This window comes from Aulonocara sp. 'chitande type north' Nkhata Bay, linkage group LG11, assembly GCF_057382095.1.
Source record: "Aulonocara sp. 'chitande type north' Nkhata Bay isolate Kocher_YH1m ecotype deep benthic linkage group LG11, A_spYH_male_GT1.1, whole genome shotgun sequence".
NCBI classification, from domain to species: Eukaryota; Metazoa; Chordata; class Actinopteri; order Cichliformes; family Cichlidae; genus Aulonocara; species Aulonocara sp. 'chitande type north' Nkhata Bay.
The window spans coordinates 14,034,962-14,170,793 of record NC_141354.1 but is presented as its reverse complement, the minus strand read 5'-3'; the positions used below and the strand labels follow the sequence as shown (position 1 = coordinate 14,170,793).

Here is a 135,832-nt window from a genome sequence, read left to right as displayed (position 1 = left end):
TTGCCTTATAGCTAGTAGGTTATTGGTTAGAACCACGACTGGAGGCCTGCATACTCTCTGGGTACTAGGGTTTCCTCCCATAGTCCAAAGACATGCATGTTAGAGTAATTAGTGAGGCTAAAGCTTAACGTGTATTAATGCACTGTCAGCTAAAAATGAAACTGTAAGTAGTAAGCATAAGTAAATGTGAGTATGAATTTTGAGAGTACATTACTTGCAAAGACGACATTAGTTTACATACCTCCCTAAATATCACATTGTTTTTATTTTGTTTTTTTTCTAAAGGAAAGTTTCAATATAACAGCTTTAAATACATAAACATATATGTTACCTGAACAGAGAGACTGACTAATCAATAAATAGTGAACATATATATGTTTGTCTCATTTTTTTTTTCCATTTGTTGGTCTCAGCAGCATTTTTTGGGGCTATCTAGTGGCCATAAACTGTTACACATTACATTATCCAAGAGCTTTATTTCTTGCCTGTGAGTTATACATTAACCCAAGACAGTATTTTTTAATATTAACTCTAACACTGTTGACATCTAAGAATTTTTGCAACCCCTCTTTTTGATCTTGTGGCAAATAAACAAATAAACTTAGAACAACAGGTGATTTTGTCAAAAACTCAAAATTGTACTTATATTAATAACTCTCTGTTTAACAAGACCAAGAAGGACTTGGCAGAATGTGTAAAATTTATTTCCATTTGGAACATTTTGCAGAGATTAGTGGGAAACAAACAGATTTAACATCCGGTAACAGAGCGTTCCCAGATAAAAACTCTATCGTACTTTCTATGTGCCATTTATTTACCCAAGACAACATTCTTCGATGAAGACACACCATCCACAAACACACAAATATACACACACACACACACACACAGCATGGTAACGGTGTCCACGTCCTCTGTTTTGTCATTGTAGCCAATAAATAAACAAATTGAGAACAATTGTTCCAGCTGTTGGTGCCAAAACCTCAACATTACGCTTATATTTATAACTACATATATTTATAGCCAAACTGTCTCTGACATACATGCAAATTCACAAGCAAATGCTCAAAAACAGACTAAATCCAGTTAATATACTCAAACAAAATATACTGAAACTAAGTAAAGCTGTGTACCATATTGTCGATGGTGGAATCCATTTGTTTTGTTTTGGGGGGTTTTCTAACATCAAGGGGAGAAGTATATTGAAATTGATTAAATTATTATACTTTATACTAATTATTATACTTTATACTAACTATTATACTTTAGGACTATTGAAAAGAATGCAAGCCAGATTTTGGAAGTTGTTTAGATTCATTTATCTCTTATCTGAAATTCAGTAAATATTCCAATAATGACAGTATGATCATCTTTAACAAAACATTTAAGACTTTATTAAACAATATTCCTTCTGTATAATCTGCTTTTTCAGGTTCCAGAGTATCAGCAACCAGGTGGTGCCAAGCATAGCATGATAGCTAAAACATCTAACAAAAACGCACCTTTGGTTGAGCTGAACAAATCAAATTTTATAATGGCTTATGATTTGTTTTTCTTATGTACATAACAGAAGCCTAATTTGTCTTCCAAATCTAGAAGGACGCATCCATCCTTAAACCCAACCACAAAAAAATGAAATAAAATTCTAAAAAGTGTAAAAGAAAAACTGATTCCAGGATGTGAACTGTCTTTGGCTTTGGGGTCACGCAATGGGCCAACATGTCTCCTTTGTTGGCTTTTCAGGTAAGAAAATGATGCTAAAGGGGTTTTCTGGTGGATCAGAATATAACAAATATTTGCTATACAAATAAAAACAACTCTTCTTTCATGTTCAATTCATGTGTTTAAAGGCTACACATAAGTTAAAATGGTAGACATATAGACTTAAAATAGTAAAGAATAATAATTTTTTTTTAAACTATGCTGATTAAAAAACAAAGCAAAAAAACCCTAAATTCTCCTTCTTTGTTGGAGTTTGAGACATAAAGAAAGATGAGTTGGAAACTTGCTGTTTGTCTTCGTTTTCACAGAAGAACAAACATTTTAACAAAACCTTTAAAAGCAGGTAAGTCTGTAAAAAAAAAAAGAAAAGAAAAATTCAACATAACATCCCAAGATCTCTTTTAGCTAGTTTTAAGTTGTACGTTAAAGTTAACCAGGTAAGCAAAGTTAGATTTGAAGAAATTTAGAAGTGTAGAAGTATATATTTTTATGTATCTTTTAAGATAAAAAGACCTTATTAAAAAAACATGTTTCAGTGTCAAAGACACAGAGGACCTTAAATGTGTCTAAGGACAGATAATACACAAAAGAATTGCATACACGAACATGTACAGACTGACAGGAACAAGAGCAGCTGAAGACATGAGGACGAGACAGGCAGGAAGGAGTGAGAGACAGCAAGGCTCTCGTGACTGAGGAGAGGCCCACCCTCGCTCTCCCCTTTGTGTGAACAAAACAGACCGCTGTGAGTATGTGCTTGTCCTCAAGTGTCTTCATTATGCTGAAAATCCTGGCTCATGTTTTTTGTATTGTTTTTAAAAAGCTACTTAGATACATTTTTAAGTTCAACTTTTTAAAAGTTTAAACAGTTTCCAAATGTTCAGAGTCTCGAAAAAAGGCAAAAGTTTTCGTTCCAGTTTGAAGAATGGAAAAGTGGGGCAAGTACAACAAAAGAATTTGGCAGATTATGAACATATGAAAAACTGTGCAATGGAGCGATGTAACGGATAAATAATTTTCCAAATCCCAGAGGACAGTTTTTCATTCCTAACACACATTGCTCCATCCGAGTTTCATTCATCTCTGATCAGATCAGACTACATAAATGACTCCAGATTCTCAGGATTTATGCAAATTTGTTCTTTATAAAAACTATATTGCAGACACGGGTGAATTAAAAGTTCCAGACAAAAATATTAATAGAAAATATAATGAGGAGGAATCGTGTTATCATTGCCAAGAAATCTATTCATGCGGTCACAGTATTGTTGTTCTCTAACATCACGATGCAGGAAGTACTTAGTGCTTGCACACAGATGATAACGGATGCTTAGCCAGTGCACGTACGACATTGCAAAGGCTTGTGTACATGTGTCTGTGTATGTGCGCAACGGTAGACATTAAGTACAGACCGAATCCATCAAGCTGTCTGAGTATGTGTTGTCTTAATTGAGTTTATTGTGTGCTGCATGCTGCATTGTGATATTATGTACTATAGATGAGGTAATCAAAGTCTTCACAATTTTACATTGAGCAACATTATTCTGAAATGATTTCATAATTTGTAGATGCATATTTTAGCAGATTGGTGATTATTTGCCCTTTTTTTTTTATCTTTATCATGTTACTGATCTGTTACCAACATAATAACCATATGTTTCTTTTGAGTACCCCCTATACTGTCAGCTTTTTATTGCTCCCATCGCAAATTTTTTCAGACATGTTGCTGCCATTAAATTCAAAATGCCCCAGTCCCATTTAAAACATTTGATATACGTTCTATGTTCTACTGTAAATAAAACATGGGCATGAAATTCGGACTTTTTTTTAAAATTTATATTTTATATAAATTGTTTAACAAAGAAACACATTGGAAGAGAACCAGAGATTAATAATAACTAATACTTCATTGTAGAGAGGTGTATAAATCCAGAGTGAGTGAAAAAAGGTGAGTGAAGACGAAACACACACAGTGCATCATGGGAGGATGAATGGTCTCTCTCTTTCTAGACCCTGTCAGTTCTCTTGCTGCTGCATTTTGGATCAACTGAAGGCTTTTCAGGGAGCTTTCAGCACATCTATAATAACGAATTATAGAGTTTTTATGCGGCCAGACTAAAGAGCTGAGCTGCATAAAAAACTAAATCTGAGCCCTGGCTGAACGACATGACCCAAGCTGTCAGATGCGAGTGAGGTTTAAGTGTCACAATCCGGGTGTTTTAGTTCAGATCATTGACTCTGTTCTTAGTGCATCGCAGACTGACTGTATTGAGCCCTCCCCTGCAGCCTGTGAAAGTTTCTTTTACACTTTTTAATGAGAAGGTTTCTCCACTAGGGTTCAAATCTCTCCTTCTGCTCATGGCCCCTCAGTCTGTGTTCCTTGCTATACTGTCTTTGACAGGTTTGAGACGTTGACTTTGTCCTCTTTAAAGGAGAGTTTTGGTAGTTTGAAGCCTGCGTACTAAAGTGTACACATTAGTTTTTGACTGCTGGTGAAAGAAAAGTTTTCTTTACAAATAACTCTCTCACTGAACTAACACAGCCAATCCCTCAACATGTTTGTACTCTCTGCTCATATTGCCTGCATATTAAATCATTTTTTGCTTTTTAAAGAACGCATTTTAGCATTGCACTCAACAACAATCAAATCCTCCCCAACAAAAAAAGTAAAGTAAGGACCAAATTGCATTATATTTGTTGACGTTAATGTACAACGTGGGACGCAAGTGGCCCACGGGCTGTGAGTTTGAGAGCCCTGCTCTATATAATTGCATAATGGCTGTTCTACATCTAGCCAGGGCTCATCTAAGAAAGTGTATTTTAACCTTCCTGAGATGAATTTGTAGCCTGTTGGCTAAGAAGTGGTGGCGAAAGTTAGGCAGATCTAGTCCTCCTCTATCCTTGGTCCTTTGTAGGGTTTTTTAAGAGCTTATCTTCCCAAGGAATTTAGAAATGGAAAATTCCAGAGATCTAAAACAGTCAGGAGATGGTTTACGCGGGATCATTGAGAATAAATAATTGATTCTTGGCAAAACCCTCATTTGTTTTGAAGCGACTCTTCCCATGAGTGATATGGGTAGAGACTTCCATCTAGGCCATAGGTGTCAAACTCTGGCCCACGGGCCAAATTTGGCAAAGCCATACCAAATTACTATTAGAGCTGGCCTACTGGTATTATACAGCTAATATATATATTGTTTAGTTTTAAGCTTTGCTCGTTCCATATTCAGTTTTTCAGCAAAACTTGTTTGAGTCCATAAGAAAAGATTCATTCTTATATCTAGAGGACGATTTTTTTCCCAATAAATATTAACGTTAGCCTGCGACTTTGTTCCAGTTCAGAATTTTGGCCCACTGTGTATTTGAGTTTGACACCCCTGATCTAGATCATCTTCTACTTTCCTTAAAAGTGGGATGTGATTTAATGCAGTTACATCTGCAAGCCTAGGAGGAATATTTAACATTTCCAGATTGCAGTTGGGTAGAAGAAGAATAACAAAAGAAGCAATTAATTGAAAGAACTGTAGATTTTAAACAGTTTATATACCAGTATATGTACTCACAATACAAAACGTTTTGTTAAGTGCAGATAATTTAATGATTAGAAATCTGCCCTCTGGATTTATAACTGTGAGTATGTAACATTAATATTTTTGTGTATTAAAATGCTACTCCCCTTTGTCTAGAGTTATAGCAGGCAGAGAACACATTAGGAAACTCGGGTGTTTTAAGTTCATCTGTAGCTGTGACAGTCTATGAGTACATCTGCCTGCAGTTTTTTAAGCTGGTTACATATCTTTAACCTCTGTTCTCTGGAGCAAGCTCCATGCATATTCCATGTGATATTCCATAGTTGTGTATGTGTAGTGAGTGTGGAAAAAGGCACTACTATCTATCAGTCAAGTTTTAAAAAATATGTGGCAAGAGGCTCCATAAGTCTGATTATGTGTATGCATATTAATTTGTATGAGCGAGTGTGTAGGCGCTTGTGCGTGTGGGTCCTATATGTCTGTATGCGCTGTGCGGCTGTAGTGGATGTGCTGATGCTGAGTGCACGATTATGCCGTGCAGATGTGTAAAAATCGTTGTTTGTGACTGCATATTGAAATAGGTGATCGGTGCAGTGAAAGAGAAGAGAAGGAAGAAAACCATGGAAAAGGGCAAGCGAAAGGGATGAAACAGAAAACTTGAACAAAAAAGAAAACATTGTAACTAATACAAGACTCTATCTAAGTGGGAAAAAATGCCTGCCACCAGTTTAAGAGTTAAATTTTGGAAGATTTTTTTTTTCTGCTTGTCCCGTAGTTAAATGTATGAGGTGCAAAAATGCCGTGGTCTGCAGTCATGTCTGTAAGATAGTCATTAGCTGTGTCTCAATGCAGGGGCTGCATCCAGAGGCTGTGCAACGCTGTGAAATTGGACGGTCTAGGCTTCAGATTCGCGTCACTGCTGTCTCGGTGGAGTTTAATAAACTCAGCCGTCTGCTCGTTGCTATCTAAAATATACAGTGGGGCAAAAAAGTATTTAGTCAGCCACCGATTGTGCAAGTTCCCCCACCTAAAATGATGACAGAGGTCAGTAATTTGCACCAGAGGTACACTTCAACTGTGAGAGACAGAATGTGAAAAAAAAATCCATGAATCCACATGGTAGGATTTGTAAAGAATTTATTCGTAAATCAGGGTGGAAAATAAGTATTTGGTCACCTCAAACAAGGAAAATCTCTGGCTCTCACAGACCTGTAACGTCTTCTGTAAGAAGCTTTTCTGTCCCCCACTCGTTACCTGTATGAATGGCACCTGTTTGAACTCATCATCTGTATAAAAGACACCTGTCCACAGCCTCAAACAGTCAGACTCCAAACTCCGCCATGGCCAAGACCAAAGAGCTTTCGAAGGACACCAGGAAAAGTATTGTAGACCTGCACCAGACTGGGAAGAGTGAATCTACAATAGGCAAGCAGCTTGGTGTGAAAAAATCAACTGTGGGAACAATCATCAGAAAATGGAAGACATACAAGACCACTGATAATCTCCCTCGATCTGGGGCTCCACGCAAGATCTCATCCCGTGGGGTCAAAATGATCATGAGAACGGTGAGCAAAGATCCCAGAACCACACGGGGGGACCTGGTGAATGACCTGCAGAGAGCTGGGACCAAAGTAACAAAGGTCACCATCAGTAACACACTACAACGGCAGGGAATCAAATCCCGCAGTGCCAGACGTGTTCCGCTGCTGAAGCCAGTGCATGTCCAGGCCCGTCTGAAGTTTGCCAGAGAGCACATGGATGATACAGCAGAGGATTGGGAGAATGTCATGTGGTCAGATGAAACCAAAGTAGAACTTTTTGGTATAAACTCAACTCGTCGTGTTTGGAGGAAGCAGAATACTGAGTTGCATCCCAAGAACACCATACCTACTGTGAAGCATGGGGGTGGAAACATCATGCTATGGGGCTGTTTTTCTGCCAAGGGGACAGGACGACTGCTCCGTGTTAAGGACAGAATGAATGGGGCCATGTATCGTGAGATTTTGAGCCAAAACCTCCTTCCATCAGTGAGAACTTTGAAGATGAAACGAGGCTGGGTCTTCCAACATGACAATGATCCAAAACACACCGCCCGGGCAACAAAGGAGTGGCTCCGTAAGAAGCATTTGAAAGTCCTGGAGTGGCCTAGCCAGTCTCCAGACCTCAACCCCATAGAAAATCTGTGGCGGGAGTTGAAAGTCCGTGTTGCTCGGCGACAGCCCCAAAACATCACTGCTCTCGAGAAGATCTGCATGGAGGAATGGGCCAAAATACCAGCTACTGTGTGTGCAAACCTGGTAAAGACCTATAGTAAACGTTTGACCTCTGTTATTGCCAACAAAGGTTATGTTACAAAGTATTGAGTTGTATTTTTGTTATTGACCAAATACTTATTTTCCACCCTGATTTACCAATAAATTCTTTACAAATCCTACCATGTGGATTCATGGATTTTTTTTTCACATTCTGTCTCTCACAGTTGAAGTGTACCTCTGGTGCAAATTACTGACCTCTGTCATCATTTTAGGTGGGGGAACTTGCACAATCGGTGGCTGACTAAATACTTTTTTGCCCCAATGTAACAGGACATTGGAGCAAATTCTCGACCATCTCACACTTCTGTTTAATCAGTTTTCTGTTTGACGTCTATTCAGCTGTGTAAAAACTATAACTTTAATCTCAGCCAAACCAATTTACTCATAAAACACTTAAAAAAGCCAAACAATGACATTTTTTAAGTTCTAAGTGACTTATCTATAACCTGAGTAGATAAAGACCGCGCAGGGTTTGAAAATGATGTGCCAGGAGTTCGCTGTTCTCGCCGGCTCTAGTGAGCCTTGACCACCCAGTCAGGTCGATAGCTGACCGGGTGTTCAAACCACGGAGGACACCCAACCCATCCTTCAAATTCGGGCAATGAAGGATGCATTTGTCGGCCACATTTGGAGCAACCTTCCAATTTGGACCGCCTTCATCGCATCGCTGTGAAATAATCGGCCTTCAAATGCGGCCTCCAAAGGATCCAGACCCTGAATTGCAACACAGCCATTGTTACTAAAATAACGCTGGACCGGGCTCTAAACAAAAGAAGTGATAGTGATAGTATTGCAGCGTCTTGCTAAATTTATACAAAGTGTATTTATACACAGAAATACAGACAGAAAGATGCCCTGAGGTCATGACACCCTGTTTACACCAGCCATTGTTGTCACATAAATACCTAATAAACAAACACCGCAGTGGGCTGTCTGTGTGTATACCACTTTTACGTGCATTGTGTGTGGCTATTCTGAACTCATCCAGCATCTTGTGCGACCCTGCACCTCCACATTTCTCCAGGTCGTAATGGGAGTAACACACCCACACAGTTTCCTGCTCGGTGCTCCTCTCTTCCTGACCTCTTTTGCCATACAGGAAACTCATAGTGAATACACAGAGGACAAAGACAGGTGATACTCATGACCTTCTAATATTTGATTGCTTGGTTTTCTCTGATGAGATGTGATATCACGAAAGATTTGGGTCAGAGGTAAAGCACTATAGTTACACTCCAGTGACCCCAGAGGGGCAACAGGAAATATTTAGATGTTTTTCTTAAAATGTATTGACTAAACAAAGTACTGTAAGAAATGGTTTTTCAGCCAAAGCCATGTCGCTCATCAAACAGCCCCACAGTCTAAACAATCTTGGATGTCGCCATAAAGTCTCTCACCAGAGCTTTCATCTGAACATCGAGAACATCCAGACCCACTCTGGCAGATCCAGCTGCAGATGAGTCGGTGAAGTTTCCTTGCTGTGATTTTTTTTTTTTAAACCCAACATCAGAGCATTGCAGTTACATCATTTTACATTTTGTTTATTTTAACTTAAAAATAGAGCTGTTTCCTGATAGAACATCAAGATATTTTCTTCTTAAAGAAGTCAGCATATCAGGCATGCTTTCAAACGAGTGAAAAGTATTTAGCATTGTTATTATTCAGAAATTCACTATTCTTCCTCACTCACACAATCCATCATCAGTCTGTGATTGGGAGCCACTCCCCTGGAATTAGTTTTACTATAGCTGAGCCTGCCGATGCTACTGTACGTCACTGAAATTCAAAATACAATCAGCCACAACAATAGAAGGAAGACAGATGGTAGGCTGCTCTGAAGACAGTTCATCTAAAATTAAACATCTTTAGTCTAATCAGCTATTTTTGCACACAAACAGAGGGACATACCTATCTACAAGCAGCTTCCGCAGCAGCGTAAGCATTGGGCTCAGTTTGGCCTTGGCCATTGGATGAATTTCAATCACACATTTATTCTGAGGTCATTCAAATTTAATCATTTGGCCATTTGGGGGAAAAAAAAGTTTGCTTATAAAACAATAAATAACCCAAACGCTGACATTGTTAATTGGTGGGAAGTTTTCAATTCCAGCCCAGTTTCTTAACTCAAATACAAACTTTACCAAAATAGAGGCCTGTTTATTTGTCTTATAGTTTATTTTTTTGCCATTACATGAGTGAATGAACACATGTCCAAACAGTGCGCTTTGGCAGTGGCTGATATTTTACTAGGGTTTCCGTTAAGGATGCTTTCTGACAAACAACTGCTTTTTAAGCTCTGATCTGGACAGAGTGAGAAAAAATAAAGAGCGGATCTTTATACAGTCGGGAACTTGCGAGCACAGGCTTCACTGAAGGTTTGGAAAGTCATCCCACTTAGATTATTGCAGATTAGCAACAATCAGCACAAACACGACAGATTTATACGTAGGAAGTTCATTATAGTGGCAACAGTGACCTTCATGTACTTTAAAGACAGTGTTTGCAAACTGGCACGTAACATGCGGCATTACTGTAAATCGTTTGTTGGGGTATTTTGCGGTCTTATCTCGGCCTCTTCTATTGACAGAGGCCTTTTCTTTTGTTGAAATGGTGCGACGATAAAAGGGAAAAGAGAAGATCTGACAAATAAACACATTCGGTAAGCTCACTTTATTCCCCACACTTTCATACATAGTAAACTCAGTACAGATTGCCGCAAAGAGATATGAAAGTTCACTCCGCACAACAGATTTGTGTCCACAACAACAGGCCAGTGTCAGCATCGATAAACCTTCTGATAAAATCTGTAGTGGAACACAGACTATGGATTCACATAGACAAGGCATATTTGTCAAAATTACTTTCATAGGATTTTTAAAAATTGTCTTTATGTCGTCAGCATGTTTCTTCTCAGCAACAGCCCACTCATAGCATTGCTAATTTATTAATCCATACCACATTAATGCCAGATCCCAGATCTTGACACATATCTTGCAGAAGCATGACTTCTCCAAGCACTGTGTGCCTGCCAGTCTGACGATGTGACCTGAAGCTGGTGAACGTGACTGTTTGTTGTGCCTGAGCCTCATTCAGGGATTTTTTTGTTTATTTTCTTTAGTCTTTTTTGGACCTCCCTGACCACATCCTCTTACGTTTTTTCAGCGTTACTCCTACCGTCATCCCTGTCGCCCCCCATCAAAACACACCCACGTAGTCCTAGGCATGTGCACAGTGTCATGCATACAGGAAATGGAACGTGCTGCTGAAACAATAGAAAGACATCTTAACTGCAGCCAGGAGCCACACTGCAGACGAAGCAGTGGCACATAGATGAGACATTAGGTCACTTTTGCCAAATTTCTGGAACCCTTTGCGCTGGACTATGAGCTTATTGATATGTGAACGTGTGGATTTTAAATTTTATCTTCACATTAGAAGACTCTTTGGGACAACACTTGGTTTTTTCAAGTGTGACTTCTAATTTAACATACAGCCCAGCGGATGATAATAATAATATTGGTGTCTTTTTAGGCCATTTGCCCAAGGGCTCTCTTACAGTTCCGCCTCCTCTTCCTCCTACTCTTTCTGTCCAGGCTCCCTGTCTGACTGTCTGTGTCTCTACGTGACCGGTCCCGGGTCTTTCAGTGCCAGTGGAGGCCGCCGTGACATGAGATAACACTAACTAGCTTCCTGCCATTATTCCTAATTGCCCCACGGCCCGGAACTGTGCAGACACCCTGGGTGGGGCGTGACTGAGGAGTATGTTCGTCTATGTGAGTGTGTGTGTGTGTCTGTGAAATTTAAGTTTTCATATATCTGCAAATGCTAACTACCTGTTTATGAGTTTATGACCAGATGTCTGAGATAGAGGAGTGCTGTTTTAACAGTGGCAACAGAGGAACAGAGAAGAAATATGTAGATAACTGAGTGAAATTCAATCGTATTTATATGCCAGCAGTTCACAATAACAGTCAAATTCAGGGTGGTTTTTGTCATAAGGTATATACCGTACAATGTTAGCGAGAAAATCGTTGCAATCCAACAATTAGCTATAAACAAGCACTTGGCGACTGTGGGAAGGAAGAATCCCTTTTTAACACGAGGAGACCTCTGGGAGAGTCAGACTCAGTGACAGGCAGTGCTGTGATTGGTGTAGGGGTGAAGGGAAAGGCAATAAAGGAGAGCACAGACAGATAAGTGTAAGCGAGATGCAAGCATTAGGTATAAAAACCAGAGAGCGCATGAACAGTCTCAAGCATCAAATGCACATAAGCTCTAAATTAATAAAAATGGAGCTATGGAGAAACACCCACTTTGTATTTGTGATGAATGATAGCGGCCTGTAACATATGCCACACAACACGCAACAGTGACAGTTTATTGGCCTTGCTGGGACTGGGTCATACAGACTGGGCGGATGCTTAGATGCACTGTATGCTATCACTGGTCTATCTGCAGATGTCTACAGCAGGCTATATGACCCTAGGGAGGGCTGGCGGCATGTGTCTTATAAAGACAACAGCAGGATATTTTTGTAGACAACCACTTGTTTAACGGGGCGGGGGAGGGGGGGGGCCTTGTGATGGCTAAGTACCGCTTAGCCATCACAAGGCCCACATCACAGGCTCACGTTTACATCTATTCCAGTTAATTGTTTCTGCTAGATGTTATTTCAAAGCAACTTTGTCCAAATTATTTTTGGACAAAAACAGTTTTGTCATTTTTAGGCTGGTCAAAAACACCTTTAATGCAAAATCATTTGATTGGTGTGAACAGTGCTCTGGGTGATGGAAGTCAACACACTAAGGAAGACTATGCTGGCTGCTTGTCGCAAACTTTATTAAGATTACAGGATCTTCTAAGGGACTATTAGTTATCTTGTGTACTGTATGCTGTGTGTGTGTGTATGATGAGAGCATCAAAGCAGGATAGCATCCTGTGGGCAGCCCAGGGCAGGACCAGCGGGTACAAGGCGGCAGCGAGGTGGGTGTCCTAGAGCACATCATTTACTTTTTGAGATCCACACACACCCAATTCTTCCCCTGGGGACAAAAGGCCACCATGTAATTGAAATAGTGTCAGAACTCTGGGGAGAGGCACATGCAGAGAAGCTGTTCCAGAAACTACTTTAACTTAACTTTAACTATGTAAAAAAAGAAACATCAGAAAAAACTGAAGGACAATAGGCAATAATTAAGGAGAGTGCATCAACATTTTTTTTAAAGTAATTTAGTAGTTTGAGTCAATGATTGCTAAAGTCTATGTTTGCATTTAGGAGATACAGAGGGAAAAAACGTCTCACAAAAATAAATATCAGAAAATAAACTTAGAAATCTTGAGCGTAATGGATAAATGTATTTTAAGTTAATTCTTAAATGATAGTCACTGATGAAAACTTGACAAATTAAATGTTCCTTCCAATGGATAATGCAGGACATAACTGGAGTGGCTCCATCGTGTTTTATGCCAACGGAAAAACAAAACGTAGGCCAAAATGAAAAAGTTACAAATATGAACATACTATTAGTTTTGGTTTAGTCAGGAAGAGGGCCCATCATGTGGCGAAGATGCTGAACGTGTATGCGCCCACGTACTGCAAACAACCCACAGGCTGCATGGGACAGTTAGAGTGGCAGTGGTATGAAATTAAGTTATAAAGAGAAGATAATTTATGTTGATTTGTTTAAAAAATACACACAAGTATATATTTATATCAAACTCTATTTTTATTCTTTAGCATTTACACCAAAGAATAAAAATAGATTTATTAAATAAACAGGAACAGAAATTAAGTCTATTTTATGATGACTAGTAAGATTGCACTGATTTGTGGAACCAAATTAATAGAAATTCAATATCTAGTGTTGTTTGAGTTTTTGATAATTAATGAACTTATAACTGGTAACAACTTGGTAATATGTTATGCACGATTTAGAAAATGTGCAGTATTATGCATAAAATGGTTTTGTTGGTTAATTTGTTTGGTTGTTTTTGTTTTTATTACAAACTTGAAAAAGAAACTCTTTAACTCAGAGTTTCTCTGTAACAAAATCTGTTAGTGTATAGAGCTGATACAAGTTAGGAAGGATTTGGTTTATTCATTTATATATAAAACTGTTGTATTCGTTTTGTCTGCGTTCTGTTCTGTAAGCCTTCTTTTGCACAATGTTATTAATAGTATTATATATTCATGTGAATTGGTTTGCACAGTTCTGCAAAAAATACATTTTTGTCACGTTCAGCTCACTTGAGTTTGGCTTCTTTTACTTTGCCTTGCTCGTGGAGGCCCCTTAGGTGCAAATAACAAGAACAAAATATGCAAATACACAAAAAAATATAACAAATATATATAACAAAACACAAAAGGTTTAAGAAAACAGATTGAAAACAGTAGAAACACACACAATGGTATTTTATTTAATAAAAGGTTTCATTTTGCAAAATGATTTCTTGTTTCTTTTGTTTTTCTTTTCATTTTACTGTTTTTCACGCTGTTATATTAGGGCACAAAAGCATCATGATGAGCCACCGAGGTCGTCATTTAGGAACGTGGTGGGTAGCCGAAAACGTAATATGGTGACGATTTGTCACCTAGCGTAAAATGTTACGCTTTGGGAGTGAGAACGGGTTGGAGCCACTGTGTCTGTGTTTTATGAGGAGCTGGGTACTGTGCTTTGTTCATGAGGATACTTGGCTGCCATCTACTGGTTGAATCAAATCATTGTTAAGTTTAGTAATAATTTGGAGCAGCAGGTTTTTGTTGGGGTTTTTTTTGGGGGGGGGGGGGGGGGGGGGGTGTTAAATCTAAGAATTTTGAGTCAGTTAACAGTAGATACTTGATCTGAAGTAGCTGACATATCGACATAGTAAAGAGTTTAATTGTTCCAGAACTCCCTCTCTGTCTTTGTTTCATCTGGCAGTCAAAATGTATCTAATCTATTACTAATTATCTCAATTTTTTTATATTAAACTAAAAGCGGCTGATTGCACCATGATCATGAGGGCATGAATAATGCTGTGACAGCTATTTCTCTCGCATGTCATTAAATTCTTTTCAAAGACCTGTAATGAAGCACAAAACCCACAGACCAAACTAAACTTACTCAGCTACCCAGTTTATGTGTAACACTGCTGGCCTCCAGTGTCATCTGAGATGCTTTCAGGTAGAAACTATGGGCATCTGTTGCATCTTCATAAAACCAAAACATGACCACTGAATTTGAACCACTGAACATCTCAGTAATGTATTATTGAACATCTGTTACCATTTTTAAAAAGTTAGAAAGCTGTATAAAATGTAATCTCATAATTGTCTTATTGACAGTTTGAAGAAAAATAGCTTTTAGGTACTAAAAAGAAACAGCTGTCAAAGCACTTCTGCCAACATATTCAAAATCACTTTATTTTTTCATAAGATGGTGCATTTCCTCATTTTAAACTTTTGATATGCTTAATATTTTGTAAAACATGGGCTTATGTGATTTGCAAATCATATAATTTTGTTAGCTAATTTCATTTTTGTTTTATCCGAGACGTTGACATGTATATAAAATGTGAAAAATAAAGTTTATCAGCAAAAGTGAAGCTGCAAAAACCATTTGAAACAATGGGTATCAGGGTCTGCCATACAGAACATTTTATTGCTGCTCTGAGCTGTCCAATGTGTGGAGGAGGTGGAGGAGGGTGTGGTAGTTAATGTTCTCAGTGGTATTAGCAATGTGTGCTGGACTGCCAGTTGTGTCTTTTTCCCTTTACTTAAAGGGAAAAAATAATGAACAATAATGAACAATGTAATACTGCAAACTGCTATTTGAAGGAAACACATTATCAACAACATTATGCCTCTCTGTATCCTCACATCAAGTTGGAGTGAATCCACATTAATATGATCCTGGGCTTGATTTGGCTTTAGTTACTTCCTGTCCACATTTCCTTGTCTCTGATTGGCACCTTTGTTCCTGTTTACCTTAAGTGAAATCAAGTGGTACAGATTATCATTAATAAGGACTGCACTCCCTTCCCCTCACATCTTTCACTTGCACATGGGGTGGCATGTTTGTTATATTTGCTCTTTTCATTAGGTAGTTTATTTTATTAATTAATTAATTTATCTTGCAGTAAGCTAATAACCCAGAGTCTAGTCTTTGTCCCTTTGTATTCGGGTACAAATACAAAGAGGGGAGCCCTGGAAGGGGGTCACCCAGCCACTATGTTGCAGAAGCCCTAGGAGGTTGTGGCGATGAGCCTGCAGGCTCTGCCGGCCAGCCAGAGAAAACCGAGGTTTGGTCCCAAAGAGAGAAAATCTTTAGGAATTATTTAGAGACAGACAGTTTTAAAATCATTTAACCACTTAATTCAACAAGTCTATGGAGATATATGTCAACGTTTATATGGCTTTAAATGTGTCATAAACAGCATTAATGTGTGTGTATTTTATTCTCTTAGTTCACTTTACGAAAGCACATGGCAACTCCATATAAAAAAAGAACAGATAAAGTCCAGTACTGGACTGTTTTTGTGCTTTTGAGGCCAAATCACCCAGGGCTTCTTAGATTAGACTGACGAGTATTTGAAATGTCAGCAATTCTTGATTATTGTAGTTTCATCACTGATTTATCGGTAGTCATAAATGAAGCAAACGTTTCAATTATCCATGCTTAAAAGTAACAAGGCTTGTTTGGTAGACTCATCTTTGGTGATACTGACACCGATAGTGAAACTGATTAGTCCTGGAGAGCAGCTCAGCAAAACAGCTCACCTACATGTACCTGTGGTTCCATCCTCTAACAAATGCTACTGCTGTCATGATATCATGTGCTGTGTAAATGTGCAGGCAGGAGATTGGACCTAAATGCAGGACTCACAGAACACAAAGGCATGAATTTAAAACGGCAGCTTTCACAGCCGTCACAACACAACACAAGGCGTGGAAAACAAAGGGCTTAAATACAAACTGGAGTAATCAGGGAATGGGCGACAGGAGGGAAACATGCTGGGAGAAATTAGACCTGACGAGACAAGGGAAACAACACTGACATGAGACACAGACTTTCAAAGTAAAACAGGAAACACACAACAGGCACAGACTTGATACAGAACAGAGGAAACGTGGGACACAGGGACAGGAATGACGAGAGACACGACTGACAGGGGCGAACAACATAATTAACATTAAAAGTGAACTAAACCACTACTAATCATAAACCATGATGAAATCACAGAATAATAATAATAATAATACAGAAAACACTCGATCACTGACCCAGGACCATGATAACTGTGTAGTGAGGTGGTTGTGGCTTATACGATTGTCTGATTTTAACCGTATTAAATTTGTATTTACCTCATTTATGTGTTTAACTCTTCAATGTTCCACATTTCAGCAGAGCCATCAATGAATGAACTTCACTTTGGAATGTTGGGTATGTTTGTCAAACGGTACATGCTTTGTCTTCACAGGAGCTGTGTGGAAGAACCGCTCGTCTGCAAGTGCAGCAGATACTGAACTCGACTGTTTTGCCCTCCGCTGGTGATCGTGGAGGTCCCAAAGAACACCAAAAAGCCAAAGAAGCCTTAACCTAAAGTTGCTGCCACATTGTTTTCTACTTTGGCATGTCTGATGCCATATTAGAAAATATTTTAAATGGGTTTAAATGTGAGGAATTGAAGGAATGTCGAATTGTGCTAGATTGTTAGGAGTGTATGTATCATTCTTGATCCAATCCTGCACAGATCCTGTTTGATCTGTTTAGTGTTGAACAATTGCATTTTATTTGTGTGTTTGTGTGAAATTTTAATAATAAATGTACAGTTTTGTGTTGTTTTTTGTTGTTGCTTGCCCTTTCTTACTTGTAAAATGAAAGCAACATTTCATTTTGTATTTGAGTTTTTAAAATAAATGCTGTTAAAAATTTATATATTTTCAGAATAAATTATTAATTAATTAAACAAAATGTACAAATATGTTCATTTATCTTAAAATAGATACTTTTAAAAAAGCTAACTTTTCTCCACTGTTGTCTCCCATTTTACTGTTTTGTTGTTCAATAGTTTCTAAAAGGAATATGATTTGAATAACACTGAACGTTCTAATCTAATAAAATTTGTGCACATTTGGCTCAAATTCGAGCTGGATCAGGTATTACGAGACTCCTCATCTGGTACTGATCTGGTGCATTATGAGTAGATGAAGTGCACGCTATGTGGTGCAAAGTCTGTAATCGCTCATGTAATGTTTAACTATATTTTTTGATTGCCAATTACACTGAGTTCCAGGCGTACTGAGCCTTTTCTTCATTTAGTCCAAAGTTGAGGTAAACAAAGAACAAGTGCGCAATCTAGGAGTTCACAGGGTGCAGTAAAGAAAATGTCCAAGAATGACCATACATAACAATAAATCTAAAATCTAGATTCTAGACTGTTCTTGTAACACATTTTCCTTTAAAGTTGCCCTGCATTATTTTTTTAATTAAGTATATTACACTTAAAGTAATAACACCTGGTTTACATTAAGAGCAACTCTAAATAAAAGCATCTCTGCTATGGCTGTGGAAAAGCCATCATTTATCAGTGAAGGCTGAGACTACATCAGATTATAAATTCTTACACCAATTTTATTAGCCTAAAAAGAAATGGTCCTGAAAAAAAATGGTTTTTTTAATCTGAAGGACTTTACCAACATTTTTCAGTACATTCAGACATCAGATTTATATTTTTACTCCTCTTGCTAGGCATCATTTCTGTTAAATTATCACACAAATAAGCGATAACCTGTATTTTATGATTAAATAATACCAAAGTAACAGAAATTAAGTATTCACATAGTACATTTTAGTGCATGAGTTTAGACTCACTGGGCAAATTATAATTTTTTACTTTTTTTTTTTTTTTTTTAAAGTTAAATCTAAAGTAGTTATTCAATTCCCCCCTCCAAAAAATAACATATTAAAATAATGAAGATGTAAATAATTATTAGAGATAAAAATAAGTTAAAAAGTGCTTACTAAAAAATGACAGATTTCAGCATATTATGTGAACTGGAAAATAAAATTAAAACAGCAGTATAGAGGTATAAAAATCTCACTTTAATTTGTGAGGAATTCAAATGTTGCAACAGTATTTCCTTGTGGGTAAATCAGCACAAATTGTACAATCTTTAATGTCCAGTGCTTGTGGCTTCAGATTTATATCAGGATACACTAAATATTTTGTCAAGCTAGTTTTATCTGTATCTATAAATAGTCTCCATTTAATTTAAAGCATGCCAGTCATGAGAACTTTAATGGACTCAGTGAGGCTTCTGAATCCTGGTTTAATTGTATTAGAAGACATGTGAATAAACGTTGCTACTTCTAATGCTATTTACTCATGGTCCTAATATTGAAACCATAAATAAGTTTAAGAATATTGGCTCAGTTAGCATGAATTACTTGGTCTGAAATAACAGGCCAGGATTTTTGCCACTCCTGATCTCTATGGTGGTCAATCCAGGCTCCATGGCAGAGAGAAGCTCTCACCCTCCAGCTCTTTGGAAATCACAGAGGTGAATCGGGTCAGTTGCTCTGAGCTGAAGTGGTTTTTCCAGTCTCCAGCAATACCTGACAACAAAAACATGTCAAGCTTGAGTCACATAAACATAAAAACATCTGATGAGAAAAGAAATTGATTCTGGGAAGAAATCTAAAAATACACTTTTGATAGAAGATATGGAAACTCGCCTTTTCTTAGAAAAGGAGACTTGTCACTGTCCATGTACACCTTGGGGATTAGACTGAAGTTGGACATGTTGTTGTTCTGCATGCTCTTGAAAGAACAATGCTCTGCTATCTTCTGAATGACTTCCTCAGTCAGATTACAGCCCAGAAAATCGGAGATATGCCTGAGTGATGCAGGCAGGTCCTGGAAGAAACACGGTTGTTATATTATGTGAAACAGTGTGTGTTTTTCAAATTTAGCTTTTAATGAAAGCTCATTCTGAAGTCATTTTAAGATCATACTTTGAAAGGTCAGCGATTTGAGTGATTTAAGCTTCACATTTTTGGCACGATAAAAAGTCTGAGTTTTATTAGTTGAATACTATACGTCCAAACGTAATATGAACTTTGAGGGTTTTTTTAACAGCAAGAATGTTAAAATAACCTTTTCTATTGGGAATATTGCAGACATACTGACAACCCAATGCTCGAAGATAAAGTGTTCTGTACAGTGATCTGTTATGCTTTCCTTTCATGGAAAACAATGGAAGACGTTGTTAACAAAAAATTTTTTAAGTGTTTTACCTGAACCATTTCTTCGTAGGTAATGTACATTATTCTGTCTCCTAGTTCACTGTTTCTCCAGCTCTTTACGTGGTCTGTCCATTTTCCAAACATCACTGCAAATAAGATAGAAATTGGCAAATCATTCACATGCAACCACTCTTCTACTGGTGATAATAGAAGTGCAGTTTTGATCTCTGACCTTTGCCCTCAAGAAATTTATCCATGAACTCATCAAAGGTTCCTGGATCCTCAAGGAAGCCAGCCATCTGGTGGAAGTAGTATGAAGACACCATGATGTCCTTTGGGTTCCTCATGACGTAGATCACCTACAGCAGAAAGAGTGCAAAAACATAATGAGTGTAAAGTCTCTTATATAATCAGGAATGAATTGGGAATATCACACAGAGTCATTACCTTTGCTTTGGAGGCACAGAAGGAAGGGGGCATGAGGCTGTATGGAAAATGTGAGACCAGTGCCCGTGGAGATGCCAGCTTATCCACCACCCGTGCCAGTTGTTTCTCTTCTAGCCATGGGACTCTCTCCCAGTTAGGAATGGTATGGATGGGGGTCAGATCCCCCCCATTCAGCACCAGTGGGAGGATCTCCTGCATCCAGATTGTACCTGAAGAAATAACAGTGAAATAACAATCTGTATTGGAAACTATGCCCGGGCTCAGGAACCCTTCTGAGAAACAATGCCATTGAACACAGTTTGTCATTGCACCACAACTTCAAAACAACATCCTGCCCTGCAAGGGAAAAAAGATCCAGAAAGGCTGTTGTCTTCTTTGAGGCTGACTTCATCTAACAAAGACTTAAGTGAAAGATTTTCCAGAGGTCTGACAAATCAAAATTTGAAAGGGTCGTCCAGATGATTCAACTTCTTTGACCAAGTATACGTAAAGCATGTGTACTTATACTGGATGTAAATGTACCCTCAGTACAAAAATAAAAAAAAACAGCTCTTTGAAAAACATTTCTACCAGCTATTTTTGTGCTAAGCTAACTCAGCCTTACATTTGTTGCTGCTGCCTGCACTGTAGATGGGTGACTTTGCATCAACATGTAAACAGAAAAAATTTATGTAGCCCAACATTACATTAGGATTTAGTAGGTGGGGGAATGCTAAGATCTGTTGGAGTGGTGGGCATAGGGAAAAGAATCACATAAGAACAATTCCCAATGTGAGCTCCAGTAGGATTTTTCTTTGAGTACATGCTGTGATCAGCTAAGGTATGCTGCTGCTCTGAGATTCACTGTTGTTTATGGATTTAGCCAACAGAGATGCTAGATGTTACAGAGTATGAAGCTGCTATAAACGTCAAGCTCAGTGAGTGGACTACTAATAATATTCCCACCATCATTGTCTGTTAAACTGACCATGAAGCCCACAGTCTGCTCTCTACCAGTCCTACAAGGTGCATTATTACAAACAGTAAGCTAACTTGTTGAGCCTTCACTTAACTGCATAGCATTTTCATGCAACCTCTGAATGGGATACAGAGAGTATACTCCAGTTTGTTTTTTAAATAAATAAGGACATTATGTATAATCTCTGAATTTCAAGAAATTCCCACTTTCCCCCCTGCTGTCCTGTCTTACAGCTGAGTATGAAGTGGTGGGAATGAGAATCAGCACCTCTAAGTTTGAGAAAGTTGGCAGAAATGGCCTTTCTCTGAAGGGAGGCTGGTCTCTCCATTAGAGATTGTGCCTCAGGGTAGAGCTGCTACTCTTCCATACTGAAAGGAGCCAGTTGAAGTAGAACCTTCTACTATGCTGTAATAGCTGCAGTGTGTGGTTTAGCATTATGTTGCTGAAATATGCAAGACCTTCCCTGAAAAAGATATTGCCTGGACGGCAGTGTATGTTCCTCTGAAACCTGTATATCCAAGCCGGTTCATTTATGTGCTCTGTAATGGATATTTGCTTTTGGTCTATATCGTTTGACTTATTTGAGCTACCCTCCTAAGCCCTGATGTGCTTATTAGAGGAGTTCCTCTCCAATGGTGGGTGGTCCCTTTAGGCCAAAAAGGCAGGATATCACAGAAAAAGAGGCAGAAAATCACAGAAAAATTAAACTAAAAGTTACTTTTCTGCTCTGAAGGCACCTTTCCAGATGTGCAAGCACTCACTCCATAAGCACAGACCCCCACACCTTCAGATATGCAGGCATTAATTTGAGGAACATTTTTCTGAAACCATTCCACAACTTGTGAATGCTGTTTTCAGAAAGGAACCGCTGCCTAGCGTCATTTTTGAGAAACTCTGCCTCTCTGAGATGATCTTTTGATTCCAAGTCATGTTGCTGACGACCTGTCGCTAATTAACCAAATAAGTTTTGAAATGCTCCTCCATGTGATTATTTTTAGTGTCACTTCCCTTTTCAGTGTTCTTTTGCCCAAATCTCAGCTTTTTTGAGATGTTTTGCTGCCATCAAAACAAATTTCTTAAATATACAGGAATAAATTCCTCCATATATAAAATGTGGAAACTAAAGCTTATCAACAAAAACCATCAGAGACAACTAGAAAAGCTAAAAAGCGACAACAGATATGAGAACAAACACATACCTGACTTCGGATAAGTGATGGCAAACACATCAGTGTCTTCCACACAGAAATTTTGGGCGTACTCCAAGCTCTCCGTGGTGTGGGCCTCCAGGGGCAGGAGGAGACCGTGGTACTTAATGTACTCAGTGGCAGACATGACAGTTCTCTGGATGAGTGAGTCTTCTGTACTATTCTCCTATCCTTCGTTAGAGACTTTCTCCTGTTACGTAGTCAGTGCCCTTTCCCTGAGCACCTCCTTATTTAATAATCTAGTTGGCATGACTGGACCATTCTCCCCCAAGTACGTATACCTTCCTGAAAGGGAACTTTGTATTCCAAACTGCTTTTATATTTCAGAGGTTGAAGCCAAGACCTAATGACCACGGGTTGGTCTCAAATAGTATACTGTCTTTTTATTCGATTACTCTTGGCTTTATGTAGTAAAACTGACTTAAAGAAAATAAAACATAAACAACCTCATGCTGCAGACATTACTGACTGGTCATAGGTTTTGAAATTTTGTTGGGTTGTAATCATCAAGTTATGTTCTCCCTTTCTGTGTCTTGACATAAAGTTGGAGTGATTCCGTGTTAGTATAATGCCTGGCTTGATATGACTCACTGGAATTCACAACCGCAGCAAAGTAGCACGACAGTGTAAACACTACAGCGTTGTTCAGCAAGCTCGTAAAAGCAAGTAGTGTGTGTGCCTGTGTTTATGTCTGTGTCTGTGACCATTGTGCCTTTTCAACAATGACAGCTTTATTGGACTCAAGGGACAACAAATGAGAGACAGAAAAAAATTGGGCCGTGTGAGCTGAACTAGCAAAAAATGAGTGAATACCATTCGTTTTGTACGTCCTCCTTTTTATTCAGTTTTTTCTTACCGAAAAACAATCCTGCGTGAAAAATGGGCTCCTCTCCTTGATGACCTATTTGTCCACATGTGATCTTTTTATTAGTATACTGGATCTGACTGTATTAATGGGCAAAGTTTCACACCAGTAGTTCTTTAGTTTATAAAGAAATACAAGTTATCCTGCATTTGGAGTGAAAGTTCAGGAATGTGTTATTCTTTGCTTGTTCCAGATACAAATTTGATTACTTTCAGATTTTTGCAGCATTCCTGGCTGCTAACTCTTTGCAGAAGACTCACTGAAATTTTGATTCATATAAGCATGGTGTGTATTTTCAAAATACAGAAAGTAAAGTTTTAAATATTATAGGAGTTCTGTCTTTCATCCCTGTAACGGTGGACCCAAGAAATACCAGCCGGAGCGACTTTGACAGTGCAGAACTTTTTATTAAACTCGGGGTTGTACGTGGACACATATACTCCGCGCTCTCTTTCTCTGCTGTCACCTCCGTCTCCGTCTGTCACTGCCAACATATAAAGAGACACAATCACTGTCAGATCCCAGCACACCTGTTCACCCCGCCCCTGCGCCGCCCCGGGAGCTCACTGCGTCACGCCTCCTCTGCAGCTGGCCAAGGACCACACCCACGCCACACATCCCCACCGCCCGACTGAGGCCGGGGCCCATCCGGCCGAACCTACTCCCCCCCCCGCGAGCGAGAGAGGAAATCGGCCACGACCATCTGCGCGCCCGGCCTATGGATCACCTTGAACTTAAAGGGCTGCATGGCCAGATACCACCGAGTGATCCGGGCGTTGGCATCCTTCATGCGGTGGAGCCACTGCAGCGGGGCGTGGTCCGAGCAGAGGGTGAACGGGCGGCCCAGGAGGTAGTAGCGAAGGGAGTCGACCGCCCACCGGATCTCCTTCTCCACGGTGCTGTACCGTGACTCGCGGTCCGTGAGCTTCCGGCTGATGTAAGCGACCGGCCGGTCAACTCCCCCCACCTGCTGGGACAAAACGGCCCCCAGCCCTCTGCTCGAGGCGTCAGTCTGCAGACAGAAAGGGAGGGAGAAGTTAGGTGTGAACAGCAGCGGCTCTCCACAGAGAGCCCGTTTCACCTGCACAAACGCCGCCTGGCACCGCTCCGTCCACTGGACCAGATCTGGGGCACCCTTGCGGGTGAGATCAGTCAGGGGGCTGGTCAGGTCCGCGAACCCTGGGACGAACCGCCGGTAATAGCCGGCCAGCCCCAGAAACCGTCTCACCTCTTTTTTCGTCTTGGGACGCGGGCAGGATGCAATCGCCGCCGTCTTCTCCACTTGAGGTCGCACCTGCCCGCTCCCCAAGTGGTACCCCAAATACTGTACCTCCCTCCGTCCAACCGCACACTTCTTCGGGTTGGCCGTGAGCCCCGCCTGCCTCAGGGACTCCAGCACCGCGGCCACACACCGCACATGCCCCGCCCACGTGTCACTGTAAATGATGACGTCGTCTAGGTAGGCGGCAGCATAGGCAGCGTGGGGCCGCAGCACCCGGTCCATGAGGCGCTGAAAAGTGGCAGGGGCGCCGAACAAGCCGAACGGAAGCGTCACGAATTGGTACAACCCATACGGAGTGGAGAAGGCCGTCTTTTCCCGGGACTCTGTAGACAAGGGAATCTGCCAGTAGCCCTTGGTTAAATCCAGAGTCGTAAAAAAGCGAGCGGTGCCCAACCGGTCCAGGAGCTCGTCGACCCGGGGCATGGGATAAGCATCAAAACGTGACACCTCATTCACTCTGCGATAATCGACACAGAACCGTATAGACCCATCCTTCTTTACTACAAGGACGATGGGGCTACACCAAGCACTGTGTGATTCTTCTATTACTCCCAGCCTCAGCATTTCCCTCAATTCCCGGAAAACAATTTGCCTTCTATGTTCCGGCAGCCTGTAGGGCCGTGAACGCACCGTCACGCCAGGCCGCGTCTCAAAATGGTGCTCTATGAGAGAAGTACGGCCGGGCAAGGGGGAGAACACGTCGGCAAAGCGCTGTTGCAATGCAGCAACATCCGCCCTCTGGGCCTGTGTGAGATGGTCACTGCAATGGAGGGAGGCGGGGATGCTAGACTTTGGCGCCTCCGGCCCCAACTCATCTCTCCCTCTTACCAAGCTCACTAGAGAAGCGGTCTCCGCCTCCCTCCAGGCTTTGAGGAGGTTGAGGTGGTAAATCTGCGTGGCCCCGCCCCTGTCCGACCGTACCACTTCATAATCAACGTCCCCCACTCGCTGTGTGACCACGAAGGGTCCTTGCCACTTGGCGAGTAATTTAGAGCTGGAAGAAGGAAGTAACACAAGCACCTTATCTCCCGGTGAAAATTGCCTGAGTCTAGCCCCTCTGTCATACAGGCGTCGCTGCCGCTGCTGGGCCTGGAGCAAATTCTCCCGCGAGAGCCTCCCCAGTGTGTGCAGCTTTGCTCGCAGGTCCAGCACGTACTGAATTTCACTTTTCGCAGGGCTCGGACCTTCCTCCCAGTTTTCCTTAATCAGGTCGAGCACCCCCCGCGGCTTCCTGCCGTATAACAGCTCGAAGGGAGAAAATCCCGTGGAGGCCTGGGGCACCTCCCGCACTGCAAACAACAGAGGGTCTAACCAGCGATCCCAATTGCGTTCATCCTCGCGAATGAACTTACGAATCATGGATTTTAAAGTCTTATTCAGCCTCTCCACCAACCCATCAGTCTGAGGGTGGTAGACGCTGGTCCGAATAGATTTAATACCCAGTAATTCGTACAGTTCCCGCAATGTGCGCGACATGAACGACGTGCCCTGGTCAGTCAGTATTTCTTTCGGAATACCGACTCGGGAGATGACCTGAAACAGTGCCTGCGCCACGCTCTTCGCTGAAATGGTGCGTAGCGGCACTGCTTCCGGGTACCGCGTTGCGTAGTCCACCAGGACCAGCACAAAGCGATAGCCGCGTGCACTCCGGTGCAATGGCCCGATGAGATCCATGCCAATACGCTCAAACGGGATCTCCATCAGCGGTAATGGGCGCAACGGCGCCTTTGGCACGGCCGGCTGGTTAACCAGCTGGCATTCGGGGCACGACGCACACCAGCGGCGCACGTCGGCCCAAATGCCCGGCCAATAGAATCGGGCCATTATGCGCTCCAGAGTTTTCTCGCCACCCAAGTGCCCTGCCATGGGGTTCGAATGAGCCGCCTGGAAAATCATTTCCCGGCGGCTTTGCGGCACCAATAACTGTGTGCGGATTTCATTAGTGTGAGTGTCACGGCTCACTCTATAAAGCCGATCGTTCCGCAATTGGAAATGAGGGTACGTTCGCGCAGCGTCGGGGCGCACCGAGCGACCATCAATATCCATCACTTGGTCATAGGCTGAGCGTAGGGTGTCGTCCCGAGACTGCTCTAGTGGAAAATCTTCCGTGGGGTACACAACGGGAGGCGGCGGGGCTTCCGTGGAAGTCCCCGCCTCCTCCTCCCCCCCAGAGTCAGCGTCGGTCGACCCCGCGTCACCGCCGAGCGCCGCGCAAACGTCACACGAATTTACAGACCGCGATCGCATCCCCGCGTACTGCCCCAGTAAGCTGTGGAACCCCGGCCAATTCGTACCCAAAATAAGGGGATGCGACAGGCGCGGGCTAACCGCCGCCTTCACTCTATGCGTTTTGCCCCTGAATTTCAGCAACAGTGACACTACTGGGTACTTGTGAATATCCCCGTGCACACATTTAACCTCCACCCAGTCAGCCTCCAACAATGCCCCGGGGCGAACCAAACTTTGGTGGACCAGAGTCTGCGTGCAGCCCGTGTCCACCAAAGCATGGCGAATACCCCCTTGACACCTTACCGGCACGCGGTACGTCACTCCTGGACCGGGGGCGGGCGCTGGAGCGCCGGCAACGCGGAACACCTGCCCCACCTCCATGAGCGGACAGTCTCGGCGCAGGTGCCCCGGCCGCCCACACTTCCAACAGTCCGGCCCCGGCGTCTGTGCGGCTCCCCGTGGCTCCGGGGCAACCTCGGCGGCCGCCGGGGTTCCGGCGGGAAGCAGCGGCCGGAACGGGCTCCTGGGGCTCCACCCTGCTGCCTGCTCCGTTCCCGCAGGGCCGCCGCCTCTCCTCTGCGACGCCGCCGCCGGTGGCCTGGGCGGCGGAACACGGGCGCCCCGCCGCGGCTCCTCACGGCCCGGTACCGGGTCGGCCGCCAGATGGTCCTCTGCCAGCGTCACCGCCGCCGTCAAATCCGCCGGGCGGTGGCAGCGAACCCAACGAGCCGTCGCCTCGGGCAGGCCTCCCACGAACTGCTCGAGGACGACCATGGTCAGCATCCGCGTCTCCCCAGCCGAGGGGCCCGGTCGCAGCCACCTCGCTGCCGCATCCTCCAGCTGCCGAGCCCAGGCAAACGGCCGCTCCCCCCCCGACATCCTGCTGGCCCAGAACTGACGGCGGTAATCCTCCGGGGAGAGCCCCAAACGATCCAGCACCGCCCGGCACACGTCCTCGAACACCCCCCGCGAGCCGGGGGGCAGGCTCAGCGCCGCCGTCTGGGCCTCACCCGACAGAAGCGGCAGCAGCCGGGCGGCCCACTCCTCCTCCGGCCACCGACAGGCCACCGCCGTGGCCTGGAAAGCCTCGATGAAAACCAGCGGGTCCTCCCCATCCCGCATCCGGTGCAACGTCACCGACAGCGGAGGGGCGGGAGCCGGCGCGGCCGCATTCCCCAGCAGCTGCCCCAGAGCCGCGGTCTGCTGCTCCGATTGCAGGCGAAGCAACGCCAACTGTTGGTCCTGCGTGGCCGCCTGACGAGCCGCCATCGCCGCCATGTCCACCATCATCTGGCCCAAGATCTGCAGCGGCTGGGCGGGCGGTGGGGCGGGCGGCGGCGCCGCCGGGGGAGCAGGGGGAGCCGGCAGGGGACCGGACATCACGCGTGGGTTTCGGCACCAGTGTAACGGTGGACCCAAGAAATACCAGTGCAGAACTTTTTATTAAACTCGGGGTTGTACGTGGACACATATACTCCGCGCTCTCTTTCTCTGCTGTCACCTCCGTCTCCGTCTGTCACTGCCAACATATAAAGAGACACAATCACTGTCAGATCCCAGCACACCTGTTCACCCCGCCCCTGCGCCGCCCCGGGAGCTCACTGCGTCACGCCTCCTCTGCAGCTGGCCAAGGACCACACCCACGCCACAATCCCAAAGACAGAATTCCTAAACACAAACTTAATAAGGTAGTATATGCAGTGTTGGGAAGGTTACTTTTAAAATGTATTCCACTACAGATTACAGAATACATGCCCCAAAATGTATTTTGTAACGTATTCCGTTACGTTACTCAATGAGAGTAACGTATTCTGAATACTTTGGATTACTTAATATATTATCATGCTTTTTACAACTGCATGAATGTACTGTTGCTGTGTGATTTATTACCATTACTGAAAGCCCACGGCTGATTTGGTGCAACATTTGTTGGATATGGTTCATTTAAGACAGACAATTGCTTTAGTCTACCCAATGTCCTGTGTGGGCTTCCAACCCCTGTGGTCTGACATGTAGGAATGTGTTTGCATTTGTCTCCAAGATACAGTTCATCATAAAATGTTGCTGTAAGCACACCTGTATATGCTAGCAGCTTCAAATCTGCATAGCTGTTGCATTTTAAGTTGAATATGCTTGCAAATAACTTTTCTCCAAAACATAAAAAGGCAAGGCATTTTCAAGCTTTGACTTGCTCCATAAAGTTAGCAAAGCATTTTTATATCTAGTATCCTAGCTTTTTTTTCAGTCTACCATTGCAACATCCCAGAAGGATCAACTTGTGTGAGCTCGCCTGCTGACTAAAAGCTCCAGCTCTGTAATATATAAGTGGTGATTAGAGCACATTGAGTCACTATGTACACATAATGTACAGGCTTGAAAATCAGATTAGAGGAATGCAGAGTGGCTAAAGTAGCTTGATTCATTATGAGAGAAAAAAAGCAACCCCGTTACAGATATAGGGGAATGGAGCTTTATTTGTAGGCCTTATTTTTACAAAATCCAACAGAAATGTGTCTTTTCAAAGATTCATCCATCATTCTTGTTATTACAGCTACAGCTGAAATAAAAACAAGCCTGTGTGTCTATCATACGTCCGGAGAACAATATGATGTTTAGCATTTAAAATTTGACTACTATTTCATCAAAACTATAAAAGAAGTAAATAAGACAACAAGTTACTGTTAATGACTTTATTGATCTTCTTGTTAAAATTCTCAACAACAAATTAAATACAACATTACATCCATGTTAATTAAGATTGCAGTATCATAACTTTGTATTAGCAGAAACATGTGGACTGTGCCGTGAATGTGCTATGCTCAGTAACTTTAAAAATTGTACCAGTTAAATGTCAAATACATGCAGATCCAGAATATGGAGGTCCTAGATGGCAAAAGTTAATCATATACAAGGTTAACATGCAATAAGTATTACACACTAAAAAACAATATATATTAACCCTTTAAAGCCGGTCGGAGCGGGCACGCTCCGTTTTACATAACTATTTTTAAATCCCGGTAGCACTGCAACCACGTAAGCTAGCGCAATAATTTTTTTTGCATATGAAACCGGAGGAGTTGTACTTACATCTTATTCCATCAGCTTGCCCTAGGTCACAGTTTCCTTCTACATATAGCTTTGCAAAAACTGCATAAAAAGCACTTGTAGCAACAAAAACATAATATTACAGAAACACGCTTTGCCAATCCGATCAGCTGTTTGTAACACTTCCTACATCCATCAGCGCGAACTATCGCATGTCCGTCATGACCTGTTCGAAACCGGAAGTGACGTCATTTTGCGGCAATTTAGTTTTTTACCACTAGTTCATGGCACTAGTTTATGGGCTCAAATTGTGGTTATAAATATTTTAAAATATTTATTATAAATATTTTACAAGTACGAATATTTTGTAAATCAGACAGCATAGTTGTGAACTGAGTTTTGTAACCTGTAAACCAAATATCTGAAAATTTTATGTTTGTGCATCTATGGAAGAGAATTTGTGTCAATGTAAAAGAGATTTGTATTTGTAAAAAAATATTTACACATTACAAATTTGTTTTTTAAGGTCTGGTTACAGATGCAAAGCAAAAAACTATATATTAAACTTAAAAATTTTGACCAAATTCTTCTTCCTTTCAGCTGATTGGTCAATGTCAGGTCAATCACAAATTTAACAATCCAATCAGAGACAGATGGGTTGGGCTGTCGAAGGGGTGCTTTGCTGAGCTGCAGGTCCTGGAAGGGTAATATAGTTTGAAGCTGGAGGATTTCCATATGAATATTCATTATAAGCTAGGTCCCTTAACTTCCGGTAGCTGTTGAAAGGATAAAGCTGTGATATACCAGAAATCCCATTATTACTTTAGTATTACCTAACGCAAAGTCAGGGCTGACCTGGGACCTGTGAGTCACACTGCGGAGCATAAAGGCCCTTTCACAACGGCATGCGCTGCACTCACCGCTAAATCAGAGCGAAGGATCCAAAATTTGTTGTGCTGGTCGATGCACTCTTTTGTTTTTTTGGGGCAGCTCTATGTATACTAGATGTGCCTCCTATAAGAAATATAACATTACTCGCGATATAGGTCTCGATTTTGTCTTTACCACTCCTGATCTCTCCATCTCACTATTTCAGATGGTGGTCAATCCAAGCTCCATGGCAGAGAGAAGCTCTCACCTTCCAGCTCTTTGGAAATCACAGAGGTGAATCGGGTCAGTTGCTCTGAGCTGAAGTGGTTTTTCCAGTCTCCAGCAATGCCTGACAACAAAAACACGCATGCAAAGAGTCACATAAACATAAAAACACCTGATGAGAACAGAAATTGACCATGGAAGAAACTCTGAAAAGACATCTTTGATAACAAACGCGTCCAAGTTGGTGTGTTGTGTTCAATATCACTAATTTTTCAACCCAGTCAGATGTGTCATAATGGGATATGGAAACTCACCTTTTCTTAGGAAAGGAGATTTGTCATGATCCATGTACACCTTGGGGATCAGACTGAAGTTGGACATGTTGTTGTTCTGCATGCTCTTGAAAGAACAATGCTCTGCTACCTTCTGAATTACTTCTTCAGTCAGATTGCAGCCCAGGAAATCAGAAATACGCCTGAGAGCCGCAGGCAGGTCCTGGAAGAAACACGCTCGTTATATAATGTGAAACAGTCAGTGTTTTTTTAAATTTGGCTTTTATTGAAAACTTATTCTAAAGTCATTTCATGAGCAAACTTTGAAAGGTCAGGGGTTTGAATAGTTTAAGTCACAATTTCAAGTTTTGGCAAGACATAAGTCTGGGTTTGTTTTGCTCAAAGTGACAAATGTGGAGGGTGCACTCCAATGTTCCCTCTAATTTTTCATGTGTCTGAGTGAACACACAAACTCCCTGCGCGGTCCCTTGGACCACTGTGAGCAACATTAGAAGTGTGCACTGTGGTCACGCCAACATCGAATCCATCCAAGTTACATGGTTTATTAAAATAATCAAATTAAAGCATTTATGTTAGACTACTTTTAATTAACTGCTTCAGCACGCTGACAATGAAAATTTGAAAAAAAAAAAAAATCTTGTTCATGACCTGTTTAGTATGTTAACACTATTGGAAGTGAAAATAACTCTAACTCCAATTTTGAAAACACAACTTTCTTTCTTTTTTAAATAAAGCTCTGACTTGAATTATGAGTATGAGTCTGTGGTCTGGGAGAGAGTCCTGTAATTCTCTGTTTGCAAAATACAGTATATAATGACCAATGTTGGGCAATTAATTATATAGTTACTTCTTCAAAAAAGTAACTGAGTTTTGCAAACAACGGAGTTTTTTGCAGCTGTTTACCTAAAAATGTAGCCAAGGCATTTTTTAAAATAAATATTTCAAACTATTTACAGAACAATCAGCTGTTCTGCATCAAATTTGATGCCACACAAATTATTTGTGTCACTCCAAAAAATTATTTCTGTCCACTATGAGATAAAGGAGAACAACAGCCTGATACCTGCCTGACAACAGGAGATGTATCACTCCTGTAACACCTGTAACATTCAGTAGTCGCCTCATTGTTCTGACACACACAACAAAACTATTGACTACACTACACACTAACTATACAAGACAACACGCTAACTACACAAGATTTGTGCTAAACGTCGCAAATCACTCACCTGGCAAAACACTGCGGTCACTCCTAAAACTTCCCCCCTTCCTAAACAATAAATGCCATGTTGCCATATCATTTTTGATTGGTCAACATGGTATATTTTTCGACCAATAGGAAAGGGTGGGGGTTTTTTTGGTTTTGTTTTTGCTCACAGGCTTTCGAGCGTTTTCCTTATAAAACACAGTTTTTACCGTTTCTTCCCGCAGTAAATATAAACAACGATAGTATTCAGGAAGAAAACCAAACATTGCATATCTTTTTATCATAACTCTGGTTTTAGGTGGCCTATCAACACAATTTAAAAACTGGTATAAAGTCCACACTTTTTCCATCAATTGTTTCGTCTGTCCTGCTCACATCTCCAATGGTTGTACACGTTGTCATTAATGTGGCTTCACTCCACATAAGCCACGCCGCTTTGCTAGCTAAAACACCGGTGTCGGCACATAAGGACGCTGTCATAGCCTGTCAACCACATTGATTAGCTGCGAATGTAAATGGCATTATTGGCTGGACTATGGAATATGGTGGCATCGTTCTAATCCCATACAGGAGCAGCCAGTCACTCACTGACTAACACTGCAAAACAGAATTGTTAAAGTTTTAATTTTAATTTCAATTCAGGTTAGATTTTTTTTTGTGCACAACACAGATTTTCTGTGCGCAGAGACCGTGCCAGCAGTGCGCAATTGTGCATGTGCGCAGCTTAGAGGGAACATTGGTGCACTCGGGCCTTTAGGTGGAGCATCAAAATATGTGGGAAATTGTGTCTCAAAACTAGGGATGGGAATTTAAACATGTAAAATAATTTATTAATATAATTTAAATAAAAAATAACGCATTTAATCACACTTTGCATTTCAAGCAAAGGGGAACTTTTGTCAATGCACAATTTCCTGGAATACCAACTACACTAATGCACACATCAGATGTACAAAAAGGGAGAAGAAGAACGCGCATTGTTAGGACTGATCGGAGGCAAATTTCATTTCAAAAGACTACCTGACAGAAGCCTTGATAAAAGCATGGTTTTGTGCAAGCTGTCCAAAAAGGAGTTTCCGTACCACCGAAGCACCTCAACCTTACGATACCATCCAAATTCAAAACATGTTGCAGGAGGCACAGAACCTAGCACTGGCAGTGACAATAAAACATATGAACAGTCCAAATTTGATGAAATGACTGGCCCCAGAACCAAAATTAGTAAGCCAATATTGGACAAACTTACCAACTCTCGCATAAAAGGATTGCTCTGGACTGTAGACTACTATCAGTGGTAGAAGATAGGGGGTTAGAAAATGTGCTACAGTTAGCATAAGGTGATCCAACTTTCAACTGCTGTGCCGAAAGACTATTTCAAGTAAAATTGAACAGCCTTATGATATTGAAAGGGAAGCAAAATGAGATGCATTACAGACACCCCTGCTAATATGGAGGAACTACACCAGGAGCAAACAAGACTGGAGCAACAGAAAGAGCCACTCACACAGGATGTTACTACACAGTCAAATGATGGTGTAAACCATGATGTTGAAGAGCAGCAGTAAGGTGACTCCTGTGCGGATGGCGAATTCAGTCGACTGCTTGTTTCGGATGCGAATTTGGCTCAATGATCCGTTCTAATTTTCCTGTAGGAGCTTAATTACTTTCGGTGGGATGTGCTCAGTCTCCAGTGTCATCCAAAGTGTTGCCCAATCGATGCAGTCGAATGTAGGCTGAAAGTCAATAAAGATGATGACCGTCCGTTTCCCACATAAAATTTGCTCCTCACCTGGCAAATACTGAACATCTGGTCACAGGACCCGCGGTGAGATCTGAAGCCGGCTTGCTCTTTGCGGTTCGTTTGTTCGCGATGTTTCTGCAGGCATGATTGAATTACTTTCATGAAGACTTTTCCACTGATCAAGAGCAGACTGATGCCGCATTCGTTTTGGCATTCTCGGTTGTTGCCTTTCTTGAAGATTGGGATAATGATGGCCTTCTCCCATGTTCTTGGAATCGTCTCTGTGCGCCACATTTTTTTGCGGAAGAAGGTGCACTTGTTGGAGAAGAACATCACCGCCAGCCTTGATCGATTCCGCTGTAATTGCATCCACACCAAGCGCTTTTCCATTTTTCAAAGTCCCAATGGCTGTCTTCACCTTTGCCAGGGTTGACTCATCATCGGACCATCAGGGTCTCTGGTGCTTCGATGGGTGGCGGCTCTGCTGGTGGTCCTTGTGGCTCCGTCCAGCACTGTAACCGCTCAGTTGATGATCATACAAAGGTGCCATCAGCCTTTCAGATGTTGTCATTTGTTGATTTGGTTTTTCTACTCAGGCATCAGAGCATTCGATAAATGGTGTGGCACTCATGCTTTGAGGCCACTTCCTCCAAGTCAGCCACTACTTGGTTCCAGTAAGCCTCGCGTTCTTCCTTCAATCGGCGTCAGACGTCCTTGTTGAGCTGACGATATCGTTTAAAGTCGACCAGCTTCACATATTTCGCTTCATCTACCATATCGAGACATTCGTCGGATATCTACGGCTGTGTTCGGCAGCGTGTGGGATGGCACAGGTCTTTGGCGCTTTCCATGATGACGTCCAAAACTTGTTGCTCTTTGACGTTGACATCTTCGGATGGCACCAATGCAGCAAAATGGCTGGATAATGCTATTTGAAATTCTGCCTTGTAAGCGGGATCTGACAGGCATTTCCAGTTGGGCTTTGCCAATGGGTGCGATTTGCATTTGGCTCTTTGTAGTAGAAGATTTATCACGGAAACAGGAGTCAATCAGGATGTAATCCAACATCGCTGAGTCATCACCGGTTGGATTTTGCCATGTGAGTTGATGTTTCTTTGGATGTTAAAATTGGGTGTTTTTCCGATGATGAAGTTGTTGGTGTTGGCGAAGGACAAGAGGCGCAAACCGTTGTTGTTCATTACACCATGTCCAAAATGACCCGACCCCGTGCTCTCCCACCCAGTCCGATTGAATCCAACGTGTGTTGTAGTTGGTTATAGAAATTGTTCTTGGCCGGGTCTGGATTTGTCTCGGTTGGTGTGTAGATGGTAATGAGGTGGGTTTTGATGCTACCGTTGATGGTGAGCACTACAAGGCGATTGGAGATTGGCTGGAATGAGACAACACTCTTGACTGTGCGACGGGCAACCATGAAGCCAACTCCTGCTTTTTGTTTTTCTCCACCCGAGTAGTAGAGTGCCATCTGGTCATCGTTGAGTGATGGTTTGACGACCGTCTGCCCTGATCCTGTGAGTCATAATTTGGATAAAGCTCTGATGTCGATTTTGCAGTTCAGTAGTTCTGGCAATGATTTCAAATTTGTATTTCCACTTTCGGTGTGATGATGTTTCGGTTCCTTCGGCCAGTAGCCCACTTCTCACCAGCATCCTTGTTCCCCAATACTGGCGCATCGGCTGCCCCGGATGCGGTAGCATTAAACAAAGAATTTAGGACATTATTTTCTTGAACTGTCTACTACAGGTTTGTGACTGAGCTTCTTGGAGGTGAGCCATATGTCTTATATTCCGTGGTTTTACCTGCTTTCTGCCACCTGCGTCACACCATGGAGGTCTCCAATGATAACTCAAACTACATGGTGAAATTTAAGACTGCCTTCACAAAGGACCTATCCCAGCGTGTAGCTACACTCAACCATCAGTGGCTCAAGATAGCTACTGTGCTTGACCCACGCTTTAAGGATTTAAAGCATCTTGCAAGCGGAGAGCGAGAAGAGTTTTGGACCAGCCTTGAAGCCCTGCTGCAGGAATAGCGTAAAGATGCCACCACAAAGGAGGCAGCAAAGACAATGGGCCTCCTCCTCTCTTCTTTGTCTTCAGACTCTGATTGAGATGAGGATGCCCTGTGCAACAGGGCTCTGAGTTTGTACAGAGCAGAATCCATCATCAGCGAGACAGACTCCCCGCTGCAGTGGTGGTCCAGTTGAGCAGAGACCCACCCACAGCTGTCTGGCCTGGCCTGGAAGCGATGATGATGATGGTTATGCATTTACCTGTCACTTGCAATGTTTCATGTACATGTTACCTGCAGTGAAATGGGTCCCCTTCTAACTATATACACTGCAAAAACATCACATTGGGAAGACAGGTCAGAGAGCTGTCTTCCCAAAGGATGATAAGAAAAACAATGAAATGCACAATACATGAGGGGAGAGGAGGAGAAAAGCAGACTGAGCTCCTGAGAGGAGAGCAGTTTGAGAACAGAAAAAAACACCTCAGCACAAAGCACATGAATCTTCATACCTTACAAGATAAAAACAGATAAAAGCACAGTTACTTTGTCTAAGTAACTGGTTAAAAGACACAGACAGTATGGAGTACGTAGGTATTGTGAGTCCAATGGGTTTGTTATTTTTTGCACTAAAATAGTCGATGATCACACTGTTTTAGCGGAATGTACAAAATAATTTTGGCTAAGGTTACTCACAGTTTAAAGGTGAAACTGGTCAAATAACCTTTTATATTTCTGCTTTATTTTTTTAAGAAGAAAAACTGCACGTTATGTTGAAATTTTTATCATTATTATTGAAAGACAATACCATTTTGAAAATGTACTTATAACAGTATTTTATTTTAAAGTCTGCCCAATTTTGGCCAGAGATATTATTTTTGCTTCTCTGTTTTGAATTGAAATGCAGTTTAATTTTTTTTTTCCCCCCAGAAATTAAGAGCTTGAGTTTACAATTTTCATGACCATGTCTATTATTTATTCTGTCGCCCACTAAAACCCTTTTAAATCAAAAAAAACATTTACGCTTTGAGGCACATTTGCTTGTGCGATTAAATGTGATTAATCAAGATTAATTCATTAATTACAAAACCTCTAGTTAATTAGATTAACTTTCTTTTAATTGAGTCCCACCCCTACTCAAAACACAATATAGATGTAGGTAAGTAACAATTTTTAAAAACACAGTTGTCAGCTTGGTCGAGTGGCCATGGAAGCAGACATCCAACATAAGAACCAAAGAGTCTTTGACTGAATGGAATAGATGGGTTTAAATAACCTCACAGCATATTCCATTCTGCAGGTTTCACTCAGGACTATAGATGATACAAAAGAAATTGCATTGTAACACAGAAATATTTATAAAAATACACTATTTACAAACATTTCCAACTTAGGCCACATTTAAAATAATAACCAACAATAATCCTATTATAAATATGAATGAATGAATAAATAAATTCCCATACCCTATACTCGTGCCTTACTCTCCTCCCGGAACAAATAAATTGTTTGCGGGTCCTGGGGCCAGTGTTGGGGAGTAACGGAATACATGTACCGCCGTTACGTATTTAAAATACAAAATATGAGTAAATGTATTCCGTTACAGTTACCGTTTAAAAAGGTGGTATTTAGAATACAGTTACTTTGTTGAAATAAATGGATTACACGGCGGTACTTCCCTGTTTCATATTGTGGCGGGTCAGGACTGTTTGGGTTTTGTTTGACAGCTATGTTCTGTTGTTCCAGGCGGCAGCGTTACGGTTGCCATGGTGACGCGCTCTCTCTGCGACTGTGTGTTTCCTGGGTTAGAGAGCGCTTTTTTGTTGTTGTTGTTCTCGTGCTAAGCTAATTGGCCTAAAGAATGTAGCCTTATGGCAGTGTAGTCCGTGCTGCAGGGAGAATGGACTGCCATACCTGTTATGTGTCTGTGAGCGAAGGAGGGAGAAAAATGTGAGTGGAAAAGTACGAGCTTTCACAGAGCAGAAACAATAATAACCACTGCAGCCAAGAAGAGTGCCTGACGAGCCCAGTTGTAAGTAAGCTATTAAGACTCGAGTGTACACTGTGTTCGTGTTTTCCTCCGAAACAATAAGTTCCATTGGAGCAGCCTTTCAACGCTTCTCTCTGTCTCTATTTTTCGGCTACGAGCCCGACTCGGAACCGACGTATTAGCCAGAGGTCCCTTTACTACGGTTCGGAGCCACGGACCTTCAGTAATAGTAATAAATCACACAGCAACAGTACATTCATGCAGTTGTAAAAAGCATGATAATATATTAAGTAATCCAAAGTATTCAGAATACATTACTCTCATTGAGTAACGTAACGGAATACATTACAAAATACATTTTGGGGCATGTATTCTGTAATCTGTAGTGGAATACATTTTAAAAGTAACCTTCCCAACACTGCCTGGGGCACAATCTTCCCCGATCATAACATTGCAACCAGGAAGCAGCAGAGGTGAGTAAAAGGCTGAAAAAACTATTTCTTTCTATGATGTTCTAGCTGACTACTATGATTTATGTTTGCAAAAATTCATGTTATTTAACCAACAGATTTGTATATTGTAGAGCTGGGCGATAGAACGATAACGATATGTATTGCGAAATAACTTTTTCTCGATAGAAAAATTAAACTATTGCGATAGGCCTCACCGCTCTTGTCCTCTTAAAAAAACACAAAAAAAAAAACCAGCCAATCCAAATTAAGTAGCGCAGAGCCGAACCAATCGCAGCCGCAGCGTCACGTCACGTGACTTGTTACGTACAGCACAAGTGCCAAGCCGCACATGTGTATTTGTTTTGGGAAGCAGCCAGCCGGCGTGCCGCCCGGGTAACGGAGGAAATGAGTGTGCTGACTAGAGAAAAATCAACCGAGAGCGTGACCGAAGAGAAAACAGATGATGGTTCCAATGCCGGAGAGATTGTCGAACGGAAGAACCATAGAAGTTCCGTAGTGTGAAGGTATTTCGGCTATTTCAAGTCTGACAAAAAACAGAGTAGCGCGCACTGTAAATTGTGCCAAAAGCAAGTCTGGAAATGCAATAAAGCGCTGCATGCTCAATCTCTGACTGGAAGCACTAATTCGTCATTCGGCTTTTGTCAGACTAAAGTAACTGTTAAAACTGTTTGAAAAGCTAAGCTATACAACAAGGAGAGATTGAGAATTTCCTTTTAGTTCTCAGTTTATTTGATATTGACAAAAGTTAGTCAATTTTGTTTGTTCTTCTGTAAAACAAACTAAGATTTATTTTTAGAATTAATATTTTGTTTCTAAGTGGAATTGACAATTTAGTCTGTTTCGTTTGTTCTATTTTGAAACTTAAACGCTTTAGCGGCTGCCTTTTGTGTAGTTTGCAATATTTGCCTTTATTTATCTGAAAAAGTCTCATGTTCCTTTAGTACATCTACCCTGTTGAACTTATTATGGGAAATAAATATTTAAATCAAAACAAGCTGCTGATTATTTCACATTTTACTTGTGAGCAACGGCACATTTAAATCTAACAAATATAGTTATTTGGCTTATATCGTGATAGATATCGTTATTGCCTGAAATGAAAAAAACATATCGTGATATGAAAAAATCTCATATCGCCCAGCTCTAGTATATTGATATAGATCGCTTTCTTTACTTGTATATTGTAGGCGAATGCCGTAGTGACGAGGTGCAGGCTGAAGTTGAGCAAGACAACCGCACCCACAAATACACACACAGCTAACAACAGCTGCTCATGTAATTCAGCTGATGACCTGATAATGAATAAAAGTTTCAACAGTCCTCCAATTACTTTCTGTTTACTTCAATGCAGAATATGACAATTGAAAATATAACAAGAGAAAGTGTGAGTTAAAATATTTATTCTGTGCAGGTAATGGCAGCTCTCTGTTACACCTGTCTCTCATAGTGTGCACGCACACACTAACAATGCGGTGCACTATGAGACACTGTGTCTGGTAGTTTAGTCAAGAAAAAAAAAAAAACCTCACATGAAATACTTTCCTTTCAGTGAAAACATTGGAAGTGTTTTACCTGAGCTATTTCTTCATATGTAATGTACATTATTCTGTCTCCCAGTTCACTGTTTCTCCAACTCTTCATGTGGTCTGTCCATTTTCCAAACATCACTGCAAATGAAGCAGACATTGGCTGACCAGTTACAGATCCAACCACTATTGTGATAGAACTTGCAAATATTGATTTTCTTGCATGTCTCCTCTTGTGCATATGTGATCTCTGACCTTTGCCCTCAAGAAATTTATCCATGAACTCATCAAAGGTTCCTGGATCCTCAAGGAAGCCAGCCATCTGGTGGAAGTAGTATGAAGACACCATGATGTCCTTTGGGTTCCTCATGACGTAGATCACCTACAGCAGAAAGAGTGCAAAAACATACGTGTGTGTAAAGTCTCTTACACAATCAGGAACACATTGGGAATATCACACAGAGTCATTACCTTTGCTTTGGAGGTACAGAAGGAAGGGGGCATGAGGTTGTAGGGAAAATGTGAGACCAGTGCCCGTGGAGATGCCAGCTTATCCACCACCCGTGCCAGTTGTTTCTCTTCCAGCCATGGGACTCTCTCCCAGTTAGGAATGGTATGGATGGGGGTCAGATCCCCCCCATTCAGCACCAGTGGGAGGATCTCCTGCATCCAGATTGTACCTGAAGAAATAGCAATAAAAAAATAAATGAGTATGAGCTACAGGGCCCTATTTCAGGAAGCCGGTTTAGTGCAAACTCTGAGTAAGTATACCCTGAGTTAACGAAAACTCTGGGTTTTCGGTTTCACAAAGCGAGTTTAGATTAATTCTGAGCAGTGTTGGGACTAACGCGTTATTAAGTAACGCGTTACAGTAACTACGTTATTATTGTGGTAACGAGCACGGTAACTAGTTATTATGCCAAAATCACGCGTTAGTCGTTACTGGGATTTAAATAGGCTCGTTACTCGTTACTTCGTGTGGTGGCTATGGAGCTTCCACAGATTCAGTAACATTAGCAAGTGGTGGAGGGCAGCAGGTGGAGGTTGGAAAGAGGACGCAGAAGGAAAAGAGACCCGAGGCGGCCGCCGGTCCAAGTGTGAACTGAACTTCAGGTAAGAAGTTATGACCTGCAGTCTCTCTGGGTCAGATATGACCCAAGTTTAGGTGGAGTTTATTTTCGTTATTCTGACTTTTTCCATACTGCGTGCTAGCTAGCATGACGGAGTTTCTATACAGCTGGGTGGTGCTATGAAGTTAATGATGTTGAACCTTATTTTGTTCATAAGTTATTAGAGTTGCCAACCGTCCCGTCTGGTATTCAGAGAAAATATTAGGCGTTTCTTATTGAGGTGAAAAGGAACAGTTTGTCCCGTAATTCAGCTACAATGAAAAAGGCACAAAGCTGGAGTTATTCTGTGTCTTTACGCTGCACAGCTGCCTCTTCTTCTCTCATTCTCCCCCCTCCCTCCCTCTCCCGTTTCTACTTCAATCATGAAACTGATCAATGATCAGCTGATCGGCTTTTCTCTCTTGTTTGTTTATCGCTCACTTTGCGCCGAAAGAGGAAACCAGCGGATGTCGCGCTAAACAACAGCAGCACGTTTAAGCTTGATCAGCTATTGTTAGAATTTATTTAATATTAATTTCTAATATCGGCTGATGTTTGCTGGAGCCACAGCTGTAAAGCTGCTGGTCATGATATCAGTTTGGTTATCTGGTGAGAGGGAAACATGAAGATGAAACCAGGAGATGTCCTTACTGAAGCATCAGAGCTGAACAGGTGATGGAGAAACAGGTTTACCTTTTAGGTGACATGAATGAGTTGAAGGGAAGTTATGAACTGTTTCTGAGAGACAAATAACCCCAGGATCCTTTTCTAAGTAGCTGACAGCTGGTAACTGTGCAGGGGTGGGTCTAGCAAAGTGTTGCCAGGGGGGCAGGTAGGGCATTAACAGGGAGAGGGGGGCACAAAGAAATACTTTTCTTTCTTATTCCCATTTAAAATGTCTAGCTTTTAAAAAATAATTATCTGAATCTTACAACAAACGATTGATAGATTGATGCATATATACCATCAAAACAGTGAACATCACTGTCACAACAGTGTTTATTTTCATTCAAAGGCTTTATGATTTTTCCTATAATGGTGGGCCAGTCTCTAGTCAAAATGCCCGGGCCAATTTTCTGTCCCAGTCCAGCCCTGTATGCAGCTCATCTGCAGTCTGGTGTTACCTACATCTTCGTATTCAGAAGGCAGAATTTCCGAGTTCTGAGTACAATCGAAAGCACCATGACTGCAGTTTTTGTGTTGGATGTAAAAGGCGCGCATGACGCTGTGACGTAGGCTAGAATCATGGCAGCAGTCAATGACGGTCCAGGCGTGGGATTTCTCTCGTGGAAATGTGCACATTATCTTTTCCTTTCTATTGGTAGGTGGCACAGTGCACTTGTGGCAAGTAAGCAAGCTAGAAGACTGGCAAAGTTATGGAAGAAACACATTAACAAGAGAATTCTGAGTAAAACCAAAGTTACTTTCCCTAGTAACTAGTTACTTTGAAAGTAACGAGTAACTTTAAGTAACTGAGTTACTTTTGAGAGAAGTAACTAGTAATGTAACTAAGTTACTATTTTAAAGTAACTTACCCAACACTGATTCTGAGTGAGTTACTATGACGACACACTCCGTGAAGCTAACCTGCCCCCTAGCAGGTTTACTTCAACTAACCCTGACCTTCTCCGCCTCTTTGTCAGAAACCTGACTGTAGGAAGTGTCAGACATGGCATGCCCCTTCCTTGAAGAGCCAGTAGATGTTGAAGCCCAAATTCTCCGCAGAGCTTTCCGCCGGGAGAGAGTGATTAGAGCGCGTTTGGACATTTTATCATTTCCTGATGATTTTCTGTGTGAACGTCACCGTTTTTCAGCACAATCTATAATTTATTTGAATAACATCCTCAGGCCTAATATTGCTCATGTGACACATCGCGGACATCCTCTCAGTTCTGTACATATTATTTGTATTGCACTTCGGTTTTTTGCAAACGGGAGCTTTCTGTATAATATTGGTGACGCTGAGCACGTTTCCAAGGCTACCGTCTGTCGGGCAGTCAGGAATGTTACAGTTGCACTGAAACGTCTCCTGTACTCGTTTGTGGTGTTCCCCGGTCATAGACCCACAAGATTTATCAAAGAGGGATGCCACAAAATTGCAGGTATCAGGATGAACGAAACTTAATTCATGATGTGGTGATACTTGAACTACTACTTAAATTTTACATTTATTCTCACGGTTCCCAGGTGTGATTGGCTGTATAGATGGCACTCACATTCCAATCATTGCTCCTTCAGTAAATGAAGGAGACTATGTGAACAGGAAGTCTTTCCACAGCATTAATGTACAGGTACATAGCTCCCTGTAGCATTTCAAACTAACAAATTATTTATTATAGTAATGGATGCTAATTTGTGTTCTCTGCACTGTGAAGATCATATGTGATGCTGCCAACATTATCACAAATATGGAAGCCAACTGCTCAGCCTCTGTGAGTGGTGGTGGTGGACGACCTCCACCTGTTTTTCGGGCCTCCGCTTTTTTTCTGTTGGCTATAACGGGTCACATTTGAGCATACAGAGTAAGCAAATATGTAATTGTAATGTGCTCAGATAATTTCAATAAGTGCTTACAGAGGGGAAATTAATGTAGCCTCTAACTGCAATTGATTTACATCGGACAAACAGACCAAGCACTATGGCTCATAATACAATTACACCTTACCTGTTTGGACTATATTTTTATATTTCATTTTTACTTGCTGCCAGGAACGTTTGGGGCCTGTTGGGTTGCACCTGCGCTCACGTCACATCACAAAATAAAATGTATAAAATATAAAATAAAATAAAATATAATAAAATAACGTGTTAAATGGGTGGAAATCCCTAGATCAATGTTTAAATTAACACTCACGCATTGACTCTGTCGGCTATGTTTTGCCATGCATGCTCCCTTACTTTTGCAGCTGAGGCTGTGTTACTTTTTTTCCGCAAAATTTGCATGTTATCGGCATATGCTGCCATCAGAATTTCGGCCTCAAGTGCTGTAAAATACATTGACCGCGCCTTCTTTCCCTCCGTCTCCATGGTGACTCGCTTAATCTGTGCTCCACTAATCAGGGCTTTATGTATCCTTGTGCGCGCGTTTAACTTGGGGTTAAAGCAACTCCGCGTTGATTGAACTAATTGTTATCAGCCTTTCTGAAACCGAATATTCCGAGTTGGACAGTTTGGGGTTACTCAACCCTGAGTATCGTTTTTCACTCTGAGTTTTCTAAACCGGCTTCCTGAAATAGGGCCCAGGTCTTCAAGTATAACTGCATAACGGGTTAACAGAAACAATAGTGGGAACCGGTGCTTAGTATCAGGAACGCTTATGAAAATCGGTCTTAGTAAATGTGAGCACAGTTTGTAACTGCTCTCCAATTAAAGATCCTGCACATCATACACACACATGACTGCCAGGTGCAGTGCTTTCCATCATCTCAACACACTCTTTTCACTTGTTGGTATATTTCATCTCTATCATTAACCACGCTAATCTGCTGGACATCCTTTCTACCTTGTCTTGACTAGCCAGTTGTTACAAGCCCCATTTTCTTTTCTTAGTGTGCAGCCTCACATACAACTCATTATAAACCATTTCCTTTCATAAGCGCTCTCTTTGCTGTATGACAAGCTCCCAGTACTCAGGTCTTTCTTCACTTTGGATACTTTTCTGTAGTTCTTCTTTTCACAACAAGTCTACTTGTTGTTTGGAAACTATCCAGAGGATACATTCTGCGCAGTTTTCCCAGACATCTGATAACCCTTGCCTTCTACCCAGAGCTATCTTAAATCCTCTCTGAACTCTGTGCAACATTCTTTGCTCTTCAACTTCAGCGACTCATCTGCCTAGCTACATTCTCACCTGCCACTACCTTGCAGACTCCCATTTCCTTCAAACTGCACATTTTATACACTTTTATACATCCCTCTATGTTCCTCCCTCTTCTTGAAGTACGTGTTCACCACAGCCATTTGCATCATTTTTCACAATATCATAACAGTTGACACACGGCTTTGGAGTGACTGGAAAAACTTTGCATAACTCTTGCATAGTGCACAGTATCTAGGCTTACTTAACCACATATATAGGTTTATGCAGTCTCTAGCCTTCAAAGGCAAACTGGTAATAGTAAACATTCAGGTTGAGCAGCAAACTGTTCAAGGACGGTGTTGTGCCAAAAAGTGATTGCCTGCCAAAAACTGATTTCCAATGTTTCCGTGTATTTTTTATGTGTAATATCTTTACGTATGTTCGTAAACAGACTTCGGTGAACAGGGTTTACAAAGGGGTTATATATAGAATTAAAAAATTATCTGTTTTTCAAGTATCTTTACAACTCTGTGTTATTGTACTTACATTATAACCAATTTGGTCGTTTATCCCCACTTAAAATATTTTTACAGAACTATTGTAATATTTGCTGCCATTTCTGTTGTCCTCTTGGCCAGCTTACTCTTACAAAAGACATTTTTAATGTTAATGACATTTTTTTAACTGCATAAATAAAGGTTAGGTAAAAGTCACTGCCAAAAACTGATTGCGGCTTCTACCTTCTTACACTAATGTTGTTTGTGGCTCAAGATGACTTTATGTCATCCATAAGGGATGCATTTGACATATGTTTCACATATTATAGGCCAACACTTATAGCAGTTTAAATACGAGCAATCAGTTTTTGGCAAATACCGGAAATCACTTTTTGGCAGAACAACTGTTGTACTGTACAACAATTGTTGTATTGTACAACAACGGCGTACAATTCACTCGCGAACCTCATTTATTTTCACCCTCACCCGCAGACTCTGCGTGCTCTGTCTGACACCACTTACACAGATAAATGCGCAGGTGCAGCGTCTATCATCAAATTCTACCATCACAAAGGTTTAGTCATCAGTTTTCTGTGAAGTAAAAGCCGCTTGAGTGTTTTACAGAAGCTCTCACCTGACTTCGGGTAGGTAACAGCCAGGACGTCGTCGTCTTCAAACTTGAATCCCTGAGCAAACTCCAAACTCTCATAAGAGTGAGTTTCCTTGGGCACAATCAGTCCGTGATAGTGCAGGTACATCTCCTCGGAAATCGACATTTTTCGAAGTATGCAGAGAAAGTGTAGCTGTCAGTAACCGTCGTACTTCCCCGCCACGTTCACGCACGGTGGGAAATCACAGAGGAGGCGAAAATGCAAATCAAACAGTAAATATTTACTTTCCTCGTGCCCAGTGCTTGATTCCTTAAACATCTCCAAAGTTATTTATTATGTTACTTATGACCTCAAAATTACTATTCAGACTAATAGCAATTAACTGTCCCACAATCATGTCGAATAAAGTAATAGCCAGATTTTACAGGGTAACGTGAAGGCAGCACGTGATTTTCTGTATGGCGCCTGATTTACAATTAGGTTTTGTTCGATACAGCAATATATATATGTATATATATATATATATATATATATATATATATATATATATATATATATATATATATATATATATATATATATTAATATCAGGTCAATACAGGGGCACTATTATGGGCAGAAATCTGTGCCATCAGAAACTGAATTTGAATAAGTTCAATTTGAATTTGAATTGCTCTGATTGAATCTGAATTGTAACTTGAATAAATGCTTTTGAAAAATGAATTTGAATTAGTCTAATTTGAAATTGAATTTATGGTTTGAAAATGATCATCACTAAATTGAAATTGAATTTTATATTTTGAAAATGAATTGATTTGCTTTGAAACTGCATTTTATCCTTTAAAAATTCAGCTCTCGAATAATTTCAGTTTCACTTCTCACTATTCAGTTTCAGTTCTACAATTCAATTTCAGTTCCAAAATTCAGTTTTTTGGAACTTACATCCGATTCCGGTTCAAGCGCAGATTAATAGAACTACGTTTTACTAGCGGACCGAAAGTGTTACTGACGGGAATCTACAGCGTCTTGAGCTGAATTAAGACTTCAGAAGTCATTGGTCATGTCGAATGACCAGCGGATAAACTCTCAGGTTGGTAATAAATGTATTACATGTATAAGAACAAGCGTCATGTTAACAAATGATAGCCGTGCAGTAACTTTTATGCTTATTGTAGCTGTTAGCTAAAAACGCTAATTTAGCGTAGTTTGCCCTGAATTCAGCTTTGACAAACAAATATGATCGACTGTTTCTAGTAGAATTCCAGAGTTGTCATCTTGTACCCTCTCAGAGTACCCCCTCTGTATGCTTGCAGAGACCCCTACAGTAGGGAAACATGCAAAACGGTGCCCAAACCTTTGTATTTTAGCTTCATTTATGTCTTACACAGCATCCCAACTCTTTAGCTAACTTAATAACTTTAGCTAAAGTGAATAGTTAGTCTAATTCATTAGTGCAGCATTACTGGATCACCTCTGTTTGAAGTGATATAATGTGGATGTGGATGTAAGTTCCAAAAAACTGAATTTTGGAACTGAAATTGAATTGTAGAACTGAAACTGAATGGTGAGAAGTGAAACTGAAATTATTCGAGAGCTGAATTTTTAAAGGATAAAATGTAGTTTCAAAGCAAATCAATTCATTTTCAAAATATAAAATTAAATTTCATTTTAGTGATGATCATTTTCAAAGCATAAATTCAATTTCAAATTAGACTAATTCAAATTCATTTTTCAAAAGCATTTATTCAAGTTACAATTCAGATTGTAAGCAATTCAAATTCAAATTGAACTTATTCAAATTCAGTTTCTGATGGCACAGATTTCTGCCCATAGGTATCGTCACTGATTTCTAGAATCGATTCAATTCCGATTCACAAGGTCCCGAATCAATTCGATCCACGATTCGATTTAATTCGATTCGATTTAAATCTGGGAAATTTTGACAGTCAGAAATATTATAATTCAGATCAGTACATTTACATATTTTTGTATCAATAAAAAGGAAGCTGACACACGCAAGACTTTATCACAGGTGTAAGCGTCACAGCAGATGCCTTTGTGTCAAAGTAGCTGAAGATAAAACACAGAAAAACATGAAGGTGATTTTCCTGGCCTGGGATTTTATAAAAAATATTCTGCAGTACATCAAAAACGAAAGAAAACCATTAATCAACATATGAACATTACCTCTGACGTTACAGCGGTTTTATTAGAGACACGGCTAAGCGTTTTGCATTTTGAATAATTTTAAAAAGTTTAAATTTGTTCAGTATTGAACAGCAGAAATGAGGTTTTCTTTTCAGAAGAATGTAAAAGGGGGTTTTTATGCATAGTCCTCAGATTTTGGGGAATGTTAACCTTCTTCATCCGTTCCAGTTTTGATGTGTGGTGCAATTTTAAAAGACCGTGCAGCTCATTCAGAACCACTTATTAAAAGATTTGAGTTCATGCCTACATTTCACCTATGCATCTGTACTTTTGACTGTGTAGAAGAATCCAAAATAAATTCAAACTTGACCACGATTCTTTTTTTTTAAGACACTAAAGATCAAAGCCCATGGTATTCATGTCCATGATGAGCGTATGTACCTTATGACCACAAGTGTATCTTTCTACAAATCCAGTCAACCAATCATGCAGCTGTGAAGTATTTTAAGCTTTTACTGTTATTATTGTGAGATTGCACTAATGAAAGCTAAAATCAACACGTAAAACTCTTAACTAGAAAACTAGCATGTAAAACACCAACTAATCCATTTAAAATATTTAATGAAATCCTTCTAATAGTATAATAAATATTCAGTTCAGGTTTGCAGGTTGACTGGGTGGCAGGAAAGGTGCATCCTGGAAAGATCATCATTCTATAGCAGGATTAGCAAAGAGAGATAGCCACCTATGGGCAACTTAAAATCACCAATTAACCCAACTACACTAACTGGATGTCTTTGGCACGAGAGAGAAAGCTGGAGTATCTGGATAGAAGCAATACAAACAAGGACGAAAACGCAACACGCTGGATTTCAACCAAGGACCTTCTTGCTGAAAGTCAAAAGTGCTAACCACTACCACTCAACCCCTCTCATTTCACAAAAAAACCCCCAAAAATCTGTGGTATAGTGATGTGCGGATCGATACTGAAATATCGATTCCTCCGATACCAGTCATTTATGTTCTTGAATCAATTCTCATATTAAAATATCGATATTTTAGTAATTTAGGGTAAATTTGTAGTTTATCATTAACAGGAACACAGTGGAAAGAAACTATATCATTTGGATTGTCTACATTGGAAGGAACTACTTCCTCTTCTGCCTTTCATAGTCATATGCGAAATATGGCTGTATAAATGTGTTGCAGCCCCTTGGCATGGCACTCACAACAATGGCTGAGCGTGAATGGAGTCATGTGTGGACGTATCCACAAACAGCCGAGACGTGGTTTGTGATACATGTGGCAAGAAAGTGAGGTGTTGTGGCCACTGTTATGGCCCTGTCCATAATCTGTTTTGGTGGCTGTTGTTGTCTGTGCCTTTAAGTCTTTGCAGGTCCCGGAGTGGATGAGCTGACGGCTGCTGATTGGTCCCCTGGCCATGTGATCTTCTTCAAATCCCTCACCAGCAGTTGTCCCGGGGCAGCCACTGACAGCAGCAGCAGACCTGACCCTGGCCTTCAAAACTTGAGATTTTTGTGCTTGTGATTTGTGCGGCTTTTCTGAGTTTTGTATATAGTGTGTATATTAGCTTTCATTGTACATAGCACATTGTAAATAGCACTGCAACAGAAGGGGTGAGCTGCCGTATTGTTTTTCCTTGCACTGTTTTCTCCTGTTTATTTCAGTTAGGGAGTTAGGTGTAGCGCTTGTCTTTTGTTTGATGTTTGATTTCACATAGGGTTTTAGATAGCACCTCCTCCTGACTTAGCTTGTTTTGTTTGTTATTTTGGCCTTTGTTCACCCTGGAGCTTCATTTTTGCAGTGTAGATAATAAAACACGATTCACTAAGGAATTGGTTTCCCTCTGTGTATGGTTTTGGGGACCAGGGCGGGGCAGTCTTTTCAAACTTATGTTGCGTTCCTGTACCCCTAGACTGGGGCGTAACACCACACCACTAACCTCGTCAAACACCTCAGGGTAAATCATATCACAGAATATGACGTCTGTTAAGGTTCAAATATCCTTTCCAACGGTCCAACCGTACGTCTCTCGCGGAGTCCTTTAGTGCTGCAGACAGGCAACATGTTCAAATTGCGCACAACTTCATTTTTTTTATTTCTATATGATGAATTCTGCATTATTAAGTGATAAGAACAAGTAATCTGATATCCTGTAATCATTATGACGCTATAATTTGAGATACAATAAAAGATACAATAAATAAAATACGTTTTTGTACAAAGTATCGGTATCGGATCAGTAACGTCGATACCACCCTGAATTTTACTTGGTATTGGATCGGAAAGGAAATCAGTGGTATCGCACATCACTACTGTGGTACTGGATTTGGTCACAATACAGGAGTCATTTTAAGTACGTCTTTGCATCAGTATACATGCCCATCACACAGAACCACCTATTTACCCCTTTTCTTATCAATGGCACTTATGTACAGTGGAAACATAATAGTATTAACACCTTTAAATATCTTTTTAAAGATGGCACTTTCTTAACTTAAAGACCTCTCTTCAGAAACAAATCTTTCGGCTGCCCATCTATTTCATTATTTTTAGGCACAGCATCCAAGCTTCCAGATGTCCAACCGTGGGAGGAATAATTGTCCCTTAAGCCCAATAAGAAATGAATTATATCTGTAATATATAAACAACTCATGGATTTAGATGTCCATTTGGTGGTTATTATTAGGAGGGCTTGGAGTGGGAGTTAGGAATAATCTTTTTGGATCAGCAGTGGGAGAAAGCAGTATCCAATGTCTGTTATAGTACGTCCTGTGCTAGGCAGTGTTGGGTAAGTTACTTTAAATTAGTAACTTAGTTACATTACTAGTTACTTCTATCAAAAGTAACTCAGTTACTTCAAGTTACTCATTACTTTCAGAGTAACTAGTTACTAGGGAAAGTAACTTTGGTTTTACTCAGAATTCTCTTATTAATGTGTTGCTTCCATAACTTTGCCAGTCTTCTAGCTTGCTTATTGCCAGAAGTGCACTGTGCCACTTACCAATAGAAAGGAAAAAAATAATGTGCACATTTCCACGAGAGAAATCCCACGCCTGGACCGTCGTTGACCGCCGCATGATTCTAGCCTGCTTTTTACATCCAACACAAAAACTGCAGTCGTGGTGCTTTCGATTGTACTCAGAACTCGGAAATTCTGCCTTCTGAATAGGAAGATGTAGGTAACACCAGACTGCAGATGAACTGTATACGGGGCTGGACTGGGACAAAAAAAAAAATCGTCCCGGGGAATTTGACTACGGCCCATCATTATAGGAAAAATCATAAAGACTTTGAATGAAAACAAACACTGTTGTGACAGTGATGTACACTGTTCTGATGGTATATATGTATCAATCTATCAATTGTTTGTTGTAAGATTCAGATAATTATTTTTTAAAAGCGAGACATTTTAAATGAGAATAAGAAAGAAAAGTATTTCCTTGTGCCCCCCTCTCCCTGTTAATGCCCTACCTGGGCCCCTGACAAAACTTTGCTAGATCCGCCCCTGCACAGTTACCAGCTGTCAGCTACTTAGAAAAGGATCCTGGTGTTATTTGTCTCTCAGAAACAGTTCATAACTTCCCTTCAACTCATTCATGTCACCTAAAAGGTAAACCTGTTTCTCCATCACCTGTTCGGCTGTGATGATTCAGTAAGGACATCTCCTGGTTTCATCTTCATGTTTCCCTCTCACCAGATAACCAAACCGATATCATGACCAGCAGCTTTTACGGCCCTGGCTCCAGCAAACATCAGCTGATACTAGAACGTAATATTAAATAAATTCTAACATGAGCTGATCAAGCTTAAACGTGCTGCTGTTGTTTACTGCGACATCCTCTGGTTTCCTCTTTCTGGCGCAAAGTGGGCGATAAATAAACAAGAGAGAAAAGCTGATCAGCTGATCACTGATCAGTTTTGTGATTGAAGTAGAAACAGGAGAGGGAGGGTGAGAGGATGAGAGAAGAAGAGGCAGCTGTGCAGCGTAAACACAGAATAACTCCAGCTTTGTGTCTTTTTTGTTGTAGCTGACGTCCGGGACAAACTGTTCCTTTTCACCTCAATACGAAACGCGTAATATTTTCTCTGAATACCAGACGATTCCGTTTTTTACGGGACAGTTGGCAACTCTAATAATTAACCTTATGAACAAAATAAAGTTCAACATCAGTAACATAGCACCCACCCAGCTGTATAGAAACTCCGTCATTCTAGCTAGCACGCAGTACGAAAAAGTCAGCACAACGAAAATAAACTCCACCTAAACTTGGTTCATATCTGACTCAGATAGACTGCAGGTCATAACTTCTTACCTGAAGTTCAGTTCACCTGACACTCTCGGACCAGCGGCCACTTCGGGTCTCTCCTCTTGCCTCCCTTTTCCTTCATCCACCTGCTGGCTTCCACCACTTGCTAATGTTATTGAATCTGTGGAAGCTCCGCGATAGCCACCACACGAAGTAAAGAATAACGAGCCTATTTAAATCCCAGTAACGAGTAACGCGTTCCTGGTTTTGGCATAATAACTAGTTACCGTGCTCGTTACCACAATAATAACGTAGTTACTGTAACGCGTTATTAAGTAACGCGTTAGTCCCAACACTGGTGCTAGGTTACAACTTATTCAAGGTATTGTACAGGGTTTACTATTCGAAATCTCGCGTGTCCGAGATCTACCCACAAGTGGTGGATCAGTGTGAGAGATGTCATGCCACCCCATGTGACCTGAGTCACATGTTCTTTCTGTGCCCAAGACTCCATGACTTCTGGAGCCATTATTTAGTTATTCTGTCCAAGACTCTTGGGACCCAGGTCAGAATGAACCCTTTTTTGGCTATTTTTGGGCTTCCAGTTAATACTGGTCTAACTACTCCTACACACCTCAAAATATTAGCCTTTACATCACTTTTGGCTAAACTGGGCAGCATCACCTCATCCCCCATCACACTGAACACTGGTGCTCCACAGGGGTGTGTACTGAGCCCTCTCCTGTACTCACTCTACACCTGCACGGCCACTAGAAACTCTAACATCATTGTAAAGTTTGCGGACGACACTACAGTGGTGGGTCTTATCACCAACGGTGATGAGACGGCCTACAGGGAGGAGGTCAGCGCCCTGACCCACTGGTGTCAAGACAACCATCTCACCTTCAACGTCGCAAAGACAAAGGAGTTGATAGTGGACTTCCGGAGGTGCAGAGAAGTACACACCCCCATCACCATCAACGGCGCTGCTGTGGAGAGAGTGAGCAGCTTCCGGTTCCTTGAGGTACATCTGGCTGAGGATCTTATGTGGTCAGTACACACAAACAAAACAGTGAAGAAGGCGCAGCAGCGCCTCTTCTTTCTCAGGAGACTGAAAAGATTCGGCATGAGCCCCCGCATCCTGAGGACCTTCTATCGCTGTGCCATTGAGAGCATCCTCACTGGATGCATCACCACCTGGTACGGCAACAGCACCGTGCGGTGCTCTGAACGGATAATTGGAGGTGAGCTTCCCTCCCTCCAGGACATCTACAGGAAGCGGTGCCTGAGGAAAGCGGGGAGGATCATCAAGGACTCCAGTCACCCCAGCCATAAACTGTTCAGACTACTTCCATCAGGAAGGAGGTTCTGCAGCATCCGGTCCCGTACCAGCAGACTGAGAGACAGCTTTTTCCACCAGGCCATCAGACTGCTGAACACTTCATAGACACCTCACCTTCACTACTGGAACTTCAACATTATGCACTCCATACTGTATATAAATGCCACTTGTTTTGCACAATATCCAACTACCAACCTCTGTATATTTTATATATTTATTTTATTTTACTCTATTTAATTTGTAAAATATGTATACACACACACACACACACACACATATATGCACACACACACACACACGTAGATATACATATTTAGTATACACATTCAGTAATATGTACTGTACCAGTGTACCTGCGCATGTGATGTGACAATAAAAGTGATTTGATTTGATTTGATTTGACCAGGGGTCTGCAACCTTTAACACCCAAAGAGCCACTTGGACCCGGTTTCCACGCAAAAGAAAACACTGGGAGCCGCAAATACTTTTTGAAATCTAAAATGAAGATAACACTGTATATATATATATTTTTTTTTACCTTTATGCTTTGTGTGAACAACTAAAGTAAGTAAGTAAAGTTTATTTATTAAGCGCTTTTCACAGACAGGCAGTCACAAAGCGCTGTACACAAATATTAAAATAAACAATACAATCAATAAACATTATACACAATGTAAAAGATCAAATGTAAATAATGTAAAGAATATAAAATACGTAGATCAACAAAAGGCTTGTTTGAACAGAATAGTTTTTAACTGCTTTTTAAAAGAATCCACAGAGCAACTAAAGTGTGTTGCTTATGAAATCCATGAAGTGCTACATTTTATTCATGTAAATAACTACGGTGGCCCCTAGAGACAAAGCACGTAAAAACTCCAAAACACTTGCAAACTCCAAAACACATGCAAATTCCAAAACACAATGCGGCCCTCAAATGCGTCCTTAATTTCCCTGAATTTTAAGGATGGGTCGGTGTAGCCTTCATGGCCCAACATATCCCAGATTTCATAGCGCGGCGGTAGTGTGGATAATTTTGCCGAAAAAAACGGCGGAAACGGAGCTGCCGAAGAGTAAACTTTCAGAAGTAAGTACTGAATATTATGTCACTTATTTGTGCGCGAATGTTTTTATAATGAAGAACATTAAAACATTACTGTTGGCCACATGTCGGGAAAGTTATGTGACATTAGCGATGTTTGTACTAACTTGTTTTTAAAGCCTTTACTTCAAAATATACGCCGTTCAATAGTTGACTTTAATCTTACAGAGAATGTGATGATTTTATGTATAATTAAAGTCAGTCATATATCCACAAACACAACAAGCTGAAAGTCAGTGATGCTGCTCGGTTTGCAGTCATGAATATCACGGCACAAGCAGGATTCACTGCACTGTTAATGTTAGCTATGTTATATTGCTGCCTCTGTTCGGTGGTGTCGAGCTAAACGGACTTTAACGTGTGTTTGAACGAGCTGGCAGTTCACTCGTTACGCTGAAAGAAAGATGCTTTAATCACAGGAGTCACACATGTGTCCACTGTACCATCTGGGAACTCTTCTTGTTTCGTAATAACACAATCCTCCTTCTTTTGTGCTGTTTTGTAGCAGTGTATACACCTGAGACTGTCACCTGTCTGTCTGTCCTGCACTCTCTCTCTGTTTCTTTCTCTCTGATTGTGTAATAAAAGTATGAACATGTATTTATAAGTGACACTTGTGTTTGAATCCTGCAGCTTATCACACATTTGATTTCCATATGTGACGACTGCAAGTGTCCAGAGTGAGGACAGACTGAGGGACCCACTGCTGCATATCATCTGTGAGGCTTTGCACCCCTGATGATCCACCAGGACAAACTCAGCAGTGTGTGAGGAAGAAGAGGAGGAAGAGCCAGCAGCAGCTGACAGATGGAGAGAATAGACAGACTGTTCCCTGTTTGTGAAGGACTGCTAGAAAAGTTTAAAATAACTAATTGTCTGTCCTGAATCAGTCTTATTAGGTAATGGTCAAATAATTTGATCATTCCAGTGTTTTCAGTGTGGGAGAAAGTACTCAGGGCCTTCAAGTGAAACACTATGAAAGGCAGCAACAAGTTTAATGTTCAGAAACCTAAAGTATGTATCAGCAGCAGAATGGAGCTAAAAACAAATGTTTGTTTCAGTTCTATGAAGCTTTGAGTATTTTGGATTAGTAGCACTGCTGTGTTTGTTGCATCATATTGCTGTAATTGTTTATATGCTTTATATATTCTGAGGTAAGTTGATCTATAGTGTTACATCATATTCTATAAGGATGTTATGTGTTTGTATACTTCCTGCCCAGTTTGACCCATTTAGCAGAAGCCAGCCTGTTTAAGGCTCTGATATCTATTCTGTATGACTTAAAGCAGTTATGACATGGTCTGATTTTCTCACCCAATAAAGGAATATTTCATATATCAGTCTACTCTTCATTTTATCAGAAACAGTTATCACAGCTTGTACATTTTCTTTTTATAAATATATGTAAGCAATGAGCCAAATTTAGTAATGCCAACATACTGAAGGAACAACATTTGTCTCTTATATATGATACACCTATATATGCACTGTCAAAGATACTTGTCTTTGAGTGAAGATTTAAGGTGATAAGACATAAATAACTGCAACTTGAATCTGTACTGAAGCTCAGTATTTGACAGAGTTCATGTTCACTGCTGTAATAGCTAATAATGATTAATATAATAACTATAATATTGGCCATATTATATTTACATTACCAAAGTGATATGACTTTAGTCTCATGAACAACATTAGCTAATTGTTATTTACTAACTAATCTTAAATGACTGTTCAGTACAGAAATGAAGCCCAAAAATCATGTTTTACTGTCCTGTGGTCTCAGCCTCAGATACTTATCAAATCACACAAAGCTCTTGTAGAAACAAACAAACAAATGAACAAAACATGTTCTCCCTCATTTCTGTCAAACAAAGTTGTATGACACGTTTCCAGCGGTTAGTATCATGGTTGCTAGGCAACCTGGGAAGCACGACGGAGACTAGACCGTCCCATACAGACAAACTTGCCGTTTATTTTGCACTTCGTTGTGTTTTGGAATTTACATGTGCTTTGGGGTTTGCATGTGTTTTGGAGTTTGTACTGCTTTGTCTCTAGGGGCCACCGTAAATAACACATTTTGAACTCTTAAAGAAATATAACAAAAGGAAAGACACCCAGCTTAACTAAAATGATCCATGTAGCAAACAAAACTGTTGTGAGCCGCCACCCTTATATCGTCTTTGGGCTTTTGGAGCCTTGACCTGACTTTTAAAAAATAATTGAAAAAAAAGCACTATGCTGCTAAAAAAAAAAATATATATATATAGATATTTGCAAAATTCTGCCTAAATATGTATTTACCTGGTTAATGTGTGTGGCGGGGCGTGGTCTGGAGCGCCGCTGCAGGGGAGGCGGACGCACCTGAGCGGGACCCGCAATCACGCCTCGCTGCCTTAAAGTCTGTGCTCTCTCTGCTGTTGAAAAGCTACAGCCGGCTCTATGCGTACAGCAATCGTGTGTGAAAAGCGGTGGGGCTTTCATCTTTAAGCAGGACTGTAAGCTGTCATCTGTGGGGTGTGAGCTGTGTTTGTTTTTAACATAGTTCACAGTGGAGAATGGCTGCTGACATAATGTGGATCCGAAGATCCATAATTGGCCTACCTGGGGTTGAAAGTCTCGATAAATGCACGCAGAGGCGGAGCCAGACATTTGAAACACCCAGGGCTTAGCCCTAAAGGGTAGTATGCATGTGGGATTTTTTTTTTTTTTTTTTGAGGGGGGGGGGGGGGGGGGGGGGGGGGGGTTAGAAATGACTGAAAGATTAATAGGCTCTGTTTCAAGTTTTGTTCAAAAAAGAATGGCTTCATATAGGAAAAATATATATCACATATGCAGGACACCTTAAACTAGTTTTTTAATTAAGCAGCAAGGCAGAACAATGTCGGGGCTGTATCAAGACAGGCGGACTAAACCCCAAGTCAACCAGACCCAGAACTGATCCAGAACTAAAACAGGACTACAACAGTTCAAAATCAGGACTACTGAGGATTTAACAAAGACAGAACCAGAATCAGAACTAGATGATAGCAGCACTAAAAATCATCATAGACCTGCACTACACTTATTTTTTTAAAATTCTACCAAAGTCCACTATTTAGATTCAGAAAAGTTTATATAATTATTTAGCCTTGTTGTGCAAACAAGCCTGTATAACTTAATAGAGTTTGAAACGTAACAAACCTAAAAAGAAACACTAGGTACGAGATACATGAGTACCTATAATACGGTGATACTTTTGGTAAACAACCATTTGACTAACATGTGTGTCTCACCTGCTCTTGTTCCATCTCTGTTCTGTCCTCATTCTCCATCTCCCTCTCTGTTCCTCTCTCTCCCTCTCTGTTCCTCTCTCTCCCTCTCTGTTCCTCTCTCTCCCTCTCTGTTCCTCTCTCTCTCTTTGTGCTGACAATCATCAAATATACAGTTGAAACCAGATATTTACAAACTCTTCAGATAAAAACACTTTTTTAATTGTAACATCAAATCAGACTAAATATTTTTTTTTAGATTGATAAATATAAAAAACATATTTGTTAACTTTAAGAGTAAAGAGAGAAACTATCTGTATTTCTTAATTGTAAATGGCACCAAATTGTATTCAAACTGAGCCACACTTATGGAGCTCCACGATTCTTTTCCTGGTGTTTTGGTTGACATCTCTTGATTTTCCCATGTCAAAGAAACAGGCTCTGTGTTTTGCCTTATATGCATCCACAGGTGTGCCACCAATTTACTCACATGGACTCTACTAACCTATCAGAAGCTTCTTCAGCTCAGAATGGAATCGTCTGCAGTTTTCTTAATAATTAACAATAAACTTAGTGTACATGGACTCCTAAATTTGATCAAAGTGATAAAAAATAGACAGCTCTGTCTCTCTTTATTCTGACATTTAACTAATTCAAAAGATATTTCAATATTTATCTAAAACAAAAGTTTACTCTAAATTGATGTTGTACAGTAAAAATGTTTTATGTTTTCTCCCTAAAGTGTATGTAAATATCTGGTTACAAATGTGAATATCCTGCTGTGTACTGAAATCCCTCTTGTTTTGCATAGAAATATACTGAACAACTTACAAAGCATAATATATAAAATACTACCTGAGTTTTTTCTTTGAAAGAACCCTCTAATGTCCATTCTTATATTTCAGTACATAACTGAAACCGATTTAGTCGGGGAGGGTACTGAAAATATGGAATAAACACACGTAAGCTAAGACTCTCTAAAAAAAAATAGCATTTGTTCGGCTTTTCATTTCGCCATTTGTTGATTCACTTGAACAGCAAGTAACGTAATATGGGTCAAGTGATCAGTTTGATATCAGTCTTTCGTGATGCACTGTCATATTTACATTATTTGTACGGTACTAATGATTTGCTTTGGTACCTGGTCAAACTTAAGCTCTCCTTAGTATGGCTGGCTCCGTTTCTCCAACAGCGCACTCGCAGGCAGCAGCTGCCCCGCCCTCTCGCTCAGTCGCTTAGTTTATCACCCCCCCCCCCTTTTAATGAATTTTTTAAAACTGTATTTTTTTTTAACGTGTGTGCGGGGAACAGCTTGTATTGTAACTGTGAACGAATAATGTATATTCCTCTTTCTCAATAAAACTATTTTTAAAAAAAAACAAACCCAAAAAGTGGTAACCACGGCACCCACCGTGCTGGTCATGAACAAATTCAATTAAAAAGATGAAAAACAGAAAATGAGAGTTACTCTAAAGTGATTTTTAACCCCAGATGATCGGTTAATGCCTGCAAAGCCCAAAGTGTGAATCTTTGAATACAAAAGAAACCAAGGAAACAATGCTTAGATTGTTTTCTTGAGATAGCTGCAACTGTGCTTTATTAAAAACAAATTAGGCTGATTGTTAAAGGACAGTTGAGAGAAAGAATACAAAGACATTTATTCATGTCAAAATCACAGAACCTGTCATTAATTTTACAACAAGGCATTTCTGATTTTTTATTTAGACCTCAAGTCTTTTCAATAATTAGAAAAAAAAAAAGTCCTAGAATGCATGTTTTTACTACTTTTATACAAACAAAAAGACACATGTGGGCAAACAAACTACTGATGTCATTTATTTGTTATATATTAAACTTCTTACGTTGAGCATTAATGCTGGAAAACATTTAAAACTAAATATGCTGTTAACTAAGTCTTGATTCATTTGATATAAAAGTCACATTTCCATGAAACCAACACAGCTTAGGTAAGCCAATCGTATTACAGAAGCCTTCTGATGTCACCACCGCAGCTCTGCAGCTTCAACAGATGGACTGAAAGCACACACAGTTTTTAACAATGGGTTCATCACAATAAACTGGGAGCACTGGTAAGTGTTCCAGGCAGACCTGCCCAACTTCTGCTCAATATCAACTGTAGTTTTTCAGCCATCTTGAATGTTGTATGGTGACAGCAAGACTGATGTGGTGTCAGCTCCTGATTCAGGACAACCCCGGTCCTATCAGGACCAGAAAGACTGTCAAAGGCTTTGGCCCGGTGGGGGGTTAGGGTTATTTAGTTGGAGTGAACCAGAGTGACAAAGAGGAAAAGTGAGCACAGAGAGATGGCCCCAGTCAGCACGGCTTTCACCAGCAACACTGTCCAGCTGCCCAACAGGAAGACATGAACGAACAACCTGAAGACAAAACCAGGGAAAATGTGTGTAAGTTTCAAATTAAAAGAGCAAAACAACACTGCTCAAACACACAGAGGGATAATTAGTATATTCAAAACATTTATTCAAACTCTGACCCCATTTTCTACTCACTCCACTCACACCAACAGAACAAGAAACTTTTCTTTGCAAGAGTTTCTAAAGATGCCAAACTGTGAAGTCATTCATTGGAGAATTTAGCACTTATGGTGCACAACATGCAAGTTAGCAATTCTTCCAATTACCTGCAAATTATGTCCTTTATATATAAAAATATTAGGTCATATACTTGTCCAGTGTTGTACTGCCATCTTGTGCTTCACAAAGGCTTTCTCAATACTTGAAATGTGCAATTCACTTGTATTTTTATCTTTATTCCTATTTATTCTATTTATCCCCTTCGTCTATTTTATTTATATATGTCTCTGTATTTATATATATGTGTGTGTGTGTGTGTGTGTGTGTGTGTGTGTGTGTGTGTGTGTGTATGTATGTATATATATATATATATATATATATATATATATATATATATATAAAAATATAATATTCTGTAACTGTAACTTTTGTCGGTGCTGTGCTTTTGGAAACCGAATTTCCCAGAGGAACCCACCCGAGGGATTATTAATAAAGTTTTATCTTAGCTTATCTTATCTTCTGCTGCCACATCTTTAAATAATTTCTCTTCATTTAAAGTGTATTTAAGTCCACAAATCCTGCAGTTGTACTGCAACAATTTTTCACTTATTTTAACCAGTAAAAATTATGGAAACAGATCATTTTGATTCCGGAACCATATTTCTATTAGTAATTATGTCTCCAATTTTAAAAAAAGAAAAGATATTTCTAAATATGTTTTACTTTGTTTTTTAATGGAAAACTTAGGAAGCTATGTATAAGTTTGAGAGTGTAGCTCCACTCCATGCTTTGTTTTCTCAAAAATGTCTCATTATTACCGTACTTTCTGGACAATAGAGCGCACCTGTATATAAGCCGCATCCGCTCTATTTAAAAAAAAAAAAAAAAAAAAAAAAAGATATACAAGCCGCACCCAGCTATAAGCCGCAGATATCTATGATGAAAAAATAGATATTTACTGCATGTACAGAACAATCTTGTAGTGCAAATGTACAAGTATGTACCTGAACAGATTCTTTCCGAACAATGCCTTTTAACACGGCAGCAACTTTGCTGATTAAAACGTAACAGAACCAAGAGAAAATAACCGCTATTTATTTACCTCCATTTTTCCTGTATTTGAAACCACATGTCACTTTAATCATCTTCGCTGAAACCCATGAAGTAGTCTTCTTCAGTGTCGGAGTTGAACAGGCTCAGAAGCGCTTCATCACATCTGTCTCCATCAGTCTCGCTCTCCGTGTCACTGTCATCCTCCGGTGAAGTTGGCTCTGAAGGTGCGCCACTCTCTTCGCGCAGCAGTCCAGCCTTTCGGAACCCATTGGTGATGGTGGATTCTTTCACAGCACTCCGCGCTGTTAGGATCCACTGACAGACATCAGAAAAGGATGCTTTTCGCATGCGGCCAGTTTTTGTGAATGACTTTTCACCGCTTGTCATCCAAGTCTCCCACTCAACCCGTAGTGCAGCTTTAAATGCCCGATTTACACTGATGTCAAGTGGCTGCAAAAACTTTGTTGTACCTCCAGGAATCACAGCTGGAATGGAGTTTGTTTTCTTGATCGCTGCTTTCACAGAATCTGTGATGTGGGCCCTCATGCTATCCAAAACAAGCAGTGCTTTTTTCTGGTGAAAAAAATCCTCCCGGGCGCTTCCCATAGCACTCCGTTAACCATTCCTTCATTAGACCTTCTATCATCCACCCTTTGGTGTTAACTTTGACCACTATGCCTTTCGGGAGTTGTTCTTTCGGCATAGTTATGCGCTTAAAAATCACCATTGGTGGAAGTTTTTGTCCGGATGCCGTGCATGCCAGAACGCAGGTGAAGTGCGTCCTCTCATGGCCTGTTGTTTTCAACAACACGGATGATGCACCTGTCTTGTTAACGGTCCTGGTCAGAGGCAGATCAAATGTTAAAGGTACTTCATCCATATTGATTATATCGTCTGGTCCGATGGAGTTTTCTTGTATCTTTTTTTCAACGAATTTGTGGAAGTTTTCAACTTTTTCCTGATAGTCAGGGGGGAGTTGCTGACAGAGAGTGGTCCGTGCCCTGACGGACAGGTTTTTACGTTTCATAAATCTGAAACACCATGACGGCCCACCTTTGAAATCTTTAATATTCATTTCGCGGGCGATTGTTTTGGCTTTCAGTCGGATCTGTACAGTGGATACACCTCGGCCACCTGCTCTCAGTGTGTTCACCCATTCCTCCAGGACATTTTCAAGTTCAGGCCACCTGCTTTTATGTCCTCTGAAAGCTTTTCTCGACTTTTGGCATTGCATGAGCTCTTCCCGCTGCCGCCTCCAACGTCTCACCATAGACTCATTGACGCTAAGCTTGCATGCAGCAGCGCGGTTTCCCTCCTGGATAGAAAGATCGATGGCCTTCAACTTAAAACTTGCATCATACGAACTTCTTCGTGTGGTTTCCATGATGAAGGGGCGAGGATTTGAAAATAATTACCAGTTGGTAATTTGTTGTGCGTGTTCTATCTGCTAAAGAAAAAGTAGTGTATTCTTCTTTGCATTGATTTTTCATCTATCTTGTTTTTTATTCTAATTCTGGTTAGAGTCCCCCTAGTGGTGGAAGAAAAATCCACAGAATAGCCGCACCTTTGTATAAGCCTCATGGCTCAAAACCTAGGGAAAAAGTAGCGGCTTATGGTCCAGAAAGTACGGTATATGAATCCCATGAACTCAACAGCAGATCAATCCCAAAAACTAATTTCAAACAATAAAGCAACAGTTTATCGAGTCAAAAATATTTTTTCCTAAAAGCTATTTCAGGTATTTTTTACAGACTTTTTATTTTATGATTTTACGAACATTATTTGTAATAATTTTTAAAATTGATAAATATTACAGGCTTTGTGCTGATGCCTTTCATGAATCCTACACCTCCTAGATTTATATTGTTGGAGCATCACTGGTGGACTAATGCACTCCCACCTAAGTTGGACGTTTGGCTTTGATGTAAAATCAGAGTTACAAATATAACTAGGGTTCTATGCATTCTGGATAACTGCTGCAGGCAATGTGAAACACCTGGACAGTCACTGCACCCAACTGCGTCTCCTGTCATTTTGTCACGACTCTGAGTAACAGAGTGCAGAGAGTTGTGATCTATGAAGCCTCTGGGAGAGAAAAAATGAGCTCCAACTGAAGGATCGCGGCTACTGGCACAGGTGGTAAGCACTGCAGCTAGCTAATGGTAACAACATACACAGTATGCGCTTAAAGGTGAAACAATGAAAAGGAGACGACTGCTGGCTGCTGCTCTTCCCCTGCACCCAGGTTGCACATGTAACTTTGTAGTACCTGCATGCACAGAGGTACCACAACAGAAACAGTCTGTTGGTACCTCTGTGCATGCACATGATGGACATCCAGGTACCCCAGACAATCTCTGTTGCATTAAATGAAGTACCGAAGCAAAAAATTTGCATCAGGGATTTTTTTGTATTCGAGTTATTCAAGTTACTCAAATTGTTGCAAGTGTGATCTGATATCCTTCTGTCGGTGCTGTTCCTACATCTTCATAACAATGTTAGTCCAGGATACAACATATTACTGTACATACAGTAATATGCTTGCTACACCCACACAGGGCAGATAAATGTTAAATATATTATTGTAGGTAAAAAATGACTTTAATGTGGTAAAAATACAATAATTCTTATATTGTGTAAGCCTATATAATATAAGAATGGTAACATGAAATATGAAACATCCAAGACTTACTCCATTAAGAAGGCCTTATAGACACAGAGAGCCAGCAGCACAGTCACAGGCAGCCTGAAGCTCTTTGGAAGGTCGTATCGTGTAAACATCCATACCACTGATGCCGTAGCAATGTAATGTACCTTAATAATGTACCAGAATAAAATCACTCATATTACAACAATGACGATAATGCCAATTATAACAGAGAAAAGAAACGCAGGAATGAAGTCGTTTAAACTTCAAATTTCTCTGAACATGCAAAGACCAAATTGTTTCTACTGTGATGTTTCTGTAAAACCGCTACAAACAAGATGAGTCACTAGTGTGAAAATATTAAAAAGGGAGAAGAGCAGCAGTCACTCACCAAACTAATGTTTGAGTCAAAGCTCATCTGGATGTATTTCCAATCAAACTCAATCCCTCTGGCTCCGACCCACAGGGGAAGACACCTGAAAAGCAGGATAGTGAGTTATGGGACCTGTTTTTCATGTTTCACTCGGTGATTATATAATATGATTTTACATATATACAGTTCTTAATAAACTTAAATAGGCCACCTGTCATAAAGACAAAAGTAAATATTTTAGAAGTCTGTGAGAAACTTAAAATTGAAAATTATCGATAAGAGAAGAAACAGGTATGTTTGTTCCGCTTTTAATAGGAACAGTTGTCTTGGATATTTTTCTTTTACTTTGTAGTGAGGGAAAAGTAACAGGAAACTAATAATCAAAAAGCATGCTGCAGTAAGATATTCATTAACTGTTGCAACTTCTGTGTCCATCATGTTAATTAAGTTATCATTTACATGTTTTCTTATGTACTCCGTTAATATTCAAGGTAAATAACATTTATTTATAAAGAGCCTTTCACAGACATGTGGCCACAAAGTAAAATTTAAAAATGAAATACTATAAAAAAAAAACAATATAAAACAGGTTACGGATTTAAGTAATATTTAAAGTTATCAGCTTTAAATATTACTTAAATGTTATGTAGGATTTTTTTTTTAACTGTTGTCTGACTTAAAAACAAGGCAGCAGAAATGGCTGGTGTCATGGTGAAATGGTGTCATATACTGTGGGCAGTGAATGCATTTCATATCATTTATTTAAGTGACATCTTTCTAAAAGAAATGAGCAGGCAAAGGGATTTTAATGACTGAGCTATTTTCCTTCCCCTTAAATCCTCCCGTTATCACTGGCTCGATTAAAACCAGTTCCTCTCACAAGAACGGCACAGCCATGGTTAAGCAACACGGTTTCAGGTCCTCACGTAATGCTGCTTATGCTACAGAAAACGTCTCCTGAGCTTGTTTGAGCTTATGCAAACTTCACTGTGACAGCACTTTAATCGTGTGATCGTACATGCAGAATGAGCCCCTGTTGTGTAGATGTGTAGCACATTTTGATAAAATGAGACGTTAGTGCTAACCTCGACATCACGAGCTCTGCTGTTGCCCAGCCCATGGCAGCCACCATGATCTTGTATTCTCCTTTGCCAGCGTTGCGAGACATAACGAGATGGAGGCCTAAAAGGTCTGCCAGGTCCACTGTGGCTTTCATGAATTCCTGAAACGCAAACAAGAACATTACAGCCTAATGCTAAAGCTGGTATTCTGTATGCTTTCCTTTCTCTAATGATATACACATGACAAGAACGATTATCTTCCTTTTTGGTGTTGTTACTGTCATTAAACACTCACCCCTACAAAGTCATACGCTCCTACTCCTCCCTCCCACGTGGGAAAAAATGTGGCTAGAAACAGCATCTGAAACCCAAACTTACTTATGTTAACTTTGTGCTTTTTTTCCTGCCTCAAAAAAATATGATCCATTTTCATAACCACAAAAAATGTCTCACCTTACAAAGTTGGACAAACAGGTACGTTGCTCCAGCTTGGACACATCTCCAGAAGGCATTGTACTCCGAGCTAAACAGAGAACATTTGTTCAAGAGGGTCAAACATAAGGCCCGGGGCCAGAATAGCCCCAGCAAAAAAACTCCAATTGAGCCCACTGAACAGCTTAGATTATGAACTTATTATTATGCATTTTCATACATTTAACAGCTTTCCATATCAATAAAAAAACAGCTTACCATTCATACTATACAAAAGTAATTTGTATAGTATGAATGGTATTATACAGCTCACTTGCATCTTAAGTGGGTTGGACCAGTGAAACCTCCCTTTGTGCATTTAACCTCTTAAATAGCTTAATATTTCTTTTAAAGTGCTTAAATTAAGGAATAAATGCATAATTGTACAGAAAATGTAATAGTAGCTCATAGCCTAGAATACCCTGTAATTCTAAAAGACAAAGTTTTTGTTCATTTACGCTATATAAGAACCAGTCCATTTACATTTACTGTGTCAACTTGCATCTGGCCCTCGCACCATATGTTTGACACCCCGAAATTAATTGACAAACAATTAATAGACAAAGGTTTCTGTTTTTCCACCATCTATTATATTATGTTTAAAAAACCAAACAAACAATGAGGCCACAGTTTTAAAAATAAAAAACTTCTGTAAATTAATGAAACTTATATTTTTTATAATTAGTCTTGGCAATCAACTAATAGAAATTATTCTGTAATTTTACATATTCATTATGTACTTTCACTGGTCCAGCCTGCTTAAAATCAACGTGGGCTGAATATAGCACATCATTTAAAATGAATTTGACATGCCTGAATTAGATGAACAGAGCTTTAATATATCCATGCAGTAATGGTGAGAGAAAGGGTTTACATTATGCCTTTAATGAACGTACTATGCACACTATGCAGGTCTAAGAGGATTATGTGGACCCTCTCCAAAAGCTCGAACATTTCTAAGAAGATTATTAGCAGACACTTCCCAGTCTGGCAACATATGTTACCACAAAGAAGAAGAAGAATGTGAAAGAAGGGTCTATGTGAGCCCATGTATGAGTGTGTTACTTGTAACTGCATTTAAATCTTGTACCGTCAAGCATTACTGACTGATTCACACAGACACTTACAGGCCGCTGCACTTGTAGGTTATAAAGTACGGAAAATAGGCCAGAGCAAAGCAGTTCCCAAAGTGAAAAAGTGTCATGATGTCTCGTCACAAAATGCAGCTTCCTGCAGAGAGAGAAAGAGAGAGAATGATCAAAGACTGGGGGAAACAATTGCATTAGTTTAAGTCAGTAAAACCACTTACTGTGTTAGAAAACAAGAGAAAACATCTCTTTAATTATATATGATACTATAGTGATTTAAAACAGAAAAGCTGCTCACTCCCGCAGCAGACAAAAAGTTCGAAATAGCTCACTTACGGGTTTGAATTACTATCAGTTACAGTTTAATAATATCTGCTGTATTTACCGTCACTGGGTTTTTGGTTCATTCAGCACCATTTAAACCTTAGCCAGCGTTTACTTCTTTACTGTAAAAGTATTTTAATATCAACTCCTCACTGATGACACTGCACTGATCGCGGGAATTTAAAATGTTAAAAATTCAAAGACAGTCTGCCGTCTCTGAGTGAGTCGTTTAGCTTGTGTATTTTATATGAATATTAGCAGAGCTACAGAGTAGTGTAGGGTCCTAAAGGAAATGAATAACCAGTGCATTAGCTGGCTAAGCTACATCCCGCACACCCTGTGCGGACACACCGCGACATCCAGGTAACAAACCCTCCGGCACCTTCTTTTCCTATGTTGTGATTACGAATCTCATTTCTTTCCTTGTTTTGACGTATCAAGACTTTTTAAAGAGAAAAGGAGAACGTTACTGCGTTTTAAATACCTGACAAGCGACACACCATGTATCCAGCAGCTCTCTAGCTGAATGACAAACGGAAGTAAGCTTAGCTCCACCTCGGAATGCATCCGACAATGCTCTACTTACTGTAGGAACCTAACAATTGGTTCCGGGGGCCTTTAGCGCAAAACTATGGACTGTATGTATAAATAATCTGTGGCCCTGCTTCCTTTCTTAACCCATCTCCCTCGTGAATGATTGATTTTAATATAAGTAAATAAATCTACTTTGTTTCATTTATTGCATAAAAGGGCGTCAAAAGGCAATCCTAGCTTTGTAAGGCTCACATTTAGAAACTGCTTACGATAAAGACAACTGAACAATTCATTGGAGCCATGTTTTATTTGCAGTAACGGACACAAAGCATCAGATTTCCTAATTTACAGTGTAATGGTTCAAAACATGAAGGCCAAAAAAATCGTAAGTGTTAAGAAATCTTAAAAAATCATAATATAATAAATGCAAATAATAATATAATAAATCAATAATGATAATGTATAGATGATGATGGAGTTTATTCCTCAGTAACATACCACTTGGCACATTTTCTTTTTAGCAAAATCACTAATTAGATCTTTAAAACTAAATTATCTGGCCTATTGGATTTCAGTGGTGAGAAGTGCAAGCCCTATCTTGGGACATTGCCAACCTCGGGTAGTTTTTCACCAGTTATAACTTAATGAAACTTATAATAATGGTTAATAATGTAATTACATTTTTTATTGATTATTATGAAAGCTTAAATGATTGTCCAAACTTTTAGATATAGTTCATATTCATGAAACTGTAATTCTAAAGTAGAGTCAACCTAAAAACAGAATGTTAAATTGCATTAGATTAAATTTTTCTAAATGTTATATGATATATTTTAACCTGTAGCTGCTCTGCTCTGCTTTTCTCTCCACACAGCAGACTTCCCTGACATTTCTTCCCTCCCTTTCTTTTTCTTTTCTGGTGCGATTTTGCTTTAATGGAGGCTCGCAAAGACCCTTCCCACCACTAGAGCCCAGGTGGTCAGTTATACTTCTCTTAATATGTTATTTAATTGCTTAAAACATCAAAATGATGCAATCTGTCTTCAGCAAACAAGAAATATTTTGGTATAGACTGAGTATTTTAAAAAAAACCTAAATAATATTCTTACGTTTTGAGAGCTAGAGTTGTTTGAGATGGTTGTTGAATTGAAATATTTTACAATAACCTTAACAGAGCCAACATTATAGGAGCCTGTATCACTGTAGCAGCAGTAAGTCATGATTTCATGTTAATGAAAAATTAATTATAAATGAAAAGCAAGGCAAACCAAAACAATTTATATGCTGGATGCAGAGGTTTAAACACAACAAGTGAAACATCACCTGCACTTTTCATTTCAAAGTATCTACAACCTCAGAGTACACCATTGTTTTCAGAGATTGTTACAGTTATATTGCATAAAATGAAAGGATTAATAATATTAGAATCAAACTTAGAGGTGTACAATAATTAAATATATGCTAAAGAACTGATAGAACAAGCATTATTGTAGCATTTGATGTTAAGCTGCCAGTTTCATTCACTGAGGGTTTACTTGAATGCAGACAAAGTTTCTTCTGTCTGCGCAGTCCCTGATCATCCACGTGCTGTTTGTCCCACAGTGTTCCCAGTTGGACGGACAGTCCGGCAGCATATCTTTGGGACCTGGTTTGTCTCCAAAACCATTTTCCTCCCAGGAAGCGCAAGCCAATCCAAACCTGAGAAATACAGGACAAAACTGGGAGAGTCACTCCTGGCTGTGGAAGTGTTGGTAGTTTTCTGAGAAAGCTGAAAAATGCAAATAAACTGGCAAATCAATCAATTACTGACAAAAAGATTTATATTTGCAAATTAAGCCAGACACAAATGCTGATTACTAAGGCTTTAGTGAAGCTTTTTCTGAAATGAATATTGATCCTTTTTTAAAAAAAATAAAATAAAATAAAATATATATATATATATATTTTACACGCACTTCTTTTCTAGAGTATACATTTTCAACACATTGGACATGAAAGGACATCTCCACAGCACAGCCTGCCTTAAAGCACTGAACTAGTAGAAAGAGTAAAGCCACTTGAACGTGAACTCCTCTGGTGTTTAATGCAGAATCTATGAACAAGTGATGCATTTAGAAGAACATCTATAATTCAAAACTAATAAACTCAAACCTCATCAGTGGTTGCTCTGTAGATCCTGTCTCTGACATAGTTGTACTGAGAGACATCGGTCAGGCTCAGGAGGTCGTATGTACAACCAGCACATGATGCTTTCATCTCTCTGCAGTGAATCAAGGCGTCCTCCCATGTCTTGTTCTCATTCACCACCACCAGGTTGTCAACAAAACAAAAAGGGTTAAACTTTTCAGAGCAAGCATAGCCTACCCAGCCTCCGATAAAAGCATGCAAAGAGCCACAGTCTGCAGTGAGTGGCTGTCCTGGTGCCCAGTTTCTGTAGCTAGATGCTAAACTACCCGTCCAGTTCCAGGTCTTGCCTCCCACTCGATACAGTCCAATCCAGCCCCGTTTGTCAACATCACCTGAGTTTACCTGGGTGACAGTGGCTAGGTAACCATAGTTTTCCATACAGCACTTTACAGCATCATACCAACCGAGCATAACAATGTGATACTGGATTACATCACCTCGGGAACAGTAGACATTATTGATACTTGAACATTGTGCACTGTACCACATGAGGTCATCTCCTACAACTGCACAGTAGTCCTGCTGTGCAGAGGCCCATTTGCTGGTATGTGAGAGGTCATCACCTGAGACACCTTCACCTGTTCTGAAATCAACACAACAATCATCTCAAAATCAGCATAAACAGACATGGATATTGACATAAAGGTCATTTCAAAATTGACACTGACCTTAGATTTATAGACTTCCAGAATGAGTCATCTTCAGGATCTCTGAGTAGACCAATCCAAGTGTTTGGGATATTCCTTTGGACCAAAAATGGTATAATAACTTTCATATTTATCATCTCCAAAGTAGCCAAGTCAACATAATGTGTCTGGCAGAATAGTCTTGCTTGTGTCCAGTTCCTTTTCCCAATAAAAATGTGTGTGTCACACTCAATGTTTCCTTTTAAGCCACAGGCAGCCGTTAGTACGAGGCAAAGTGCCAGTTCAAAGTTGCTTTTCCCCATATCTGCTCCTGTTTGGACAACAAGCCACACAGATCAGTTTTCAGAGATTGTATTTGCTGTCAGTCAGTTTATGATGTGATCCGTGGCTGCTGAACAGCAATCACCCTGCTTTTATAGCAACCAGCTATGTGATCAGTGCCACCTACACACACCTCAACATCCAGCTTACCAATAGGAACTCTGCACAATTTCAAATACAATTCAAATGGCCCTGTTGTTGTACTCTCCTGTTGTCACCTTTGACTTTGTTCTTAAAGATGCTTTCCTTTACAACTCAAATTCTACTGTGACACTATATGTTTTTAGTTATTTGATTAATGCTAGTTTTATTGATGTTTGTACCAATCTTGCAGGTATTCTAGTGTGATCATTGCATACCAGTGAAGCGGTCTGCATTTGCATGAGTTTTCTGAGGTTTCTCCTGTTTCCCTCACAGTACACAGACAGAAAGGTTAAGTTGATTGAAGGGTCTAAATTAGGGGTTATATGTAGAAGTGAGAGTATTTTTTTCTGTCTGTCTCTCTGTGATCAGTGATATTTATTCTTTTCTGCCCCCATATTCTACTACCTAATGAATTACCATTTCCCATCCCCAAGAAAGACTGAACTGGCATAGACAGCCTCAATGACTACAGGCCTATAGCCCTCATGTCTGTAATCATGAAGTGTTTCGAGCACATAGTGTCTCTGCACATCAGAGACTGTCTACCCCCCGTCCCTCGACCCCCACCAGTTTGCGTACAGACCAAATCGATCCACAGAGAATGCCACCACCATCACCCCTCACAGAGAGTTGAGCTATCTGGAGAGCAGGAAGAGCTACATGAGGATGCTTATTATGGATTACAGCTCAGCGTTCAACACCATAATACCAGAAATCCTCACAGCCAAATTGGACCACCTTCAGATCCTCCGTGATCCTCCTGGATCAAAGTTTTTCTTGCAAACCGGTCTAAATCAGTCCAACTCGGCCCCACCTCTCCCCCCACTGTCACTCAGCACCGGATCCCCTCAGGGCTGCGTTCTCAGCCCCCTGCTGTATGCCCTGTACACATATGACTGTACACCAACCCATCCAACCAACGTCTTTATCAAGTATGCCTATGACACCACTATAATTGGACTCTTCTCTGTTGAGATGAGACAGCGGACAGGGTGGAGAGAACTTGTCCCGCTTGTGCTCATAACCGGAAGCTGAACGTCCTTAAAAGAACTCATAATGGACTTCATGAGGCACAGACAGGTCCGCTCCACTCTCATTAGAGAGAGAGCATGCTCTCCTACTGCCTGGGTGTTTGGTACACAGTGGGCACTATTGAGAACAGGAAGGCTGCTCAACGGGTAATTAATACCGCCCCAAAAATAATTGGCTGCCCTCGGCCACCCCTGGAGGCCATCGCCAGATCCTCCTGTCTCAGAAAAACCAGGACCATCAAAGGTGAGCCCCTTGCACCTGACCCACCACCTGTTTGTGTCTCTGAGGCACCGACCCACATCTCCAGACAAACTAACAGCTTCTTCCCCTGGGCCATTCAAACCTTAAACAAACACTATGCCCCCACATTCACACTATGATGAGTGAATGTGGCCTAATCTCATTTGTTTCTAATGTAAGTAAATGGAAATCATGAGAAAAAAGTTAAATAAACACACAAAGTACAACCAGTGGAGTAAAAGGCTCTGTTCCTCTGTGTCTTAAAGTTTTAAAGAGAGAAAGGAGAAAGTAAAAGAGCAAAGCTATAGACCCACAGCCTCATGGGTTCCAAGATTTAGCAAAACTGTTCAGATGTAACTAAGTGAAAAAGACTTTTACTTTATTTTTCAAAAAGTTTAAAAATTGATCTATTAAGATAAAATAGTTGCTTTTGTGCGGCCCCTTTTTTCTGAAATATTCAACAGACTCACGACAAAGACGACTGGCAAACATGTGCAGGGAAAATCCACCAATGATCATCATGAATTCAGTTCAAGTCAGTTTATGTAGCTGATTTATGACGTGCAGAAGTCCACCCAGGGATGTGCATCATGAACAGTCCTGAATAGTACAGAACCTGAATGTTGTATCGTCAGTTAAACATTATTAGTAACAGAGATCTGTGAAGATCTGCTGCAAACACAGAGGTCATCCTACTGTCTGCTGTAATCAGTCAACTTTTATTCTTACCTTTAACAACAAAGTCTTCAACACTAATGTCAACAGACAAACATGACCTGAGTCACCAGGACAGGCTTGAGTTTGTGTTTGAGTTCTTACTGAAACGATTCAGGATTGTTTTGCATTTTAAACTTGTAACATCTAAATTTGATTTCGACACACACACACACACACACACATATCTCACTTGTGCGTATTGTGTTATTATGTAAGCTCACCTGCTGCTTGTGGTAATAAGGCTCATTTAAAGCTTGCGCCTGCGGCAAAGAAACCCCGGCTTATGTTTTTCTCCCTAATGTTGAGTCTCGTAATGAACTACAGTAGGGGACTGCTGTGTGGACGGAGGCCAGCTGAAGGAGCTCATTTGTTAGTGTAATCATTCAGCTGTTGACTTCAGTGTATGGGACTGAAAAGCTGTTGTTCACACCTGCAATGTGTTATTTGTGTGATAAGCCGTTCAGATCCACTGGAAAGCAGAGAATGCTTTTCAGCTCCTGGAAGTTTTTCATCTGCGAGCTGCACTGTCCTCTGGTCCTAAACGAATGCAGTGGAAACTGATTCTACAAAGGCCCAAAGAGGATGGAGGTCTAGTATTTATGCAATCCAGGAACATCCGTGCCCTTTGTGCTGTTCTGTCCACAGTTATTTGGGGAAATGGGATTCTGGGCTGTAACCACAATACTGCAGTAGAAGCTCCCGCTGTGCCCCGGGGCTGCTGGGAGATCCATTCGGCAGATATGATTGGTACCTTTGCACAGGCTAATAAACAACTCCACAAGCTGCAAAGATTTCTTTGTTACCCTCGCCTGCACGCTGAAGAAATAAGCAAAACATAACGGCTATTTCCTGATTGTTTTCTACACTGTACTATCTGAGCATGAAGGAGCGTGACATGTATTAAAGTATATGGCCTAAACTGAGGGCGAATCAGGATGCGTGATATCCCTGTGTTCTCAACAGACAGTCTGTTATCACGAGCTCTGATGTGACTTACAGTCTGCAGTCCTCATCATAGTCAGCCTGTCCACGTTCCCTCAAAGCAAAGAGCTCACGTCACTGCTGAAACACACCAGGCTACAGGTCTGTTAGCGATGCTGAGGGTTGATTTTATTTTATTTTTTGCAGGCACATTCAGACAGTGTATCCAACTACAACAGGGCTGTCGAACTCCAGGCCTCGAGGGCCGGTGTCCTGCAGGTTTTAGGTGTCACCCTGGGTCAGCACACCTTGACCAAATGATTAGTTCATTACCAGGCCTCTGGAGAACTTCAGGACATGATGAGGAGGTCATTTAACCATTTGAATCAGCTGTGTTGGATCAAGGACACGTCTAAAACCTGCAGGGCACCGGCCCTCGAGGCCTGGAGTGTGGCCAGGGGCGTCACACTCCAGGCCTCGAGGGCCGGGTACTTCAGACCCAGCAACACACTCAGACAATAACTAGAACTGAAGAAGCTTCTCGGATGAGAGGTGAAACGTCTTCAAGCAACTCAAAGAAGTCCAGACGCTTTTCTTTCCACGCTGTGGGCAGGTTTTATGCCTGAAACACACTGAACACATTTACAGGTCACATGCCCCGATGCTCAGCCCCAGACTAAGCTTTCATTGGTTGTTTGTTCACACGCTCACATTCTGTGCAGTTTAGGCTGATTTCTTTGGATATTGATGAGTTCAAATTAACTTTTTTCCTCAGCTCTGAGGAATGAATAGATACTGCTGTTCTCTGATCTCTCACTCCACTACCACCAGTGCCAGATATGATCACAGAGGTCCTGCGACTGTCATCAGCCACAGACGCACTGTTCATGGAGCTTTTCAGAGAAGTCAGGCTTGAACCTGTTACGGTGCTGCACAAAATGATATTTTTCAGCCGTACATCTAAATGTGGTTCCAATAAGTTTATTTGAATTTCGAGCTCCAGTGACTGAACCTGAACTGGAACACACACACACACAGTAACTGATGGTTAAAAAGACGCTAGGGCAGGTCCTGACTTAAACACAGGGTGGTGGGGTGTGGAAAAGGGCTCAGGTAAGACTGGCTGCAGGGGCCCGGGAGCCCCGCCCCTCCCTGAGCATAGTTCTGCTGCAGGTTACTTCCTGTTAAAAGGGTGTTTTTCCTTCCCACTATTGTAGAGTGCTTGCTCACAAGACATTTATAGTTTTCACTGTAATTATAAAGCACCACTGACACCATCAGTGAACTGGTGCTATAGATGGGTCTTCTCTGGGAAAATAACCCAAACGGCAGCAACATGGCTCTCTTCCTGGTCCTGCTGAAGGTTGTCACTGTCCCCCTGGCTGAGGTCAGCGTTATCTTGGATTCCAAAAGGTTTCATGCCATCCCACAGAGGTCGATTATCTTGTTAACAATTTCACTTCTTTACTACATACGAATCTGCTCCTCTGAAAAAGAAATTCTCACATCAGAGGTATAACTTTCAAACACTCACCTGAAAGCAGATGACTCGTAAGCTGGAGAGTCACAAATTTAGAGGATCATCATTTAGCCTGGAGAAATAGTTTGCTGCTTTATAAGAAAGCCCTCCGCAAAGCCAGAACATCTTACTATTCATCACTGATTGAAGAAAATAAGAACAACCACAGGTTTCTCTTCAGCACTGTAGCCAGGCTGACAAATAGTCAGAGCTCTGTTGAGCCAACCATCCCTTTAACGTTAACTAGTAATGACTTCATGAACTTCTTCACAAATAACATTTTAATCATTAGAGGAAAAATGACCAGTAATCATCCCGCAGATGTAATATTATCTACAGCTACTCTTAGTACCATTGATGTTAAGTTAGACTCTTTTTCTCTAATTGATCTTTCTGAGTTAACTTCAATAATTACTTCCTCCAAACCATCAACGTGTCTTTTAGACCCCATTCCTACAAAACTGCTCAAAGAAGTCCTGCCATTAATTAATGCTTCGATCTTAAATATGATCAACCTATCTCTAATAATCAGCTATGTACCACAGGCCTTCAAGCTGGCTGTAGTTAAACCTTTACTCAAAAAGCATCTCTAGACCCAGCAGTCTTAGCTAATTATAGGCCAATCTCCAACCTTCCTTTCATATCAAACATCCTTGAAAGAGTGGTTGTCAAACAGCTAACAGATCATCTGCAGAGGAATGGTTTATTTGAAGAGTTTCAGTCAGGTTTCAGAGCTCATCACAGCACAGAAACAGCTTTAGTGAAGGTTACAAATGATCTTCTTATGGCCTCTGACAGTGGACTCATCTCTGTGCTTGTCCTGCTAGACCTTAGTGCAGCATTCGATACTGTCGACCATAATATCCTATTAGAGCGATTAGAACATGCTGTAGGTATTACAGGTACTGCACTGCAGTGGTTTGTATCATATCTATCTAATAGACTCCAGTTTGTTCATGTAAATGGAGAGTCCTCTTCACTAGGGGTGCAACGATATTCGTATCGATATTGAACCGTTCGATACAGTGCTTTCGGTTCGGTACGCATATGTATCGAACAATACAACATTTGTAATTTATTTTATCAATTTTCCTTCTGACGATGCTGTCTGTGTTGAGCGCTCAGTGAATCTGTGTTCGACTACTCCGCCTAGGCTGCACTGTCGAGCGCAGATCCACTGAGCGCTCAACACAGACAGCATAGTCAGAAGGAAGAGCGCAGGGCAAGCTAGCGAGACAGAAGTTAAGCTCTACTTGCAACAGGCAAATTGAACCTCATTCAGATCTGGCGTTTGGAATTATTTTGGTTTTCATGTGACGTATGACCCTGAAGGTAAGCGAGTCATGGACTAAAGTAAAACAGTATGTTGGATGTGCCATGCAATGCTCAATTACATTGGTGTGAACTAGTGTGTTAGCGCAGTTAGCTCGTTAACGTGTTGGCCGTCTAGCCCCATGCACGGAGCGATCGGCGGTAGCTCGTTAACGGAGATTTGCCGTGTTGTGGCGTTAAGGTCATTTCAACGAGATTAACCTGAAAGCACTAGTGGGAACACAACGAATATGACTGCACATTTACGCCGACATCATCCTAGTGCAAAGACAAGTGGAAGCAGACAAAAAAAGCAAGCATGCTACTAACTTTAGCCGAGTCATTTAGACAGCTGTTAGCACATGATTCTCCTTATGCTGCTGAGAATATAGCCCAGAAGAAGCGGATAGTATAGCTTTTATTTTGGAAAGAGCCATTTCTCTGTAATAAACTCTCTTTTCCAAAGATGAGTGATTCCTCAATCAGATACAGGGCTCGCAATATCGCTAGCCTGACGTCCTGGAGCTAGCGATTTTTTTCAGTCGGGCTACCAAAATCTTTCTCTTCCCTGCCCGTCGGGCTATTGTAGGAAAAATATATGTCAATGCTTTTGCATTCTTTCAGAAATGTAGCTGGGTAATTATGTCATTGGCATCGGTGAGCCACTGTCAATATGTGACATATTGAAGTCGCGTTTGAATTTGCGCTTGTTTTTTTGCTTTCACTTTGCAATCGTGCGAACTGTGTATAGAGAGCGACAGCACTGATCTGTGAGTGATGATAATTTGTGCACCAATTCCTCTGACATCGTCTTATTAATCGTTAGCTTACTATGCAAACATGACAAGTGAAATCTCCCGCAGCTTACACATGTGAGAGGTTGATCGCGCAGAGAATCGCTGAGCTTATGTGAGTGAGCGTGTAAAAGCATTTCAGTTCTGCTGAGCCAAATAAGACAGGTCAGGGTGAAGAAGTGACAGCCAAAGAAAAGCTTACCACAAAACGGAGAAGTTATGACAAATCAGACTATAAGGCAAAAAGAAAGTGCAGCTTTATGGTTTCATGGACAAAAGAATTTCTGTGGCTGCGATATGATGAGCTAAATAACCAGGGCTGCACATAAGTGGTCCGCAGGTGCGCATTCGCTGTCAAAATAAAAAACACGCACAAGGGTTAGGGTTAAATTTAAAAACTGTACTTTTGAGTTAAAATATATATTTATAATTTTAATAAATGACAAGTTAAAAATGCATGAACATTTTTTTGTATCGAAAAAATATCGAACCGTGACACCAAAGTATCGAACCGAACCGAACCGTGAATTTTGTGTATCGTTGCACTCCTACTCTTCACACACTGAGGTTAATTATGGAGTTCCACAGGGTTCAGTGCTAGGACCAATTCTGTTTACATTATACATGCTTCCCTTAGGCAGTATCATCAGAAGACATAGCATACATTTTCACTGCTATGCAGATGACACCCAGCTCTATCTGTCTATGAAGCCAGATAACACACACCAATGAGTTAAACTGCAGGAATGTCTTAAAGACATAAAGACCTGGATGGCCGCTAACTTTCTGCTTCTTAATTCAGATAAAACTGAGGTTATTGTACTCGGCCCTGAAAATCTTAGAAATATGGTATCTAACCAGATTCTTACTCTGGATGGCATTACCTTGGCCTCCAGTAATGCTGTGAGGAACCTTGGAGTCATTTTTGACCAAGACATGTCCTTCAACGCACATATTAAACAAATATGTAAGACTGCGTTCTTCCATTTGCGCAACATCTTTAAAGTTAGAAATATCCTGTCTCAGAGAGACTCTGAAAAACTAGTTCATGCATTTATTACTTCCAGGCTGGACGACTGTAATTCATTATTATCAGGATGTCCAAAAAACTCACTGAAAAGCCTTCAGCTAATCCAAAAGGCTGCAGCAAGAGTCCTGACAGGGACTAGAAAGAGAGAGCATATTTCTCCTGTTTTGGCTTCCTATTAAATCCAGAATTCAAAATCCTGCTCCTCACATACAAGGTCTTAAATAATCAGGCCCCATCTTATCTTAATGACCTTGTAGTACCATATCACCCTATTAGAGCACTTCGCTCTCGCTCTGCAGGCCTACTTGTTGTTCCTAGAGTATTTAAAAGTAGAATGGGAGGCAGAGCCTTCAGTTTTCAGGCCCCTCTTCTGTGGAACCAGCTTCCAGTTTGGATTCAGGAGACAGACACTATCTCTACTTTCAAGATTAGGCTTCAAACTTTCCTTTTTGCTAAAGCATATAGTTAGGGCTGGACCAGGTGACCCTGAATCCTCCCTTAGTTATGCTGCAATAGGTGTAGGCTGCCGGGGGATTCCCATGATGCACTGGGAGTTTCTACTTCAGTCACAGTTGACATCATGTTCATACTCTGCATTCAATTATTAGTTATTATTAATCTCTGTCTCTCTTCCACAGCATGTCTTTATCCTGTCTTCCTTCTCTCACCCCAACCAATCACAGCAGATGGCCCCGCCCCTCCCTGAGCCTGGTTCTTTCTTCCTGTTAAAAGGGAGTTTTACCTTCTCACTGTCGCCAAAGTGCTGCTCATAGGGGGTCATCTGATTGTTGGGGTTTTGTTCTGTTTCGTTTTTGTTATTGTAGGGTCGACCTTACAGTATAAAGCGTCTTGAGACAAATGTTGTTGTGATTTGGTGCTGTATAAATAAAACTGAATTGAACTGTATACAAACATGTCAGACCACACTAGACTTTTGAAATCTAGCTGACTTTGTGTTTAAAGTCCAAACTGTTGCTCAGCTCACGGATGGTCACCATATTCTCTGGAAATTAGTTCAACCAAGACTGATTTTCTTTACCTCAGCTGCCTCAACTAAACCAGAAAATCAGTATCAGATCGTGGGTATCACAACATTTGTTAATCATTCATGACCCCCCCTTTGCAGCTCGTACTGTAGCTCTTAGACTTGTATAAGACGATTCTCTGAACTTTTATTGAGGTCTAAGTCTCATAATATATTTTCTGATTTGACAGCTGACAACTTTACTGTGTTAGTCGCTCAGCTTTGTTGTTATCCAGTCTATTGTATTTTATAATTGCCACCTGTGTGCTGACTAGATCTCTGAATGTGAGGCTTTTGTTACTACATCAAGTGAAATAAAATCAGTGCAACAGATGACTGCGCCCTGACAAAACAAAGGTTTAATCGTGGATTTGAGAAGTTCATATGAAGTGTCCATATTCAGATTAGTGTGACTCTAAACAGCAGCAAGGATCTTCCAGTGCCGCCTCCACAGAAGCTTACTGGTACAGCTGGCACTGACAGAGCTGCGTGACTGTGGAGCAGCAGGGCTGCAGCCAGGGCTTCCACATCAGGTTCGCGCGACTTAACTGGTTCTCCACTGGCTTCAGTGAGCGCCGATGCATCTTCACAGCTTCCTTCATTGTGGCCAGGACAAAGTGAAAGGCAGGCTCAGTGTCTGGGGTCAGCGGTGTGCTCTCTGATGGGTCCTTTGAGAGATCGAAGAGCAGAGGAGGATCGTGGAAGGTAACGTGCTCCGGCGTGCAAAAGCAGATATGTGTATGGAAACATCCCGTCTTGTTTTCTGGGTAGAAGTTTGGAGTGAAGTAAAAAGCTTTCCACACCGAGCTACCTGAGAACGATAAATGAAAGCACTCAGTGCCACTTTCCCTCCATGAAGCAGGGTGTTGAAGTGCAGACTTTCAGCCTTAAATGTAAGACTTTTACAAACCAAAGGAAGCACAACATTTATACATTTTCAGATGCATTAATTCAACAAACTAACAATTTTATTTTAATGCTTGGATGAAAATCTGTTGTAGAAAATGACCAGCTGGAGTCTAAAACCCATGGACATCAACAAATGCAGCATTTCTTCCTGAGAGACGCTCCGTCAGGCATTTACTGCATCCACCTTCAGTTTGTGGATCCTTCTGGTTATCAACTGAAAAGCTGCTCTGCAAGATTTCGATCAGGTTTCTGCAGCATTTGTCTGAATCTGAGCAGAGTACAGCCCTGTGCACGTCACAGCTCACCCTAATAAAGCTAACATTAGCTTCATCGTGTTTGGGCCTCTTATTCAAAATTACAGCGAGAAGCTATAAACTGTTAATTCAATATTCTCTCCATGGACGCCCCTCTCTGCCTTACTGCTGCTGTCCCAAAGTGTTAAAAATAGCTTTGCAAAGTCATGTTTTCCAGACTCATACATGTTAATGACTTTGGTTCTTATCTGTTCTAGAGTGTATTTTGTGTCATGATGTGCAACTTTTTGAGATCTTTTATCCTCCTTGATTCATCAGGTCACACAGTATCCAGTTAAACTCAGCTTTCCATAAAAATGGATTCATCACAGTCAGTTGCTGATTTGACATGAGGGGGGGGATTACTTGAATAGCTATGGCCACGTAGGTTTAGTTTCTTTCTCCTAAATCATCATTTGGAAACTGCATTTTGTATTTACTTTGTCTTTGTCTAATATAAAATTTGTTTGATGATCTGGGATGTGGCAAATGCACAGCACTGTATATCTGATACATTTGATGAGGGAATAACCTCGCATGGTCATGAAACTGCTTGTCATTGAACTACCTAATTCATTTTAGATCTCTGCATGAAAGTGGCTGTAATTCAGTTAATGCATGTTTGTAAAACCCCTTAAATGAAAGCTGAAATACTTCAGTCACATATGGTTTGAAAACTACAAAAAAATGATGTCTTTGTCCAACAAGTTATGGACCTAACTGTAGATGACCAGCCTACTGGATCTCTGCAGAAGCCACATGTTATCAAAAGGTTGATGAACAGAATCAACCTTTTGTAAAGTGTGTAATGTATGTTTTGTCAAATAATATCAAAGAGAAACACATTTTCCATTTGCCTTTTTTCATGACCTGATATGGTACATTACAAAATTACACCCTGCACAGGCCGCCACTCGGTCGCAGAGCTAACACTTACAGGCAGACAGCCGTTCACACTCACAATCACACCTATTCACAATTTAGAATAATCAGTTAACCTCACACTCTGCACACAGTGCTAACAACTAGCTGTTCGATATAACCATATATATCGATGACGATATAAAAGCGTCTATCGTTTGTTTCATGGTGTCGCAAAATAAACTGTTTACAGCAATATTTTTCATTGTTTTTCATCGTGGCTCCGCTGTCCGCTTGTTTGTTTTCCACATAAACCTTTCACAATAAAGCTCAAGATCCTTTTGAGACTTTTCAAAATAAACTGAATCACGTGAAAGAGCATGCAGAGAGTTTACGGATGAGAAGCAAAAAAAGAGCCGTCAGGTGCTAAAAAATAAAGCTTAGACTCAAATTTTGAGAGAAAACGGCGCCGTTACAACTTATGTCTAAAAATGTATCGTTTCATGCATCGGTTAAAACACTCGACTCCAGCTACATGACGCGCAGCTGGAAACACTAAACGCAAGTCGAGCTGCCTGAGATTCACAGAATTTACAGAAAATGTTACATTTTTGTGATTTATATCGTTGTCAGGACGATAAATGTCTGAGATTTTTGTCATATCGCACAGCCCTACTAACAACTGCACCACGGTGCTGCCCCTGGATCTAGTTCAGCTAAATGAGCAGTTGCTACAATACACCTGGGATTGTAGTTGGTCAGTTTCCTCATTTGTTGAAAGCTCTGGTCAAACATTTCCTGCAGAAGGCTTAAAGAGCCTTCTAGAAGCTCGGACGGCCTCAGCCTGAGCTGAGTGTGAGAAATCTGCAGGAAACGTCTGAAGTTGTTTTCATCCATGCACTTGTATCATTTGGTCCATGTGACGGCTCACATCACCTGCTGGTTTCATGCTTTCACTTTTTAAATTTTAACTCCAAACACGAGTATGGGGCCATGGTATACTTATTATCCATAAACTCTATAATGTGTAGTAATATAGTATATGTTTCAGTGTGATACAGATCAGCAGTGGTCGGGCACTTTGGCCAAACTGCTGTCTTTAAAAGTGACCATAAATAGAAATGCAGCAGCATGCTCAGGTTTTCAAATGAGACCATTGCTGTTAATGAACTCCATTCTGTATTTTATTAACTTGGAAAAACTACATAAGTAACTGTGGAATCTGTGAAAGTGTGGACACCAAGTCATTCACGCTGCAGCCTGTAAACACTTTTGGTGGCAGTTAATAATATTAAGCTGCCACTCCTGCAGATCTCTTCAGCTGAGAGATCTTTTCAGACTGTCTTGCGGTGTCAGATCTCCCCTGAGACCTTCTCTGATATTCAGGCCAGGGGACTGTTACAAATATTTAAGTCTGCTTTGGATGATTGTTCTCTTGAGGAAGCCAGCCTCTTTTCATCTTTGTATGTTGACTTCAAATAGCACCAGGAATATGGCCTCAAATACCAGAGTTTGTATCTGTCTGGTACAAAGTGATCTTTGTCCTTTAGTTTGGTATGTTACATTTTAGTAGTTTATTAATCCATTTCAGAAGTGGCCAACCCGCGGCTCCTGAGCCGCATGCAGCTCTTTGCCTGGTTTCATGCAGCTCTTATATTGAAGTTTGTGGTTTTTTTAATCTGCGTGTTCGCTTCGTTTGAGTTTAAGGCAAGGCAAGGCAAGGGAAATTTATTTGTATAGCACAATTCAACAACAAGGTGATTCAAAGTGCTTTAACACTGTATTTTCATCAAATGCAAATGTGCGTGAGATGGAAATACCACAGTTTCCCAGTAGGTGCGAGTGTCATGATGGGTGTGACCCTGTGTTTGTGTTTGATTTATACTTGATTATTGCAAACAAAGCTTGGAGTTTCTGTTTCTGTGCCCTCCCCATGTTTCACGTTTGGTTCCACTGCATCATCCACAGGGAGCAACTCGCGTCTAAATCACTGAATTTAGACAACGTCATGAAGCCTGTGATGGAAATCATCAACTGCATCCACACACATGCACTTAACCACATGCAATTCAAGAATCTCATCGCTGAGCTGGACCCGAGGCTTCCAGGTGACCTGCTGCTGCACTGCACTGTGAGGTGGCTGTGATAAACCCAGGCACTCTCTTGCTTCTTTGAGCTTTTGGATGCCATAATAATAATAATAATAATGGATTGGATTTATATAGCGCTTTTCAAGGCACCCAAAGCGCTTTACAATGCCACTATTCATTCACTCTCACATTCACACACTGGTGGAGGCAGCTACAGGTGTAGCCACAGCTGCCCTGGGGGAGACTGACAGAAGCGAGGCTGCCATATGGCGCCATCGGCCCCTCTGGCCAACACCAGTAGGCGGTAGGGTAAAGTGTCTTGCCCAAGGACACAACGACCAGGACAGAGAGCCCGGGGATCGAACCGGCGACCTTCCGGTTACAGATACACTTCCCAACCCCCTGAGCCACGGTCGCCCATGAAACTGTTAATGGTAGAGAAGGACTATCCCGAGCTCTCGGACCTCAAGTGGATTATGGATCTGGTCTTTTTGGTCGACATGCTGTGTCACTTGGACAGACTGAACCTGACCCTGCAGGTTAGGTTAAAAATGCTGCCTGACCTGGTGCAAAGTGTGTTTGCACTTGTCAACAAACGGTAGAGGTTATCAATACGGCTTCATCTTTCTCTGTTGCACACTTACTGTTTTGGGGATGCCATCTGACAGCGTTCAAGTTGGCATTACAGTAGTGAAAGAGAAATTCATGCTTGGAACGTCCAGCTCTCCCCTGTAGCAAATCCATGAGGTCATGACCATCTATTTCCCTGCAGAAAGAAAGTGAACATGAATTACAATGGTGGCTGCAACTGATCAAAGCCTCTGGATTACCTTAACACCCCACTCTTCATTAGAAAACATGTTCCCTCTGCTCACATCCAGGATTCCCCTCACTGTGAATCGCTCTCACTGCCTCTCCTTTCTTTAAATGTGACCTAGATTTCAGGCTGACATAAGGAAGGAGCACAGTCTCACCGCTGTGCAGCCTCACCTGTCCTCTGGGACTGAAGCTCCACTCAGCTGCACCACAGTAGGAAACAGGTCCATGTTGCTGGTGGGCTCATCTATCTGTCTGCCACCAGGGATTTTCCCAGGCCAACGTAAAATTCCAGGGACCCTGATTCCTCCCTCCCAATTCGTGGACTTCCCTGCTGCTCGGTAAAAGAAAAAAAAAAGAACAAGAAGTCATGAAAATAATTCTCATCCGGCTACCAATTAAGCCTAAATGATAGCACTGCACCAAATCCCCACTGAGCCGTCTGCACAGGTGGTACTGTCATTGTCTACATTTGCTCTGCCGGTGGCTGCAATTATAATTATTAACTAAATGGTAAAATCCTGCTGATGTATACAGGCAGAAAGGTCTTCAGCTTTAAGCATTACAACCAAGAACAGTTTTCCGTTTTTCTTCTCGGTGTACCTTTATATATTCCGTTCGATCCCCCGTGGACATCGCCTCTGGCAGAGATTTCCTCCAGATGAGCCCCTTGATCTGAAGTCAAGTAAACAAGAGTTTTTCCTCTCAAGCTGAGTCTGTCCAGCGTCTCCATGAGCTGACCTGAGAATACACACAGTGCAAACTCCAGTCTGTAATTATTTGGAAACATTTTTCCGTTTGAGTATGAATAACAGAACGAGAAAGAGAAACTGTAAAACAACACATGTGTTAAAGCTGCCAGGCAGGAGGAAAAGAGGAAGACCTCAGAGGAGGTTCGTGTTTGTCGTCAATGATGTCAAGCAGGAGAGTGGGTGTGACAGAGGCAGAGGGACAGAGCGGGATGGATGCAGATGAACTGTGGTGACCCCTAAACGGAGCAGCTTAAAGAAGGAGGAAAAATACATCTTCTATATTAGATTGGTCAAAGTAGGCATCAGTGCTCGCTGGCTGCTCTGCTTTCTTTCTGTGCCTCTCTCCTCTATCTGTGCACGTGTGTTTGTGTCCTCATCTCATCAAGGCCACTCTTCACTGGACCGTTCAACAACACAATGAGTTAAACCTTCTGTGTTTGTGGTGCCTCTGACATCCTCGAACACTAAGTGTGTTTCTTCTGTACATTTCCCTGGATTCCCCTCCTTGGTGTGTGGTGGGTCGAACCCTGAGATGGACGGTTTTACATGGGTTCTCTTCCCCCCGGACCCCTGGACCACTATTCCACTATTTGCATTGTGTCTTTGTGCAAATATACTTTCGCTGTAAACAAACACACTGAACTTTGATCTCCTGAGTCCAGCGTGCCCATCAGCCTTGACACAGGGATTGTATTGATCATGTCCATCATTACTACTGGACATTAACTTTTTTCAGTCGCCAAAAACAGTTCAGTTCAACTTTATTTATACATCGCCAAATCAAAACAACTGTCACTTCAAGGGGCTTTATTTTTAGACCCTAATATAGAGAAAAACTGTTGGCTTTGAGAGTGCTGACGGAGAAGTAATGACTATTATAATTGTAATGACAGAGAGACCTATTAACACATAGTGAGTGAAGAAGAAACTCCCAGAGCATCATGGGAATCCCTGGCAGCCTACACCTGTTGCAGCATCACTAAGGGAGGATTCAGGGTCACCTGGTCCAGCCCTAACTATATGCTTTAGCAAAAAGGAAAGTTTGAAGCCTAATCTTAAAAGTAGAGATAGTGTCTGTCTCCTGAATCCAAAGTGGAAGCTGGTTCCACAGAAGAGGGGCCTGAAAACTGAAGGCTCTGCCTCCCATTCTACTGTTAAATACTCTAGGAACAACAAGTAGGCCTGCAGAGCGAGAGCGAAGTGCTCTAATAGGGTGATATGGTACTACAAGGTCATTAAGATAAGATGGGGCCTGATTATTTAAGACCGTGTATGTGAGGAGCAGGATTTTGAATTCTGGATTTAACAGGAAGCCAATGAAGGGAAGCCAAGACAGGAGAAATCTGCTCTCTCTTTCGAGTCCCTGTCAGTGCAGTAGTTATGCTGTAATAGTTGTTGATGATGATGCAGTTCTTCACTCCTATTTATACTCCTCTATACACCAGTATTGCATTTAATATTTAGTAATCCTTACCCCAATCTAGTCGGCTCAGATGGTTGAGCTTCCTGAGCCTGGCTCTGCTGGAGGTTTTCTTTTAAAAAGGTGTTTTTCTTCCCACTGTCGCCACGTGAGACTCATAGCGATTTGTCTGATTAGGGCTTCTCCCTGACATGCAGTATACTAAGGTCAGGTCATGATAAACACTACAAAGCACAGTGAGATCAGTTCTCCATCCACAAGGTTTTAAGTGGATCTCCTCACATCTTCCATCTCGCCTCACTCACTGGTTCTTCTCTCCTCTGCAGCAGCAGGTGAAGCTGGGGGGGTTTCACAGAGCCTACCCTCCTAACATGATAAGATCGTGACAAGATGTAATTGCTATGACTACACACTTATCTTCTGTTCCCACTTTAATGATTATTCCTGAAGGCTCTTTCTTTCTTAGTGTCATTTGACTGAACTGGGCAAAGAGGAGAGGTCGGAAGCTTCTGGGCTTTTTTTACTGGATTTGAAAGAACTGACAGACATAGAAAAGCAGCTTTTCCTTTAAACAGACAGAATGACCTACCCACACTCCAGTCCACCTCCTGCACAGCGTCCCCGTAGATACCATGGCGGCTCGTTCCTCTGAAAGCTGCTGAAGCAAAGATGGCTGTGTGGACTTGGAGGAAAGAGAAAAGGAGCAGGAAAGGCCTGTTTGAATTTCTGCAGAAACAAACAATGAATATGAAACATTGCAACAAGAGAGTTTTCAGATCCAGGTGAATCAGGAAAGCTTCACGTACCGCTCTATGAAGTCCACTGCCTTGTGGACCATCCTCTGTGTCATGTTTTCAGACTTATATGGCTGCTCCACAATGCTGTGGTCCCTCAGGAGAACACAGTTTAAGTATGGGACAACCATGATGAACGCTACTAGCAAACCAGTGACCAAAAGCAACAGAAACATCAAGCTCAGGATCGACCTTCTGCCGATGACCCCGCTGTAGTGCAGCACAACTGTAGTGAGCAAAACGATGCCCATTGTTCTGTATGGCAAATATTTATGGAACTGGAAAATGGTGCCATGTCCAGGCTGGCAGTCCCTCAGGTTAGTCAGAGGGATACCGAAGAAATAATTGAAGCCGTGGTTGTTAGGGTGGTGGCAGTGATCGTCACGGCTCTCACAGTTCAGGCCCAGGTGCCATTTTCCTGCAGACAAGAAGAAGAAACAAAAACTCAGAAAGTAGAAACCCGATTAAGCTCGAAGCCACAATAAGAGAGTAAACTGTACACGTCCTATAACAAACAAATCTCACTACGGTTACGGGTATAAATATTGACATCGGTGTGAGCTCTGTCACTTCATTTTTAGCTGCTAATAACGCTCAAAACTGTCTGCGATGAGCACACGAGACACTCAGCCAAAGACCTCTTTATTCAACTTGTCTGACATAACATTTAATGCTGTACTTAATAGACTGGCGCTTACATAGCACCTGCTGTCTGCATTCATACACCAGCTTTTTCTGTGCCTAAGCACTTTTACCCGCGTGTTCACACACTCACAGGCACTGGGGTCAACTCAGGGTTCAGCATCTACCTCAGGATACCTCAAGACAGAGCCTAGGGGATCTGGGGCATTCACCACCTCTCTCCTTAACCTGGCTTCAACCAGTCTTTCCCATAGTGTACTTCATGGTATGGCTCATCAGCATTAAAGCTCTGTAGTTACTACATCTGTGCACACCACCCTTGTTCTTCAAAACTCTCCATTCCTCAGGCATCTTCTCACTCTCTGTGACTGTTAAACAGTCAAAGGTCCACTGCCCTGTCTCCTACACATCTCCAACCAACCACCTTTTCACTCTTCATACACCTTCATAGCTGCCCTCACTTCCTCCTTTCTTAACCTCTGCACTTCCGCATTCAGCCATTCCATCCTATTTGCAAAATCCACACCAAATTCAAATTCAAATTTTATTTGTCACACACACACAACCATACACAGTATGACATGGGGGTGAAATGCTTGTAGCTGTACAATGCCCGACCATTAAATGACAGAAGAAAAGTTTTACAATATTTACAATTTACAGTTTACTACAAAAATTTACAAATTAACTTAGGAATTTACAGTAAAGAATGTGCAAATAGCAGAAGAGATTATAAAGATAAGGATTATAAATTATAGGAATTATAGGATTATAGGAAATGTGTGGTGGTGTGTGTGGTGACGTGTGTGAGAGTCCAGTCTTATAGTGACGTGTTTGGGAGAGTCCAGTCCTACACCTGGTTCAGGGCCCGAATAGCCTGGGGGAAGAAGCTCCTCCTCATTCTCTCTGTTTTGGCCTTAAGGGAGCGGAAGCGCTTCCCAGACCTCAACAGTGAGAAGAGTCCATTGTTGGGATGGGAGAGGTCCATCATAATCTTCCTAGCTTTGGACTTGCACCGCTTGGTGTAGATGGACAGCAGGTCAGGGAGCTCTGATTGAATGATGCTCTCGATGGTGCAGGAGTAGAAGTTCTTGAGCACCTTCAGTGGCAGATGGAAGTCTCTAAGTCTTCTGAGGAAGAAGAGACGCTGACGGGCTTTCTTAACCAGGGTGTTGATGTGACAGGACCATGACAGGTCCTGAGTGATGTGGACACCCAGGTATCGGAAACTGTCCACTCTCTCCACTGGCGTGCCACTGATGATGAGGGGTTTGTAATTCCTCGCCTGCTTTGTAGTGAAGTCCACGATCAGCTCCTTAGTCTTGCTGATGTTTAGGAGGAGGTTATTCTCCTGGCACCAGGTCTCCAGGTTCCTAATCTCCTCCAGATAGGCCGTCTCGATGTTGTCGGAGATCAGGCCCACAACAGCAGTGTCGTCAGCAAACTTGACAATGGAGGTGGTGTCGGATGTGGCTACACAGTCATAAGTGTACAGTGAGTACAGCAGGGGGCTTAAAACACAGCCCTGAGGCACTCCAGTGCTGAGTGAGATGGAGGGGGAGACTTGTTTTCCTACCCTCACTGATTGGGGTCTGTCTGTGAGGAAGTTGAGGATCCACTGACACAGTGATGAGCTGAGTCCTAGATCTGTCAACTTGGTGAAAAGCTTAGAGGGAATTATTGTGTTGAATGCTGAACTGTAGTCCACGAACAGCATCCTAACATAATTCCCTCTGCCAGTGTCCAGGTGACTCAGGGATGTGTGGAGCAGGTGAGATATGGCATCGTCTGTGGAACGATTAGTCCGGTAAGCAAACTGAAGTGAGTCGATGGTGGGAGGAAGTGAAGAAGTGATGTGATCTCTCATCAGTCTTTCAAAACACTTCATCACAATTGAAGTCAGTGCTACTGGACGGTAGTCATTGTGGCAAGCGGGCTGTTGTTTCTTTGGAGGTTGAAGATCTCCGTGAACACCGGTGCTAGTTGATCAGCGCAGGCTCTAAGGACCCGGCCAGGGATTGCATCTGGTCCTGCTGCCTTCCTGGTGTTCACCCTCCTGAAGGTGTTCCTCACGGCATGCTCTGTGATGACGAAAGCATTTTCTTCACTGGTGCACTCCGAGCGCGCGCAGCCGTTTGTTGTTTTAATTGCTGCGGCGTCGAAGCGAGCATAAAACGTGTTCAGCTCATCAGCCAGTGAAGCATCGGCATTCATCATTGAAGAAGCTGGTCGTTTATAGTCCGTTATAGTCCGCAGTCCTTTCCACAGGCTCCTAGAGTCGCACTGTCGTAGCTGTGACTCTAGTTTTTCCCCGTAGCTCCGCTTTGCCTTTCGGACCGCGCTGCGCACGTTGTAGGACGCAGCCTTGTATAAGTCCATATTACCGGAGACAAGCCCTTCATTGTAGGCAGCGGTGCGTGATCTCAGAGCGTCGCGGATGTTTTTATCCACCCACGGCTTCTGGTTGGGAAACGTTCGGATGATAGTTCTTTCTGCTGTGTCGTCCGCTAGTTTCCCGATAAATCCCACAACCGCTTCCGTAAACATGTTGATGTCATCAGAGCTGCGCCGAAACATGTCCCAGTCTGCGTCATCCAGTGCGTCCTGCAGCGCGGCCACCGATTGGTCCGTCCAGCGAGCGACCTCCCTCCTGATTGGTGGTTGCTGCTTTAGCCTTTGTTTGTAAGCAGGTATGAGGAAGATGGCGGAATGGTCCGATTTTCCAAATGCCGGCAGGGGTTGAGCCTTGTAACAGTTCTTGAACGGGGTGTAGCAGTGGTCTAATGTCCTCGTGCCCCGGGTGGGGCAGTTGATGTGCTGGTGAAGGTTGTGAAATGTCCGTTTGAGATTCACTCTGTTAAAATCTCCCATAACAATGAGTGCGGCATCTCGGTGAAGTGTTTGTTGATCTGTGAGAGCCTCATGTAGCTCACATAAGGCAGTGTCCGAGTCCGCGTGAGGCGGAATGTAAACAGTGCAGGCAATGACCGCAGTGAATTCCCGAGGGAGATAGAAAGGGCGACACTTAACGATCAAAAGCTCCAGATTGGGCGAGCAAGAGCGTGTGAGTGGGGAGATGTTTGTGCTGTCGCACCATCTGTTGTTCACCATCAAACACACTCCACCACCTCTTTTCTTCCCCGACTCCATTGTCCTGTCCATGCGGTAAACCGAAAAGAACCCCGTCGGCTGCACGGCGTGGTCTGGTATCGCTGGGTTCAGCCAAGTCTCGGTGAAGCAGAGGAGGTTGCAGTCCCGAATGTCTCTCTGGAACTTGATTCTGGCTCTGAGGTCATCAAGCTTGTTCTCGATGGATTGAACATTGGCTAGCAGGATACTGGGCATGGGTGCGCGGTGTGCGCGAGCCCGTAGCCTATTCCTGATGCCGGCTCTTTTACCTCGAGGCCGTCGCTTAGGGTCGCGTCCTTTGTTCTCTCTCAGGATCTCCTTTGGCCAGGTTGGGTCCGGAGTTAAACATGGTGAAATGTTCGTGTACTGCAGACCAATAGAAACCAAAGTGTCTCTACTGTAGCGGATTTGTGTGTTTTGCATGATGCCCATGCAAGATTATCGCAGATATAGCAAAAAGTGACGAAAAACTGCAAAAAGTGGAGAAGTTAGGGCAGAGCATCCAGCACGGCAGCCGACCTCACCGGCGCCATTTTGGGTTGGGGTCCTTCTGCATTTCTCTCCTTCAATTCAATTCAGTTTTATTTATATAGCACCAAATCACAACAGTTGCTTCAAGGTGCTTTATATTGTAAGGTAAAGACCTCAAAAAGAAGACGCCACACATGTCCATTAAATTCTGCTTCAGTTACCACGCTGGCAACATTCAACGTCATCCTTTGATTTCCAGCTTCAGACTCATGATCTTGTCTGACCCTCTCTTCACCTGCAAAACACTATTCACATAAAAGTAAAGATTACCACGACTCTATTTCTTTCACCGTGGCTCAGGGGGTTGGGAAGCGCATCTGTAACCGGAAGGTAGCCGGTTCGATCCCCAGGCTCTCTGTCCTGGTCGTTGTGTCCTTGGGCAACACGCTTCACCTACTGCCTACTGGTGTTGGCCAGAGGGGCCGATGGCGCAATATGGCAGTCTGCCCCAGGGCAGCTGTGGCTACAACTGTAGCTGCCTCCACCAGTGTATGAATGTGAGAGTGAATGAATAGTGGCATTGTAAAGCGCTTTGGGTGCCTTGAAAAAGCGTTATATAAATCCAATCCATTATTATTATTATTATATTCCATGTAGAAAGTGTGAATCAAGCTGCCGTGCTCCTGGCTTTGCTTCCCTTCCACTTGGTCTCCTTCCATCAGCACACTGTTGGCCAACAGCACCAAAGGCAGTTATCATTAACCTGGGCCCCCCACAGTGTGGAAATCTTACTCTTAATGATTGACATGTTTGATTTGGCAGAGACTTTACACCAGAGGGAATAAAAAATGCACTGGCTTGTACCTGTAAATGCACTGTGCTGTTGTAACAGTGTTTATGTGGTATTATTCCACTTGCCACAAATGTCAGTGTAATGGGGAAACAGCGCCCCCCCCTCTCGGTGTGGCTGGTTAGGTGAGGCTGGCTGCAGTAATCGCTGCCAGTCTGCCGTAGCCATACGAGAGGTGAGTTGTATTGTTCCGCACACAATATAGCTAAGTAGTACAGACACATAAAACATGTTTGATTAGCTGACGAGCACCGAGTGTAATAAGTGCTTAGTGGACACATGTCTAACATCAGTTTTATGTACTTTTCATTTGTTTATTAATGTGTGAAACTGTATGCTAAAGCGGAATGCTAATGAGATGTTCTGCCGTAGTGTGCTGTGCGGAGTGGTGTATGGCGAGCCTGTGCACTGATAATACACCGTTGTTTCCATTCAGGTACATCATTTGTTGTTGCTGTTATTTTATTGTATATTAGAAATTGTAATATTGCTGCAGTAATCGCTGCCAGTCTGCCGTAGCCATACGAGAGTGTGCTGTGCGGAGTGGTGTGTGGCGAGCCTGTGCACTGATAATACACCGTTGTTTCCATTCAGGAAATAAAGTGGCAATGATCGACCAGAGACTCCTTGTCTTTTTAAAAACACTACACAACGCAGAGTCGAGGAGTCTGTTTGGGCCGAACTGTTGCAGCGGGATGAAGCAGAAACCGGTTACACTGGTGCCGTGACCCCAGCTCCTGCTATCCTGCGACCGCAACGGGGGCCGTCTACTTCCTGGAAGGTGGAAAAGTCGCGGGAGACTGGCTTTTCTTAGTCCCGCCATTTTCTGCATTCTTTAGAGACATTGGGGCGGGGCTCTGTGCTTTCTTTTTTTTGGAGAGTTAAAAAAAAAAAAAAAAAAAGGAGGGACATATTGCTGAGCCATGGCAGATTTTCCCAGTTTTGGCAGGGGAAGGGGGGCAGTTGGTTTTACCCCTCTGCATTCATTTGGCAGAGGCAGATCAAGGTTGCTGACAGCCCCAGTTTCCTCCACACCTAAGCCTGTCCTTGCTGAGTTAAATGAAAACCCTATTGTTGGGAACTGTGATGATCTACAAAATACTAGATCAGAAACCAGTCCCACAAAAGAGAACCTTTATGCAGAGATTGCAACGCAAATTGGGTTTTCTATTGGGGAAAGCATTGCCTCTTGTCTTGAATCTCGGTTGGGCTCTGGAGTGGGAAACAGTGTTGTTGGGTCTGCCAATAATGTGTTATCTGAACCCTCACTATTGAATGTGATTGTAAAGTCTGATGTTAAAGAACCTGTGTGTTTTAGAGGGGATGGCTGTGATACATGCAGTGTTCAGAAATGGGAGGAAATGATGATGACTTTTTTTAAGAGAAGAGGGGTACCAGTTGCTGAACAAGCTGATGATGTGCTAAGTAAACTGCTGGGGAGGGCACAAGAAATAGTCAAGGTGGGCATACATAGTAAGCCATCGGTGTGTCTTGAGAGGGGCCCAGAGCCCATTTTTGAGATCTTAAAGCAGCACTTCAGTGACACTGCCTGTTCAAGCATGCCTTTAGCTGATTTTTATGCAACACTACCCAACTCAGGTGAAACACCGTTTGATTACTGGCTCAGGTTGAACAGAGCCATGGAGGTGACTGAAGACTGTCTGAAGAGACAAAATAAGTCCTTTGCATATCTGACGAAAGAGCTGACTGCTATGTTTATCCGCCACTGTCCAGACTCAGAACTGTCTCTTATTTTCAAGTGCAAGCCCCTGCAGCAGTGGACGGTTGCTGATGTGCACGAGAAATTGCTGGAGCATGGCAAGGACCGGAAGTGCACCCCTCAGTTTAGTGCAGTCAGTGCCTTAAGTTTTCAGCAACAGGAGGTGAGTCCTAATGTGCAGCAGGCGACAGGCAACAGTAAGTGTATTACACCATCACCAACCTCTACCTCAGCATCACTTACCGACCTTCATGCAAAACCACCTACTGATCGTCTTGATCATGTGATAGCCCTGTTAGAGAAAGTCCTGGAGGGACAGCCTCGACAAGCAAAGCTGCCTGTTAAGGATGATGTAAGGGTTCCCCGAAACCAAACACACAAAATTGTTCCTTGCGTGATTTGTGGTGACACTGAACACTCTACGTATCACCACTGTAGAGCCCATCAGCTATGTTTCATCTGCCATGCTGGCGACCACACACGGGCTCAATGCCCCAGGGCAGTGTCTGTCAGAGTGAGGGGGCCTGAATCAGCCACCCAGCAGCTGGGAAACTAGATGGCCTACATGTGGAGGGGGCAAGTGTTAGGCCTGAAATCGCCCCCAAAGAGGATGATTTTGATGATTTAGAATCTGTATTACACACTGTTTGTGAGGAGCGCCAGCTAGGCCGGAGACCCATTCTTCAGAACACACACAGACTAAAACAGCATGATGAGCTGTTCTATGAAAATGTGACCCTGGGTGGCAAAGTGTCTGTTAAAGCCATGCTTGACAGTGGCTCTATGGCCTGCACCCTCAGCACCAATATGATGCCCCAACTATTACATCATGCAGTGCTGCAGACCCCCACCTTGCAACCCACGGATGTCGTCCTGATTGGCTGTGGTGGTTCGAGGACAGTTCCATCAGGTGTGTGTGACTTTACAGTGGAGATATATGGCTGTAAAGTTGTTGTGCCAATGTTGGTGATTGCAGGGCAGAGTGAGGACCTCATTTTGGGCAGTAACCTAATGAGGTATCTGGGTAATCGCCTGAGGGAAGAGGGACATTTAGGAGAGGAATGCAGCAAGACTCTGAGTGCGGAAGAACAGCTTAATAAAAATCTGCTGAGTTCAATGTCAGGAGTGGTGGCCCCAGGGCATGTTGGTGATAAGATCGGAACTGTCAAGCTAAAGAGAGCTGTAACATTAGAGCCCTTGACAGAACACCTTGTTTGGGGCAGGCTACAGCTAATGAATAATGGGGAAGTGGGCAGTGCTGTCGTTGTAGAGCCCACTGGGTCAAGGTCTGGACCGAGGTCAGTTATGGTTGGGAGAACTGTAGCGCATCTAAACAGTGATGGGTGGCTCCCTGTGAAAGTGCTGAACCCCTTTGACAAGCCGATAACACTGAAACGGAACATGAAGTTGGCTGACGTGTCCCCCTGTGCAGCAGTGGAGAACTTCAGCCCCACTGGCTCCTACTTGCAACAGAACATGCAACGGTCTACTGGCTCAGCTTGGTGCCATGATGAGCAGAGTCTAGTCACTGATGTTTCCACTTTGCCAGATGTTTCACCCTCACAGGAGGTGACAAGTGGTTGTAGCCCCCTACATGCAGTGCTGCAAAATCTGGGGCTGTCTGATATCGACATTGATTCATGTGCAGTTTCGCCAACTGGCAAAGAAAAACTGGTTGGCCTCATAGCCCAGTTTGAGTCTATCTTCTCGAGAGACAAGCTGGATTGTGGCAAGGCTGCCTACATCGAATTCGAGTTGTGGACGACAAGCCATTCTGGTTGCCATGCCGACGTGTGCCGCCGACTCATTATGAAAAACTCAGACAGGCTTTGAATGACATGGAGGAACGGGAAATAATTCGGAAGTCTTGCAGTGAGTTTGCATCACCCCTGGTCTTAGTTTGGAAGAAGTCCGGTGAGTTGAGAATCTGTAACGACTTTCGCTGGCTTAATGCTAGAACTGTCAAAGATGCTCACCCACTCCCGCAGCCGGCTGACGCACTGGCTGCTTTGGGAGGGAACGGATTGTTCTCCACAATGGACTTTACTTCGGGTTAGTATAATGTGGAGGTGCATGAGGAGGACCGTAAGTACACGGCATTTACGTCTCTTGGGTTGTACGAATATAATCGTATGCCACAAGGATTGTGCAACAGTCTGGCCACCTTCATGAGGATGATGCTAGGCATTTTTGGGGATCAGAACTTCCTCAGTGTGCTGTGTTATCTTGACGATGTTCTGGTTTTTGCCCCGACAGAAGAATTAGCACTGGAGCGCTTGCATATGGTGTTCCAGAGACTCCAGGTTCACAACCTTAAGTTGGCTCCAAAGAAGTGCCATTTTCTGAGACAGTCTGTGAAATTCCTGGGGCACATTGTAAATGCTGATGGGATACAGTCAGACCCTGACAAAATAGCATCCATTACATCCCTTGCAGAGGCAGACCTTATGGAAGAGGGTTCGAGTGTCCCATCCCAACAGAAGGTCCGCTCATTTTTGGGGATGGTAATGTTCTACCAACAATTTATTGAGAACTGCTCATCCATCGCAAAACCTCTGTTTTGGCTGACATCTGGGGATAAAGGCCCTCGTGGTTCACGGCGAAAGCACTGGCTGGTGCGTACAAAGCTGTGTGAGGAGGACTGGACGGATGAATGCAGGGCAGCTTTCAATGAGCTGAAGCAGGCCTTGTTGGATTGAGTGCTCCTGGCCCATCCTAATTTTGAGGAGCCCTTTTTGCTCTCTGTTGATGCCTCCAGCAGTGGCCTTGGTGCCGTGTTGTCGCAAGTTCCTTCTGGGGCTTCTACATCAAGACCGATCGCCTTTGCCAGTAAGACACTCAATCATGCACAGTCCAAGTACCCAGCGCATAGGCTGGAGTTCTTTGCATTGAAGTGGGCGGTGTGCGACAAGTTCCATCACTGGTTGAGGGGTCATCAGTTTACCGTATGGACGGATAATAACCCTCTCACTTACATACTTTCTAAGCGAAGACTGGATGCATGTGAGCAGAGGTGGATCGCAAAGCTAGCGCCTTTCCAGTTTGACATAAAGTACATTCCTGGTCCTAAAAATGTGGTTGCTGACGCGCTGAGCAGGGAGCCCTTCGTGCACCCCAGGGCCTCACACCGTTTGATAAGAGTTCCATATAAGGAACTTCTGGCAGAAGCAGAGGCAGTCGCCACTGGTGGGGTTCAGGAGGCCTTCAGATGGACTGTTCACTCAGCTGATAAGGCCTCAAGCAATGACCAGCCTGTTGTTTCGCAGTGCACGGCTGTTGCACAGACAGGAATGCTGACATCTTCTGAGGTGGGAGCTGTCTTCCAGGCCCATAGTGAACATGAGTCCAGGGTGTGGCCACATGCTCTCCTTCTGCCCCAATGCTCTCAGACTGTGCTTACGCCAAACCAGTCTGATTCTGAACCCTTCTCGCGTGATGACCTAGTGGGACACCAGCGGCGTGATGATGTGCTGTGCAGAGTGATCTCCTATGTGGAAAGGGGACGGAGACCCTCGAGGAGGGAGCGGGCAAGTGAACCGGTTGATACGAAGAGATTTCTAAGGGCTTGGGACAAGTTAACTGTGAGGGATGGTGTGCTGTATCGAGTCTCCAAGAATCCCGTCTCAAAGACAAAGACTTATCTGTATGTTGTTCCGCCAACCTTGCGGCTCGCTGTACTGAAAGGCGTCCATGATGAAGCCGGTCACCAGGGACAACAAAGAACACTTTATCTGGCCAGGCATAGATTCTACTGGCCTGGTATGGCCAAGCATGTGTCAGAGTATGTACGGTGCTGCAGAAGGTGTGTTGTTAGCAAGTCGCCTGAGCCAGAGGCGAGAGCACCTTTGGAGAATATCAGAACATCAGAGCCTCTTGAAATGGTCTGCATAGATTTTTGGTCTGCGGAGGATTCGGCGAACAAATCAGTGGATGTGCTTGTGGTCACAGACCACTTTACTAAGATGGCTCAGGCCTTTCTATGCCCCAATCAGTCTGCTAAGGCGGTGGCACACCAACTCTGGCATAACTACTTCTGCATCTACGGCTTTCCGAAACGCCTTCACTCGGATCAAGGAGCTAATTTTGAGAGTGTGCTCATTGCCGAGCTATTGAATGTGGCAGGTGTCCAGAAGTCTCACACGACCCCATACCATCCGATGGGAAACAGCTCCTGCGAGAGGATGAACCGTATCTTGGGCAACATGATTCGTGCATTACCCCCAAGAGCCAAGAAAAGGTGGCCTGAGGCACTGAAAGCTCTCACATTTGCCTATAACTGCACAGTCCATGAGACAACTGGCTATGCGCCATTTCTGCTGATGTTTGGCAGAGTGCCAAGACTGCCGATTGATGTGATCTTTGGCTCTGTTATTGAGCACCAAGACATCATGAACTATGATCGATATGTCCAGACATTGAGGAGGGACCTCAAAGAGGCCATGGATTTGGCGCAGGAGGTGGCTCGCAAAAATTTGAAGCGTCACACGGACCTCTACAACCGGAAAGTGCGGGGAGCCCCAGTAGCGATAGGTGATCGCGTCCTTTTGGCCAACAAAAAGGGACGTGGCAAAAGAAAACTTGCTGATCGCTGGGAGAGTGTTGTCTATACAGTTTTTGACAAAAATGATGAGAGTCACACCTTTAAGCTGATGGATGATTCCACAGGGCAAGTGAAAGTTATGCATCGCAACCTGATAATGCCAGTGAACTTCCTCCCTCTCAGTGGTGTTTCAGTTCAGGATGATGGAGATGAGCTTTCTGAGTCTGGCTTGCTGATGGTTGGATGCGACGGAGAACCTGTCTGCAACTCATCAGTGGGCACGGCTGAATACAGGACAAGAGCTTGGGTGTCTGACTTACCGTCTGCAGTGTCCAGCGACTCGCTGATGACAGGGGTTACTCAACCAGAAGGCAGCATGGTGGATCGAGAGCTTGCCTGTACCAGTGTTCCCCCTGTTGACACTGAGGAGCAGGTAGATGCCACCTCTGGTGGTCAACATTCTGACCTGCTTATGTCTGTGGCCCCAGTTGTAGCCTCCTCTGTTTCGGAGTTGGCAGCCATTACTGACAGTGACCAGGACAATGAAGCTACGATTGAGGGTCATGTCTCAACCACAGTTGTTCCACCCAACGCAGACCCGATTGATGTTAGCAGGATGGTGGGGACCCGTGCTAGATCGAGAGTGGGACGGTTACTTAAGCCTGTTTCCAGGTTGATTGAAATGATGCATCAGAGACCTGTTAAAGTTTAAATATTGTTGATAACTGTGAGTTGATTCTATTGTTGTTGAAGTGGGACTTTGATCTTTAGAATTGAAACTGATTATTTGTCGTTGATTTTTCTGTGTCGGAGTGGCGCACAGTTATGATGTGATGAAATATGTAACTGGCATATTTTGTTCTTTTTTGGAAGGGGTTTGGCCAACTACTTCTTCTACTTCCTTTGGGGATAGTCCTCTGACTGAATTTTCTTTGTGACTGTACGACCTGGTATTACTGAACAGATTTATCACATGCTGATAGCTGTGGATTAACTATTGGATTTTTTTTTTATCTTGTTCTTTTTTTTTGAGGATTATTGGGTTTTTGTCCTCTGTTTGTGTTATGGTGACTGTGGTGTACCTGATTCTTTTTTAAGGGTGTTTTTTTGTTTGTGGTGTTTGTTTATTTGAGTGTGCAAGTGGAATTCAGCAGGGGGGAATGTAACAGTGTTTATGTGGTATTATTCCACTTGCCACAAATGTCAGTGTAATGGGGAAACAGCGCCCCCCCCCCCCCCTCCCCCTCTCGGTGTGGCTGGTTAGGTGAGGCTGGCTGCAGTAATCGCTGCCAGTCTGCCGTAGCCATACGAGAGGTGAGTTGTATTGTTCCGCACACAATATAGCTAAGTAGTACAGACACATAAAACATGTTTGATTAGCTGACGAGCACCGAGTGTAATAAGTGCTTAGTGGACACATGTCTAACATCAGTTTTATGTACTTTTCATTTGTTTATTAATGTGTGAAACTGTATGCTAAAGCGGAATGCTAATGAGATGTTCTGCCGTAGTGTGCTGTGCGGAGTGGTGTATGGTGAGCCTGTGCACTGATAATACACCGTTGTTTCCATTCAGGAAATAAAGTGGCAATGATCGATCAGAGACTCCTTGTCTTTTTAAAAACACTACACAACGCAGAGTTGAGGAGTCTGTTTGGGCCGAACTGTTGCAGCGGGATGAAGCAGAAACCGGTTACACTGTCACGATCTCAAGCTCTATACACACAAACAGAATTTAAACTAATAATACACAAAAATCTGATTCACAGGGAAGGATGGAAAAATCAAGTCTCTGTACTAAGACCTGTCTACAAATACAGCAACATAATTGTTATCATTAAGTCATATCAGCAACACAATCTAAACTGCAGATGTTAGAAACCTTCTTCCAAATCACTAAGTCGAAGGTAACCAGGACTGCACTGCAGTGTGACCAGTGTACCAATGGTTAGACTCCCAATGACACTGGGAGTCTGCCAATGAAATGGCTATCCACGGTATACGTTGCTCATTTCTTTCACGCTGTGTCTAAAACAACTGCACTGGTAAGTTCACAGAGTCACCAGCTTAGACTCTACATCAGACAAATCACACCAAAGTACAGCACTTATAATGTCAGCTTCTAAACATGTTTCTTGGTGACATAATGCTTTTTCAGCGTTTCCACATATTCATATTCATTCCTAACAGATGTGTAAGGGTCTGAAATGACAAGCTTTTTGTTGTTTTTGCTAATAATACACATAAGATTCATGCATCATACCTATGAGAGCAGTCTCGTAGCCTTGTTGTTTGACAACCTTGGCAAACGTAATCTCCTGGCTGGGGAGACCTCCAGATGCTGCATTAAATAAAAAGACACCTGGTCTGCTATAACCAGCGATACCTGGAAAGAAAGAAAAACAAAAACAAACGTGTGACTTTAGCATGCATAAAAAAAATGACTCAATTCACAGCAATGTGCATAAAGAGTTTTATAGACAGTTTTATTGTAATTGGGCTCAAAGCGATCTTAAATAATTCACTAAATGAATGGCCTCTGTTAAAGGTGGCTGTGTTTAACGCTCCTGTATTCTGGAAACTTCTCCACCAGGCCAACATTGAGCACTGCTCCTGTCAGGGAAGCTTGTTTCTGTGTGCAGCTTTTAACTGGCCTGATCGCACTGGGTATCGTCCGGTGAGAAACGCTGCCCTGCTGGGAGTGCAGAGGCTGGCTGCAGCAATGTGGTGGGTCAGCTTCACCCCTTCCTTTGCCAGCTGGTCAATATTGGGGGTCCTGCAAATCACATCATCAGCAATTACAGAACAGGTTTCTCATCAAAGCAGAATATGTCAGACTTGTCAATGCCTGAAATAAAGTTAAAGCAACTTATCTCCAGCTGTTGCCCAAGAATCTCTTACTCAGTTCTTAATGCCCAAATTTTCCAATCAATCACAAATCACCACTTTACTGTTATTTTACAAAATCAGTGTCCCTGTTTCATAAAAAAGGTCTTATCAAAGAAAAACTATGACTTAGATAAAAATCAGTAAACAAAACTAACCGGGACACGCCGCTGTGATCATTCTGAATCTACTCAAAAACACTGGAGATGAACGTAAATATTTGAAAGCACCGACGTCTTTGCAGAATTAAAGCTCTATTAAAATTCCACTCACCTTTACTGTAGCGAGATAGAGAAAGAAATATCAGAAAGAGAACCTCGACAAATAAAACTTACTGCATGGAAACAAGAGCACAGGAATAAAATCTCATTCAACAAATATAAAATGGTATGTATGTATTTTTATTATTGCACTTGGATGCAATAATAACTGCTCGACAGCAGTCATCTATAATAATATTGCCCCTACAAGCCAAAACTCCCCAATGGGCAGAACTCGACAGGAAGAGACCTTGAGTAAAACCAAGCTCGACGAAAGGCTCTTCACACAGAGGCCACAACAGGAAACAGGACAAGAAACAAATGAACAGACAAAGAAATCTTTATTCTCAATTAGTCGGCCCCAATTAAGTCAAAGGAGAATTTTAGAGCAGTACATTGAGTCAGAGGTAGTTTGAGATTGATCTAAAAATATCTTTTAAAAAAGTTCCCTTGATTTTTGTACTTAGCTCACATAGGCTTCATATTAGCGGATATTCTTGGGTAGCGTCACTTTAGTATAATAAATGCTAAATGTAGCATTAAATAAAGCAATAAATGCTGAATTTATGTTGTTTGCACAGTATCCAATACAGTGAAGTAATCCCAAATGATAATATTTCCACTGGCACAGTTTCTGGGAGAGGCTATCTCCTGTCATGGTCCTGGGTCTGTGGGTCCAGTGTTTTTGAATATTCTTTGAATTAGTTAGTTTCTGGTTATACACTCAACAAAAATATAAACGCAACACCTTTGTTACTGCTCCCATTCCCCATGGGATGGACGTAGAGACCTAGAATTCATTCCAGATACACAATATAACCATCCCTCCCAAACAGTGGTCACAAATCAGTCCAAATGTGTGGTAGTGGGCACATCTGCTATATTGAGATAATCCATCCCACCTCACAGGTGTGCCACATCAGGATGCTGATCTGACATCATGAGTAGTGCACAGGTGTACCTCAGACTGCCCACAACAAAAGGCCACCCTGGAATGTGCAGTTTTGTCTCACAGCAAAATGCCACAGATGCCACAAGCAATGAGGGAGCGTGCAATTGGCATGCTGACTGCAGGAATGTCAACCAGATCTGTCGCCCGTGCATTGAATGTTCATTTCTCAACCATAAGCCGTCTCCACAGGCGTTTCAGAGAATATGGCAGCACATCCAACCGGCCTCACAACCGCAGACCTCGTGTAACCACACCAGCCCAGGACCTCCACATCCAGCAGGTTCACCTCCAAGATCGTCTGAGACCAGCCACCCAGACAGCTGCTGGAACAATTGGTTTGCACAACCAAACAATTTCTGCACAAACTGTCAGAAACCGTCTCAGGGACGCTCAACTGCATGCCAGTCGTCCTCATCGGGGTCTTGACCTGACTCCAGCTCGTCGCCGTAACAGACTTGTGTGGGCAAATGCTCACATTCGATGGCGTCTGGCACGTTGGAGAGGTGTGCGCTTCACGGATGAATCATGGTTCACATTGTTCAGGGCAGATGGCAGCTGAGAATGTCCCAGTTCTTGCATGGCCAGCATACTCACCGGACATGTCACCCATTGAGCATGTTCGGGATGTGCTTGACCGGCGTATACGACAGCGTGTACCAGTTCCCACGAATATCCAACAACCTCGCACAGCCATTGAAGTGGAGTGGACCAACATTCCACAGGCCACAATTGACAATCTGATAGACTCCATGCGACGATGTGTTGCACTGCATGAGGCAAATGGTGGTCACACCAGATACTGACCGGTTCTGGGTCCCCAGACCCCCAATAGCGCAAAAAACTGCACATTCCAGGGTGGCCTTTTGTTGTGGGCAGTCTGAGGTACACCTGTGCACTACTCATGATGTCAGATCAGCATCCTGATGTGGCACACCTGTGAGGTGGGATGGATTATCTCAATATAGCAGATGTGCCCACTACCACACATTTGGACTGATTTGTGACCACTGTTTGGGAGGGATGGTTATATTGTGTATCTGGAATGAATTTTAGGTCTCTACGTCCATCCCATGGGGAATGGGAGCAGTAACAAAGGTGTTGCGTTTATATTTTTGTTGAGTGTATTTGCCAGTCTTTTATGAGTCCTCTCTCTTCTACTGGGCTTCCTGTAGTGTATATCCAAAATATCACAGGAACATGTTGTGCTCTTCTACCCTCTCTGCAGCCTGCTGTCCTGTTTATCTACAGATTCAGTAGTCTACCCCCCCCCCCCCCCCCCGACAACTGTGAACAGTTGAACAGTGAACAATCAACAGAGCCACAATCAAAGATATTCACTCCAGTATGGGAACAAAACTGCCTACAATAACAGGAGGTCAAATGAAAGAGTTCTGGGAGTAGCAGCTTGAAGAATTACAAGTTCCCCCCATTTCTGCCAATCACGTCTCTAAGAACCAGTAGCCAAATTACACTTAAGCTTCACCAGCGTCAGTGAGAAGCAACATGTTCTTACCTCAGTGAGTTATTGCCATAACAGCCGAGGTCTCCAATTCCTAGGTCATCCACCATTATCAGGACAAAATTAGGCCTGTTGGTCTCCTGCAGAGAAGCACTGTTCACCTCTAAGAGCAGCAGCAACAGAGAGGAAAGTGGCCACGTGCACTTCATGCTGTCAGAACAGAAACACTGGAAGAAAAATCAAACCACATGTAATTGTAGTGTAAAGATACACTGACAGGTACCTGTATTACAGCCAGTAGTATTCTGGAGTTTCCCACCAATGACTCTGAAGCCTCCGTCAGTCGCTGTCAGTTACCAATGAATATAATTTAACTGACCATAGTTGACCATAGCTTTGACGCTACAGTAACATTTTCACAAGCATTTCACAAACCGTGGTGAAGTCATTAACCAAGGACTGTACTCGTGTCTTCTTCTAGTGCTTTTAATCATGAATAATACAAACTGGTTATGATTCCAGCACACAGTCGAGTGAAAGGTTGACAATGAAGACTGTTACAGGCAGCATTAGCAACACGTTCTCACTCCCAAAGCGGAACATTTTACGCTAGGTGACACATCGTCACCATATTACGTTTTCGGCTACCCACCACGTTCCTAAATGACGACCTCGGAAAAATGAGGAAATATGAGAACCGTCTGGACTCAATCTACATATGTTCGCTCTTTTTCTTCAAATCGCTTAAAAACACGCTATTTAACGTTTTAAGTCCTGGTTAAGGTCGGGGATAAGGTCATGTTTAGGGCTGGAATACAGGGCTGGAACGTCTACTACCGCGGGAGTGTCATTGCACTGGTTTTCATAACCCTCCGCATACCACAAGAACGCTGAAGGTCTCCTTTCACGTTCCTCAGAAACGCCGTGGGACGTGACAAAACGTCGACATGTTACGCCTCGGGAGTGAGAACGGGCTGGCAAGAAAGCTGAGAAAAAGCTACTAACTCCTTTTACTGCTTTACATTGTATTTTTATTACTTTTTTACATTTACACGCTTAGTCCCTTAATTTTAGAAACACGGGAAACTTGAACTGTCTGGATCAGTGCTTAGAAACCATGGTGGAAATTGTGTCCCCACACTTAAAGCAGCCACAGCCTAATCTTGAACAGGTAACAAAATCAGTAATGAGCAGTCAGACTCCAACTGCGGCCACTGTGGTGACGGCTGTGAAGAGTAAAATGAACATTCCTAACACCAGTGGTGGAGCGGGGGGTGGCTTACTGGGCTTAAGCCCGGGTTGTTTTGTCAGAAGCCCGGGGTCTTTTGGAGTGTAATTTTTTCATAGTTAGATGCCTGGCTGACAACTGTATAAAACAAAAACTACACACAATATTCAAAGCACATAGTGCACACTGTGGGAATTTACAACTGTGCGTAAATCCCCCCTAATATTGGTATGATCCGAGCTCAGACACTAAGCGGGGCGGGGCAGCTGCTGCCTGCGAGTGCGCTGTTGGAGAAACGCAGCCAGGCAGACAGAGGAGAGCTGAAGTTTGACCAGGTGTTCCAGATCTACTGGCGTTTAGATCAACTGGCGTTGGTCGAACAGATGTGTGGCAGTCTTGCGTTTCAGGAGCTGCTACCGACAAACCAGCAAAAAAAACGCCAAATGTGTCATCTGTGACACTTGTGAGGTTGTCTCAAACACACTCCGTCAGTCTTGATGCTGTTGAACAACTAAATGTTTAAAAATGTGGCGAGTTTACCTGGTGATATCCTCATGCGCGACGCGATCGCGAAAACAGCAAACAAGTAACACCACGCCGATGTTGTTCACAGGACAGCAAGAGTAAACAATCGGGAGACTGCTGTCGTCGTTATCGTTCCCCCCCACGGTTTATTTCTCCGAATTCAGCGTTTTTGCTTCACAACTACAGCGTGCAGTTTACTTTGTGCATGGACTCGAGTCAACCAGCGCCACCTCTGGCCAAGTGCCACAGCCTACAGCCAGATCAACTTGTGACACACATCTGCACCACGTTTGAATTCGTTTCATGCACATTTGTACCTTTCAACCGTGTCTGTTTGTGCGTCATGCAAATAAACCTTTGAAATGAATGAAATGACACTAATATTTCACTAGTGTTGTAACATCACATGTCGTTAGCGCAGTCTGTCTGTGTCTTTTCTCTGCGAACAAACATGTTAGAGTTGGTTGTTATATACAGTCCGTACAAGTGTGGTTAATCTAACGAACATTTGTAAGGAGATGGCAGTTACTGTGAATGTACAGTGGGTGATTAGTAATAAACAGTCAGACAATGACTCTGACAATCTCATTCAGTCTTGCAGATTGAATGCACCTTCTGTGGAAAGTGGTACCACACAGTGTGTGTGGACTTCCCCTGTGCAGAAGGCGACTACAAATGTTGTGCATGCTAAATAAACAGAAACAAATGATCCCTGTTGTCTTTGCTTACTGATTGTTTTCAGTGTTGACAATCCACATTGCTGGCATTGCATCTTTCAACATGTTTGTGGGTAGATTTGGATGTACCAGGGGTAAGTGCAGCCACTCAGCCTCTACTCAATGTGATCATAGCAGCAGGTGCAGATGTGTCACAAGTTAATCTAGTAGTGGGCTATGGTAGTAGTGGACTGACCTCCATTTGAAACTGCTCCAGCTGCTGTGTGATAGTGGATCTGCTACAAATTGAAGATCATATGGAAGTTTTGGAAATTAACCCTTGTATTAAGTTGAAAAACAAAAAAGTGACATTGATTTTGTTGCGGGTCATTTTGACCCGTACTGTGTAAATTCACTCAGAATTGTCAAGAAACTGCAATAAACTGCAATAAAACAATAGCAACTTTATTTTCCATTAGATAAACATGTAGAACACAGACATACAACAGTTAGACTTTCCATAACTATTTTAGGAACAATTTGGTTTTTCGTTCTTACAAACACGTATTTTGAACTTGCCCAACGTTCTCAGTTTTTCAATGCTCAACATTTTCTATTTTGTCCACATGATGGACAGAATGTAACTGTGTGCTTTCTGCAGATGTACTTCTTGCATTTCTCACAAAAAGTGCTTGTTTTCAAACAGGAACCTTCCTAACTAAGATTTAAAACAAAAGATTTCTACGTCTCCTCCAGTCTCACAAACAGATGACAAACCAAGCGACACACCTGAGTCACTGACTTTCTTAAATCCACTCACTCTCACTGGCTCTGTTTATTACTAATCACTGTGTAACTGCTGTGAATTCAAAGTAACTGCCGTCTCCTTACAAATCTTCTTTGGATTAACCACACTTATACAGACTGTATATAACTACCAACTCTCCAGCCATGTTGATGGATTGCCTATATTGGCTGGAAATATCATTTCCAGAGAAAGGACACAGACAAACGATGCTTACAGGATGTGATGTGACAACACTAATGAAATATTGATGTGTCATATTTGTCCAAGGCATATTTCATTGTTATGGAAAAAGAGAATATCAAAATCATGATGACCAATTGGAGTGGTGATTTCTATGACTTTGTGTATATAATTTGGAATTTTGTACAAATGTAGGCCAATAAGGAATATATGAAATATTAGTGTCATTTCATTCATTTCAAAGGTTTATTTGCATGACGCACAAACAGACACAATTGAAAGGTACAAATGTGCATGAAACGAATTCAAACGTGGTGCAGATGTGTGTCACAAGTTGATCTGGCTGTAGGCTGTGGCACTTGGCCAGAGGTGGCGCTGGTTGACTCGACTCCATGTTAGTGCACAAAGTAAACTGCTCGCTGTAGTTGTGAAGCAAAAATGCTGAATTCGGAGAAACAAACCGTGCGAGGGGAACGATAACGACGACAGCAGTCTCCCGATTGTTTACTCTTGCTGTCCTGTGAACAACATCGGTGTGGTATTACTTGTTTGCTGTTTTCGTGATCGCGTTGCGCATGAGGATATCACCAGGTAAACTCGCCACATTTTTATACATTTTGTTGTTCAACAGCATCAAGACTGACGGAGTAAGTTTGAGACAACCTCACAAGTGTCACAGATGACACATTTGCCGTTTTTTTGCTGGTTTGTCGGTAGCAGCTCCTGAAACGCAAGACTGCCACACATCTGTTCGACCAACGCCAGTTGATCTAAACGCCAGTAGATCTGGAACACAGGTACCAAAGCAAATCATTAGTACCGTACAAATAATGTAAATATGACGGTGCATCACGAAAGATTGATATCAAACTGATCACTTGACCCATTTTACGTTACTCGCTCTTCAAGTGAATCAACAAATGGCGAAATGAAAAGCCGAACAACAACAATGCTGTTTCTTTAGAGAGTCTTAGCTTACATGTGTGTTTATTTCATATTTTCAGTCGTTACCCTCCACGGCTAAATCGGTTTCAGTAATGCACTGATATACAAGAATGGACATAAGGAGCTTCTTTCAAAGAAAAAACTCAGGTAGTATTTTATATATTATGCTTTGTGTGTTGTTCAGTATATTTCTATGCAAAACAAGAGGAACTTCAGTACACAGCAGGATATTCACATTTGTAACCAGATATTTACATACACTTTAGGGAGAAAACCTAAAACATTTTTACTGTACAACATCAATTTAGAGTAAACTTTTTGTTTTAGATAAATATTGAAATATCTTTTGAATTAGTTAAATGTCAGAATAAAGAGACAGAGCTGTCCATTTTTTATCACTTTGATCAAATGTAGGAGTACATATACACTAAGTTTATTGTTAAATAATAAGAAACTCCAGATGATTCCATTCTGAGCTGCAGAAGCTTCTGATAGGTTAGTAGAGTCCATGTGAGTAAATTGGTGGCACAGCTGTGGATGCATATAAGGCAAAACACAGAGCCTGTTTCTTTGACATGGGAAAATAAAGAGATGTCAACCAAAACACCAGGAACAGAACTGTGGAGCTCCATAAGTGTGGCTCAGTTTGAATACATTTGCAATTAAGAAATACAGATAGAAAGTTAACGAATATGTTTTTATATTTATCAATCTAAAAAAAAAATAAACATTTAGTCTGATTTGATGTTACAATTAAAAAAGTGTTTTTATCTGAAGAGTAAATATCTGGTTTCAACTGTATATTTGATGATTGTCAGCACAAAGAGAGAGAGAGAGGAACACAGAGAGAGGAGCAGAGAGGGAGAGAGAGGAGCAGAGAGGGAGAGAGAGGAACAGAGAGAGAGAGAGAGAGAGGAGCAGAGAGGGAGAGAGAGAGAGGAGCAGAGAGGGAGAGAGAGAGAGGAGCAGAGAGGGAGAGAGAGGAACAGAGAGAGAGAGAGAGGAGCAGAGAGGGAGAGAGCGAGAGGAGCAGAGAGGGAGAGAGAGGAACAGAGAGAGAGAGAGAGAGAGAGAGAGGAGCAGAGAGAGAGGAACAGAGAGAGAGGAGCAGAGAGGGAGAGAGAGGAACAGAGAGGGAGAGAGAGAGAGGAGCAGAGAGGGAGAGAGAGGAACAGAGAGGGAGAGAGAGAGAGGAGCAGAGAGGGAGAGAGAGAGAGGAGCAGAGAGGGAGAGAGAGGAGCAGAGAGGGAGAGAGAGGAGCAGAGAGGGAGAGAGAGAGAGGAGCAGAGAGGGAGAGAGAGAGAGGAGCAGAGAGGGAGAGAGAGGAACAGAGAGAGATAGAGAGAGAGGGAGAGAGAGAGGAGCAGAGAGGGAGAGAGAGAGAGGAGCAGAGAGGGAGAGAGAGAGAGGAGCAGAGAGAGAGAGAGAGGAACAGAGAGAGAGAGAGAGGAACAGAGAGAGAGAGAGAGGAACAGAGAGAGAGAGAGAGGAACAGAGAGGGAGAGAGAGAGAGGAGCAGAGAGAGAGAGAGAGGAACAGAGAGAGAGAGAGAGGAGTAGAGAGGGAGAGAGAGAGAGAGAGGAACAGAGAGAGAGAGAGGAACAGAGAGGGAGAGAGAGAGAGGAGCAGAGAAGGAGAGAGAGAGAGAGAGGAACAGAGAGGGAGAGAGAGAGAGGAGCAGAGAGGGAGAGAGAGGAGCAGAGAGGGAGGAACAGAGAGGAGCAGAGAAGGAGAGAGAGAGAGAGAGGAACAGAGAGGGAGAGAGAGAGAGGAGCAGAGAGGGAGAGAGAGGAACAGAGAGGGAGAGAGAGAGAGGAGCAGAGAGGGAGAGAGAGAGAGGAGCAGAGAGGGAGAGAGAGAGAGGAGCAGAGAGGGAGAGGAGCAGAGAGGGAGAGAGAGAGAGGAGCAGAGAGGGAGAGAGAGGAACAGAGAGGGAGAGAGAGGAGCAGAGAGGGAGAGAGAGAGAGGAGCAGAGAGGGAGAGAGAGAGAGGAGCAGAGAGGGAGAGAGAGGAGCAGAGAGGGAGAGAGAGAGAGGAGCAGAGAGAGAGAGAGAGGAACAGAGAGAGAGAGAGAGAGAGAGGAACAGCGAGAGAGAGAGAGGAGCAGAGAGAGAGGAACAGAGAGAGAGGAGCAGAGAGGGAGAGAGAGGAACAGAGAGGGAGAGAGAGGAGCAGAGAGGGAGAGAGAGGAACAGAGAGGGAGAGAGAGGAACAGAGAGGGAGAGAGAGGAGCAGAGAGGGAGAGAGAGGAACAGAGAGGGAGGAACAGAGAGGGAGAGAGAGGAGCAGAGAGGGAGAGAGAGGAACAGAGAGGGAGAGAGAGGAGCAGAGAGGGAGATGGGGAATGAGGACAGAACAGAGATGGAACAAGAGCAGGTGAGACACACATGTTAGTCAAATGGTTGTTTACCAAAAGTATCACCGTATCATAGGTACTCATGTATCTCGTGTTTCTTTTTAGGTTTGTTATTTTTCAAGTTATATATTTATTAAGTTTTGCAGGCTTGTTTGCACAACAAGGCTAAATAATTATATAAACTTTTCTGAATCTAAATAGTGGACTTTGGTACAATTAAAAAAAATAAGTGTAGTGCAGGTCTATGATGATTTTTAGTGCTGCTATCATCTAGTTCTGATTCTGGTTCTGTCTTGGTTAAGTCCTCAGTAGTCCTGATTTTGAACTGTTGTAGTCCTGTTTTAGTTCTGGATCAGTTCTGGGTCTGGTTGAATTGGGGTTTAGTCCTCGTGTCTTGATGCAGCCCTGACTTTGTTCTGCCTCGCTGCTTAATTAAAAAACTAGTTTAAGGTGTCCTGCATATGTGATATATATTTTTCCCTATATGAAGTCATTCTTTTTTGAACAAAACTCAAAACAGAGCCTATTAATCTTTCAGTCATTTCTAACCCCCCCCCCTCAAAAAAAAAGAAAGAAAAAAAAATGCATACCCTTTAGGGCTAAGCCCCGGGTGTTTCAAATGTCTGGCTCCGCCTCTGCCTAACACTGAAGGTAGAAAGTATGAAATCACTTTTGATTATTGACAAAACTGAAAACAGCATTACTAACAATTACTAATGACATTCTTATGCACTTGGGAAATATTTGATTTCATTCCCACTTGACCTGCAGCAGGTGACACCATTGATCATGCCATTCTGATTGATGAACTGTGTTGGTATCTGTGACAACGTTCTCAAATGGTTCTCATCAGACTTCACCGAGAGACATATTTGTAATAATACGAATTCTGAAATGTACGTATAAATTTAAATGAAGTCCCTCAGGGCTCCATCCTTGGACCAATTCTATTTTCATTACATATCCTATCCTACTAAACAGCTTCAAAAGCATCTTCTGTCATTGCAGATGATACACAGCTGTAAGACAAACAACCTCAACAGCTACCTCAGGCAATCTTTCACTGCCATTAACTAACTGGATGTCTCAAACTGACACTGTTTGGGTCTGGCAGCTTCTCTGAGGAGAGCCCTTACATCAGCAATATCAAATCATCTGATAAAAACCTTGGTATTACTTTTGACAAGCATTTGAATCTCACATATCAAAGCTTTTCCCAATCGTATGTATTTAATCTGAAACGTTGCAAAAATGAAACATTTAATGGTTTCCAGTCATTTGGATCTCTTAGTTCCACTAAACTTTAATTTGTCCTGGTCTTGATTAACTCTAAACACTGGCACCTTATAACTGCAACTTATTTCAAAAATCAGTCGATTCGGTCGAATGAATCAGTGGTTTGTTTAACAGAACTGTTTAAAACTCATATTTGTATGTTCATTTGTTTTTAATCTTCCACCTGTTATTTTGATTATAATTCACATGTGATGTGGATGTGGAAGTGTATATGCAGGAAGGAGTGTAACTGTCATGATCCTGGGTCGTTGACCCAGCGTTTTGTGTTTCTTTTTGGGTTCATCTTGTGTTTGGTATTAATTGTTTGGGTTGGTTGTCGTGTTTATTATCCCTACCTGTGTCTCCCCTCTGTGCTCCGTTCAGGTCCCTGCGTTTTGTTGTAAAACAGTCTGTGTGTTTCCGGTTTTACTTTGTAGGTCTGCCTCTCATCATGTCCATTAGTGTCAGCTGTGTCCACCCCTGCGTGTCATCTCCTCATTACCTAGTGTGTATTTATAGTGTGTGTTGGCTTCTGTTCATCGTTGGATCGTCTGTGTTTGTTGGTGTAAAGACGGCGCTCTGCAGTCTCCGCTCCCCGTTCAGGTTTGTCATTAAGTTTTCCCCAGTCTAGGTTTTTTTCAGTCATTCGTCTTTTCTCACTGCCTGTTCAAGTTGCTCCACTTCTGTAAATAAAACATCACTCTCATCACCAGTCAACTGCCTGCATTTTGGGTCCTTTTCCTCCTACACCACACGGCTCACCCCGCCAGCCGTGACAGTAACGCCACGAGTCCCAATGATCCACTTTGATTAGAAATGTTCCTAAATTAGAGTGATGACCAGAGGTAGTGTAGTTGCCATAATAAGAGATGCTCCAATTCCCCAAATACTGAGGAAAGGAGCTTTGGTGCTTCCTATATCAGCTCTGTTGGAACAGCATACACTGGGCCATATTTTCTTAATAGAGAGGAGAAAATGCTGTCCCATGATTCACTGGGACAGACCCTCCGGTCATTCATGAAAACAACAACATAATAAACAAAGTTGTGCAGATCATGTAAATGTTCATTATAAATGCATATTGGCATTCAGTTCAATTAGTGAGAATTGTGTGATTATCATAAATTAATTTTTACCTCAGGTCTCGTGGGGTAAGTGATGGATGGAGGGAATTTTACTGCAGTCACAGAAATCCTAAACAAGGAGGAAGGAAGACATTCCACTAGATCAAAGCAGTTAAATAAGTAATTAGGACATTTACATATAATATTTAAATATTAACAAAAATTCCCACCCGTGGGATTAATAAAGGTATCTTATCTTAAAATAACATGCATTTGATTTTATAGGCTAAATGTGTGTGAAAGCAGACCTAACATCATTTGCCATCAGATGAGAGAGTTCCAGTTACTATGTCGCACATTATCACATGGAGATTAATCTAACGCACTAACACGGATTCATTCATAGGACATTTCACTTGTATTCGTTACAGATTCTTCAGCCAGACGTGGCTTGCTGTGTGCGCTCTTCACACCTCACTTCCTCACCCTGCGCACCGAGTGATTTAGGACAGAGAGTTTTGGCACTGCGCTCACAGCTTAAGTGCCAATTATGCAATCGTTTTAAAAACATCTGCCACGCCTTAGAAATATCGAAATCTTTATTCTAAAAATGATCAATATTGTTTTTTCTTATCCAAGTAACCTGCAAAGATCAACAGGGTAAGAACACGTTGGTGAAGCATTTCTACAATTTCGCTGGCACATGTTCAATGACAACAAAGGTCTATTCTATTCTATTCTATTCTATTCTATTCCATGCGCATGTTGTCACCCATCTTCTCCATACTGTAGTTTCCACACGGCGAGCACGCAACATCACACTACATCACGCATCACGTCAGGTTGTTGTTGTCAGAGCACCGTCCTTTTCTCAGTCAGTGTTCAGGACTGTGTGTCTGCATGCGGGAACATTTATCTTTAATGTGTGGCTTTATCCAAACTGCTATAAATGTATTATTGTTATTTATTGTTGTTGTTGTTGTTGTTACTGGTCTCCATCCTCTAACAGAGGAGTTTTAGTAGCAAATAACTTTTGCCTTTGAGTTTTACTTCTAACCTGCAGATAAATGAACAGAGTTCGAGTATTCAGCACACTTGCTCCTGCAGACAGACGGAAGTGTTACTCACCTGCTGAATGACAGACGGTGATCCGGAGCGCAGGCTGTACTGTCGCTCTGTGGGACGCTTCTCCCAAATTTCTGCGCTACTCAAATCTTGCAAAGTTGTTTGAGCTCCTGCTGTGAAGCCAGAATCACGCAAGAAGTGGGGGCTACTCTGTTTTTCCGTTTAGCTTCCGTTTAGCTAAATAGAAGTACTTCCTGTCATGAATTTCAAAACAAACTCCACAGTCAGACCAAGGAAAACAATGGAGAAAACTTAATTAAAAATTCGCCCATCATATTTGACTAAGCCTGCACCGCCTGTCTTTGATGCTCAGCTCAGGGTTACACTGCTGCTCACAGTACAAACTACTGACAAATATGTGACCGATATGTAGGGTTGCCAACCGTCCCTTAAAAAACGGAATCGTCCCGTATTTAGAAACAAAAGTACACGTCCCGTATTGAGCTAATAAGGGACGCACTTTGTCCCGTGATACAGTGATAATCAAAAGTAGTCTATAACTTTTAATGGAATTAACGCTTTGTTTGAAAACATAATTCCCAGCCCCTCTCCTGCTTTGTGACCAATGACCTGACACCACACTTATGACAATTCGAGTATGACAATTCAGATTACCGCTCATCTCATTGGTCGAGGAAAGGTCGCTTACGGAGAAAATACCGGAAGACAACAGATGACCACAACAAGAAGCATGGCCAACAGGGAAACAAACGCCGACACTGCGGTGCAAGTCTCGGACGACAGTACACCTAAAGCTGGGCAGACACTGCGATTTTTTTCAGTCGCGCGATTCAGCTCCTGCTCAAACTGCACGATTGACTCGCAGGGGTTAGAAGTTGGTAGGTCACGATGCAGGGTCTCACACTATACGGCCCGATGCTCTGATGCGACCTGAGAGCTCACCCTGTGCGTCCATAAAATTAAGGTTATAACAGAAAATCTGTCGCTCGCTCTCTCTGTCTTTCACTCACACACACACCACCACCACCATCAACTTTGCTAAACTGCTAATGAAAAACATTGATCAGGCAGCTGTGATTGAGCAGCAATGTAAATCCAACTATTTTCACGGTTGTTGTGGTCGTGATAATTTTGTGATGCCACATCGAAAAGGCTCGGATGAGCTTTCCAAAGTTCTACAAGTTGTGCCTCCATCGCTTGTGTCCAGATCACACGCTGCACAGCCGTGCTGCGCCGTCTTTTTCACCGACGTTTACGTGTTTGCGCGTGAGCAGTGTGAGCGGCTGTGGTGAGACCCTCACGAGCGATTGATGATCGGGAGCTGGTCTTGAGGTGTTAAACACGACCGGCATTGACCAAAGTGCAGCATTCAACACAAATTCCACAAAAACCGGGACATTCTTTAAATTTGAACAAAATGAAAAATAAAAGATTTTCAAATCACATGAGCCAGCATCTTATTGAAAAAGGAAAGTATATAACACGACAAATGTTTAAACAGTGAAATTTTGCAATTTTATGCACAAAGTGAGCTCATTTCAAATTTGATGCTTGCTACAGGGAAAAAAATAGTTGGGACGGGGAAATGTTTTCTGCGATGTAGCATTTCCTCTTCTTTCCAAAACACATCAAGATTATGAGATCCTAGAGGTTTGATGTTGGAATTTGGTCCCATTCTTGCCTGATATAAGTTTCCAGCTGCTGAAGAGGTCATGGTAAAATGTTTAGCATAGTTAGGTCCTCAGGTCCCCCAAGGCCTATATTGCTGTGAAGTTTGAACATGATTCACCCCAAAGATTGTGGGTAATAAACCATGCAAAATTGGAAAATTATATCTTCAAAAGTGTGGACACTTGACTACTAACAAACAGACAGACAACAAAATAAGGGAACTGATTACAAACTACCTCCATGTGGGGGGAGGAAAAATGGCAGTAAATTAAAGTTAGTCTGAAGTTGGAAAAACAAATGAAAAGAAAATGTTTTCTGTTGGGATTTAAAGATTGTTACTGGGGAAAATAGGCAGCTAGAAAATTCATTCTTAAAAACTTAAACCAGACCCCTTCAATGCTGGTTAACCTGAAAGAATTGATAAATCCACGTTTATCAGGCAGAAGTTCAGAGACTAGGTCTCAGTCACATGGTGTGTCCAGTTCACAAGAACAACAACAAGAAACGAACAAAAAGAGTCCTTTAACATAAACATTTTCAACAATGCAGATGATTCAATATCATCTTTTGTGTTTCCATCAATCATTAAGAATGGCAGTCTACGGCCATGAGATCTAAGAAACTGTCATTTATAAAGTTAGTGTAATATTTTACCATCAGAACTTTTTTGACCTTTAAAGTTGTTATTTTATAAATGAAATAAAATCTCAAGCTTTTGCCCATTTAGCCGTAGCACTAAAGCTGATGGTAAACCACGTACAATCCTTATGGTCATACGCATCTAATACTCGAAAACTATCTGTGTTTCTGAAAAAGGAATGATGGGAATGATATCCCTCCGACTCAGTCCCAGATTTTCACTTTTACTGCCATTGCTGTAGCTGCAAGTGATGCGCAGTTGTAATAATATACACATTCTCATATCACTTCACGATACACACCCGTTGATCAATGTAACATGCTCATGGCACTTTTTGCCCCTACTGAGGTGGTGAAAATATATACGGTTAAACAACAGGAAGCACTGCAGCACAGCTGAGTTCAGAGTTTTGCATGTCAAATGCTCTTAAGAGCAATTAAAGTTGCCAAGGCAGCGACAAGCTTAGTTAAAAAATGTTCCTGCATCACAGCAGCATGCAGACTGTGCCTTTCTGCAGTATTGCAAAAAAGACAGCAGGTGTCCTCAGTGACCAGTCCCCTGTTTTTGCAGAGCTGACTTGAACTTTAACGTTAAAAATATGCAGTTATTCTCTCATGGCAGCATTAACTTGATACATCAGAGCTGGCAATGTATTATTAATCTCCCACGTTTTTCCTATCTCTGTATACAAAACAAATTTTGACATTTACTAGCCAACTTTAGTTTTTATAATTATGACCAAATACTGACATATCAATACACAAAAAATGGCTATTGTCTTATTAGTTAAGAAGCCCATGTTTACATCTCAGTGTCTGTAGAACAGCTGTTTCTATTCTACAGAGCACGAGTAGAAACATTTAAGCATGACAATCAAGTCAGGATCAAACTGAGCAGGTTTGAACTTGTGACGCTTCAAAGTTGTAACCTACGATCTAGAGTGGATATTATCTGCATCCACGATTCTCTCGTGTGAATTAAATCAACTCATACTTTTGTTGTTAAATCTGAATCAAATATGATTTATATACTTGACTTGTGCACAGTTCATTGAAGAACAAGAGCATCTAAACACATCTGTGTGTGTGTGCGCGCTAGGGGGTTGCCTTTAAGACACATGCATGAAGTACCTACCTTTTCTTTCCAAAATTCTCGAGGTTTTCAATCTGGTTTTAAACCCTTTCATAGCACTGAATCAGCCCTTTTAAAAGTTTTTAATGACATATTTTTAGCGACTAATGCTGGGGACTGTGTTGTTCTTGTGCTTTTAGATTTGACAGCTGCGTTTGATACCGTGGATTATACCATTTTATTCTCTCGTTTGGAGGACTGGGTGGGCATTAGGGGCACAGCACTGGAGTGGTTCAGGTCCTACTTGGCAGGGCGAACTTTTTGTGTCAGCCTCGGTGACTATGTGTCGTACTCCGCTCCCCTCTTGTGTGGTGTCCCACAGGGCTCAGTTCTAGGCCCCCTCCTCTTCTCTTTATATCTGCTTCCTCTTGGTTCTGTACTGAGAAAGCATGGCATTGCTTTCCACTTTTATGCTGATGACTGTCAGATCTATGTCCCTCTAAAGAAAAAAGGCAGATACCTTACACAGCCATTATTTCAGTGTCTCGATGACATTAAGACTTGGATGTCTGTTAACTTTTTAAAATTCAATGATAAAAAGACAGAGGTGATGGTTTTTGGTAGCCCCACTGAGACCCCCAATGTGTATGTAGATTCCCTGGCCCAGTATGTTAAGCCAACTGTCACAAACCTAGGGGTCAAAGTGGACTGTGATCTGAAGTTTAATAATCAAATTAAGGCAGTGGTAAAATCTAGCTTCTTTCACCTCAGGCAGCTGGCAAAAATAAAGCCAATTCTTTCACGGCAGCACTTTGAGACAGTGATCCACGCCTTTGTTACCACTCGGCTGGATTACTGTAATGCACTTTATATTGGGGTCAGCGCATCATATATTAGTCATCTACAGAGGGTGCAAAATGCCGCAGCTCGTCTTTTAACTGGCACTCAAAAGTTTGAGCACATTTCCCCTGTTTTAGCTTCACTTCAGTGGCTGCCCATTTCTTTTGGGATTCATTTTAAAATTCTTTTATTTACTTTTAAAGCTCTCCATGGCCTAGCCCCATTGTATCTCTCTGAGCTGCTACAGCCTTATACACCCACCCCACTCTCTCAGGTCAGCTGATCAGCTGCTCCTGAATGTACCCAGGACTGGGCATAAACTTAGAGGGGATCGTGCTTTTGCTGTAGCAGCTCAAAAACTGTGGAACGAGCTTCCTTTAGAGATTAGACAGGCCAGTTCTTTACCTGTTTTTAAGTCACTCTTGAAAACCCACCTCTTTACCCTGAATTTGACTCATGTGAGATGTTGGTTTTTATTTCAGTTGTTTTTAGGTGATTCTATGCTGTTTTATCTTGTTTTTGTTTTAATATAGGGCTGTTTTAATTTTATGTTTTATGTGTTTTATTTATTTATTTTGCTGTTTTCTGTTATTCTATTGTTTTAACTTATTTTCTGTACAACACTTTTTTCCTTTGCTGGGTATTTAAAAGTGTTTTATAAATAAAATTGGAAATTGGAAGATTATCCTGTGGATTAAAACACAGCTGCTTTTGCCAGAACTTTTGAATATGAAGTTGGAGTTCAAAGCAAATCACGATAATTTTCAGTGTGGATCTTTTGTCGAGTGCATCCACCATCCCTCCTCTGCATGTCCATACCCAAAGATCACAGTAACAGCTAATTTAAAATGCTGTCATGACCAGGAGTAGTGGCTATGTCATGGATCTTCTTGTTATCATTGTTACAGTAATTCTAGTAATTCTGTATATCACAGTGTTAATGGTTGTTATTACATATTTCAGTCAAACAAGTTGTGTTTTGGTTGATTGGAAGCATAAAACAGGACAACATGAGGTTTTTCAACTTTTATTTATCCTTCAGCAGAGTTGGAATAGTTCTGCCTCTCAGCTTCCTCCTTTTACTGGTGATAAAGCCTTTAAACACACCAACAGGGCGATGGATACAGTAGTTACCATAGTACTGAGTCATAATGACACATCTAAGGTGGCAGTGGGAGGTGGAGAGGGGCACACGGACACAAAAATTTCACCAAACAGTCGCCTTGGAATTATAAGAAGAATAAAACAAAACCAGAATAACTCATAAACACTCAAAGACACTGCTGCTGCCTACATATACTGTAGTAGAGCTAATGGTTGTGATGCTATGACTATGGGTTGGGCTTGTGTGTAAAAGAGAAGGGTGGAAGTAAAGGATGAATTAGGGGTGGTCCCTTTGCTGATTTCCTTGGTGGACAGGAAGTGCCTACTCCTTGGAGTGCATGTACAGCAGCAGGTCGGCAACGCGGTTGCTGTAGCCGTACTCATTATCATACCTGGTTGGAGGAAAGGAAAATGAATTAGTTAGCATCTTTTCTTCAGACTTCCTGTTTTCTATGAGGGGCTGGACGGGACATGCTGAAAACTCACCAGGAAATGAGCTTGACAAAGTTGTCATTGAGGGAGATGCCAGCACCAGCATCAAAGATGGAGGAATGGGTATCACCGATGAAATCAGAGGACACCACCTGGCAAACACAAAGCACACCACGTGAGTGTAAAGTAAAGCAAATCACAGATCGATGATAACAATATTAAATCAGCTGTTTATATAGAATACCTGGTCCTCGGTGTAACCCAGCACTCCTTTCAAGGGTCCCTCGGCGGCCTTCTTGACGGCTTCCTTAATCTCAGCGTATGAAGCAGGCTTGGAGAGACGGCATGTCAGATCCACCACTGACACATCGGCCACTGGCACCCTGAATGCCATGCCTGTCAGCTTACTACAGAAAGAAGGAGGCAGAGGACAAAAAAGTGATTTCTGCACTTTTTATTAATCAGTCTTCATTTCTTCAACAACTGGCTAAAGTGTACACCATCTTAGGCAGCTGAAACTTTTGTATGTGTGTCTTTACCCATTGAGTTCAGGAATGACTTTGCCCACTGCCTTGGCAGCACCAGTGGAAGCTGGAATGATGTTTGCGTGGGCACCACGGCCGTCACGCCAGGCCTTGGCACTGGGACCATCCACTGTCTTCTGTGTGGCTGTGTATGCATGGACTGTTGTCTACAGATATCACATGACACATTATTAACCTTTAAGACTTAAAAAAGAAGATCATAAATATTACATTTGCTTATCATACTCAGATACTGTATAGAATTACTCTTACTTACCATGAGGGCCTCCTCGATGCCAAAGCTATCGTGGATGACTTTGGCCAGGGGGGCCAGGCAGTTGGTGGTGCAGGAGGCATTACTATGAACAGAGCAACAGACACGATTAGTTATTTTACAATATACTAGTAGATATGATATTTAGGGTTTCTTTTGAGGTTCTAAAGCTAAATTTAGGTTAACAATTAAATTGTGTTACCTGACAATAGTCATGGAGGAGGGGTCGTATTTGTCCTCATTAACTCCCATGACAAACATTGGAGCATCAGGTGAGGGGGCTGACACAACCACACGCTTTGCACCACCCTGGATGTGAGACTGTGATTGGGAGAGAGAGCGCAGGTTCGAAACATTTCCTGGAATGTCATTGCGTTTGTCTGTGTTTGTCTGTGTTTTTGTACTTACAGAGGCCTTCTCAACACTGAGGAAAACTCCAGTGGACTCAACAACATATATGGCTCCAGAGCTGCCCCAGGGGATTTCAGCTGGCTTCATACTAGAGTTATAGAAGAAACTGCATCAGTCCAGAATCACCTTAAATTTGGCAGGTCTCTGTAAAACAGCTTCTTTTGCTTTTGCCTGGTTCACGTTACTGTATTTTATCCTAAAAAAAAAACAAAAAAAACCCTCGAAACAGGAGTATTACTACATACAGCTGGCTAATTGATTTTAAAAGTCTTTCTTTTCACATGCAAAATGCTAAATATGCGGCCCATCACATCCTAAAAACCTCATATTATCCCAACAAGGCATATCGCTCTGAGACTCACTTGTGGTTCCTGGAGTTTCTAAAAGTAAAATGGGAGGCAGCGCCTTCAGCTCTAAAGGCCCTCTCCTATGGAACCAGCTCCAAGCTTGGATTTGGGACAGAGACACCCTCTCTATAAGATCAGACTTAAAACTTTCCTTTTTCAAAAGCTCATAACTAGGGCTGGGTCAGGTGACCCTCAATCATCCCTCAGTTGTTGCAGTCATTATATCCTCAAGCTGCTGGGGGGGGACTTCCCATAGTGAACTGACCACTTCTTCTTCACTTCCCTTTTCTCACTCCCTGTTTCTTTATATGCCACAATTGCAGAGCAGCAACTTTTCTTGGAGCCATAGTCAGTGCTTTGTACCGCTCCTGTCTACACTCTTCCCCACTCTCATCACATGCCTGGTCAGAGAAGATTGCTGATGTTCTTCCTCTAATGTCACTGGATGTTTACTTTGAAAAATGAAGCAGCTTTATATAAAAAAAAAACTGAACTGGAACATCTGCTCTCTGTAGCAGAACACAGCCACGGGCCAGTTAATGCTGTCGTTACTTACCACTGGAAGACAGAAATGGCTTGGCCATCGACGACAAGTTTGCCATTATCTGCAGACACTTCACCACGGTAACGGCCATGAGTGGAGTCGTACTTGAACATGTAAACCTAGAAGCAGGAGGGATGACAGTGATGACGTTAATATGGGGAGTGCTTCACAAGGAAGCAAACACGTTCTATACCCTCCTGGAATTTTCTGGGCAGTTTTCAGAGATTAAGTTTTCTATTAGCACCCAAACAACAGACGTCCATTCCTACATGACAACATGTCATGGATTTATACTACACAGCCTGAATAATTTAGATAACTTAGCAGTAGGGCTGTTCGATATAACGATATATATCGGATGACGATATAAAAACGTCTATCGTTTCATTTTACGCTATCGTTTGTTTCGTGGTGTCGTAAAATAAGCTGTTTACAGCAATATTTTTTCATCGTTTTGATGGTCACTGTAGTGGCTATATTCATTTCTTAAAGTTCTCTCTTTCTCTTATATTTAATATAACCACACGGACAAGCGCCTATTTTTACATGTTGTCGTTAGCAACAATGATGGTAAAACCATGGCGTGGCTCCGCTGTCCGCTTGTTTGTTTTCTACTAAACCTTTCACAATAAAGCTCAAGATCCTGTTGAGACTTTTCAAAATAAACTGAATCACGTGAAAGAGCATGCAGAGAGTTTACGGATGAGAAGAAAAAAAAAAAAGAGCCGTTAGGTGCTAAAAAATAAACCTTAGACTAAACTTTGAAAGAAAACGGCGGCCGTTACAACTTATGTCTAAAAATGTATAGTTTCATGCATCGGTTAAAACACTCGCATCCAGGTAAAGGACGCCCAGCTGGAAAAACTTCACACAAGTCGAGTTGCCCGAGAGTCACAGAATTTACAGAAAATATTGCATTTTTGTGATTTATATCGTTGTCAGGACGATAAACGTCTTATATCGGGATATGAGATTTTTGTCATATTGCACAGCCCTACTTAGCAGGCAGTAGATTTACTCACCATGTACTGCAGGTCAATGAACGGGTCATTGATAGCCACAACCTTGATGCCCTTCTGAAGGCAAGCCCTCAGGACCAGGCGGCCAATGCGACCAAATCTGCAGAGACAGAGATGGAGAGATTAGGAATAGTTGCCATGGGAAAACAGTGGGAAACTTCCTCAGGATGTCACAGCACCCATGGGATCAGTCCATGTCCACTGCAGCAACACTTTACAGTTTTAATACGAGGAACTTTCACTACACTCTTATATGTCCACATCATGTCATGCTTTTTCAATTACTCAAAAATAGACAGATTGTGTCCCTCACTACAAGCACATCTGTGACTGTGATATTACAGAAATGTTACAGTGGATGAAATTATTTCTGAACAAAAAAACAATTATCTTTTTTTTAGTCCTGAAAACAAATATAGCCTCAAACTGTAACCACAATATAATATAATTTGAACGATGGCTAAAGGAAGAGGTGGCTCAATCATGGAGAGTGTTTACTTCTAATAATTTCAATTCAATATCACAGTAAACCTTTCAGCATCAAAACAGGCTTTACTGTGCAGTTATTACTTGTTAATAATGAATTTGTTATGGTGTTATGGTGCATTTGCCCTTTGGTTCCTCTTTAACACATCTTTACTAACCACCAATGCTTGCCCAGCCCCAGTTTTTGCTTCAATGATATCCTACTGTAACCACCAGAAGTCACTCTTACCCATCTTAGTAGTGTCCGTGTGTGTGTGTGTGTGTGTGTGTGTGTGTGTGTGTGTGTGTGTGTGTGTGTTTCAAACTGACCCATTGATTCCAACACAGAGGTCTGACATGGTGGCTGCTGCTTAGGGAGTGTGGAGTAACCTGGAAGAAAAAGAAAGAAAATTAAATAAATCATCACATTTGAAATGAATTAATTTAAACAACATTGAACATCAAATGACAGAAAATAACAAGCAAGCCATCAACCCCAGATAAGGCAGATAAAAATGCCATCTGTTGTCAACCCTGCGACAGACTGGCGACCTGTCCAGGGTGTACCCCGCCTCTCGCCCTATGACAGCTGGGATAGGCTCCAGCGCCCCCCGCGACCCTGAGAAGGATAAGCGGAAGCGAATGGATGGATGGATGGATGGATGGATGTTGTCAACCCAGCCAAAAATAGCTGATATATAAAATTTTTAAAACATCAGAGTCAGGCAGGGTGCAGCCCCAAGAAAATGAAGCAGCTTTAGGAAGGACAGATATATTGTTGGCTTGCAGTGTCAAAATGAATATAATATACCGGAAGTCAAGAAAAAAAATTTGTGGCAAGTTAATACATGACCTTACACTCATACAACCACAGGAAATGAGCAGGCAAAACCAAAAAGAAGCACATGTGCAATAAATCACAAATCCATTTGTGCCAAGCTACCCTCTATCATCCATTTCACTTTGAATTTACAGATGGTCTTTTTTGTCTTCCTCTCCTTCTCTCCTCCACGTTTTACACTGATCCTCACACTTGTTTCTGTCCTCTCCACTCAGTCGGAGGCCGTGTGGGGTGAAGTGAGGTTACATGTTGTCGTATGCAACATCTTAAAAAGATTTGAAATGCCCAAATTTCAACATCAGCCCCTTCGGTGATTTCAGCATTGAGGCAACACTGTAAAAAACTGTCATCTCACAATACCTGGATGCCCTCTGTGATGCATTAGCACTAAAGGCAAAAACACTTAACACCTGTGAAGAACGCTCATGAATTTGCATGACATTTTTGAGCCAGGTATGATGACTGAAAGCATAGCACAAGCCAGAAAGTGTGCAAGAGTGTGACTGTGTTTAATGGCAACAGGGGAAAAATACAGGCTGCCAAAAAAATGTGTTGTACAGGCAACTGCCGCAGGAGTAGGGAGGTGTTACCTCATGCAGCGACATGTTTCGACAACAATGGGATATAAAGGGAAGGAGGTAGGTATGTGGAGCAAGCAGGGACTTGATAGAGAGGAAGCATGACCTTTTTCCCTCTACCTTCCTCTCCCTTTCATACTGGAACACTCTGGTTCCTCCTCACTACACCTCCTCCTAGTCCCACCCTTCTTGTCTTTTCTACCAGCTCTGCTTCCCCTCTCCGCCCCTTCAGCTCCTTCGCTGTCCTCGCTCTCTCTATATTAGTCTCCCAACTCATGCAACCTCATGTTGGGGGGTTATGGGAGGTTTCCATCTGTAGCTTGTCACCAACCAATAACACGTTCACAATCAAAGCAGTGCTGGTGATGCTGGTGCTGTGTGTGTGAGACAGCATGTGCATGTAAGTGTGTGTATATGTGCGAGTGGCAGGGCAGGTAGAGTAAGTAAGGGCAATGCGGATTATCCTTGGAACTGGCTGTTCGTCATTTTAGACAACTGTAATCTCCTAATCTGTTGTGTGTGTGTGTGTGTGTGTGTGTGTGTGTGTGTGTGTGTGTGTGCGCGGGTGTGTGTGTGTGTGTGTGAGAGAGAGACAGAGAGCGTGTGTGTGTCTACACAAATGTGTGTGTGTCTCTCTGACAAGCAAGTAGGGCAGGTCGTGGATCTGGTGAAATGCATTGTGGGAGCACTTTAAATAGAATAAAGGGAGTGCCAGATTATGATGAATAATCGCTCTCTTTCTTTCACGCAAAAATAACTGTACATGAGACTCTGGATTATTTTCACCTGGATGTATCTGCTGTAGTCATTAAAGCAGAGAGGAGCGGCACCATTTGTTTCCAGTCAGAATCAATTTATCGAACAGCCTGCCAGCAGTGATGTGATGCGACCTGTGATGGCCTCAGTGCTTTCAGTTATTAGACTTCTTGTCTCCATGTTTGCAGCACCGTCCGCTGAAGGCAAGAGCGGCCATTTTGTGTTCTGCTGCTTGCATCCACACACAAGGTCACCAAGACAAAAAAAAAAAAAAAAAAAAGATGGAGAGGGGACAAGAGAGAGGGAGAAGGTCCAGTGTGACCGCGCAGTTCTCAGGTTTCACCTTTTGTGCATTCACAAAACACTGCAGGGTCCCCCCCCTCCACCTCTCTCTGCCCTTGTTGCCTGTTTCACAGTTCATTTCCCTCCTCGATTTTCTCTCTTCTTGCTCCAAGTTTTTCCAACACGGAGCAGCTGCCTCGGGTAACCATAACAAAACAGCCGCTCTCTTACTTTTTAAGAGGCTTTTATACTGAACTAAAGATAGAAAATGGAATAGCAGGGCGCTCACAAGGAGACAGATCTTTGCAGGACGGCATGATGGAGCACATACTAAAGACAGACTCATGTCATGGCAGGCACTTCTGTCATGACACAATGAAGGTCGCTGGTATCAGGCTGCATGCATCACTATTTAGTAGTCCATTTAAGGAGCACTATGATAACCAGTAAAACTCTTTGCATCATGCTAATGGTGAGGTATATTACATTACACTTTGTAAGGTTTTTGTGCAACAATTACAACACCATAGTTTCACTAAAGGTCGCCTAAATTGCACCAGGTTTTTATTGCGCATATCTACCGAGGACATTGCATTTGAATTTACCGTCAGCCCAAACAGCACTGGTCTGTTATTACCCACCCCCCAAGAGTGCTCGCACAGACGTGCCACATCTCACAAAGACAGCACTGTGCAGGGCGGAGAGGTGATATGCTGGTAACTGCAGCTTCCAATCTGCTGATACTCATTCAATTGTTCAAAGAAGGAACATAAGCATTCTATACTTTTCTGACCATGCATTGCACGCAGATGCACCAAACACTGTTTGGCATTTACAGAAAGACAGACTGACCTGAGGAGTCAATGCAAGACTGGGAAAAAATTGAGATCTGATCTAAATGTAGGTGAACAAGGCTGCTCCAAGAAATTGGTGGTGAAAATCGTTCTGAACAGGTGAAAGGAATAAAAGAATGAATGGTATTAAAGCTTAGATCATACTGAATAGCTGGACATATGGTGCGTGCTTGTTGTCCTTCCCTTCTGACCTGCACTTCGAGCTGTTATCCCTCCCTTACTTTTGCTGGCTCCATGAGTTCCACACATTTGCCCTCTGCTCATTCCCACCACCCAAACTAATCATTAAAATTCACCACCCTCCCTCCATCCCTCTATTTGTCGGCGCTCATTTGTCTGCGTAACCCCACCACCACCGACACAGACTCCCCCAACCCCCAAGGCTTTGGCCTATATTCCTCACCCAGGTTTATGCAGAGGGGGTGCAGAACAGGGGCCCCTCCAGTGTTTGCTGTACGTGCACTGGAGGGACTGTTGAGGGAGAGAGATGACTCATAACTATTCGACCAGAAAAAGGACAAAGACGATCAGCAGCTGGAAAAAAATAAATTCTCAAAATTGAGAGCGGACGCGTAAGTGAAAGGAGTAGAGGGGAGTGGAGCATAATGACACAGCATTTCTTTCCTTCTGTGCACATTTTTTACAGCGTCGAGCACCTACGATTGACAAAACAAACACTGATTGTGTTTCTTCAAAATATGTCTCCTTTGAACAACATACGATCTGCAGGGACTTGCTACAAACCCTTATATGGACATAAGTTTGAGGTAGCACAGATGTTCTGCTACGTAACACTGTTCACACACAAGAGACGGAGCTGAAGGAGAGACACAGCTCACTCTATTGACTGCATGGGAGGCAGACTGAAGCTAATTTTCTCGCTCTTTGGTTTGCTTTGGTGCATTCATTGGAAGCGCTTCCATCTGAAAGATTTGTCAGTGAGTGAGTGAACTCACTGACTCTGACAGGGCTTTTCCTGCCCACTAACTCCTCTGGCTTTCCTCCTTCATTTGCCCTTATTTTGCAACCCCTCCCCCACAGCTATCTATCCCCCTGACACACCCTCGCTCTCTCTCCAGTGGTTTTCCACTGCAGTAGGTTGATTGGCCAGAGGCCGGGCGCACTATCCAATTAGGTAATGTCTTCTGTTCTTGCCGCTTCTGGATGATTTGCAAAAATCAAACAAGTCGCAGTGAGCTATACTATTATGTTATTATTCTGAGAGAACGCCATAAAAATGTTCGTATCACTTTCACTATGCACTGCTGGGCACTATAGAGTTAAAGTTATATGGGAAAAGTCATACTATTACTGCAATTTCCATTCCAATAAGGGCTTTTCCCCTATTTCACTATTTTACTGTTGTATTTTGGTGTTGTAATTAATATACCGGCCTTCTGTGGACAGGGACAGGCCGATTAGAAGACCTACTTTTCTATTAGGCATTTAATTAGTGGCACTCAATTGTGTATTCCTATGACCAGATACACCAGCTTTGATAAGATGAATACAATGAGGCCTATAATGGTTTGGTAATCCACTAAAACTTGTATAGAGTTTGTGCACACACCGGCCATCATGAATTAGTAAAGCCTGTGCTGTATCAAACTGCAGAGGACTCAGCAGAAGGACACGTGACTCCTTGATCCCAGTTATGCTGATCACAGACACACACAGTCCTCACAGCACTAATTTGTGACTGGTTTTTAAGTGTTAGTCCCTGTCTTTTGCCTCCTTTTATATCATAAGCTAAGCCACAGCACGTTGGTAAAATGATGCGGTGTTCTCTGCTTGTCTTAAAAAGATGTTGGTTATGCAAAAATCCACATACTATAACATATATTATAACTGTAATATCCATAAGAAGTGCTGTGCTGAATAAGTGAGGCAATCTTACATCCACACGCTCTACTTCCTACATTTTTCAAGAGTTTATTTCCTCAAATTGGGGGCAGTTACGCACAGAGCGCTGAATCACTCTGGAGTTCCTTCTCGCTCAGACAACCTAAAAAAGATTGCAGGGTGATAAGACGTCTGCAGAGCACAGTCAAGTGGGACACTCACACCAACCTCAGCCTGTAATCCACTAAACTCCTTTGATGGAAAACCTGAATTAATCTAGAAACAGCGACTCATAAGTGCTTCAAGAATGACTCAAGGCTACTTGTAAATCTGTGTCATCGCAAAACTAACTTTTAGTAGAGGGGACAACCCACCATCTACAGGATGTGGTCATTTAATGTGGGTAGGGTTTTACCCACAAGTACCTGGGTGTAAAATGAGTGGTTCAAGGTAGGGAATATTTTCCGGCATGACTAACGTGGCCTGATAGCGTTCTTCCTGCAGACAGCACACGAAAATCAAGCCCACATTTACACCCAACATCAAAGAGGCCACATGAGCCCCTGCTTTTCTACATCTTAGTAATTACATGGTTGAACTCCACCTCAGGATAGCATGTCCCGTGTGTTACAGGCAGAGACTAGCTAAACTCCCCGGCATTAATTTTAAATTCTATATTTCTTTACTCTGTAGAAGAAATAAATCTAAAGGAACAGGTCATCATCGGTCATGCACATCACCTGAAGGCCTCTTGACAGCACAGGGTGTGACTACAGTGCTTAGCATGACTGCTAAGGATCCTAAGATACTGTGACCTTCAGCGTAGAGCAGTATGAGCTAACGTGTGAGTGCCCCTTCATGGTTGAAATCTCAATAAATGATTTCAGGCTGACAAAGGAGTCTAAGATGAAGCATTACTGGCTGATCGGTATCAGCACTGGAGCTCTGGGCCTGCTGTGACCTTCACTAGCCGGAGGGATGACCTTCAACAGTCAACCATGGCTCCATCTGCATGTAGCCCACCACACCTGCATATGAAATCAATCAGCAGCAAAAACACTGTTCACCTTAACTAATAACCCAACATCGTGGTATTTATTACTACACAAATAATGTATTACTACACAAATATTGACAAACATCACGATTCTCTGTGGAGTTTAAAATAATGAATTCACGCTTGTGATCTCATTATAATTCTCCTGTACTGAACCCATCTGACCTTTTCTATTAATAACGAATTGAACAATAACTGTATCCTGTATGCTTCTGTGCCATTAAAGGAGAACACGGGCCTCCTAAGCAGAGAACTGCATCAACAGGTCAGTCCAGTCTGGAGTAAACTGCGGCAGAATCATGCGACACTGCGCCGTCAAGAGGGGGGAGTTGCAGCCTCCTTCTCTCTGCCATGAAATAAACCATAGCTTATTCATTTTGTCCATTCGCTCATCTCTGAGGCCTCTGCCTCATGTAGGCTGCAGTAATTGCAGGCGCACAGCTCAGCTGAGAATGGCGCAACGTCGACAGACTTCATGGTGAAGACAGGAGCAAGCACGTAGCGTCACCTTCATCTACTCATCCTCCACCTTCAAGTCCCTACATCCCTGTGCATCACTGCGGGACATATTCATTCAAGCATCTGCCTCCTAACTCTACTGATCAGTATGCTTCTGAGATAGGCTTCATTTTTCTATTGGATTACATAACATGGAGACTAATCCACTTCCGCAGATGCAGCACTCCGAGCTGCCAATGTCACGTTGCCCGCTGAGACGAATGAATGGAGCAAACTTAATACACGACAATTACGTCATGATAATTCACAGTGCAGTCTAATTGGGATTGTTTTCGTGTTTTTCGGGATTTATTTCTTAATTGAAGCCACATTATGTTAAAAATGGCGCAGACAGAACACATAACACAACAGCCTGCCTCTCTCCAGACTGAAGGCCACGGCCGCATCCTCTCTTCCTGTACAATACAAGCGTGAACCCTGCCAAAAATGACACACTTAATAAACCATAAACCACCCCTGCAGCACACGTGGGGCCTATTTCCTCTCATTTTGCACCACTTCGACGTTTTATGTGCCCGACTTAATGAATCGTGGATGCAGGGCGATGATAAGCTCACCAGCTTCCGCGAGTCACGTAGCTACATCCTGAAAGAGGAGTGAAACACTGAAAGTAGAGCGGAATTCATTTCTTCTACCTGAATACTTAAAAATACTTGAAAGTCAGACGTTAGTTGGGTCCTTGCGCTGAAAAGCAAAGCGGTGTAGCGGCTTACCTCACGGATGATGCTTCTTGAGTTGTGTGCGCAGTTCACCGAGGCGCCTTCCGCTTTTATATTAGACACGTGACTCGGGAAGCCTGGTCGCCCTGGTGACGTGACGTCATGCCATCTTCTGTCAGGACTCCATTCTGAACGCGTACATGCTCACGGTCTCTCCTCGCTGCCATAGTAACGGAAGAATGAATCGTCGGTGTGGTTAACGTCTTTATTCACAGAGCCTGTCCGCAGGGCAGGATCGAGGGTGGCGTAGAGGATGAAAGGTGATATTCATAAGAATATCAAAAGAAATGCACAGACAGGAAGAGCGAGGCTGGCAGGACGCCAGCGATGAAATGATGAAGATTTTGGTCCGATGTCCCAAGATGCTCAGCGGTTACACGAGGCTCTGATGTAATATAATGGGGCACATTTGCTTTAATAAAGCTGTTACAGGCTACATAGGAACAATTCATGAGCCCGCACTAGCTGGTTTAGATCGCAAAAGTGCGAGTTAAGCATACAAAGTAACTAGGACAAAGTGCGTCCCTTATTAGCTCAATACGGGACGTGTACTTTTGTTTCTAAATACGGGACGATTCCGTATTTTAAGGGACGGTTGGCAACCCTAGATGGAGGGCCAAACGCTTTGGTAGCAGGCCTCGATTGTGCATTGATCTGACTGCAGACTGGCCCTCCTATGGAGGGCAGTTAGTGTGTGAGAGAGCCCATATGGATGTATGCAGCGATATGTAGGGAGCCCTGGACATGTCACGTAGTCATACATGAAGAACTGGCGGTATTCTAAACTGGACTAATCGATTATGACCGTACGACCAATATGCAATAAAATACAGTATCCCGCATAATGATACTACTACTACTACTAATAATAATAATAATAAAACACACACACACGTAAATATGCTAGCTCTGTTCTTTCTTCTTTTCTTCAGATCACATGTCAGACTAAGAACAAGCCTACGTGAGGCAGGATGCGTGCAGTCATAAAATGGGAAATCCCTGCAGTGCAGTAGGAGGGACGTTATTTGCACATGCTTCACAACCCCCTTTCGAATTTCGTCAGTATAGATTCAGTGTTTGGTTTCAGCATCGTACAGCAAGCTGCTCCGTCTAGAGGATGTCGTTTAATGAAAGTGACGAATCATAACGAATCTGTAACTTGTTTAGCTCACATAGCCTTATAGTTACGGTAAAAGGCTATGAAGGCTATGAAGCATCGGAAATAAATCCGAAATAAGGACTAACAGCGCCATCTATCTATCTATCTATCTATCTATCTATCTATCTATCTATCTATCTATCTATCTATCTATCTATCTATCTATCTATCTATCTATCTATCTATCTATCTATCTATGGTGTTGTGTAAAATAAAGAGAATTATGACAATGCATTATGTTAATTAGGTAAATTGTGTTTTAGGTTGCGTCTGCGTGCGTGTGCCTAAAGTATATTACATTTTTAATGAAAGAACTGTAAAGAGAAAGTTAAAGAAATAAAATAAGATATGTAGTTAGTTAGAAATATACTGTAGTATATTATAAGGTTAAGTTATTCATGTCAAGTTATTCATAAATCAATACCTATTATCCCTACTCCTACATAATGTTTATATACAAAATAAATAAATAAAATAGTCTTGAGTAATAATTCTTCAGGCTTTCTGAAGCTGTTGGACATTGGATGATTTCTCATTTTCAGTCCCATCCTTGTACCTGACCATTTTCAGAGGAATGTTTATTTACTTATTTATGTTAAACCACTTAGGCACTTTGTGACAAGCTTGTCACAAAAACACATAATTTGATTGAATCTATACACAAGAACTGGTCTTGTCAAAATTGATGGAATTATGAACACCGAAAAGTATACATTTTCATTTTGATCACCATGTAGTACCATTAGGAAAGAGTCTGATTCTGACTCGAACAGGTTTATCTTTCAGCATGACAATGATCCCAAACACACTGTCAGTGCAGTAAAAGCATATCTGGATAGAAAAACAAATATGGGAACACCATCAGTCATGTGGCCTCCCTAGTGCCTAGACCTCAATAGTGAAGCACGTGTGATCATATTGATGCAGAACAGAAGAAAAGGCAGGCAACATCCGAGGAATCTCTTCAAATATCCTTCAAAAAGCCCAGAACGGTATTCCTGAAGACTACTTAAAGAAATGACAAGAAAGCTTGTCAAAGAGAATTCAGGCTGTGATGAAGAATAAAGGTGGTACTAAACTGACTTTCAAGCTCATTAGAATTGTACAAACAGTTTCCCCCCTAATTAAATACTGTATTTCCATGTATGTTTGCTCATATTGCTGCACATATTTCCCATCTTCCTAGCAATATATAGAAAAATAAGTGGTAGCTTAAAACCTTTGCACAGATGTATTTTTCTACCGATGTTCACGGGGTTAAACACCAAAGTCATTTTCGTTTGAGTGACGGTAAACACGCTTGAAATCTTGCGCCATCCTGAGGCCCACTCGGGACACACAAAATAAACAAAAGCGCCATCTCCTGGAGAAACCCAGATCCTACATGTGGATGAGTCTTTCTTGGTTGCTTTGGCATATTTCTGAAAACATTTTAAAAGACTTTAGCTCTAAAACTTAATTTACCAAAACAGCCCTTTCATCTTGCACTACAATCTACAAAAGATGTAACCTCCCTAAAACCTTTAATCCGCCTGTCAAAATGCAACATGAAGGTTTTTGGTCATAGACACCACAATGAATCTTGTGACACGATGTGGAGCAAAAATGTTTATATCCCATTTAGTCAGAATGACAGAAAACTAGAAGTATGTTCTTGTCTTCAAATGTAACAAAAATCTTATCTTACATGTATTTACTGAATGCCTACAGCAGGGGTGGGGAACTCCAGTCCTCTAGGTTTTAGATATCACCCTGGGTAAACACACCTGAAATGACTAGTTCATTACCAGACCTCTGGAGAACTTAAAGAAATGTTGAGGAGGTAATTTTGCCATTTAAATCAGCTGTATTGGATCAAAGACATCTAAATCCTGCAGGATACGTTATCAAACTGACTGCTAAGCAAGTATTCCTGAGATGTTCATTTACAAAGCAAAAGGTTTTACATTCTGCTCTGTAAAGCAAAGGAGCACTTACATTTCTTTGTAACGTGATGGGTAAATTTCCTGCATTGTCTCACATTAAACAGAAAATGAACATTTTACAATAGAGAATAAAACCACAATCAGTGCCATTAGTAACACAATATAAGCTGTACAGTTGTACATTAGAATAAAAACAAATGATAAAAAAAAATATCCGGGATTCAATCTTGATCTGTTTGGCTGCAAATTCTCACTCTTTCTTGCAGCAAATGCATTATTCTGCATAGATGAGTCTAACAGGTAAACATAATATTCTCCATCTGATTACCTGGTGTCATACTTTGGAGAGGAAATCTTTTCCACTGAGATTAAACATAGTGTATTAAATGGACAACAAGGTTAGTCACTTTATATAATGTGCATAAATATTCATAAAACAAAACATGAGAGATGCTTGCCTTGTTGTTCACAAAACAAAACAAAAATATAGTGAAAGATTGCTGTGACTGAACTAAGCAGCATAGCACAGAGAGGGACTGTGATTTGCACCTAAAGGTTTTGTCACTAAATATTGAACCTGTACTAAATTTGGATTTTTCTGCATTGCTGTCATGTTAAACAGCTCTGCTCAAGGTTAGAGAGGTATGAAAGAGTTACAGATGCAACGTGAGATATTGAAGTTTGAAACAGAAACAGG

At 42.1% G+C, this 135,832-nt stretch overlaps 6 protein-coding genes across 8 annotated transcripts; 1 reads left to right on the top strand and 5 right to left on the bottom strand.

Annotated features, from left to right (window-relative positions):
- Nucleotides 1-18,298: 18,298 nt before the first annotated feature.
- On the bottom strand, nucleotides 18,299-24,142 carry LOC147318647 (sulfotransferase 2B1-like). The gene is made up of 6 exons (XM_086309891.1): nucleotides 22,399-24,142; nucleotides 20,242-20,450; nucleotides 20,027-20,153; nucleotides 19,846-19,940; nucleotides 19,285-19,465; nucleotides 18,299-19,164 (listed from the first exon to the last, which is right to left on the bottom strand). Exons 1-6 carry the CDS (start codon nucleotides 22,532-22,534, stop codon nucleotides 19,049-19,051), a joined length of 864 nt encoding a protein of 287 aa, XP_086166017.1. The 5' UTR covers nucleotides 22,535-24,142; the 3' UTR covers nucleotides 18,299-19,048.
- A 5,033-nt stretch (nucleotides 24,143-29,175) lies between these two features.
- LOC147318646 (sulfotransferase 2B1-like) lies at nucleotides 29,176-46,411 on the bottom strand. 2 transcript variants are annotated; one of them, XM_086310692.1, is made up of 6 exons: nucleotides 46,221-46,411; nucleotides 40,653-40,861; nucleotides 40,437-40,563; nucleotides 40,228-40,322; nucleotides 31,238-31,418; nucleotides 29,179-31,047 (listed from the first exon to the last, which is right to left on the bottom strand). In XM_086310692.1, the coding sequence occupies exons 1-6, from the start codon at nucleotides 46,360-46,362 to the stop codon at nucleotides 30,932-30,934; spliced, it is 870 nt and encodes a 289-aa protein (XP_086166818.1). In that variant the 5' UTR covers nucleotides 46,363-46,411; the 3' UTR covers nucleotides 29,179-30,931. The 2 variants fall into 2 exon arrangements, with proteins under 2 accessions (XP_086166817.1, XP_086166818.1); XM_086310691.1 differs by having other exon boundaries at nucleotides 29,176-31,047; nucleotides 40,228-40,563.
- Nucleotides 46,412-59,871: 13,460 nt separating this feature from the next.
- tmem147 (transmembrane protein 147) lies at nucleotides 59,872-68,481 on the bottom strand. Its single transcript, XM_086310690.1, has 8 exons — nucleotides 68,359-68,481; nucleotides 67,590-67,692; nucleotides 66,445-66,514; nucleotides 66,287-66,352; nucleotides 66,016-66,152; nucleotides 64,949-65,033; nucleotides 64,603-64,724; nucleotides 59,872-60,701 (listed from the first exon to the last, which is right to left on the bottom strand). The coding sequence occupies exons 2-8, from the start codon at nucleotides 67,664-67,666 to the stop codon at nucleotides 60,581-60,583; spliced, it is 678 nt and encodes a 225-aa protein (XP_086166816.1). The 5' UTR covers nucleotides 67,667-67,692; nucleotides 68,359-68,481; the 3' UTR covers nucleotides 59,872-60,580.
- A 2,654-nt stretch (nucleotides 68,482-71,135) lies between these two features.
- On the bottom strand, nucleotides 71,136-115,579 carry LOC147318643 (steryl-sulfatase-like). 2 transcript variants are annotated; one of them, XM_086310689.1, is made up of 13 exons: nucleotides 115,304-115,579; nucleotides 114,248-114,305; nucleotides 105,193-105,365; nucleotides 102,236-102,357; nucleotides 101,845-101,967; nucleotides 88,243-88,648; nucleotides 88,026-88,162; nucleotides 85,868-86,005; nucleotides 85,439-85,598; nucleotides 85,093-85,214; nucleotides 80,845-81,106; nucleotides 71,264-71,338; nucleotides 71,136-71,173 (listed from the first exon to the last, which is right to left on the bottom strand). In XM_086310689.1, the coding sequence occupies exons 3-13, from the start codon at nucleotides 105,345-105,347 to the stop codon at nucleotides 71,170-71,172; spliced, it is 1,704 nt and encodes a 567-aa protein (XP_086166815.1). In that variant the 5' UTR covers nucleotides 105,348-105,365; nucleotides 114,248-114,305; nucleotides 115,304-115,579; the 3' UTR covers nucleotides 71,136-71,169. The 2 variants fall into 2 exon arrangements, with proteins under 2 accessions (XP_086166815.1, XP_086166814.1); XM_086310688.1 differs by lacking the exons at nucleotides 71,136-71,173; nucleotides 71,264-71,338 and having other exon boundaries at nucleotides 80,633-81,106; nucleotides 115,304-115,577.
- On the top strand, nucleotides 93,396-101,172 carry LOC147318644 (protein NYNRIN-like). The gene is made up of 2 exons (XM_086310687.1): nucleotides 93,396-93,758; nucleotides 93,917-101,172. Exon 2 carries the CDS (start codon nucleotides 98,333-98,335, stop codon nucleotides 100,292-100,294), a length of 1,962 nt encoding a protein of 653 aa, XP_086166813.1. The 5' UTR covers nucleotides 93,396-93,758; nucleotides 93,917-98,332; the 3' UTR covers nucleotides 100,295-101,172.
- Nucleotides 115,580-120,496: 4,917 nt separating the features above from the next.
- Nucleotides 120,497-132,134, bottom strand: gapdhs (glyceraldehyde-3-phosphate dehydrogenase, spermatogenic). Its single transcript, XM_086310686.1, has 11 exons — nucleotides 132,046-132,134; nucleotides 124,934-124,993; nucleotides 124,142-124,238; nucleotides 123,132-123,238; nucleotides 122,226-122,316; nucleotides 122,020-122,138; nucleotides 121,821-121,902; nucleotides 121,559-121,710; nucleotides 121,264-121,426; nucleotides 121,074-121,171; nucleotides 120,497-120,979 (listed from the first exon to the last, which is right to left on the bottom strand). The coding sequence occupies exons 2-11, from the start codon at nucleotides 124,960-124,962 to the stop codon at nucleotides 120,910-120,912; spliced, it is 1,008 nt and encodes a 335-aa protein (XP_086166812.1). The 5' UTR covers nucleotides 124,963-124,993; nucleotides 132,046-132,134; the 3' UTR covers nucleotides 120,497-120,909.
- Nucleotides 132,135-135,832: the final 3,698 nt, after the last annotated feature.

Bases quoted from the DNA above. Each gene is read 5' to 3' on its own strand.
- LOC147318647 (XM_086309891.1), bottom strand. From the start codon at position 22,534: ATGTCTGCCACTGAGTACATTAAGTACCACGGTCTCCTCCTGCCCCTG. The intron at 19,941-20,026 runs GTCAGAGATCAA...TCTTATTTGCAG, and splicing joins TAAATTTCTTGAGGGCAAAG to TGATGTTTGGAAAATGGACA. The intron at 19,466-19,845 runs GTAAAACACTTA...TGTTTCTTCCAG, and splicing joins CCTACGAAGAAATGGTTCAG to GACCTGCCTGCATCACTCAG.
- LOC147318646 (XM_086310691.1), bottom strand. From the start codon at position 46,362: ATGTCGATTTCCGAGGAGATGTACCTGCACTATCACGGACTGATTGTG. The intron at 40,862-46,220 runs GTGAGAGCTTCT...CTATTTCTTCAG, and splicing joins TGTTACCTACCCGAAGTCAG to GTACAATCTGGATGCAGGAG. The intron at 31,048-31,237 runs GTGAGTTTCCAT...TTTTGTTGTCAG, and splicing joins ATCTCCTTTCCTAAGAAAAG to GCATTGCTGGAGACTGGAAA.
- tmem147 (XM_086310690.1), bottom strand. From the start codon at position 67,666: ATGACACTTTTTCACTTTGGGAACTGCTTTGCTCTGGCCTATTTTCCG. The intron at 66,353-66,444 runs GTGAGACATTTT...TTTGGGTTTCAG, and splicing joins TGTTTGTCCAACTTTGTAAG to ATGCTGTTTCTAGCCACATT. The intron at 66,153-66,286 runs GTGAGTGTTTAA...TTTGCGTTTCAG, and splicing joins GAGCGTATGACTTTGTAGGG to GAATTCATGAAAGCCACAGT.
- LOC147318644 (XM_086310687.1), top strand. From the start codon at position 98,333: ATGCTGACATCTTCTGAGGTGGGAGCTGTCTTCCAGGCCCATAGTGAA.
- LOC147318643 (XM_086310688.1), bottom strand. From the start codon at position 105,347: ATGAAGTGCACGTGGCCACTTTCCTCTCTGTTGCTGCTGCTCTTAGAG. The intron at 102,358-105,192 runs GTAAGAACATGT...TGTGATTTGCAG, and splicing joins TATGGCAATAACTCACTGAG to GACCCCCAATATTGACCAGC. The intron at 86,006-88,025 runs GTAGGTCATTCT...GTGTATTCTCAG, and splicing joins GGAGGTGGACTGGAGTGTGG to GTCAGCTCATGGAGACGCTG.
- gapdhs (XM_086310686.1), bottom strand. From the start codon at position 124,962: ATGTCAGACCTCTGTGTTGGAATCAATGG. The intron at 121,903-122,019 runs GTAACACAATTT...CTCTGTTCATAG, and splicing joins TCCTCCATGACTATTGTCAG to TAATGCCTCCTGCACCACCA. The intron at 120,980-121,073 runs GTGAGTTTTCAG...TCCTCCAACCAG, and splicing joins TTTGTCAAGCTCATTTCCTG to GTATGATAATGAGTACGGCT.